The sequence below is a fragment of the Myripristis murdjan genome, chromosome 17, assembly GCF_902150065.1.
Source record: "Myripristis murdjan chromosome 17, fMyrMur1.1, whole genome shotgun sequence".
In the NCBI taxonomy this organism is placed as follows: domain Eukaryota; kingdom Metazoa; phylum Chordata; class Actinopteri; order Holocentriformes; family Holocentridae; genus Myripristis; species Myripristis murdjan.
The window spans coordinates 34,379,495-34,523,673 of record NC_043996.1 but is presented as its reverse complement, the minus strand read 5'-3'; the positions used below and the strand labels follow the sequence as shown (position 1 = coordinate 34,523,673).

Sequence of the window (144,179 nt, the reverse complement as noted above, 5' to 3'; positions counted from 1 at the left end):
ACAGTATTGATCCAGTCTGTTACACACACACACACACACACACACACACACACACACACACACACACACACACAGAGCAGCTTTGGGTTTAGTAGAGAGCTGCATCGTGACATGAGAGCATGTTGAATATGAGCTAAAGACGTTTGATGTTTCACTGAACGGCTCAAACTCAGTTTGTGATATTTTTTAAATTGTGGATCATCGTCTTGCTGCATTCCCTTTAATCTTTAATTTGTTTGCCTTTTTCCTTCATGCATGATTATCCAAACACAAGTCAAAGATCATATTATTTTTCTTCTCTGCATATGTGAAAATGATTAGAGAGTATTTGGAGGTGCTTTGAGTTTTGTTCCCAGTAAAAGAAAAAAGTGGCTTTTTTTTTTTTTTTTTTTTTAAACGTGGCTGTTGATGAAATGCACAGCAGCCGCTCAGACTGCACGTCAGTCCCCTGATCAAAGCAGACAGTCAAGCCTTTATGTAATATGAACTCGGGCTGGGCGATTATGGCAAAAATCAAAATCACGATTAATTGAACAATAAACCTTGATTACGATTAATAAACGATTATTCTTACCCCCCCACCTCTCCCGTCAATTTAAAACAAATCACTGAAAGGAGCACACAAACACACACAGATGAACAATTAATGGTTATTTATTGAAATCAAAACACAGCTGCTGAAATGCAAAAGGTTTTGTGAGAAAAGTCAAATTTTACTTTCATAATTAAAAGCAACTTTCTTAGAAAAGTAGAAAATAAACAACTTGCAGTTCTTGCTAACAAAATAAATACAAAATACAGTTTCTTCCACCTCATGAAAACAGTCACATTTTAGTTTTAAAGTAAATTAAAAGTTCCTTCAAATAGTAGAAACTAAATTTAAAAAAAAAAAAAAAAAAATAGAAAATGGCTTGAATCTTTTGCAAACAAAACAGCCATGTCAAACTACAAAACGCTGCACCTCACTAAACAAATAATATTTCAACTAATATTATTACTATATTATCAATATTAGTTTTAAACTTGTGAAAAGTAGAAAATAACTGACATCTCTTTAAAAAAAAAAGTTTACATTGTAGTTTTAAAATAACAGGCAAGTTCCATAAACATATAAAAATCAATACCGTATTTCCCCAATTAATCGACGATTAAACGCCGGGTGTTTAATACGCAAAATCACCTCGGACCCCGGGCGTTTAAAACAACCAGGCGGCTCTTCGCTGCAGGCCTTTATTTATTTTTGCACCAGGACATTACTGTGATGACAGTTACTGTCCAACATATTTACAGTCGGTCGATTTAAGATTACAGTACACCCTTTTTTCTAACGTTAGCTAGCGCTCTTATTTTGACAGAAAACAGAAGTGCGGCACAGTTATTGTGCGGCTAACTGTTTACTTCTGCAAAAATAAGGTGAACAGCCTTATTTTGGGTTACCTCATTATGATGCAAATAATCGCCCCGGTGGTTATTCGGGTGGGCGTTTAATACGCAGAATGGGTGCAGACCCCAGGCGTTTAAAAGAACCAGGCGGCTATTTGCGGCCAGGCAATTAATTGGTGAAATACGGTGAGTTGCATGTAAGCCCGCCCCGCATGGCAGCGCTGTGTGTGATGAGCCGGCGTGGGCAGGATGACGCCCTAAATATCGGTTTCAATTATTTTTCGATTAATTGCCCAGCCCTGATATGAACTCATGTTTGCAGTAAAGTCTTAAAAGGTCAGCAGAGCGGCTCCTGTTGGTAAACACACCGTCAGAGTTTGACCTGCAGGAGCGTCTCTGTGTGTGTGTGTTTTCTCAGCTTTACCAGGCAAACAGCCAGGACACACACGTCAAGGCTTTATCCCAACGTGTGTTTTTGTTACATGACTGACGGTTCTCTGATGTTCTCCAGTGTTCGGCAGGTGTGTGTGCAGCTTCATGTTCTCACAGTTCTCTGCTGTGTGTCACACACACACACACACACACTTTGTCCTAGTCCATGTGTGTATGAGTCAGTGTGTGTGTAGTTTTATGAGCACACAGCTGCTGCGGATCAAAGACAGAATCTCATTGGTTGAGTTAAATCAGAGCTGCTGTGTGCAGGGCGATGCTCCGCCTGCAGGGGGCGCCACAGAGGCTGAAACAGAGTCTGTACATGATAATCCTGTTCCTGCTGCGTGTTGGTGAAAATGAGCAGCCGCTTCTTCACTGGATATTTTTTTTTCTTTCTTTTCTTTTTTTTTTTTTTGGTAATTATATTTACATATTGTAATTTTTTTCTTTCACATAAATGTTCCAGTAATTTAATTTTAGTTTTTTCCTAACCTGTTTATGAAAGAAATCAAGTTTCAGAGGGTTAACTTTGCAGTAATTCACTAGAAAAATTGTCACAATACAAAAAACAAGTGGCAGTGATTATTTTTAAACACAGCGTTTTAATCTCACCTCATAATTAATAATCTCCCCTCAGCTTATAATTCTGTCTGCATTAGAAATATTGGAACAAACACAGGAACAGTCCAGTTCCTGATCAATATCTAGAATCAAACGGACTGATCAGTTTGACCGCCGCATGTTCTGCTCTGTTCAGCAGCCGCTCAGCGCCGCCCCCCGGTGGACAAAACCCTGAACTGCGGACTAACGTCAGAAAAGGTGAATCCCAAAACTGTTTGGCCCCGCCCACTGAGGGTTCACTCAGCCAATCAGATTGTTTCTGCCTTTGAGGAAACGTTTGTGGAAGTAAAACTACAATCTGTGATCTCTGCATGATGTGGGTTACGACCAAAAAAAAAAACAAAACAAAAAAAAAAACCACCTGATTTCTCTCTCTGCCTCGTCGACCAAGTCCGTTTTATTTTAAATTTTTATTTTTATTTATTTATTTTTTGCCAACAGTGTTTCTTCACGTGTCGAGATGACACTCCGACATGCTTGTACAGAGTTACTGTCCGGAAACGTGACGTGGTTCTCATTTTGTGAGCCTGTGTGTTGAAGCCCCTCCCCCTGTGGCCGTAGCTCCGCCTACACCGCAGACTGTCCAATCACATCCTGAGTAGCCGCTTGTCAATCACGCCAGGCGGACGTTAGCATGACGCTTCAGTAGGAATTCATCTCGTTTTCTTTCAGATTTCCCCAGAACGCTTTTGTGCTGTCAGATAATTCTAAGAAATATTTTTTATTTATTTTTTAAAATCAGTTTTATAATGAAAATCAGTCACTGCGATATTACAGTAGTAATCATGTGCTTTTCATTGATTTCTCTGCATTGCATTGTTGTTTTTTTTTGTTTTGTAATCCTACTCAGGTGAATTTTCTGTGGATCAGTGAGGATCTGAGCCGATGCGCTCACTTTTTCTTGGTGTCTCTCCTGTCGTCTCGGCTCAGACAATAAACACCGTCTGTCTCCTTCAGCTTCCTGTTTCCTGTCTCACTGACGCAGCACCACCTCTCTCATCTGAGATATTATGTTTGGTAAATAAATGATACACATCTGATTTAGTAAATATTTTTTGGCGATTTTGTTTTTTGTTGTATGGTGATTTTCTTCTGTTTTTGTGTGTTTTTAGTTATTATATCTTTAAAATGACCAGAAAATCCTTGCAGGCATTAACGGGGCATCAGAACCACTCACATACCCTGTCTCACACACACACACACACACACACACACACACACAGAGGCAGGTAGTGAGTGATGTTTGCGCTGATCTGGGGTCAGATGTGTAAACCCTGCAGACGCTGTTTCCTTCACGGATCTTTATTCATAAAAACAGAATGTGCGTACATGTTTATGAAACCAATCAACCAATCAGACTTTATTTACAGAACACAAAGAAACAAGCTCCTCCCCTTCCAGAAAAGTAAAAAAAAAAAAAAAAAAATACCAGCAGGAGGTGAGGAAAGGGCCAAAACAAACGGAGTGAGAAAAAGAGGAAGATTCTCTCCTCCTCCTCCTCCTCTTCTTCATCCTCCCAATAAAAAACATTTTGATGAAGCTCAGATGGTTCACAGCGTCCACCCACCCGGCTGTGTCTGTGTGTGTGTGTGTGTGTGTATGTGTGTGTGTGTGTGTGTGTTTGACTCTGTATGTTGGTACATTTTATTTGTGTTAGCTCAGCAGTTTGAGGGAAAATGTCTGCTGTACCTCCTACTGACCACCAGGTGTCAGTGTGTCCTGTGAGCTCAACACACACACACACACACACACACACACACACACGTCCTGCAGCCTGGTGGCCAAATCTAAGGAACGTGATTGGCTGAAGTTGTGGGGAGGTGACAGGACAGAGGTTCTTGGTTTTCCGGCTCTTGTCCCATCAGGGCTCCCGTACGGACAAACTGGAGCTCATACAACCTGGCATCAGCAGGCATGAAGCCGCCCAGCCACCACAACCATGACTCAGCATCTGCCCAAACTGGGGGGAAAAAACATGACTCAGCATCTGCCCAAACTGGGGGAAAAAACATGACTCAGCATCTGCCCAAACTGGGATAAACAACAACAAACAGAGTGAAGGAGCAGGAGATGGAGTGAAAGAAACGGGACGTCGTGTTTCTGACGGCTGAACTTTAAAGACCTGCCTTTCTGTGAGACAAAGCTCAGAGAAACAGCGCACACACACACACACACACACACACACACATACACACACACACACACACACACACAGTCCTACACACCTACACACACTCCTTCACACACCCCTGTGAACTTGGCAAGATGGCGATGGCGCTGTGCCCTGTGATCAGGCCCCTCCTGGGTGGGGGGGTGGGGTGGGGGCGTTGCAGACCTTCAGGGTCCCGGGCCGCTCCGGGACGGCCAACAGCAGCAGGCAGGACCCCGACCAGAGGCCCCTGGGGGCCCCTGGGGGCCCTCGGCCAGGCAGCCGGAGCGCCCACCACACGACACCGCCGTCTCAAAGCTGATTCCTGGTTCTGCGTGTGCGTCGCTTACGGAGGGTTTGCGGCCCTTGCGGGCCCTCAGACCGCCGCAGAGTCTGCAGAACCAGAAATCAGCCTTTATGCTACGGCAGCAGAGCCACGGGCACGAGCAGAGACTCCGCCCACCCCGCCACCGGCCTGCAGGAGGCGCTGCAGGCCACCAGCAGACCTGCAGCTTGTGAACAGCCAGGGCAGGCGACTGCTTGGGGCCCCGACCCGACAGGGGGCCCCTGAGACTCGGGGCCCAAGGCTTGTTCTTACTGAAATGTCTCAAAAATGTATTCGCTGCAATGACCCCACCCCCCACCCCCCACCCCCACCCCTTAAACAACAACGGACGATTTGCAGTGACAGCTCAAAGCAGAATCTGAACCAGGGCTGAAAAAGTGCTGATAATGTGGCTTATTTACAGTGTAACAGTTGGTTTTTTTATTTTGTTTTTTATTTTTCTTTACATTTACATTTTCACATACTTTATATTTTCAAAATGACAAGGTTTTTCATGTTATTGAATTCTAATATATTAGGTATGGTATGTGGACATTGGGAATAAAAAAAAAAGTATTGTTTTCATACATTTTTCGTTGGTGTCAGAGTAATTATAACATGATGGTAATGGACACTGGTCGGAAGGGCCCCCTGGGAATTTTTGGTTAGGGCCCCAACAGACTGAAGAATCGCCTCTGGCCACCAGCAGGAGGCACTGCAGGCCACCAGCAGGAGGCGCTGCAGGCCACCGGCAGGAGGCGCTGCAGGCCACCAGCAGAGACAGCTTGTTCCCTGCAGCGATCTGCAGAGACTCTAATTTCACTGTTTGCATTTTCAATAAGAATGAAGGTTATCAGTGTGTCACACTCTGCTCAGCTGACTGATGAGCGACCGTTTAACCCTTTAATCTAGCCAGAATTTCCCTGTTTGGGATCAATAAAGTATATCTATCTATCTATCTATCTATCTATCTATCTAATCTGTCAAAAACATGAAACAGAATCAAAATCAAATCAGCAAGAGATCGCCCCAAAATAAGAAAGTAACAGTAAAAAAAAAATACAAGAAAATTACGAAAAAAAATTAATTAAAAAAATAATAGAAGACATAAAATAACTTTAAAAAATACCAAAAAAAAAACACAAAATAAAATAACAAAAACTATATTCATACAATTCGTCTGTTTAAAATAAATTCCAGTATAAGAAAATTACATGAAATCATCCCAAAATATGCTAAACAAAGTACTACTACTGCTACTACTAATAATAATGATAATCAGAAATGCTTTATTGATCCCAGAGGGGAAATTGGGTATTGTGATAATAAGAATAAATAAAACCACTAAAAGATTAAAAGAAAATACAAGAAAATTATCTGAATAAATCAACTTTTAAAAAGTAAACGAACTTTAAAAAAATAAAATGAAATGAGTTTTGTTTGGAGGATGAAACAGAAAATAACAGGACAGGCAGCGAGCCGCATCCCGTCAACATGAAACTAAAATAAAGACGATCACAGCGGGACGGAAGTCCCCCGCAACAAGGATATGCGTTAGATCACTTTTCAAAATAAAAGCCCTGGGCTCGGCTCCTGGGTTTCAGTGATGAGATGAAAGCATCGATGACGCAGTGTGTGTGTGTGTGTGTGTGTGTGTGTGTGTGCATTAGCCGCTCCTCTCTCTCTCTCTTTGTGCTGTTGCTTAACTTCCTGTGGGTCAAGGTTCATCTTGATTGTTTCTTTTGTCTGAGCCGCTGAGCAGCAACACGATACCTGCGCAGGTGAGAGCCACTCCTGCACGTCAGGATCAGCTCAGCCTTTTCCCACAACCAGGATTAATGCACACGCAGAACTAATACACACATTTATTCATAATGCACACATTTTTTTTTAAACTTCTAGGACACATGTTTTTATATATTTTTTTTCTGTTTCTTAAAGTTGAATTCTTCATCAGCCGACCCACTTTCGTCGATCAGTGCTTTTATTTTGAAGGCCATGAAAGCAAGTGGTTTGCACTAATTTGACAGCAGCTTCGGCCAGTAAGTGGTGTGTGTGTGTGTGTGTGTGTGTGTGTGTGTGTGTGTGTGAGTGAGAGAGAGAGAGAGTGAGTGAGTCCGGACAGTCTCACACACACTCTGCGGCGTCTGGAGGAAACATCGACAACATGCTGCTGCTGCTGCTGCTGCTGCTGCTCCTCCTGCTCAGCCTGCTGACCCTGAGCCTGCTCCGGCCGCACCGCAGGACCAGGCAAGACACACACACACACACACACACACACACACACACACACACACACACACACACACACCGCACAGCGGAGCGTGTCCTGCTGCAGCTCATTTAAAGCGGCGGAGCTCAAAGCCTCTTCGTGCTGCTTCTTTCTGTCTTTTCTCTGAGTTGATTTTCAAATGAGCTGAATCCTATCGCATCACATTGTATCATATTATATTTATTTATATTTATATTTACGTGCCTGAAGAAGACAGATATTACAATCTGTCATACATATGTGCCTGCTATGCAATGCAAAGAAGGCATATATTATAATCCGCCATACTTTATTATTATTATTATTATTATTATTATTATTATTATTATTGTTGTTGTTGTTCTTGTTGTTGTTGTTGATTGTTGTAGTTGCTGTTGTTGTTGTTGTTGTTGTTGATTGTTGTAGTTGTTGTTGTTGTTGTTGTTGTTGTTGTTATCATTATGTGCCCTCTTTGCAATGCAAAGAGGGCACATATTATAATCTGCCATACTTCTTTATTATTATGACTTACTTTACTCTTCTTCTGTACTTTGTTCAGTTCGCTGCTCCTCCACACAGCGAACACAGAAAACGTGCGGCCTGAGTGGGAGAAGTGTGCTGGGACTTTTATAATCCAACGCTCCGATTTTTCGGAATTCCACTGTTTTAGTATCTGTTTTAGTTTGGTAGAAAACACAGTTTAAGTTTGGAGCTTTCTTTGGAGTTAGAGTGAGCAGAGTGCAGAGGCCCTGGAAAATCGTCTACACGCCCACAATTTTCACTCCACATGCATAAAAATTGGTAAAGTGATAGGAAAATTGGTTGTGCTTCTGAAAATCAAACTACAGAAGCAAACCGCCTTAACGTTTTGACAGGCTGAGCCTTAACGAGGCAGGAGTGCCAGCTCCCCCATAGACGTCCATTATAACTGAAACCCAAAATCTGGGGAGTGAAGGAGAAACTCACTTTTCCACCTCGCTCATATTCAGACATTTTGGGAGTTGGCACACAATTTTCGCTCAACTTGCCAACCAAAGCCTTACGCTTCTGCCGATACGTTTTATTTCCTGATAGGATTTACTGTCATCAGTAATAAAAGCTTTTTTTTTTCTTTTTTTTTCAACTTTGAGCAGAACGTGTCGCAGCTGCCACTGTCACTCATGCTGTGAACACTGCAGCCTCTCGGTCTCCATGGCAACGGCCTGACGCCCCTGTCCCAGAACCTTCCTTCTTCCTTCTTTAGCAACACCTTAGCAACCATCTCAAACCCCATAGGAACACCATAGCAACCACCTAGCAATGCTTTAGAAACCATCAGGAACACTATAGCAACTGCCTAACAACACCTTAGCAACCATCTCAAACTCCATAGCAACACCCTAGCAACCACTCAGAAGACCATAGCAAACACCTACCAATTCCTTAGAAACCATCAGAAACACCATAGCAACTGCCTAACAACACCTTACCAACCATCTTAAACTCCATAGCAACACCCTAGCAACCACTTGGAACACCATAGCAACCACCTAGCAATGCTTTAGAAACCATCAGGAACACCATAGCAACTGCCTAACAACACCTTAGCAACCATCTCAAACTCCATAGCAACACCCTAGCAACCACTCAGAACACCATAGCAACCACCTAGCAATGCTTTAGAAACCATCAGGAACACCATAGCAACTGCCTAACAACACCTTAGCAACCATCTCAAACCCCATAGCAACACCCTAGCAACCACTCAGAACACCATAGCAACCACCTAGCAATGCTTTAGAAACCATCAGTATCACCATAGCAACAGCCTAGCAACATCTTAGCAAGTTTCAGAGATGAAAGTCATAAATTTACAAGAAAGAAAAACCTGGAAATAAACTCAAATTTATGAGAAAAAACACAGATTTTTTTTTTTAACCAGATTCAGCAAAGTCAATCAGTGTGGCTCCTGGACCAAAAAAAGTAAAAGAACTAAAGTATTTTTCCATTTTTTTCCCCCCTCATATATAATATATATATAAAATTTCATGTTACTGTGTGTGTGTGTGTGTGTGTGTGCGTCTGTGTGTGTGTGTGAGGATAAACTGAAGGGAGATACAGCTGGACTTTATTGATTATTGTTAACGTTATTTTAATTTACTGGCCAGCTACATGAAAAACAGAACTCCAATTTCCTATTTTCTGAGAGTCAAAATCTGCCTATTTTAGAAAATAATTCTGACACAGCAGGAATCCTGGCAAGAACATGAGTCTGGTGTCAAAATGTCACTAAACCTGAGAGCTTTCATCTGCCACAACTGGTTTCAGCAGCTGCCTGCCCCACATGCTGACAGGACCCTTCAAAGTTTTCCCAAAATGCACTTCACTTGCACTTTCCAGTTTTCTCCGATGAATTATCAGAAAACATCCGACACCTCCAGGACCCCAAACATGAAACTGCTCCAGTTTTACTGCTGAAACTTTCATTTTTCCCAACATACTGTTGCTCTCAAAAAAAAAAAAAAAAATCAGTTGCTCAGGATTGTGACACTGAGGGTGTAAAACTGACTTGTTCAACTGCTGAATTTCCATGGAATGACCCAAGAGCAGCACCGTGGGGAAAAACACTGATAAAGACGCTAAAGACTGAGTCAAGAAAATGTTTTTCCAGTGAATTTCCAGTGAATTTGTCACCGTTTCTGTTTTGGGTGAGGCTGGTGTTAATCACGGAGGTTAGCTTCACAGCGGGTGAGTAAAGAGCAGATAAGCACTGTGAGGTCACAGCAGCGTGTCGAGGCGAAGCCAGGATTGTTTAAAACACGTCTGATCCCAGATCTGCCCACTCCAACCTCAGATATCAAGCTTTCCAAAACAAACCACACTTCCTCTTACAAAATGACTGACAGCACAATGGGCTTATCAACCACCGCCGCCTTATCAACCACGTCAACGCCATGTCACCTGCCAGCTGACCGACGCAGCCGCCAGAAGCTGTATAGAGTCATAATGTGAGGAGGATTTTTATTTTTTTTTTACATTTTTTTTTTGTTTGTTTTGAATCAATCATCGTTTTTGTTGATCACAAGTTCAAAGCCGATAAACAGCGATTGAATAATGCTAAACATGATGGTAAAAATCTCTGGAGTGTTTTTTAATGAAATGATGGGTCAGAAAATGAATGTTTGTCCTCTGTTTGTTGAATCTAACAGTTTTGCTCTCACTAAATCTAATGACATAGCTGATCACTTTAATAATTTGGTGGACCCCAGGAGGACTAGTTACTACGGTATGGTTACTACGGTACCAACTAATGAAGATCCTTAATGAACTAATAAACTCACAAACTAAACCAGCAGCCGGTCGTCAGTGAGCAGCTTCAGCTCTGAGCTCCCACAGGCAGAGCTGCACAAACAGGGGGGCATTAATATTCACACAGACAATTTTACCAAATCACAAAATCTGAAAAACCTGATCTTCAATGACGGAAAGCAAGGGGCAGGGGAGGAAATATCTACAAAAAAAATGTCTGTGTATGTCATTTGTCCCGGTTACAGGCTTCTCAAGGAAACTGAATCAGGTCAGCTGGGCGGAGTTATCAGTCTGGAAGACAGCGGCTTCATCACTTCATGCTGTTCATTGGACTAGACTGGTGGCTAGTTGAGATATAAAAAATCTCCTTGAGATATAAAAAATGATCAAGTGATCAGGAGTTGCCTGGCAGTTTTTGTCTTCACTGTGCGACTGCAGCCACACACAGGAGGCTGCTTCCACGTCAGATCACCAAATGGGCGTCACTGTGGCCGCTCAGATGTCGGCTGACTGTCAGTGGACACTGTTTGCGTGGTGACCACACAGAATTAAAACCATAGAAATCTATGATTAAAACAGGTTACTCAATGTGTTATGAAGAAGTCGTGCTCATTTCACTGATTTCTGTGAGATCAGGTTGGGCAGACTCTATTACCACGTTATATGACGCAGAAAACGTCACGTTACCATGACGTTAAAGAGTTAGTTGACGCCCCAAATGCTTCCCGTGGCGTCTATTTCAGACGTTGTGGGAGTTCTATGTAAGTCTGTCGGGTTACCCAACTCGACGAAAACTGGCGAGAAACGGGTGCCTGATGAGTCGGCATGTGACGCTCAGGGACCCGGACCATCTGTCAGGCTGTTGACACGTTGGGAGTGACAACGTGTTGAAATATAACAAAAGCAGGTTTTAAGAGCAACTCGGTCCGTGACCGACATCAACTTCCTTCCGGTTCGTTGTTAATAGCGTCCGTGGCTACCACAACAACAAAAACGTATTTTTACTACAATTTCGTAGGGAGATCTGAAAGAATGTACACCGAAATGACAAAACTACGGATCGTATACATAAACCGAATGGATACTATGAAAAGAAAGTGTACATCTGTCGCTAGAAAAGTTATCAAAACAAAGCTAAAGCCACAAGTTATCTTAAAATATAGCAATTTCCACCAAAAGTAGAAGGGATGTCCGCCATGTTTTTTGGAGAAACCGGGCAGTCACGTGACCGAAAGTATGTCCGCAGAAAAGACCAGGCAGATAAAACGTACCCAAGTCACAATTTCAGAGCCGTTTTTGTGAAATGACTACGTTTTGCCTTGTGGACCAACGTAGCTATGACACAATTTGGAGTGAGACTGGGTTGCCTAACCCTAACCCCACCCTGACCCTAACCTCAACCTCTTACGTCATACCTAAACCTTAACCTTACTCTAACCCTAACCTGAACCCCTTACTTTAGACCTGATCTTAAACTCACCCTCCCCTAAGCCTCTACTCTAAACCTAAAACCTTAAACCCACACTGACCTATACCTACACCTCAAAACTCACCTGAGCCACGAAGACCAGTTTTTTTTCTTAGCCCGGCAACCATTTTGATCTTCAAACAGCCCTCAGTAACCCCCCCCACCTTGCGTGAGTAGCATGGAGGACATAACGCCTCCTGTGTCTTCAATTATTAAAACACAAACAGTTACCGGACCTTTGCAATAGCTGGGGAATGCGGGGGGACAGGAGCCAGTAACAGGACCCACCCCCCCACTAACCCCATGAAGCGCTCCTAGCCGTAGATTTATTATTAGGCCTAGGACCCCGATTTGTTGCAACACGTAAAGACCGGAGGGGAAGGGGTGACTCCATAAGGCTGGACCAAGTCTGACAGTTCCTGAATCCAAGTACCGGACGTCAAGTTCTGCCACTTGGTTTCACACTGACCCTGGAGCTCTGTCGAGGCGGGTTGTTCTTCAGGGTTTTGGCAGATCAGTAACGGACGTGGGTCACTGCCTTTTCACGCCAAAACTCACAACCAAAGCCGCTCGTACGACCGAAACTGGAGCTGGAGTGTGCGCGAGATATCGAGTGTATTATTTCCTAACCTGACCCCAGAGGCTTGTGGGATTAAAGTCTTCCCTGATGAATGATTGGCCGCGCCGCAAAAGCCAACCAGCACAACAAGCAGGCCAGATAGATCAGAGAGAAGTTGTCCTTGCGTCACCATGACAACGCTGCAGGAGCCCATAAAGCCTCATTTACAGTTTGTTTTCACAGCTCCACTTCCACAGTCGGTGTAACAGCTCCGCCCAAACGCTTTGCTCCGCCCACACCACCACGTTCAGACGGAGCGCACCTGTAGCCGGCCGCCGAGCTCAGAGAGGAGCGTCCCACCTGAAGGAGCGTCCCACCTGAAGGAGCGTCCCACCTGAGGGAGCGTCCCACCTGAGGGAGCGTCCCACCTGAAAACATCTGAGTTTTCTGTCCAGTCTGTTGTTGCTGCAGCGTCACAGAGCCAAAGTCCAGGGTTTATCAGCACTGCTGATAAACATTTTGTGAACACTTCCTGTTCGCCTGTGGGATCAGTTAGTGGTTTCTCTCTCTCACACACACACACACACACACACACTTTTAGAAGAGAGTATGCATGGTGAGTGTGTGTGTTGCCTGCCTGTCTTCACACAGCAGGAGGACACACATGACGGACTCAAGAAAACAATAAAAACTAAAGTTGAGCAGCGGTCCTGTGTTGGTGCACAGCGTCTGAACCGCTGGGAAACGCCGCTGGGATTGAGTTGGGGTGGGGTTAGGGTTGGGGTTGGGGTTGGGGTAAGGGGTGGGGTTAGGGTTAGAGCTTCACCAGGAAACTTCACACAGCAGCAGCTGCACATCAATTTAACAAAAGAGAAAACACAAAGACAAATCAGAAAACAGCACAACAAACTGAGAGCAGAAACCACGAGCCGACAGCACCGCCACGGGCACGCCGAGCGGCACGAGCGGCATGACGAGCGGCACGACGAGCGGCGCGGCCATTCGGCTACACGCCACCAACATGGCGATGTGCCGCCCTCCTTGCGGTGAGCGGTGGCTGCCAGCGGGAGGCTGGAGCTCTGCGGGGGGAGGGGGGGGCGCTAACCCTAACCACCAGCTGCTCCGGTCAGACCCTGCGGCTTCACAGCAAAAAATCCTGTTTTTTTTTTTTTTCTCGCAAATTTGTGAATACATAATATACAATATGCATATAATATACAGTGCACTATGCCTTTAAAAGAAGCCTCACAGTTCCCTGTGCGGTGATGCTGGAAGGGGGTGGGGGGATGGGGGGTAGGGGGGGGTATAGGCGGCGTGCTCGCCTGCTGCTGCTTTGCAGTTTGGGATTTGCTGCTCTCGGCCACTTCCTGTGTGGGGGAGATTTCCCATCACAGCAGAATGTAATTAGGACGCTCCTCCCGCCCCCGCAGACCCAGTGTGAGTCAAACTGGTCTCACTGGAGCGTCTGCACAGAAACGTGAACCTGTGAGAGCTCGGTGAGGAAGCAGAGAGGACACGGGCAGGACAGGCCAAAAATGCTTCATGATTACATAAAGTGGTGAGGGGGTTTTGGGGAGGGGGCTGGATTTTCCCATGCTCCTCTGCTGCTCTCCCAGTCATACTGAAACCGTAAGGCTGTGGTAAGCTCCTCCCACGGGAGTCACTGGCATGCCAGGAATCCTGCGACCCCCGACCCCCGCCCCCCTTCATTGTGTTCGACATAGACAAAACATTTCAGCGCTGCCTCCTCTCTGTGAGTTTGGCTTCTGACTGATAACTGCACGAGTAAACACGATTAAAACAACCTGTAGGTTCATGTCAGCGTGTTTGCTCATGTATTCTCCCTCAGGTAGAAATTTACTGCTGTGTGTGTGTGTGTGTGTGTGTGTGTGCAGCCCTCGCACAGCGTGTGTGTCCGTTCGGGAGGCGCCGGCTCGCTGCTGCTCGCTGGGCTGGGACTTTCCACTCTGTCTTCATTGTTTGGCTCTTGGCATCAAATGAACTGAATTTTAAAATGTTCTGGCCTTTTGGGGAAAGCGTAAACAAGCGTAAACAAAAAACTGTTAGTTGCAGTTAATTCTGCTCCTCATCGAGAGGAAGAGACCTGGAGACTCGCTGCAGCTCCTGAAAATCACCGCTGCACACAAATGAAAGCAAACAAAAGAGTGTTTGTGCTCGATTCGCCTGCCTGTGTCTTTTTTATCAGCCGGTACCTCGCCGTCTGTTTGCCTTCCCAGGCAGCCGAGACGCTCCCCTGCCTCGGCCTTCTGTCAGCTGACAGCCACCAGCCGCCTTTACTGTGTCACATAGAGAGAAAACCTTTCATAGCGCTGACTAATTATTTATGTTTATATATTCTATGTTATATTTTAGTATTATCAAGCTGTGTACACTGACGTTCATGTTTCTAACCGCTGATGGGAAGCTTCTCTCTGCTCCTAAATGAGTGCCAGGGGAGGTAAAGTGGAACAGGGTCACTCATGTGGGTCATCATATGTGGTCAGAGGTCAAAGGTCACAGCGCAGCAGCAGTAAATAAACTCATGTTACTTGATGACGATGGTAAAGAACGAGCAGCTCTGGAAATCAAAGCTGAGCAGAAAAGTTGGAAACATTTTTTTTTTTTTCAGTTTCACATTATAATTGGGATTATAACACATTTCATGTATTTCTGTTTTATTTTTGGCTTCAGCTACTGTTTTCATTTCACCAGCGGCGGGGGATGTTTATTTATTTATTTATTTATTTATTTTATTTTTTTCGGAGGGGAACTCACACAGTCGCCTGTGATATTTCTGTAATATTTCTGTGATATTTCTGTGATATTCCTGTGATATTCCTGTAGTTACTCGCTTGCGTCTGGGGGAAAAGGGACTTTGAATTTGCACTCTGGAAACTTTGACAGCGCATTATTTTATGTTTTTAATGCTAAAGTGTGTGCGTGCAGCCGGGTCCCCCTCACTTTCAGAGCAGCTGCTGATTTTCATTCTGATTTAAAAAAAAAAAAAAAATGTTGCTTGTGAGAGGGGTAGAGTCTGATATGTTGCCGGAGGCTGTGCCAGAACACTTTTCAACAAAGCAGCTAATTAGGATTAATGGAGCTCACCTCTATTTAGCTCTTCTTAACGCCACAGGCTGTGAATTAGTGTCTGATCTAAACAGCTTTATGAGCAGCAGATGATGTGAATCGGTTTTTGCTGCGAGCTGCAACACTGTGACACAGAGATCCATCAGCGGCAAGCAAACCAACTCTTCTGCCGACAAGACACACAACCCCGTCTACATCAGTGGAGCTGAGGTGGAGCAAGTGAGCAGTTTCAAGTTCCTGGGAATCAACATAACAGAGAACCTGTCATGGACTTCACATATCTCTGCCCTGGTTAAAAAAAGCTCACAAACGGCTGTAAAATTCCCACGCCACGTTCTTGTCAACTTCTACAAAGGAGCGATTGAAAGCATCCTGACTGGAAACATCACAAACTGGCATGGGATGTGCACGGCCCAGGACAGGAAGGCTCTGCAACGAGTGACTAAAACTGCCCAAAACATCACTGGCACCCATCTACCAAGCATCAGTGAGCACGTTTACATGCACACCTTATTCCTGTATTAACTGGAATATCCTCAATATTCCGGTTGTGCACGTGTCATGTAAACACACCGAACCAGATTAAGGTCATATTCCAGTTGGAGAGAATCCCGAATCAGACCCCTGGCATGTGCCTGTTCCAACCGGAATACTGTGCCATGTAAACTCCTTAGTCGGAAAACTCCCCGAACCGGAATATTCAGTCACGACTGCGCATGCTCGACTCACAATGAATCCTGGGGCGTCTTTGTTGCTATGGTTACTGCAAGCGGGGAAAACGGCATGGCGAACAGCAGCCAGAGCCGGACTTCAATATCACGGAGGATATCGATGGGAGAAAACATCGAAATAGCGACAGAAGAAGAAGAAAAAAAAGAAGAAGACGTTGAAGAAGACTTCTTCGTCTGTATTTCCGGCAGACCAGACGCCTATACGCGTGCTGCTGCCCCCCGCAGGCTGAGTGTGGCATTACATCAGAGAGTGGAATACGCCGAAACACGGGAACATGCCAAGTAACATGTAAACAGAATATTCCAGTTGCCGCAGCGCAGTGACCTTAACCGGAATATGGTGTGCATGTAAACGTAGTCAGTGATATCGGGGAGGTGAGGTGAGATCCTAAAAGACAACAGCCCCCCCAGCCACAGCCTGTTCACCTGCTGCCGTCAGGCTAAAGATACCCACCAGACTACAGAGCAGCTTTTTCCCTCAGGCTGTGAGACTAAATGCACCATCTGCACTCCTCCATGTTTAATAAATCAATCAAGAGGGAACCACATTTTAATTTCATTATACAACCTGTTGGATAATAACCAATAAACTTCCTTGTATCCTTGACATGGCAGCAGAGTTGCCCTGAACCAAAGGCCCACGAAGGTCCGTGCAGGTTCAACCCGTTCTGTTTCTATGGGCTGTGCTGTTTGCTGCTGTGATCTGTCCACAACTGTTGGATTATGTGGTGATACTTTTTTTTTTTTATTTATTTTTTTTAGGATGAATGTGTTTCTTTCTGTCTACCTATCCATTTATCTATCTATCTATCTATCTATCTATCTATCTATGTATATCTCCTGTTCAACCTGCTGAATCATGGCCTGCGTGGTATCGTGCACACACACACACACACCGTCTGTACGTGACATTCCTCAGAGTCACTTGTTCACCTCCTCCAGCTCTGCATTCAGCCTGTCAGGATCTGCCCGGGCCTGGCAGCGGGCCTGGCACCGGGCCGGGCACCGGGACGCCGTACAGGCATGAAAACACTGCTGTCGGGGTTAGAAATTAACAGCTGCTCCTGGCAACGCCCTTGAAAAGGGCCTCTGAAACAAGAGCAGGCAAAAAAAGAAGTGACAACAGATCTTCGTTTTATTCATACCGCCGGGACTTGCTCTCCCAGGCAGAGAGCAAACATTATAAATATTTTATGGGTGATTTTAAAAGAAGACGCTGTGTTGGCTGTTGTCCCTTGCTGAATAAAGGTTTTTCACTTTTTGTCACAATCAGAGAGCCTCGGATTACTGGGCTGTTGTTCACAAGACAGCTCCACAGTCATCTGTCTTGGTCTGGTAAAGGTGACAACGTGAAAGAAGTCAACCGCTACAGAATTTAAAACAAATAAAGCTGTAGACAGTCTACTCTAAGGGCCAGATAGAAAATGTAAGACTCAGAAGAGAGACATAAAGCAAGCAAATAAAACCATGACAATAAAATACGAGTCCTAAATAGAAGAGAATCGCAAATCAGCAAAACAATATCAAACACAGTGAAAGCATGAAAATGAGGTCCAAAAACATTAATAAAGTCAACTGATCTATGCCGATGTTACACGCGAAACTGGAATTCCCTCCAAAGAAAATTATCGGCTGGGTTTGCATCATCGTTTCCAACGTTCGGTACGGGTTTGGTCACACCGCAACAGCAAAGATTTATTTATTCTGAAATTGATTTTTCTTTTGCAGAAGAGACGGTGAGCCTCCACTAATCAAAGGCTGGATTCCTTACATTGGGAAGGCCTTGGAGTTTGGAAAAGATGCCCATAAATTTCTGGAAGAATATAAAAAGAAACATGGAGACATATTCACAGTACTCATAGCAGGTTGGTGTTCAAATTGTACTTCATGCTGATATATTATTATTAGTTATTTACAGTCATTTTCTCTCCCAGGTAAGTTATAGCTGACACTCGCAACTTAGAATAAATACAGTATAATAACAGAATAAAGCTCAAATTCCTGACTCACGGACATTGCAAGAAACCAAAATAATGTACAAATCCCGGAGTCTGCTATTCATTTGACACGACCAGATGATGGTATTGCAACTGTCGTGTGTCCACTGTATTTATATTTGGGTTTAACTTCACATTCTTGCCGTGTTCTCTCTTTTTTGTATCTGTATCTGCCTTTCAACAAAGTTCCACGATGTCTCATGAATCCATTCGGAAGCTACATGCATTTCTACATGAAGCCACGCCCACAGACACACCCCACCGTGGTCAGTCGCAGTGAAAAATTAATCAGTTCTTCCTTGCTCCATGACCAACCTTTCCACCAAGTTCTCAAATCTGCTGAATTTTTTTTTAGAGAGAGCCTTTTAATACCCTGAAATAAACAGGCCAATGGAATGGGGAGCAATGGAGAAAAAAAAAGAAAATATTAAGGGGTAATATAAAAAAAAAAAAAAACTAAAAAAAAACCTTGAAAATTCTGAGATTATAAAGTCACAAAATTACGAGACAAAAACTGTGGAAAATAGTTTTTCTATAAGCGCCGTGCTCAGTTGGCGAAGGAAAAAATTCCTTTATAAATAAAGTGAAGTATAGATAGATAGATAGATAGATATACTTTATTGATCCCAACCAGGGAAATTCTGGTGTTCCAGCAGCAACAGTAGAAACATACAATAAAGTTAACTAAAAAAAGAATAAAGGCTAAAAATATACAATAGAGACTATAAAGACTAAAGACTCAAAAAATACAATAAGGGCTAACCTAAGGAAAGGAGATACGAGATGTGAAAATATACATATGGAATGAGCATGACAATATACAGATGGCGCTGAAGTATATGCATGATTGTATAGATTGTATAGATAAGGAGAGTTAGTATGAAACCAGGAGACTAAGAACCAAGTGGCAGAACCTGAACGCCCGGGACTGGGACAAGGAACTAACCGCCTTGATTCAGCCTCTTAAGGAATCCACTTCCCCTCCAGTCTGAAAAACAGTGTGAGTGTATATTAACTTAGGCTGTAATATACAGATAATCCTCCATCAGCTGCTCTCTGCTCTCTCGCCCTCCAGGTAAATACATGACTTTCATCATGAACCCTTTGATGTATCCAAACATCATCAAGCGCGGCAAGCAGCTGGACTTCCACGAGTTCTCCAACCAGGTGGCCCCCCGGACGTTCGGCTACCCGCCTGTCTTCAGCAGCAAGTTCCCCGGCATGCCTGATCAGATCAAGCGCTCTTTCCACCTCCTCCAGGGAGACAATCTCACTCCCTTATCAAAGAGCATGATGGGTAACCTCCTGCTGGTCTTCAAGCAGGACCACCTGGACAAAAGGCAGATGGAGGACTCGGGCGAAGGCGGCTGGAGAACGGACAGCATGTGTGAGTTCTGCAGCAAGGTCATGTTCGAGGCCACTTTCCTCACCTTGTACGGCAAGCCGGCGTCCAAAAGACGCCACAGCAGCATGGAAACACTGAGGGAGGACTTTATCGAGTTCGACAAAAAGTTCCCACTGCTGATTGCACGCATTCCCATCTGGCTGCTGGGGAGGACCAAGGCGATTCGGGAGAAGCTGATCAACTACTTCCTGCCACAGAGAGTGTCATGCTGGTCCAACACGTCTCAGTTCATCACGAGGCGGGTGGAGCTGTTTGAGCAGTACAACTCGCTTCGAGACATGGATAAAGCAGGTAGCATACTTATGTCATTTGAGTTTGGTCATGTGGAGCGCTGCCAGCATGGATGTTTGCTCTGTTTTATGACTGCCAGCATCTTCATGACCGTAGGTTCACTAAGCCCTCGTTCAGACTGCAGGCGAATTGGATTTGTTTCTCAAATCAGATCTGTATGACAGACTGTACACACTGTTTATTTGCCAGTGATCAGATTGGATTTGTATCTCCTGACATCACCAGTTTATCTGCATGGGTTGCTATGATGACAATGTTAGGCGTCAGTAACTACGTACGCTGATGACGCCTTTCCAACGTGATGAAATATGCAGCTTCCTCCCCCCAAAGTGCCGGCAGACAGTTTCTTTCAGCGTCGCTTGTCCTCTGTGTTGTCCTCCATATCGCCCTGGCAGCAGCAGCAGGGATTATGGGATTCGGCCCAGCGGCTCTGATGTGCCTCCGTCTCTCTGGATTTGATGTGGTCGTTGTGTGTCGCGTTGCGAGTGATGTGACAGACAATTTGAAATCCCATTTAAGCATCCAGAGCGTTTAGACTGAGACACATCTGTACAAATCTGACTGGAATCGCTTCTCAAACCACCTGTGCAAAAAATTATAGTCCATGTGGTTTTTTGATGTCCAGACTTTCTAAAATCAATCTGGACATAATCTGGATATGACAGATTATGTCCAGGATAATCTGGATATGGCTGGCAGTCTGAACGAGACCTAACTCACCTTGTTGATCTGTCATGTCTGAAATGCCTGTGGTCGCAGCCATACAGACGTTTTTCCATTTCACATTTTGCTAAAGTATAAATTACTGTGGGAACACCTAGCTAGCTTCCAGAAAATTCATTTCAACTTCCCTAATTTCCTGTGACAACAGTAATTGGTTTGATTTAGATTTTGCTCATTATTTGTTGGACCTCTTCACTGTAAGTGGCTAAATCCTTTGTTTAAGATGTCACACTTGTATGGAAGGCCTTTCAGTGTTCAGGTTTCAGCTTATTTGCCATATGCCTAAAAACCCTATAACTTTTAAAAGCAACGACACCCCCCAACGCACATTCATTCCACATATTAAAAACATAGTGCACAAGAAAAACATAAGAACATAACACATGTAAAGACTCAGCAGTAACCAAAAAAGAATATAAAACTGGGTAAAAAAAAAAAATAGTTTGAAAGTTTCAGTTCAGATTAATCATAAATGAAGCCGTGTTAGCTGCAGGCCTGTATGAGAGGCAGTGCCGTAGTCCACAGAGTCCTTGCATGTATAGATTTGTGTTGTGTAAGTGTTCAAGAACAAGGCCATACAGATTGCATCATCACAACAGATCTATGTGATCTGTGAGCAAACTGAAGGGGGTGGCTGAACGCAGGGGTTTTACATTCTGTGGAGGGAATGACTAGTTCCTCAAACATTTCATCACAACAGAGGTGAGCGCCACCTGATAATCGTCAAGACTTCAGAGTGTCTTAACAGTAACTTTGGTTATTAGACATGAGTTCGTCGTGATGACTCGTAGCTGGGATGCATATAATCTGAAACGCAGGTGAAATAAAACACGGTGAAATAGTCCGTCCTCCTGTGGTGATGTGTTTAATGACCTCACAGACCACTGGCATCTACAACGCTGCCTCAGCTCCATTATTACGACCTCGGTTGTGTTTATTTTCCTACATAAAGGAGCAGAAATGAGCCTTAATGGACATCTCTCCAAACCAAACATCTGACCTCTTTGCCGTTTCCTGTTTCCAGCTCATCACTTTGCCATCCTCTGGGCGTCCGTGGGGAACACGATCCCGGCTACCTTCTGGGCCATGTACCACCTGGTGAGCCACCCGGAGGCCCTGGAGGCTGTCCGCCAGGAGATCCACAGCCTCCTGAAGCTCTGGGGGATGGACGACTTCAGCGACCGAGACATCAACCTGAGCAGAGAGCAACTGGACCAGCTGCTCTATCTGGGTACTTTCACTGGCACTTTGTCTGATGTGATGCTGACACTGTTTGTTGATCCAGGGCAGGTTTTGCAGCCTCACATCCATTTACAGCAGGGTGTGAACTACAGCTCAGCTCCCCTTAATAAGGCTTGAGGGAATAAGGCAAGCAAATTTTAAATTCTGCGCTGACTCGGGGTGTTCAGGTTTCTTCATTTATTGTTCCAGTTTTCCTCAATCAAAGTCCTGCCCAGTGTCAGGGGCCTGACTCAGGACAGACAGTTTATTTGATAGCAAGACAGAAAGAGAATAAACCAGGTTAGTTTAACATCATCAAACCTTCAGCAAAGTGTAAGGATTATCCTGTGTGAGGCTGGATTATCCTCCAGTCTGCCTCAGCACCACGACAACAGACACAAATGTGTGTCTGCAGGGTGAAACCACACAGGCGACAACAGCGACACCAAGTGGTGTGACAGATAATCCAAGATGGAAGAAATGACATCTTTAGTCATCTGGAGAGGACACATACATATACTACATATATGTATAAAATATATGTATGTATGTATATATGTATATGTGTGTGTCTGCGTATTTATCTATCTATCTATGTGTGTGTGTGTGTGTGTGTGTGTGTGTGTATAAATGAGACCAAAACTTCTATAGATTTCATCGACTAAAACTCAGACTAAGTCAGGATCAGCTGCCAAACTAACGGAGCGAGGGATGGCCTGACGAGCAGCGAAGCAAAGTGACCCTGTTCAGTTTTAATATGTGAGCAATTGCGAGTAATCCATGACTACCTCGTGTGTCAAACCATTTTCAGAAGTGACTCATTGTTTAACTGCTTATGAGAGCGCGTTAAGGATGCCTGAGGCCAAGCTTCCACACCTGGTTTGACTTCAGGGCTCCCGGATGTGTCCACAGGTGTGTTCTGGTTTCCAGAACACGCCTACAGCTCCCCAGTCTCCCCTTGTCCTTATAGCTTACAGAAAACACATTTTTACATTCATATTTTATACTTTATATATTTTTATTTATACATCTGGTACCTTAAATAGTTCCTTAGTTTAACTCTTAGTTTTTAGTTTTTACTTTTTTTTTTTTTTTTACTATTTTACTTTTTTTTTTTTTTTAACTTTTTTATTATTTTAGTTAGTTTGAACTATTTTTTAATGGCTATTATGAGTGAACATGGCGTCAGGAGGCTCGCCTTGTGCAGTCACAATAAAGGAACCTTGAGTCTAAATTACAACTCAAGTCTACATTAGAAATTTCAATTTGTACTAAAAGTGGAGGAAAAAGTTTAAATTGAAATAAAAAGCAGCAGAATCAGGATGACAGAAATGCTCCCTGGATTCAAAGTGTTTCATCAGGACTCAGAGGTATTAAACGTTCATGTGTTCACTCTGAAGCAGCTCTTCACCTGGCGTCAAACACACACACCTGTGGGCACGGACCATAAGAGAGCATGTCTTTGTATTGTTTGTGCAAACTGAGGTCCGCGGGCCGCCGCCGGCCGCCAGGCGCCACGGTAACGAGCACTCCGCTCTGCCTTCACAGAGAGCGCCGTCAACGAGAGCCTCCGCCACTCCTCGTCCTCCATGAACATCCGGGTGGCGCAGGAGGACTTCAGCCTGCCGCTGGAGGCCGAGCAGTCGGTGGCCGTGAGGAAGGGAGACATCATCACCCTGTACCCGAGGAGCATGCACATGGACCCCGAGATCTACGACCAGCCGGAGGTACGGGAGCCACGGCACACACACACACACACACACACACACACACACACACACACACACAGCACTTCCTGTGGTGGAGCTGTGATGCATGTGTGTGTAATCAGCGCTGCACAATTGCACAATACTGCACAAGTTTCACAGGGAAGGGGAGCCAGGAGGAGCAGAGGCAGGCTGCACTGGGGAATAACAAAGATTTAGTAACCTGAGCTAGAGACTAGGGAGCACAGGGAGCAGGAGGAGCACAGGGAGCAGGAGGAGCATGATACTGTCATAATGGTCTTTGTCGGTGTTGGTTCTGTGCTAAAAGTGTGATTTTATCTTGGGGGCTGTTTTGCTGTGGAAGTGAGTGGAGAGCTATAAATCCAGGGGGGTTTGAGCTCGAACATCTGCTTTCTGTTAGCAAGCACAAACCAAACCTTCCCTCCTACCTCTCCAGAATAGAACTTGTAGAACAGTGGTTCTCAAAGTGGGGCCCGGGGCCCTCCAGAGGTCCTTGACGGTCTTCCAGGGGGTCCTCAGCAAAATGAGGACGAGTTTAAAGGCTGTGTTCAGATCTGAAATCTTTTTTAATAATTATGAATATTCTTTTGCTAATTTAAGAAAAACTGGCTCAGCAATAAACCTTCCCTTGTAGTTTGAACTAAAATTTGCACTGATTCATGCAGCCCCAATCAAGCTCCCAACACCGCCAGGCCCCGCCCCCTCGCCACTCTTTTCATGTCATTTTCCACTCGGATCAGTTTAGTTTTTAGAGTTCCCTGTTTTGTTTTATAGAAAGACATTTTTGGGAAGTAATGTTTCATGTGAAATTCATACTTGTGAATGATGAATCATTATTTCTAAACAGGACATAGTTTCATCATATTTGGGTCAAAAATCGACCGGCCTCAAACAGCTTGTAGTTGTTTAATACGGCCCCGTCAGTATTTACGATACGATATGATAAACTTTATTGTCCCACTCAGGGAAATTTGTTTTGGACTCAGCAGCTGCGTCGTAAATGCCTCGACAGCCACAATGACAACAAACACTACATCATCAGCAGCAGTACTGCACATAACCCATAACATAACACACACACACACTATACGTACATTATACATGCCAAAAGATCACCATAATAAAGGCACGATAAAAGTTATTGCACAAACTTTGGCCTCAAGCAGCATTGTTTGTGAACTTGATGGAGGTTGGAATGAATGAGTTCTTCAAACGGTTGAGTTTACAGTTTGACTCTGTATCGTCTGCCCGAGGGTGGGAGGTCATATTCCAGATGAAGAATATGGGACGGGTCAGTCGCTGTCCTCTGGGCTCGCCTCAGAGCAGTTTGTTCGTAAACAGACTTCAGCGTCTGACAGTCACTTTCTCCTCCCACCTTCAGGGCCGTGAGCACCAGACGAGCGCGTTTAGTTTTCAGCTTTGCAGTGAGGACGGCATCCCACATCGGACTAAGCCCTCTAGCACTGCCTGATGATGCTTCTGTCCGCCTCAAACGCTCTCAGTCTGCGCAGAAAATACAGTCTTTGCTGTAAACGAGAACACAGACTTTCAACACGCACATTCCAGCTAAAAGTGTCATCTAAATAAACTCCAAGATACTCGTATGAGCTGACCTGCTGACCTCCATCCTGTCTGCCTGCTCTCATCCCTTACACCAACAGCTCCAGTTTTTACCATCAGGTTCACTACTCAGACTCCCACTTGCAAAAACGAACAGATATAAGCACTCCTTTGTACCCTCCGCTGTTTCTCTTTTAAATGCCAGGAGGAAAAGGTAGATGGGTGCAATAGTCTCCCTAATTTGTAATGATCTCTCTAATTCGAGTGATCATTTATTTATTCTTTTTTTTCCCCCTAAAATGTGCACTTAAAATTGTCTATAATGTGCACTTGGAATTGTAATTTACTACGTCCTGCGCATTTGTACTCTTTGTTGTGTGTCCTCCTTCTGTTGAGGAACTAATTGCCCCATTGGGGACAAATAAAGATATATTGATTGATTTGGTTGATTGATTGATTGCTCGATGGATGAGTCATGTATAACAACAGGACTATGGTCCCCAACTGATCTCGGGTCTAACACCATCTCTTTAGTTTTTTTTAACATTCAGAATAAGGTGGTGAGCGTCACACCACTGCACAAAGTTTTCTATTTCAGAAAAATAGGCTGAGGTGCTAGAATCTTTGTGCCGTAGACCGAGAACGGCGGTGTCATCAGAAAATTTAAAAACAAGGTTCCCTGGCTGTTTGTACAGTCATTAGTGTAAAGTGTAAGAAGGACTGGAGAGCTGACACAACACCTGCAGGGCACCTGTGCTGACTGATTTGCATTCTGAGAGGGTTTTATTGACTCTTACCTGCTGACTTCGACTGGTTAAAAAGGAAAAATACCACTTGATTGACGCTCATCTGGCTCAGTTTTGAGATGTGCAGATGGGTTGAAGTGTGTTAAAAGCCGAGCTAAAATCAGTAAATAAAATCCGTGCATATGCTTTTGGGCATTCCAAGTGCCTGACAGTGAAGTGGGTGATGCTGCTGATGGCGTCGTCAGTACCTCTCCCCCTGCCTATGAGCAAACTGGTATGGGTCAAGTGCCAAATTGACTTCTGCCTTAAGCACAGACAACATGTATTTCTCAAAGCTCTTCATAACAATCGAAGTCAGGGCCACAGGTCTGAAATCATTATTATCAGCTGGACATGGTTTCTTAGCTACAGGAACTATGGTGGATTTTTTCCACAGGGCAGGAAGAGTGTGTGCATCTCCAGACCGCTGAAGGACGGGGCACCAAGCTGGACTGAGCTCTTCTGCACATGCCTTTAAGAGAGATGCCGTCAGGGCCAGTGGATTTTTTTAGTGCACACATGTTTAAAGACAGACTGAATCCTGTGTGGGTCAATTACAATCCTACAACTAACATCAGTTAGAATAGTTTCCATGAGATTATTACATTCCTCAGAAAAATCATGGTTTCCAAACCTGGGAAAAAAGTCATTCAGTTCATTTGCCTTCACCAGATCATCATCAGTACTGAGGCGCTTCTTAGTGGTGTTCATGTTTGTAATGGCTCTCATAGAGTCCCGCAGCTTTTTTGAGTCTGAGTTTGACACCCCGGATTTAAACCAACAATTAAAAAGTGCCTCCATATCATAGGAAAAGGGAGTGAAAGCCAGACTTTAGGGTCTGTTTCATAAATAAAAATATATATAAAAAAAAAAAAAAAAAAAGGGAAAATGGTGAATATCTCAGCTGCTGTAGTCCAGTCATTTTATGACTCAACATCAAACAAATGCAACAGAAGCAAACTCATTTGATTTTGTATCCTCAGTATGTCCTGAGTGAGGGAAAAAAAAACCATGAAGAATCCCACTGGGGGAAAGTTTCATAAAAGACCAAAATATAGCCCATTCAAACATATTAACTTTTTTTCTCATGTGAATAGGGTAAACATTTTAATCTTTAGGTATCACCATGAAAATTGCTGAGTTGATTACTTACATATAGACAAATAAAAAATGTATTGCAAGTTTTTTTAAATTGTTTATTGACATGAGCCAATGGTGCATATTTGAATTACATACACAATAATTTGCATAAATGCTACAACAGATATAATTCTTGGGTATAGCCAGGTGAAAATCTCGTAATCAATCCTGTTGACATTTAACAGTCAAATACTAAACATTAAGGTCTGAATGGAACCCATTTAGGCTACCAATGAACATTAAGGAAGAAGGAGCTTAAAACCAGTCTTTAGCAATTATCATTGCAGAGATGAGGTTTGGAGTTGGGTCCGTGAGGCTGTTTCTGGGAGATAAGTCTGAGGAACAAACAAGAGACAAGGAAAATGCAGAAGACAAAAGGTATAGGGTAAAATAAAAAGTGGTTGGATCCAACTATCAAATTACATACTCATTGCACAACTAGAGAATCTCATCTTCATCCTCGTCACAGGCCATCTGCTTTGAATTGGTGCAGCTCACTCCCCTGCAGTGTCCACAGGCTGGGGTGCATCCCATATTGTTTTTTACACAACTGCATCTCAGGGTGCTGCAGTCTGACTGGCAGTTGCACCTTGTAACCTTGATGAGGTTCTCAAAAAGAAAGGAGCATGTCATAACTGCTCCACTAAGGTGGTAGCAATCTTGAAAAATGGCAGCCATTTTGAAATTTCTAAGTGGTTACTTGTCAAGTGACCCATGGAGACAGCTCATCCCAATTTTCATGCTAGTATCATAAGAAGACCACTTTATATGCCCTCTGTAGTAAAACTGTGGAGTTTATGCAAATGTATGCAAATTAGCTTATGTTACTAAACAATTTCAAAAAACTTGCAATACATTTTTTATTTGTCTCAAGGTAAGTAATCAACTCAGCAATATTCATGGTGATACCTAAAGATTAAAATTTTTACCCTATTCACATGATGAAAAATTCATAGGCGTTTGAATGGGCTATATTTTGGTCTTTTTTGAAACTTTCCCCCAGTGAGAGTCTTCGGGGCTTTTTTTTCCCTCACTCAGGACAAACTGAGGATACAAAATCAGTTGAGTTTGTTTCTGTTGCAATTTGTTTGACGTTGACCCCTTATTTGGCTTAAAATTACTGGACTACTAGTTGTGGTAAAGTTGTTCTCCTTAGCCGGGTCAGGCTACCAAGGCAAACCCTCACCCAGCCCGTCTCTCTGTTTGGCCGACAGATGTACCGCTACGACCGATTCGTGCAGGACGGCAGACAGAAGACAGACTTCTACAAGGACGGCCAGAGGTTGAAGTATTACTGCATGCCTTTCGGCTCGGGCGCCACCATGTGCCCCGGACGCTACTTCGCTATCAACGAGATCAAGCAGTTCCTGTTCCTCCTGCTGCTCCACTTTGACCTCCAGCTGGTGGAAGGTCAGCCCAAGGTCACCCTGGACACCAGCCGAGCCGGCTTGGGCATCCTGCTGCCCGCCAAGGACGTTCGGTTTCGCTACAGGCTGCGCGCCGCCTGAACGGAGCAGAGGGCAGAGCTCTGTGTACTGAATGTGTGTGTGTGTGTGTGTGTGTGTGTGTGTGTGTGTTCTGCAGCGCAGGTGTTTCTACAGGTGAAGCACCTCGACCGGCTCTGATGGAGCACAGGATCACTGTCAGCCATGGCCGCACTCCACCTGGACTTGGGGGTGGTGATATTCTGAGAAAAAAACTCAAAATTTCCAGGAAAGAAGCTGTGATTTTACAAGAAAAAAAAATGGGATATTTATGATGAAATTCTGAGATGATAAAGTCACAGATTTATGAGAAAAAGGCTCAGAGAATTTGTTTTTCTTTTCTTTTTTTGTCAAGGAGCCAAGAAGCAAGAATCAGATTCAGCAAAGTGATTGCAATGTGGCTTTTTGACAAAAAAACAAACAAAACAAAACCCAAAAGATGCTGAGATTCATGTTGTCCCACTGAGCATGCTCAGTAGGCTCAGAGCTGACAGGAAGTGTGATGCTGTCTCTCTCAGTCCAAACTGTGGCGTCACTGAAGTGGCACTCTGTAATCTGATTCCTCTCTCTTTAGTTTCAGTCAAAACCTATGCAATTTTGAGCGTGTAATCCATTCACAGGTTGTAAATTGTATTATCTATCCATAAAGAAAGAAAATTTTATAAACATTCCTTTGTTTGGTTTTGCTTTGTTCATGAGGCCTGTTCTTATTCTTGTTTTAACTTAATATGATATAATATGTTAAGCTGATTTCTTTCTGTCAGACCATTAAAGCATCAAAATCTCTGAGTACTGCAGCAAACAATCACACTGGCGTATAAACACATATTAGTCTTATTTTACCTGATGAAGAGCATCAGTCAGCCTCATTTGCTTGAGGGGAAACATCCAAAACCTGAAATTAATTTTTACTGTACCGGCGTGTACCAACCTGTGACTGCGCATTTGGAAGATTTGAAAGAATCCAGAGACTAAAAATAAACCAGTGTCCAGCGTCTATCTTTGGATTCACGATCCATTTATTCACAGAGACCAATAAACATGCTCACCTTAGCACAGGTGTAATGTAACTGTCCACATTCACTGCAAAACAATAACGTTTCCATTCATCAACTCAAACATGAGTTGTGTTCAACGTAAGAACTGCACGTACACACGTACAGTCAGAGTTTCAGATGGATAAAGGAAGATAAAATGAGACAAACAAAAAACTACATTCTGGCTCCAACAGATAAATATGACAAAAGGTTGGAAGCTGCATGCATGTAAATCACATCAACATGTATGGAGTTAGACGCAGCAGTCTTTGGTTTGAAATCAGCTGTTTACCGGAGGGAAGGGTTTCTCAGCTGTCACAGTAAACAACAGGTGAGGTTTTTTTTTTTTTTTCAATCTCTCACCTGCAATTCAACCCCAATACTGATTTCATAACATTCAAAATGAGTCAATCCTCAGCTCTGATTCAGCCCCACCTTGAGATCCCAACCTCTCAAAAGAAACGGAAAGGTACGGCAGAGTATGATGGCCATTGTAGGGGAAAAAGACTATGGAGGCAGAATTTCCAAGATTAAAGTTGTAAATTTACCAATAAATAAATAAATAAATAAATAAATAAATAAAATCACAAATTTATGAGAAAAAAAAAAACCCTCTAAAGTCCTAAATTTACAAGAAAAGACTTATGTGTCACCCACCAAAAATGTGGTCAGACTGGTGAAAAAAAAGTAAATATTTGATATAAGGAGCCATGGTTTTGTTTATTTTATATGCAATTTCATGAAATCAGTGTAAAGTGCATTCTGAGATTTGACCACAAGGTGGCGTTTCCCCTCCGTGAGACGGTAGTTCCTGGGACTGAAGTGTTGAATGGAGGAACAAGTGACCAGCTGACGGCAGCGTAAGCGACAACTTTATTGCAGTCATGTTTCCACTAACCTCAGCAACTTTCTCCAAGTCAGTTTATATGGAAGTTAGTCAGAGAAATCATTGTAATTCCAGTCCTTGTTATTAAACCTGCATTTAGAAGCTCAAAACATTTGTTGGGTTAGGGTTAGGTTAGGGTTAGCGTTAGGGTTAGTGGTCCGTAACAAATGTTATGGACCACTATTGCAGTGATCCCCAACCACTGGTCTGCGACCTGGTACCGATCCGCAAGACATTCCAGACCGGGCTGTGCAGATTACGTGTAATTTGGCGCCTGACTGTAATAATCCATACTTTTATTATTATTATTATTATTATTATTATTATTATTATTATTATTATTGTTTCAATTGAAATGTAAACGTATGTTGGGATGTACCCAGGATGCAGAGGTGCTTGGGTGGACCAGCAGCCTGGAGCGGTGGCTGCTGTGGAGGGAAGCCTGGTGACGCTCAGCTGTAAGTACAGCGGCAGCAGCCCTGACCTGTTCTGGTTCATCCAGAGCAGCGGACGCCCTCCTGTCTTTGTCCTCAGGACAGATCGTTATACCACCGGGACTGACCAACAAGCTTTTGGAGGCAGGTTTCAGTCCCAGCTGAACTTCACCGCTGGATCGGCTCCTCTGAGGATCCAGAAGCTGCAGCCGTCAGACTCTGCTCTGTACTACTGTGCTGTGCAGCCCACAGTGACAGGAAACACACAGCCTCTGTACAAAAACCTCTGGAGAAGTTGAAAAACGCCCATGACAGCAGCAATGGCATTTGAAGGGGAGGAACCATCAGGAAACACAAGGGGCTGAATAGTGACAGGAAGCTACAGAAAGACCAGGGAACTAGCAGCTCTTCATTCATTCAACATGTTGTCAATATACGTTCTGTTGCTCTTGTGTGTTGTTGAAGGTAAGACGTTTGAAATCATTTCATGTATGAAGAAACTTCTAAATGAAAAAATAGGAATGAAAAAAAAAGTACAGTCTAGCTGAGTCAACATCATTAAACCCAGTGTGTCAAATGTAATCAGAATTATTGTTTAAATCCATTAATGTGAGTCACACCTATGTTGGCAGATGTTCACTGTCAAGATCTCACTCCAATCAAGACTGAAGAGTTCAGTTTGGAAGGCAGCAAAGTTACTTTATCATATAAATACTCCAAAACTGCAACTGGCAGTGATCAATTCTTCTGGTATCGTCAAGATCCAGGAAAACCACCACAGTTCCTCCTCTACCACTTGGGAACAGGAGCAATAATGAGAAGAGCTGATCCAAACTCTGGACTTTATATTAAAGTGAATGAAGATAAAACCCAAATGGATCTGGAGATGTCCTCTGCTGCAGTGACACACTCTGCTCTGTACTACTGTGCTGTGAGGCCCACAGTGACAGGAAACACACAGTCTCTGTACAAAAACCTGTCGTGTCCTCTGAGAGTATTTACACACTTCAGTTGCTCCTGCTATTGGACAACAGCGCCCTCGAGTGGCGTTATCGCATCAGCACACTGACATGTTGCCCTGACAAACTAAAACAGCATCACTCTGATGTGTAGTAATTACCTTGGTGCTCAGTGATAAAATATATATAATTCAATTTCAACAAGTGTTTAATTGTCATTATTTTTCTAGATGTTGGCACTTGACAGGGATGTCCTTTATCTCCACGATTATTGAGACTACAGTTGTGGATGTGATCTAGTGGTGGAGCTCATGTCATCTCCAGGATAACTCACAGTCATTTCAATACTTGTGTCTCATTTTTCCCGTGTCTTTAATAACAAATAAAGACACAGTAACAACTGAATTTTCAAAATAATGTGTAAATGTAAACATAAGGTAGGAGAAACCATGAACTCTAAAACAACCTTCAATATTTGGTGGAATTTGGTTTATTTCTGGTGAAGTTTCCTTGATTCAAGATTAAATTTTACCAAGACCGCTGACAGCATCAGCACAGTTTGTCATTCAGTCCAATCTATTTCAATAATCTTTACCCTTGGGAGCAATTATAGAGGCACAATTAAAAAAAAAAATAATAATAATTAATAAACATGAGTGAGTCCATCTGTCCTCAGAGTGACATCATCATATCAAGAGCTCACTGCCAGATCCCCAAATCTGACAGACCATGTGAAACATGAGGAAACAAAAAAACAGTAAAGTCTCTTGTTTATGAAGTTTCAATGAAATGTTAACAGTAATGTCAGTGAACATATAATTATAGGAATGAATATTCTGATTGAATGAAAATGGCAGAGTAATCTGGTGGAGGTAGCAGTGAAAGAGATTCTCCCATAACTGAAAGGTCAGAGGTTTAAAGCCCTCATGAACTTCTCTGGAGAAGAACCAAGGTGAAATATCCACCCATCCACTTTCAACAGCCACTGATTACAATTTAAACAAGACTTCCTCAACAAATGATGAAGGTGAAGGACCAATGATGTGAAGGCCCAGATCCATCAGAGCATCAATGCTCTTCCTCTCTCTCCTCCCCTCTCACTACAGACATGAAACACTGGTTGACAAACATCCTGATTCTGACTCTCTGGAAAGGTAACTTGAAACCTGAGCATTTCTTCTTCTTTCATTATTCATCCTCATTCATTCATTTCTTGCTCTGCGTGCTCTGTTCTTCCCTAGAGTGTAAAGGAGAAGACAGAGTGATCCAGCATGGAGGAGATGTTATTGCTACTGAAGGAGAGTCACTTACACTTGCTTGTACATTTCAGACCAGCAACAACAAAAACGCCTATTTGTTCTGGTACAAACAAGAGGTAAACGGTGTCCCCAAGTTTATGCTGCAGCGCAACAGCTATGATTCAGGAGATAATGATGCAGAGTTCCCCAAAGAGAAATTTGATGCTCAAATCATCAACACATCAGTTCCTCTGAGGATCCAGAAGCTGCAGCCATCAGTCTCTGCTCTGTACTACTGTGCTGTGCAGCCCACAGTGACAGGAAACACACAGTCTCTGTACAAAAACCTCTGGAGAAGTTTAAAAACGCCCATGACAGCAGCAATGGCATTTGAAGGGGAGGAACCATCAGGAAACACAAGGGGCTGAATAGTGACAGGAAGCTACAGAAAGACCAGGGAACTAGCAGCTCTTCATTTTACACTTTGTTCTTCTGTCATTCAACATGTTGTCATTTTACTTCGTGTTACTGGTGTGTATTATTAAAGGTAAGACACACTTCAAATCACTTGGCATACAAACAAAATGTCAGATGAAGCTAATTCTTCATGAGTCTGGTTTGGCTGCAGTTGATTAACCCAGTATGTCAAATGTAATCTGCTTCATTGATTAAATCCATGACTGTGAGTCAAATCTGTTTTTGCAGATGCTGATTGTGGAGATCTCACTCCTGTCGAGGATGAAGAGTTCAGTTTGGAAGGCAGCAACGTTACTCTGTCATACAAATATTCAGAGAAAGCAACTGGTCGTGATTCCTTCTTCTGGTATCGTCAAGATCCAGGAAAACCACCAGAATTCCTCCTGTCCATTGCAGGATATCAAGATTCAGAAGAGTTTCTCAAATCAGACCCAAGGATTTCTACTAAACTGACTGAAGACAAGCGTGGTGTGGATCTGGAGATCTCCTCTGCTGCAGTGACACACTCTGCTCTGTACTACTGTGCTGTGAGGCCCACAGTGACAGGAAACACACAGTCTCTGTACAAAAACCTCTGGAGAACTTTAAAAACGCCCATGACAGCAGCAATGGCATCTGAAGGGGAGGAACCATCAGGAAACACAAGGGGCTGAATAGTGAGAGGAAGCTACAGAAAGACCAGGGAACTGGCAGCTCTTCATGTTACACTTTGTTCTTCTGTCATTCAACATGTTGTCATTTTACTTTCTGTTATTCATGTGGATCATCGAAGGTAAGCCGTGTTTTAAATAATTTGGTATACTAGTGAATGTCGTATGAAAAAAATTCCCATGAATGAAACTTACAGGCTGGTTGTGTTGAGTTGGTTCAACCCAGTGTGTCAAATGTATTCTTGATTATTGTTTGAATCCATTAATGTGAGTCACATCTATGTTGGCAGATGTTCACTGTCAAGATCTCACTCCAATCAAGACTGAAGAGTTCAGTTTGGAAGGCAGAAAAGTTACTCTGTCATACAACTACTCCAAAACTGCAGCATATGACGATTACTTCTTCTGGTATCGTCAAGATCCAGGAAAACCACCACAGCTGCTCCTCTCTCACTCAGGAACAAGTAGAGTATTATCAGAACCAGATCCAAACTCTGGACTGTCTTTTAAAGTGAATGAAGAGAAAACCCAAATGGATCTGGAGATCTCCTCTGCTGCAGTGACACACTCTGCTCTGTACTACTGTGCTGTGAGGCCCACAGTGACAGGAAACACACAGTCTCTGTACAAAAACCTCTGGAGAACTTTAAAAACGCCCATGACAGCAGCAATGGCATTTGAAGGGGAGGAACCATCAGGAAGCACAAGGGGCTGAATAGTGACAGGAAGCTACAGAAAGACCAGGGAACTAGCAGCTCTTCATTTTACACTTTGTTCTTCTGTCATTCAACATGTTGTCATTTTATTTTCTGTTGTTCATGTGGATCATTGAAGGTAAGCCGTGTTTTAAATAAACTACCATGTAGGTTGAAAAAAAATTCCATGAATGAAACTTAATGTCTGGTTGTGTTGACTTCGTTCAACCAAGTCTGTCAAATGTATTCTGGATTATTGTTTAAATTCACTAATGTGAGACACATCTATGTTGGCAGATGTTCACTGTCAAGATCTCACTGCAATCAAGACTGAAGAGTTCAGTTTAGAAGGCAGCAAAGTTACTCTGTCATACAACTACAACAAAACTGCTGTTGGTGATTACTTCTTCTGGTATCGACAATATCCTGGAAAACAGCCAGAAGTCCTCCTGATGATCACAGGAATTGAAAAGTCAGCACAGATCCTCAAATCAGACCCAAGGATTTCTACTAAACTGTCTGAAGACAAGCGAGGTGTGGATCTGGAGATCTCCTCTGCTGCAGTGACACACTCTGCTCTGTACTACTGTGCTGTGAGGCCCACAGTGACAGGAAACACACAGTCTCTGTACAAAAACCTGACAGCCAACAGCAGAAGCTACACTACACTGCAAACACAGAGCCCTAGGAGACATTTTCTTGTGTTATCAAGTTATTTCAAAATGCATTCATTCAGGATTCTTGTCTGAGTGAAACCCTCAGTTTTAAAAGGTAATCTTACTTATTTACTGATCAAATCCACCACAGAAAATGACTTGCAGAGGCGTTGCTGCTCCACAAATGAACCCAACAAGTTGTTCTGTACACGTGGAGTGTCTGCTCAATCGACGATTCCTCATCACACAAACATGGTCAGTGGTACAAACTGTAGAAAATGACAATTTCTCCAAAGTCAACCTCTTGTCTACACAAACCCAGCAGATACCAGCATGTTTCCCCTCTCAAAACATGAGTTGAACTTTCCTCCTCCACTAGAGGGCGACATGACCCAGCAGGCGTTGCTCTGTTGTTGCCCCGTTGGACCATTCTGTCATTAAAAACTGCTGCCATGAAGAGAACAACTCTCACACTGAATGCTGAACATCAGCTAGTTTCTCCTGCTGCTTTAGACCTTGTTGTAGAGATGGAACACTGGCTGTGGATTATTCTTGCTGCACTTCTCTTTGGTATGATAGACAGCATCACACTTTGATCCACCTGTTTCTAGCAATATAGAAAGCTTTCTCCAGCTCATCAAGCTCTATTTGTTGTTGATGTGCAGATTCCACAGGAGCAGAACATGGCATATCTGCTGTCATTTGTTAGCTTGGAGATAACTCCCTGTATGCTACAGGCTGACATCAGACAGCAGGCAGTGAAAAGCCACACTCATCTACATGTCTGTGTCAAGCAGTCATGCACAAACTAGTCATGTTGTGATCTCAGCTCCAGTCAACTCTCTCAACACTTGAGCTGCTGCTGGCCATAGAGGAACACTGGACACTGGACATTTTCCACTGTCTTCTCCTCTCAGCCTCATGGACAATGTTAGTCTAATGGCTTGATTTTCTCCACTTTTTCCAGGGCTAACAGCTGCAGACGACATCTCTCCTGTACAAGATGAAGTCAGTGGGACAGAGGGGCAATCTGTCACACTCACCTGCTCCTATCAAACAAGCTACAGAGAAATTTACCTTCACTGGTACAGACATCAGTCTGACCAGACTCCTCAGTTTATACTGTATAAAGGAGCCAAAGGTTACAGCTCTGAATATATTCTTGATAATCGTTATGGATCCAAAACAAGCGACTCATCCACTGAACTCACCATAACAGGCCTAACCCTGGCAGACACAGCTCTCTACTACTGTGCTCTAGACACACAGTGATAGAAAGTCTACAAGAGGCTGTACAAAAACCTGAACACAGATATCTCACTATTCTTCAAAGAGGAGGGAAGTGGAATTCAAACCACAGCTTCATATCAGATGGATTGTGGGAACTCATGCTTTATCAGAGCCACTGTGGTTCCAGCTGCTAATCAAACACTGTGGGAGGACTCACATGCTCAGCAAATACACAGCAATGACTAATCAGCTGGTTGATGCTACACAATATACTGCCATCATAAAGTAAAAATTACACAACATTTAAAACCTAATTTCATTAATATATTATTGTAGAAACAGATGAACAGAACGGGAAACTATTGTAGGTTATGAACAACGACAATAGGAGTGATTATAATTCCATCATTCGTACTTTTACCTAAAAATATTGTACCAAGCAAGCAAAACTACATCTCTTACTGAGCAGGCAAGAGAGGAGATTAGACTGGGAATATTACCATGATTACAACAGCCACAAGTAAACAGCAATAAACTGAAAGACAGGCAGGTCTTTCTTGGTCAAGGATCGACATCGAACACCTGACGTTAATTAAACTCACTTCATGATAAACTATGACAACTAGTTACACACTACCGACTCGGATATATATAAATGATGAACTGAGTAAGAAGTAAGAAGTAAAACTGTAACAAGGCAAAATATACGTATTAAAGAGTTGTGATCCAGTGAAATGATGTCATATGATGATGTCATCTGAACGTTAAGTTAGGCAGATTTTAGAAGAGTGTTACACTGCAAAAACTCAAAATCTTACCAAGATTATTTGTCTTATTTCAAGTCAAAAATGTCTTATTCCTAGTCAAAATATCTCATTACACTTAAAATAAGACATGATCACCTCAGAAGTAACTTGTTTTTAGACAATTGTCTCTTGTTTCAAGTAAAAATTTGCTTGAAACAAGTGAAAATTTGCTTGTTTCATTGGCAAAATTTGTTTCTTGTTTCTAGCTCATTTTCACTTGTTTCAAGTGAATTTTCACTTTTTCCACTGGCAAATTTTGCCAATGAAACAAGCAAATTTTCACTTGTTTCAAGTGATTTTTTACTTGAAACAAGTGAAAATTGTCTAAAAACAATTTACTTCTGAGGTGATCATGTCTTATTTTAAGTGTAATGAGATATTTTGACTTGAAATAAGACATTTTTGACTTGAAATAAGAAAAATAATCTTGGTAAGATTTTGCGTTTTTGCAGTGTAGCCAATTACAGATTTGCGTTATGTGCTAAATAAACACCAGGAACTTAATCAAAGGTGTGCAGGAGAAATCCTTTCTCATGCCTGGGGAGCTGTGGAGTGGTGATGAAGGTTGTCTGGAAGGAGAAGGCTGGATCGGAGCAGCGGAGCGCTCAGGAGGAAGATCAGGAGAATGAATTTTGGCGATGGAGTTTGTGACAGAGTCTCTCTTCTTCAGATGGTCACAGCTCGTACGAATGCCGGTTTGGATGGCAAGAGGGCTGCGACGGAGCGTATGTTGGGATGGGGCTCCGGACGGTAAAAGGGCTCCAAAGTGTTTTGGGGATGTTTACTCAGAGTGATCCGGGCTGTGACTAACGAATGGCAGTCAGGCCTGGAGATGGGGATTGAGGTGTGAGAGACCACTGGGTTTAAAAAGGTGAAAGGGCACCTTTTATAGGGCTCAGCTGCTCAGGAGGAACTCGCTTGATGGGGAAAGGTCTATGAGTAAGTGCAGTCACTGGGATCTGTTGACCTCAATGACTGCTGCACCAAACCAGCCGAACCCAGGATGGAGCTGTTTCTACACCTGTCCATAGGCAAATGACTGCATCTTTTGAATTATCTGACCCTATCACAGACACCTCCCTCACTGAAGTCATCAGTAAGACGGGATCTTGTACTTGCTGCTGTTTGACTGTCCGTCTCGTTCCCAACAGTTTTCTGAAGGTCCTCCACCTAAAAAATCTAAAGAACTCTGACACTCAAAATCCAATCCTGTCAGTGGTCCAACAATGTTACCTCACATTCAAGAAATCTGAGTGACGTTCCTGACGGAAATTTCTGCTTGGAGTAAATTGTTAATTTTATCAGTCAGTTCAGTCTAGTTTTCATCAACTGAGGGTAATCTGTATAATTCAAGTGTTTTTAATCAGTTAAAACAATGGAGATAGTATTTTATTTATTTAACCTTTATTTAAACAGGAAATCCCTTGAGACTAAAATCTCTTTTTCTAGGGAGACCTGGCCAAGAAGAGCACACCATTCCAGACTTACAAAAATTCTAAAATAAAACACGTTAAGAACAGACAAAGGACAACAGACACATACAACAAAATCCAGCTTAGGAATAGCAATGCACTCTTCAGTAACACAGTTTTTTATCAGAGCTTTGAACTCTCCCAGGAGACCAGATCATTAAGCTGTAACGTGTTCTGAAGATTGTTCCATGACCATGACGCAAAATAAGAGAAAGCTAAATAATCCAAGCCGTTATTAAATACCATGAAGATTCCTGAAATTTTCTCCATATCCGGCATTCATTATAAAGCATTTCTTAAATAATAATAATAATCATAAAAAAAATGCATCAACCTATGTATCAAAATATTTCTGGAGAAAAGTTGCATTCATTTTTGTGGTTGATATTCAGCTTCTGTTACAAGGTTTTCTTCTTTTTGTTTGCAACTATGATGACAAATAAGCTAGCAATCTTAATGTATCAAAACAACGTCAATTACAAAAAGGAAGATCTTGAAAAACATTAATGATTTCACTGTTGAAAACTGCAAAACACAATATATTCAAAGCTGGAGCCTCTGGCCCCGCCTACAAATGGTTAGAACAGAGCATCACATGAAACAAGTTGCTCAGAGTGAACAAGTGGTTAAAGAGCTTCATCAGTACGAGGGGAAGGACAGACTGAACAAAGACTTTAACTGTCAAAGTAGAAAAGAAGAAAAAGGAATTTCCATAGTGGTGTTTAAAACATGAAAGACTTGGTTTTTAAGATGGTGGCTCTGAGCTTCAGTGTGTTTTCACCTTTGTTTCTGACCATACTGTCAGGTATGTCAAACAACATTTTCAAAAAAACATTCACATTCCACTGACATTATTTTACTGCTAAAAATGTCAAGAACCAAGAAGTAACAGTTATCTCTTCCTTCAGGTGTCAGCTGTGAAGATCTCACTCCAGTCAGGAATGAAGAGTTCAATTTGGAAGGCAGCAAAGTTACTCTGTCATACAAATACAACAAAACTGCAACATCTTATGATTACTTCTTCTGGTATCGACAAGATCCAGGAAAAACACCAGAATATCTCCTGATGATCACAGGGTCAAACATTACAACAAGAGCAGAGTCTCTCAAATCTGATTCAGGAATTTCTACTAAACTGTCTGAAGACAAGCGTGGTGTGGATCTGGAGATCTCCTCTGCTGCAGTGACACACTCTGCTCTGTACTACTGTGCTGTGAAGCCCACAGTGACAGGAAACACACAGTCTCTGTACAAAAACCTGACAGCCAACAGCAGAAGCTACACTACACTGCAAACACAGAGCCCTAGGAGACAATTTCTTGTGTTATCAACTTATTTGAAAATGCATTCATTCAGGATTCTTGTCTTAGTGAAACCCTCAGTTTTAAAAGGTAATCTTACTTATTTTCTGATCAAATCCACCACAGAAAATGACTTTCAGAAGCGTTGCTGCTCCACAAATGAACCCAACAAGTTGTTCTGTACACATGGAGTGTCTGCTCAATCGATGATTCCTCATCACACAAACATGGTCAGTGGTACAAACTGTAGAAAATGACAATTTCTCCAAAGTCAACCTCTTGTCTACACAAACCAAGCAGATACCAGCATGTTTCCCCTCTAAAAACATGAGTTGAACTCTTCTCCTCCACTAGAGGGCGACATGACCCAGCAGGCGTTGCTCTGTTGTTGCCCTGTTGGACCATTCTGTCATTAAAAACTGCTGCCATGAAGAGAACAACTCTCACACTGAATGCTGAACATCAGCTAGTTTCTCCTGTTGCTTTAGACCTTGTTATAGAGATGGAACACTGGCAGTTTGCCTCCACCTGAAAGAAAAGGGACACTCCTTGGAGGACCACAACATCCACATCTTGGATAGAGAGGACAGATGGTTGGACAGAGGAGAGAAGGAAGCGATCTCTGTCAAGATAGAGAAACCATCTCTCAACAGAGGACGAGGTCTCAGACACCATCTGCCTCCAACCTACAACGCTGTACTGTCACCCTTCACAGGAAGTCCAACCACACACCCTTGACCTCTTGTGATCCCAACGACCACCATTCACTCCTGGAAGACTCTAACCAGCGTCCTTCACTCCTGAAGTCAGGTGACTCCACCAACACTAACGCCAGTCATCACAACAGGAAGGAGCACTAACGCTCCAGTAGTTTCAACCACCTGGACAACGTCCCCACACAGGTTAAATACCTGGGACTCCCCACCAGTCTGTTAGAACTGAAGAAGCCTCTTGGATGAGAAGTCAAACGTCTTCAAGAATCTACAAATAGTCCAGCTGATCTCAGTTCAACCCCACGTGGATGAAAGGAAACAAGTGACAGGAATGTCCATCTCTTTGTACGTTGGCACTGTGTTCAACATTTATGGGTGTCTCCAAACGCAAGTCCTGTTCACATTCACAGACGTGGAAAATCAACACTAAATCAGAATATTGTCTGTACTGGTGAGCTCTTTTTACTTTAAGATGAATAAAAAATAAAATGTTTTGATAAGGTGAAAGGATTCTATGACTGAAACAAAAGAGTGAAACTTCAACAAAAACATCAGTAAAAAAGTCATTAAAAGTTGTAAAACTGTTGCTGAAAAACAGACCTCCATCTTTCCCCATCTTGTCACCATGGAAACAGCCTCAGGTCCAGGATGAGTGGATGTGTAGCTCCTCCTACTGACTGCAGAGGAGGCTGCATGGCAGAGAGCTGTTTTATTCCCAGCTGTGAACATCAGACCAACCACAGCTCATAAAAGCAGACACACCTCATTGAACAGAAACATATTCCACATTCTGCTCTCTAACCATGGCAATACACTTTGCACTTTTACTCCTGTCAGCTCTTGTAGGTACGTAAAGGTTTTCACAAGACAAACAACAACAAGGTCAATTTAAAACTATATTCTGGGTTCAGTTTTTCTTTGAACCTGGAATTCACTATTCAGTGTCTTTTGTATGTACAAGCTCAAGACAAAGAAATCAGCAGCAAGTCATCAATGAATGATTTTGAAACTAAACTCTCCATGTATGTTTTTCCTTCAACAGGTGACACATTTGCAGATGATATTACTGCCATCAGAGCTGAAGTGTATTCATCTCAGGGCCGCAGTGTCACTCTATCCTGTAACTATTCAGTTAAAGCTGAAAATCTCCAGTGGTATCGACAGTATCCTGGATCAGCTCCTCAGTTCCTTCTCCTGATCACAGACACAACAACTCCTACTGTAGTGGAAGCAGAACCTCCAATCCCTCGACTGTCTGTTCAGCTGAACCAGAAGAGAAATGGAGTGGATCTGGAGATCTCCTCTGCTGAAGTGACAGACTCTGCTCTGTACTACTGTGCTGTGAAGCCCACAGTGACAGGAAACACACAGTCTCTGTACAAAAACCTCTGGAGAAGTTTAAAAACGCCCATGACAGCAGCAATGGCATTTGAAGGGGAGGAACCATCAGGAAACACAAGGGGCTGAATAGTGACAGGAAGCTACAGAAAGACCAGGGAACTAGCAGCTCTTCATTTTACACTTTGTTCTTCTGTCATTCAACATGTTGTCATTGTACTTTCTGTTGTTCATGTGGATCATTGAAGGTAAGCCGTGTTTCAAATAATTTGGTAAACAAGTAATTGTAGTATGAAAGAAAATCCCATGAAAAACCTTACAGTCTAATTGTGTGTAATCCATTTGACCAAGTGTCAAATGTAATCACAATTATTGTTTAAATCCATTAATGTGAGTCACATCTATGTTGACAGATGTTCACTGTCAAGATCTCACTGCAATCAAGACTGAAGAGTTCAGTTTGGAAGGCAGCAACGTTACTCTGTCATACAACTACTCCAAAACTGCTGATTCAAATGATTACTTCTTCTGGTATCGTCAAGATCCAGGAAAACCACCACAGTTTCTCCTGTCTATTCATGGATTTAAACAGTCAACAGAGATTCTCAAATCAGACCCAAGGATTTCTACTAAACTGTCTGAAGACAAGCGTGGTGTGGATCTGGAGATCTCCTCTGCTGCAGTGACACACTCTGCTCTGTACTACTGTGCTGTGAGGCCCACAGTGACAGGAAACACACAGTCTCTGTACAAAAACCTGTCGTGTCCTGACAGAGTATTTACACATTTCAGTTCCTCCTGCTATTGAACAACAGCTCCCTCAAGTGGCGTTATCACATCAGCACACTGACATGTTGCACTGACAAACTAAAACAGCATCACTCTGATGTGTAGTAATTACCTTGGTGCTTTGTGATAAAACAAACAAACAAACATTTAAATCAATTTCAACATGTGTTTAATTATCATTATTTTTCAAGATGTAGACACTTGACAGGGATGTCCTTTATCTCCACCATTATTGAGACTACAGTTGTGGATGTGATCTAGTGGTGGAGCTCATGTCATCTCCAGGATAACTCACAGTCACTTTAATACTTGTGTCTCATTTTTCCTGTGTCTTTAATAACGAATAAAGGCACAGTAACAACTGAATTTTCAAAATAAAGTGTAAATGTAAACATAAGGTAGGAGAAACCATGAACTCTAAAACAACCTTCAATATTTGGTGGAATTTGGTTTATTTTTGAAGTTTACTTGATCAAAGATTAAATTTTACCAAGACCGCTGACAGCATCAGCACAGTTTATCATTCAGTCCAATCTATTTCAATAATCTTTACCCTTGGGGGCAATCATAGAGGCAAAGTTAAAAAAAAAAAAAAAATCAATAAACATGAGTGAGTCCATCGGTCCTCGAGTGACACCATCATATCAAGAACTCACTGCCAGATCCACAAATCTGACAGACCATGTGAAACATGAGGAAACAAAAAACAGTAAAGTCTCCTGTTTATGATGTTTCAGTGAAATATTAACAGTAATGTCAGTGAACATATAATTATAGGGATGAATATTCTGACTGAATGAAAATGGCAGAGTAATCTGGTGGAGGTAGCAGTGAAAGAGATTCTCCCATAACTGAAAGGTCAGAGGTTTAAAGCCCTCATGAACTTCTCTGGAGAAGAACCAAGGTGAAATATCCACCCATCCAGTTTCAACAGCCACTGATTACAATTTAAACAAGACTTCCTCAACAAATGATGAAGGTGAAGGACCAATGATGTGAAGGCCCAGATCCATCAGAGCATCAATGCTCTTCCTCTCTCTCCTCCCCTCTCACTGCAGACATGAAACACTGGCTGACAAACATCCTGATTCTGACTCTCTGGAAAGGTAACTTGAAACCTGAGCATTTCATCTTCTTTCATTATTCATCCTCATTCATTCATTTCTTACTCTGCATGCTCTGATCTTCCCCAGAGTGTAAAGGAGAAGACAGAGTGATCCAGCATGGAGGAGATGTTATTGCTACTGAAGGAGAGACACTTACACTTGCTTGTACATTTCAGACCAGCGACAACAGCCCCACTTTGTTCTGGTACAAACAAGAGGTGAATGATTTCCCCAAGTTTATGCTGCGGCGCGACACCTTTGGATCAGAATATAATGCTGCAGAGTTCCCCAAAGAGAAATTTGATGCTCAAATCATCAACACATCAGTTCCTCTGAGGATCCAGAAGCTGCAGCCGTCAGACTCTGCTCTGTACTACTGTGCTGTGAAGCCCACAGTGACAGGAAACACACAGTCTCTGTACAAAAACCTCTGGAGAACTTTAAAAACGCCCATGACAGCAGCAATGGCATTTGAAGGGGAGGAACCATCAGGAAACACAAGGGGCTGAATAGTGACAGGAAGCTACAGAAAGACCAGGGAACTAGCAGCTCTTCATTTTACACTTTGTTCCTCTGTCATTCAACATGCTGTCATTTTACTTTCTGTTACTGGTGTGTATTATTAAAGGTATGACACACTTCAAATCACCTGGTATACAAACAAAATGTCAAATGAAACTAATTCTTCATGAGTCTGGTTTGGTTGCAGCTGATTTACCCAGTATGTCAAATGTAACCTGGTTCTTTGATTAAATCCATGACTGTGAGTCAAATCTGTTTTTGCAGATGCTGATTGTGGAGATCTCACTCCTGTCAAGGATGAAGAGTTCAGTTTGGAAGGCAGCAAAGTTACTCTGTCATACAAATATTCAGAGAAAGCAGCTGCTGATGATTTCTTCTTCTGGTATCGTCAAGATCCAGAAAAACCACCAGAATTTCTTCTGTCCACTGCAGGATTTAAAGAGTCAGCAGACCCAAGGATTTCTACTAAACTGTCTGAAGACAAGCGTGGTGTGGATCTGGAGATCTCCTCTGCTGCAGTGACACACTCTGCTCTGTACTACTGTGCTGTGAAGCCCACAGTGACAGGAAACACACAGTCTCTGTACAAAAACCTGAAAAGCTGCTGGAAGCCTGTTTCCCACATCCTGTTCCACTTTCCTCCTCCACTAGAGGGCGACATGACCCAGCAGGCGTTGCTCAGTTGTTGCCGTGTTGGACCATTCTGTCATTAAAAACTGCTGCCATTAAGACTGTGACTCTGCACCGCATCCGGTATGAGCAAAGTTTTTCCAACTGACTTTATATCTAAAACCAGCTGGAAAAAAAAAATCCTGAGCGGTGTGTCGGCAGTGAGAGACATGACGCGAGTCGCATTCAGCCCTAACCCCTAACCCCGAACCATTTTGAGTTGTTTCTATCAGGGAGGCATTTTGTCTTTTCTGCCCAGAAGCCATTTTTGGCTCTTTTCCACTAGTACCTACTCTACTCGCCTCAACATGGTTTGGGTGGTTTTCCATTACAGTTGAGTCCCACCTCGCCGTGGGTGGAGTCGTCACAGCAAGGCGGCGCACCGTCCAGCTTCCTCTGGATTCTTTGGGCCACCAAGCACAGAAAAGTCTCCACCTCTTCATTTGACCACAGTACCGGTTTGCTTGCCATTTTCTGACTTTGCCAACTTCAGTGATGATCAATGCGCACGGTCACTGTTGTGTTTTTTTAGGGCCCGAGCACTGTCCCAGTGCGAAGCCCTATTGTTTTTGCTTCGTTTTTTTTTCTTCATTATTATTATTACGCCACTTTGACGCTTAATTTGACCCCCTAAACATGCTCAAAAACTCACCAAATTCGGCACGCACACCAGGTCTGGCGAAAAATTCGATAAAATCAAAAATCGAACCCCCCAGGTGCAAAAATGGGCTCGGTAGCGCCACTTAGGGACGCAAAGGCAGCCCCTGCGGCCCACAGGAATGTCATAGAAAGACCAAACCAGCGCCGAAACGTAGATCTCATCAAGCCCGACATTTTTCGTGCTCGTGCCCCCCACCTAAAACCAACAGGAAGTCCACAATTTGCGTTTGAAAGTGACATTTTCGCCCAAATTTCCACTTTGCATGACATCTATCTCCTCCCAGGGCGTTAATTTTGTCGGCTTGCAAATTTAATAGATGACAGAGGACACAGTGCTTAACAAAAGTTCAGAAGGAATTTACATTCTTTTGAACCGTTTGGATTTCAGAAGGCCGCAAAGTCAAGTGTCCACAACCAGCACCTCCACTTTTTCCCATGGACCCTGGTGTGCCTGCTGTGAATTAACATGCACTTGCCGTGAGCATAGGCACTAATTAGGCCCCAGCAGTCCAAAGTAAAAGTCTGACAGCTTCCAAACCTATGCCGATGGAAAGAGGACTAATTCTCCTACAAAAATAGGAGGTCTTGCTGTGGATTGGAAAAAGTTTGTGGCCGCGGTGAAGACTAGTTTAACAGGTTTGGTCTCTGGGTTTTTTCTCTGCTCTGCCTGCTCTGCCCTTCCCCCACAGAAGCAGAAACAACTCTCAAACTCAAACGCAAGCTTAGGGCGATATCTGCTGGAGGAGCACCGCTAGTGGCTGGGCCTGAACTTTGTGTGTTTGTGTGTGTGAGTGTGTGTGTGTGTGTGTGTGTGTGTGTGTGTGTGTGTGAGTGAGTGTGTGTGTGTGTGTGAGTGTGAGTGTGTGTGAGTGAGAGTGAGTGAGTGGCACCGTGAATGGACCGTCCTCGACGGGCACAAGGCGGACGCGGGGCACGGGTGCGAGGGCCCGTCCAACGCTGCTTGCAGCTTTAATTTTTTTTTTTTTAAATGCCGGGTTTTGTTTTCGTGCAGGAGTCGCCGTCATGTGTCGTCACTCCCTGTCCAATCAGTGGCCTGCATGGTGTTTATGTCACATTTCGGCTCACCGACTATCCGGCTCAACGCTAATAGGTCCTGAAAAATAATACCAATGTACCAATATTTTCTTGTCATGAATAGTTACAACTGGCAAATGGAAATGCATCAACAATTTTACACAAAGTCATTCAAAACATTCAGTACAAATTTTTGTTCTTTCTGTTGTCAACTATTATGCCAAATAACCTAGCGATGTCAATTCATCAACACCATGTCAATTACAAAAAAGAAAATCTTGAAAAATTCATGATTTCACTGTTGAAAACTGTCTATGCAAAACACAATATATTCAAAGCTGGAGCCTCTGGCCCCGCCTACAAATGGTGAGAACAGAGCATCACATGAAACAAGTTGCTCAGAGTGAACAAGTGGTTAAAGAGCTTCATCAGTACGAGGGGAAGGACAGACTGAACAAAGACTTTAACTGTCAAAGTAGAAAAGAAGAAAAAGGAATTTCCATAGTGGTGTTTAATACATGAAAGACTTGGTTTTTAAGATGGTGGCTCTGAGCTTTAGTGTGTTTTCACCTTTGTTTCTGACCATACTGTCAGGTATGTCAAACAACATTTTCAGAAAAACATTCACATTCCACTGACATTGTTTTAATGCTAAAAATGTCAAAAACCAACAAGTAACAGTTATCTCTTCCTTCAGGTGTCAGCTGTGAAGATCTCACTCCAGTCAAGAATGAAGAGTTCAGTTTAGAAGGCAGCAAAGTTACTCTGTCATACGACTACAACAAAACTGCTGCTTCAAATGATTACTTCTTCTGGTATCGACAATATCCAGCAAAACCACCAGAATATCTCCTATCCACTGATGGATTTCAAAAGTCAGCACAGTATCTCAAATCAGACCCAAGGATTTCTACTAAACTGTCTGAAGACAAGCGTGGTGTGGATCTGGAGATCTCCTCTGCTGCAGTGACACACTCTGCTCTGTACTACTGTGCTGTGCAGCCCACAGTGACAGGAAACACACAGTCTCTGTACAAAAACCTCTGGAGAAGTTTAAAAACGCCCATGACAGCAGCAATGGCATTTGAAGGGGAGGAACCATCAGGAAACACAAGGGGCTGAATAGTGACAGGAAGCTACAGAAAGACCAGGGAACTAGCAGCTCTTCATTTTACACTTTTTTCTTCTTTCATTCAACATGTTGTCATTTTACTTTCTGTTGTTCATTTGTATCATTGAAGGTAAGCCGTGTTTTAAATAATTTAGTGTGCAAGTAAATGTAATATGAAAAAAATTCCCATGAATGAACCTCACAGTCTGGTTGTGTTGAAATCGTTCAACCAAGTGTGTCAAATTAGGGATGCACGATATATCGGCATTAATATCAGTATCGGCCGATGTTCGCCATTTTTTAACATATCGGCATTGGTCAGATGAGTAAAACTGGACCGATATTAACAACCGATGTTTATATCCGTCTAGTTGCTGTTTGTGTATGTGTGCCGGGAGAGGGAGAGGTGTGAGGGAGGGTGAGAGGGTATTTGTTTGGGCACGTGTCAGTGACATAAACAGCACAGGATTGTGGGGTGTTAAAATGAAGAGGAGAAAAAAAATGTCAGCGGTGTGGTCGTTTTTCACAGTGTCGAAAGAAGATACTCGAAAAGCAGTATGCAACACCTGCAAAGTCGAGGTAATGCGAGGAGGATGCCGCGTCAAGTCATTCAACACTACAAATTTAATATCTCATCTGAAAAACCGCCATCCAGAAGTTCACAGCCAATGGCAGAAAGCTAATGCTGCTAACGTTAGCCAGCGGGCAAAAGCGAAAACAGCAGCCGCCGCCGCCGCAGCTGGGAGCCCAATACAACAAGTACTCGACCAAACCAAGAAATTTGCCAAGGACAGTGCAAAAGCCAGATCAATAACAAACAAGGTAATGGAAATGATTGCTCTTGACGACCAGCCGTTTTCCATAGTGGAGGACCAGGGATTTCGGCAGTTGATAGAGCATATTGAACCCCGCTACAGCCTGCCAAGTCGGCGCTACTTTTCCGACGTCTCCCTCCCTGCTTTGCATGAAGTTGTGGCCACGCATATCCACAAACTGTTGGACAATGTGACTGACATTAGCTTCACGACGGATATATGGATTTCGGACGTAAGTCAGATGAGTATGTTGAGCCTCACTGCCCAGTGGATTAATGACAACTTTGAAATGAAGAGAGCTGTTTTGCATGCACAGGAGTTTGCAGGATCGCATACGGGGGCCGCCATCGCTAGCGCATTTGACTGCATGTTCGCTCAGTGGAAAATTAAAAAAGACAATGTGCATGTTGTGCTTCGCGACAATGCACGAAATATGCAGAAGGCAATGGACGAGTGTGGTGTTAAAAGCCTAGGCTGCATGGCTCATACGCTGCAGCTAGCAGTGCATGATGGAGTGTTGAGTCAGCGAAACGTCTCTGACTGTGTGGCTATTGGAAGGAAAATTGTCGGACATTTTCGCCACTCTCAACTCGCCACCTCCCGGCTGAGAGACATACAGCAAGAGTTAGGCATGAAAACCAAGATGCTACAACAAGATGTCGCAACCAGATGGAATAGTACTTTTTATATGATGAAAAGTCTACTGGAACAGAAGCGCGCGCTTGGTGTGTATGGAGCAGATCATGAGCTGCCTGCTTGTTTCAGCGCACATCAGTGGGGCCTCGTTGAAAACATGACCACGCTTCTCACTCCATTTGAACAATTAACGGGGGAGATCAGCTCGCATTCGGCTACTGCAGCGGACGTGATTCCCTCTGTTGTGGCACTGAAACGTTTGCTGAGCAAGGCAGCTGACACAGACAGAGGGGTCCGCACAACAAAAAACACTCTACTGGAAGCTGTGAACCAGAGATTTGGAAGCGCTCTCTCTGAGCCGCTTTACTACTTGGCTACGATCCTTGACCCTAGGTACAAAGACCGTTATTTTGACACAGTCACCAAGCAAGCGGCGGTAAATATGCTCCAGAAGCAAGTGGACAAAATGACGCACAGCGACAGAGCTACGGAGACACCAGGCACAGAAGAACCACAAGAGAAGAAGATAAGAACGAGCGACGAGGGTGGAAAGTCGCTGCTTGACATGCATGATGAAATTCTGGAGGAAAACTCCATCATGGAACAGCAGGCAGGCCTGACAAGCCACACAAGTGTGCAGGTATAGTATTATCAGACCCTGTCTTTTATTAAAATAACAAATCCTTTGAGCAATGATTTTTTCTTATTAATGTGCTGTACATTCTATAGAGTTACTAAAACAATAGGTTTACTTAAATGAAAAAACTAATTGTTACAAAAACATTATTTAGTGATGCTTCTCTGCCCTCTTGAGGTTAACCTTTAGCACTGGTCATCTGCTCAGAGCAAAGTTCATCAAAGCTCTTAAGGGGAGGAGGACAATGTTATGTCTATATTGCTGGTAACTTATCAGACATGCATACTAATACACTTACGTCTACATTACTGTAGGTGCATGGCTATCTGATTGAGCCCCCTATCCCCAGAAATGAGAGCCCACTGCAGTATTGGAAAAGCAACATGTCTCGCTTTCCTGCCTTGGCCAAAGCAGCATGCAAGTACCTTTCAGCTCCATGTACAAGTGTGGACAGCGAACGTCTCTTCTCTGCTGCATCACAAATTGTTGATGAAAAGAGAAACAGGATCCAGTGCGAGAAAGCAGAAATGCTTCTCTTTGTCAAAAAAAACCTGCCTTTGCTGATGAAGTAGGCCTGGACTATAACCTACAGTGTCAGGTGGAAACACTATTTTAGTGTTTGGGAAATTTACTTTGAGTACATTGTGGCTCCTTTAAGTTGGAAAATGTACAAAGACTACTATGTCTTTTGAGTTACAGTTATGTCACAGTTCTAAAATTCTGATTGAGTATTTTTATAGATGGGACTTGAAATTGTCTTGCACTGATTTGCACTTGTATAGTGTTTTTTATGTTTGCTTGGTGGAAACATTGTTTCAGTGTTGGGGCATTTACTTGAAAATTACAGTGCACGTTGGAAAATTGTACACTGACAGTCAGGACATGTTTTTGATATTTTTGATTTAGCCTTTTTCACAGATTTGAGTTTAAATGGAGTGGGCTTGAGCTTAAAACATGTTTTGCAATTTAACAAATGCCTGGTTGCCATGAATACTGGCAAGTTTTATCAGGTAACTTTGTCAGGATATTATTTTGATTTATGATCCTTGTTATAATTTATGATCCAAACCTTCTCACAGGAGTTTTGTAAGTTGAGGGAGTCAAATTGTACTTTAATTTAGTTACACAGTTGCTACAAGTAGTAAAGGTTGCTGAAAAGTAACACTGTTGGTTACTTGTGTTTTATGGTAGCCCGATAAACTTGTTATTTGGAAGTAAAACACGTTTTGAAAATAAAGGAAGAGATTCAAAAATTCAGTTTGCATGATTCTCAGTCTGTACAGAATTTTATCATCTCTGAAACTTAAAAAAAAAACATATCGATATCGGTAAATATCGGATATCAGCCATAACAGCAATATTAATATCGGATATCGGTATCGGCCAAAATTTCCATATCGGTGCATCCCTATGTCAAATGTATTCTGGATTATTGTTGAATTCCATTAATGTGATTCACATCTATGTTGGCAGATGTTCACTGTCAAGATCTCACTCCAATCAAGACTGAAGAGTTCAGTTTGGAAGGCAGCAAAGTTACTCTGTCATACAACTACTCCAAATCTGCAGCATCTTATGATAACTTCTTCTGGTATCGACAACATCCTGGAAAATCACCAGAATTCCTCCTGATGATCACAGGAATTGAAAAGTCAGCACAGATCCTCAAATCAGACCCAAGGATTTCTACTAAACTGTCTGAAGACAAGCGTGGTGTGGATCTGGAGATCTCCTCTGCTGCAGTGACACACTCTGCTCTGTACTACTGTGCTATGAGGCCCACAGTGACAGGAAACACCAAAGCTCAATACAAAAACCTTTGGTGCAGAAATCCAGAATGCAAAGGCAAACAAATACTCTGCAATAAACACTAGAGGGAGACAAATACTATGGACTTCCAACAGTCTGCTGTCTTACAGTTCATTTTCACAGCAGAAATGACACAAACTCTTAAAATCATTCAAGTTAAAATACTACTGTTGGGTGTAGAATTTAATATGAACTAAAGTACATGAATTAATAAGAAATATCAAATTAGTATAAATATGTTCTATAGAAATACAGAAATGTTATCATACATATAAACCCTTGAGTACACAGCACAAATCGTATGAAATATTCACAAATTCCTTTTCCATATTCACAGTGAAAACGGTGATTGAATGCTTCATGTCTAACATTACTTTATGTAAATGAAATGATCCAGGAGTTTGGGTGAATTTGTTGGCACACACAAAACGTATTTGCAAAAAGTCAGCGACAGGAAGGAAGAAAACATTTTTTCATTATCATCCATGCTGGCCAGTTTACTGGTTTGTTTTCCATAAAACTCCTATCTTTTTAGCTCCGCCCATTCAGGGTTACCTCAGCCAATAGCATTACTGCCCACAGAGCAAACATATTTTACAGCTACAACTCCAAGTTGCTGGATTACAAGGGGAGGAGCTGTGCAGCAGAGAGGCTCATGACTTCCATCCTTCTGGCTTTCACACCAAAGACATGCTGCTTTATGTCTGTTTGCTTTCAGCAAACTTTATAGGTGAGTTATACACCTGTCATCAAAGTCTTATTTAACTTACAGTGTATATAACACGTATATAGCCTGAATTAAAATCTCTGGTGTGACTGAGATGAATCCCATTTATTTTTCAGCCATGGCCTCAGGGAACAGCATAAACCCAGAAGCTACTGAAGAACATGTTGTAGAGGGAGGAAACATCAACTTCACCTGCAAATATGATGGGAGCATCTACAGTATCCAGTGGTACCGTCAATACCCGAGATCCAGACCAGAGTTCCTGCTCTCCATCACAGAAGAAGGATCTGTCCATGAAGCTGTTCCTGGTTTCCCAGCTCACACTGACAAACATGAGAAGCGTGTTAGTATGGAGATCCCTTCCACTGCAGTGACACACTCTGCTCTGTACTACTGTGCTGTGCAGCCCACAGTGACAGGAAACACACAGTCTCTGTACAAAAACCTGACAGACACTGAAGCTACAACAGTCACAGATTCCACATCATCCTCTTGTTCTGGGAGCAACTTATTAAGGAAAAGCGCTGAAGAGTAAATGATGGTGTGCAACTTCACTGACTGATTATGTGATCAACTCAGTGTTTCAACAACACATTAAAATCAATATTTAGTTGATTCATTGATTGGTTGTTTTCCAAAATACAGATAGAAAATCAACACGATTTGATGCAGCTCCTCAACCTGCTCACCCAACACATACAGGTATTTTTAATCCTTTGTAAAGTGTTTTGACCAAGACAATACTACTACTACTACTACTACTACTACTACTACTAATAATAATAATAATAATAATAAAACACCTGCAGGACAAAGGTTTCTTAATTGAAATTAATCAACTCCTTCAAGGCTTTGATACAAGGAATTCCTTGAAGTGATAAATATTTGTTTTGGAAATGAAATCATGACTAAAAGAGGTCGTTTGAAAAATCTGATATATTAAAGAATTTGACCGAAAGTAAATTATTTTGCCATCTAGTACTCAGACCTGGAATGAATAAATGCAAATGTGGTGATATCAATACTATAATGAAATATTACATCAATCATCAGAATGACAAAAAGGAATATTCATATTGTTCCATTTGAAATGTAAAATTACAAAATACAGGACACGAGGAAAAAGCTGCGGAAAACCAATAAAGGATCAATAAATTGTACCCTACTCTCAGGTTATGCTCACTAATGATTGATTTATTGATTTATTGTTGTAAGAGGCAAAACCAAAGCAGGGAAACATGACGTGCCGTTGAGATGATGGGAGGGACAGACTGAAGGAGGAGCCAAACTGTCAGTGAAGAAGAGAAACGCTGAAGAAGAAGAGGAACCCATTTCCTCACTCAAATCACAGATTTCTCTCTTCAACATGGAGTCACTGCACATTTGTGTACTGACTCATTTGTTTCTGACCATACTAACAGGTACATGACACAGGAACATTTTGAACTCCATTCAGTCAGTGATGAAATCCTTTAGAGCATCAAGTAACACAGTTATCTCTTCCTTTAGGTGTCAGCTGTGAGGAACTCGCTCCAGTCGAGAATGAAGAGTTCAGTTTGGAAGGCAGCAAAGTTACTCTGTCATACAAATACCACAAAGAAGCTACTGCCAGTGATTCCTTCTTCTGGTATCGACAATATCCAGGAAAACCACCAGAATTCCTCTTGATGATCATAGGGATTGAAAAGTCAGCAGAGATTCTCAAATCAGACCCGAGGATTTCTATTAAACTGTCTGAGAAAAAGCGTGGTGTGGATCTGGAGATCTCCTCTGCTGCAGTGACACACTCTGCTCTGTACTACTGTGCTGTGAAGCCCACAGTGACAGGAAACACACAGTCTCTGTACAAAAACCTGACAAGCTGCTGGAAGCCTGTTTCCCACATCCTGTTCCACTTTCCTCCTCCACTAGAGGGCGACATGACCCAGCAGGCGTTGCTCTGTTGTTGCCCTGTTGGACCATTCTGTCATTAAAAACTGCTGCCATGAAGAGAACAACTCTCACACTGAATGCTGAACATCAGCTAGTTTCTCCTGTTGCTTTAGACCTTGTTGTAGAGATGGAACACTGGCTGTGGATTATTCTTGCTGCACTTCTCTTTGGTATGATAGACAGCATCACACTTTGATCCACCTGTTTCTAGCAATATAGAAAGCTTTCTCCAGCTCATCAAGCTCTATTTGTTGTTGATGTGCAGATTCCACAGGAGCAGAACATGGCATATCTGCTGTCATTTGTTAGCTTGGAGATAACTCCCTGTATGCTACAGGCTGACATCAGACAGCAGGCAGTGAAAAGCCACACTCATCTACATGTCTGTGTCAAGCAGTCATGCACAAACTAGTCATGTTGTGATCTCAGCTCCAGTCAACTCTCTCAACACTTGAGCTGCTGCTGGCCATAGAGGAACACTGGACACTGGACATTTTCCACTGTCTTCTCCTCTCAGCCTCATGGACAATGTCAGTCTAATGGCTTGATTTTCTCCACTTTTTCCAGGGCTAACAGCTGCAGACAACATCTCTCCTGTACGAGATGAAGTCAGTGGGACAGAGCGGCAATCTGTCACCCTCACCTGCTCCTATCAAACCAGTGAAGAGTATATTTACCTTCACTGGTACAAACATCAGTCTGACCAGGCTCCTCAGTTTATTCTCTTGAAAGGAGCCAAGTCAAGGAGCAGTGCTAAATATATTCCTAATAATCGTTATGGATCCAGAACAAGCGACACATCCACTGAACTCACCATAACAGGCCTAACCCTGGCAGACACAGCTCTCTACTACTGTGCTCTAGACACACAGTGATAGAAAGTCTACAAGAGGCTGTACAAAAACCTGAACACAGATATCTCACTATTCTTCAAAGAGGAGGGAAGTGGAATTCAAACCACAGCTTCATATCAGATGGATTGTGGGAACTCATGCTTTATCAGAGCCACTGTGGTTCCTGCTGCTAATCAAACACTGTGGGAGGACTCACATGCTCAGCAAATACACAGCAATGACTAATCAGCTGGATGATGGTATGAACACACTCTGTCATCAAAACAAGACGACAGAAGTTAGAGAACGTAGAACATCAGAAACAAATTTTGAAATCAGTGATCAAGTTGAGAGATCAGAAATGTTTCTGTTGAATCTGAGAAATGTTTTTATCTGCTGGATGCCTTGTGACTATCTCAATAATAAACTGCACTGAATGTTTCTTGGATGGAAATATATTCACGTCACCTCAAATATTTTCACTCACCTCTATGTTTCATGAATCAGATAAACAACTATGAAGAAACTGATTGTAGCATCACTGTCATTTCCAAACCTTCCACTGACATAAGCAGCATAAGCAGAGTACAGCCAGAGGAGGTGACACAGAGTTCAATATGGATGAAGGAGCCAAAGTTCACTGAGCATAATTATTACCATAAGTGATTATTATGGTTTGTATGCTGTTAATATCCATTGTGTTTTACATAAAGTATTGAATATTAATAGACTTTTATTATGTGACAGATCTAGTTTACTCTGTCTCTATGGTATTTGAGTGATTGCACATGTCTGCTGTTCCTGTCTGAGAGAAGCTCTGGGGATTGATGTTTTCAATGGAAATACAAGACCTGGATGTTCAGGAAAGTCTCTCAAAAATTCAAAAGACACAATGACCCTATGTTTCTTTCCTGGTTCTGTTAGTGCAGAAAAATAAGGAATCAAAAGTGGAAATAAATGTTGGACAAGAGTCAAGACCAATCCTGCCTGTCTGCTTCGGGATTAAGGTTAATCTTGACACTTCAATGGAATATGGAAGGACTCTGAAGAAGATGCAGTCAGCATCCAAACGTTTGTCTCCTTGTTGCATCTAAACTAAAAAAAAAAACCTTTATCTGATCGTGTTGCTCAAGAAACGACTATCTTTTATAGAATGATTCATTGAACAAAAGAGTGACCGGATTCTTCTGCTGGACGACATGAAATTCTCACAGAACTCAAGTCAAAAGTCCAAGTTCATGTTAAGAAGAAACGAGTTCATCACATGAATGATGAAAAATCTACTTTTTATCCTCTGGTCCAAAGAATCCCATTAAATTAATCAGAATCAGAATTATGTACTTACACAGAATTAGACATACAAGAACATGAAACAAACATTTGACCGTGATGTACTGATCTAAATTTAAATATATATCTATGGAAGAATAAAAAGGAAACAAACCAACCAAAAAACTGCCAACTAATGAAAAATGTGAAGTAGTAGACAATAATGTAATGGAGCAGAGTGCAAAGATGCTGGAGTAAATAGTGGATATATGGATGTATACATGGCTATATGCATGGAGGTGATATGGAGTAAAAAGAATATATACAGTATATACAGAGTGCTAAGGTACGTATTGACAATGATGATACATTGAGAAACTGTTGAGACTACCAATATAATTAGAATAAATATTATATTGCACAGGGATTGTTCCTGATACTGTGAGTCTGATCAAGTATTTATCAGAGTGATGGCCTGTGGGTAGAAACTGTTCCTGTATCTGGAGGTCTTGATGTACAGTGTGCTGTAGCGCCTCCCAGAGGAGAGAAGTTGGAACAGGTTTTTTCCAGGGTGTGACGGGTCTGCAGTGATGTTTCCTGCCCGTTTCCTGGTTCTGGAAATGTTCAAGACTTCGAGTCCTGAGTGGAGGCCAGGTTGGCACCAATGATTTGTAAAGTTAAAAAAAAATCACTACAAGTGAAAAAGTCTGCAATTTAACATCAACAAGAATGAAGTTAAGAAAGCTAAACAAACTAACAACCAGAAGAAATGCAAAAGCAAAAACCATGTCTGATTCACATGTTCAAAGGCTGCAATTCACTGTTTCAGTCACAATCTGCCACCATTTGGAAGTGAAGAGGTATGAAAATGTGTTTTGTGTCCAACTGCCAACAGTGACACAGGATTGGGAACGAGCCCTGTCAAGCTGAACAGGCTCCTCCTTCAAATCTGCCAACGTCGTGTTGAAGCTGAAGAGAAACCAGTGAGAAGCAGAGCTTCTCTGTAGCTGCTGCAGCTCATAATAACTCAACAGTGCAGCTATGACAGCTCTGCTCATGTCAGTGCTGCTGACTGCCATGTGCTTTGGTATGACTAAACTGTTTTCTTCATATTAATCCAACATTTGCCCTCTGGATTCTTCAACATCACACTGACGCTGTTTGTTGTTTCCTACAGAGTGCAGGGCACAAAAAGACAATGTGCTGCAACCAAAAGCAGATGTGACTGCTACTGAAGGAGAGGCAGTGACTCTTGGCTGTGAATATAACACCAGTTCAACAACTCCATATCTGTACTGGTACAAACAGGATGTCAACGACAGGCCCAGATTCATCCTGAGTCGCTCCACGTTTTCCTTGGAGAAAACAGAGGATGGTGTGAAGGACAGATTTAAATCCAGGCTGAATTCCACCTTAAGATCAGTTCCTCTGACCATCGTGGAGCTGCAGCCGTCTGACTCTGCTGTGTACTACTGTGCTCTGCAGCCCACAGTGACAGGAAACACCAAAACTCAGGACAAAAACCTTTACTGTGCAAACTCCTCAACATCCACTAGAGGGAGCCAAATACAGTCGTCATTTGTTGCAGTGAAGTAAAAAGCACAAGAAAAATCACATAAAGATCAAAGACAAAACAAGGAAGAGTGCACACAACACCTCAGCTGTGCAGTGTGTGATGTGTAGGATGTTTACTGTGTAGGTGAAGTGTGGCCGCATTAATTAGAGAGGATCACACAGCAGGCTGCATATCATATAGAACAAGCCCAACCTGAACAGCTGAGAGGCATCCACCAAGGGAGTCCTTTCTCTCCACTGCTGTTTGATCCCTAAAGCTGGAACATGGCTCACACAACCTGGAAACTTTGGCCCACAGAAAGATAAAAAACAAACAAACAAAAAAAACCCTGTAATGTTAGCTGACAGTCTTACCTCATTTTCTGTTCAAATGCAACACAAATGCAGTCCACTAAAAAATTTATTTACTTCATGCAGCTGAAACATCTACTCAGTAATTTTCTCCAAAAAGTTATTTTATGACTTATTGGCAAGGACTCATCTATTGCTGACTGAAAACTCATGTTTTTCTTTCTAAAGTCTAGATAAAGACTATAACAGCAATATTTTTGAGAAGTTCCAATCTGGTTTCTGGAAGCTACACTGCACAGAAACTGACCTTCTCAGAGTGACTTTGTGATGATCATTTCACTGGTTTGTTTTCCATAAAGCCGCTATGTTTTTTTTTTTTTTGGCTCCGCCCGTTCAGGGTTACTTCAGCCAATAGCATTACTGCCCACAGAGCAAACATATTTTACAACTACAACTCCAAGTTGCTGGATTACAAGGGGAGGGGCTGTGCAGCAGAGAGGCTCATGACTTCCATCCTTCTGGCTTTCACACCAAAGACATGTTGCTTTATGTCTGTTTGCTTTCAGCAAACTTTATAGGTGAGTTATACACCTGTCATCAAAGTCTTATTTAACTTACAGTGGATATAGCAGACATTTTGCCTGACTTCAAATCTCTGGTGTGACTGAGATGAATCCCATTCATTTTTCAGCCATGGCTTCAGGGAACAGCATAAACCCAGAAGCTCCTGAAGAACATGTTGTAGAGGGAGGAAACATCACCTTCACCTGCAAATATGATGGGAACATCTACAATATCCATTGGTACCGTCAATACCCGAGATCCAGACCAGAGTTCCTGCTCTACATCACAGAAGGAGGATCTGTCCATGAAGCTGTTCCTGGTTTCTCAGCTCACATTGACAAACATGAGAAGCGTGTTAGTATGGAGATCCCTTCCACTGCAGTGACACACTCTGCTCTGTACTACTGTGCTGTGCAGCCCACAGTGACAGGAAACACACAGTCTCTGTACAAAAACCTGACAGACACTGAAGCTACAACAGTCACAGATTCACATCATCCTCACGTTCTGGGAGCAACTTATTAAGGAAAAGCGCTGAAGAGTAAATGATGGTGTCCAAAATCACTGACTGATTAAAATCATTATTTGGTTCATTCATTTATTGGTTGTTTTCCAAAATACAGATAAAAATCAACAGGTTTTGAAGCAGTTCCTCAACCTGCTCACTCAACACATACAGGTATTTTTAATCCTTTGTAAAGTGTTTTGACCAAGACAATACTACTACTACTACTACTACTACTACTACTATAATAATAATAATAAAACACCTGCATGAGAAAGGTTTCTTAATTGAAATTAATCAACTCCTTCAAGGCTTTGATACAAGAAATTCCTTGAAGTGATAAATGTTTGTTTTGGAAATGAAATCATGACTAAAAGATATTTGAAAAATCAGATATATTAAGGAATTTGACCGAAAGTAAATTATTTTGTCATCTAGTACTCAGACCTGGAATGAATGAATGCAAATGTGGTGATATCAATGATATAATGAAATATTACATCAATCATCAGAATGACAAAAAGGAATATTCATATTGTTCCATTTGAAATGTAAAATTACAAAATACAGGACACGAGGAAAAAACTGCGTAAAACCAATAAAGGATCAATAAATTGTACCCTACTCTCAGGCTATGTTCACTAATGATTGATTTATTGATTTATTGTTGTAAGAGACAAAACCAAAGCAGGGAAACATGACGTGCCGTTGAGATGATGGGAGGGACAGACTGAAGGAGGAGCCAAACTGTCAGTGAAGAAGAGAAACACTGAAGAAGAAGAGGAACCCATTTCCTCACTCAAATCACAGATTTCTCTCTTCAACATGGAGTCACTGCACATTTGTGTACTGACTCATTTGTTTCTGACCATACTAACAGGTACACGACACAGGAACATTTTGAACTCCATTCACTCAGTGATGAAATCCTTTGGAGCATCAAGTAACACAGTTATCTCTTCCTTTAGGTGTCAGCTGTGAGGAACTCACTCCAGTCGAGAATGAAGAGTTCAGTTTGGAAGGCAGCAACGTTACTCTGTCATACAAATACCACAAAGAAGCTACTGCCAGTGATTCCTTCTTCTGGTATCGACATTTTCCTGGAAAACCACCAGAATTCTTCCTGATGATCACGGGATTTCAAAAGTCAGCAGAGATTCTCAAATCAGACCCGAGGATTTCTACTAAACTGTCTGAAGACAAGCGTGTTGTGGATCTGGAGATCTCCTCTGCTGCAGTGACACACTCTGCTCTGTACTACTGTGCTGTGAAGCCCACAGTGACAGGAAACACACAGTCTCTGTACAAAAACCTGACGTGTCCTGACAGAGTATTTACACATTTCAGTTCCTCCTGCTATTTAACAACAGCGCCCTCAAGTGGCGTTATCACATCAGCACACTGACATGTTGCACTGACAAACTAAACCAGCATCACTCTGAGGTATAGAAATAACCTCAGTGCTCAGTGATAAAACAAACAAACAAACAAACAATCACTGAATTCAATTTCAACATGTGTTTAATTCTCATTATTTTTCAAGATGTAGACACTTGACAGGGATGTCCTTTATCTCCACGATTATTGAGACTACAGTTGTGGATGTGATCTAGTGGTGGAGCTCATGTCATCTCCAGGATAACTCACAGTCATTTCAATACTTGTGTCTCATTTTTCCTGTTTCTTTAATAACGAATAAAGGAACAGTAACAACTGAATTTTCAAAATAATGTGTAAATGTAAACATAAGGTAGGAGAAACCATGAACTCTAAAACAACCTTCAATATTTGATGGAATTTGGTTTATTTCTGAAGTTTGCTTGATTAAAGATTAAATTTTACCAAGACCGCTGACAGCATCAGCACAGTTTATCATTCAGTCCAATCTATTTCAATAATCTTCACCCTTGGGGGCAATTATAGAGGCAAAGTTAAAAAAATAAATGAATAAACATGAGTGAGTCCATCTGTCCTCACATCATCATATCAAGAACTCACTGCCAGATCCCCAAATCTGACAGACCATGTGAAACATGAGGAAACAAAAAACAGTAAAGTCTCCTGTTTATGAAGTTTCAATGAAATGTTAACAGTAATGTCAGTGAACATATAATTATAGGGATGAATATTCTGATTGAATTAAAATGGCAGAGTAATCTGGTGGAGGTAGCAGTGAAAGAGATTCTCCCATAACTGAAAGGTCAGAGGTTTAAAGCCCTCGTGAACTTCTCTGGAGAAGAACCAAGGTGAAATATCCACCCATCCACTTTCAACAGCCACTGATTACAATTTAAACAAGACTTCCTCAACAAATGATGAAGGTGAAGGACCAATGATGTGAAGGCCCAGATCCATCAGAGCATCAATGCTCTTCCTCTCTCTCCTCCCCTCTCACTGCAGACATGAAACACTGGCTGACAAACATCCTGATTCTGACTCTCTGGAAAGGTAACTTGAAACCTGAGCATTTCTTCTTCTTTCATTATTCATCCTCATTCATTGATTTCTTGCTCTGCATGCTCTGTTCTTCCCCAGAGTGTAAAGGAGAAGACAGAGTGATCCAGCATGGAGGAGATGTTATTGCTACTGAAGGAGAGACACTTACACTTGATTGTACATTTGAAACCACCAGCAACAGCCCCACTTTGTTCTGGTACAAACAAGAGGTGAATGATTTCCCCAAGTTTATGCTGCAGCGCTACACCTTTGGAGAAGGAAAAAATGCTGCAGAGTTCCCGAAAGAGAAATTTGATGCTCAAATCATCAACACATCAGTTCCTCTGAGGATCCAGAAGCTGCAACTGTCAGACTCTGCTCTGTACTACTGTGCTGTGAGGCCCACAGTGACAGGAAACACACAGTCTCTGTACAAAAACCTCTGGAGAAGTTTAGAAACGCCCATGACAGCAGCAATGGCATTTGAAGGGGAGGAACCATCAGGAAACACAAGGGGCTGAATAGTGACAGGAAGCTACAGAAACACCAGGGAACTAGCAGCTCTTCATTTTACACTTTGTTCTTCTGTCATTCAACATGTTGTCATTTTACTTTCTGTTGTTCATGTGGATCATTGAAGGTAAGCCATGTTTTAAATAAACTACCATGTAGGTTGAAAAAAAATTCCATGAATGAAACTTAATGTCTGGTTGTGTTGAAATCGTTGAACCCAGTGTGTCAAATATATTTTGGATTATTGTTTATATCCATTAATATGAGTCACATCTATGTTGGCAGATGTTCACTGTCAAGATCGCACTCCAATCAATACTGAAGAGTTCAGTTTGGAAGGCAGCAAAGTTACTCTGTCATACAAATCAACTGGTGGTGATTACTTTTTCTGGTATCGACAATATCCAGGAAAACCACCACAGTTCCTCCTGTCCATTTATGGATTTAAACAGTCAACAGAGATTCTCAAATCAGACCCAAGGATTTCTACTAAAATGTCTCAAGACAAGCGTGGTGTGGATCTGGAGATCTCCTCTGCTGCAGTGACACACTCTGCTCTGTACTACTGTGCTGTGAGGCCCACAGTGACAGGAAACACACAGTCTCTGTACAAAAACCTGACAGCCAACAGCAGAAGCTGCACTACACTGCAAACACAGAGCCCTAGGAGACATTTTCTTGTGTTATCAAGTTATTTCAAAATGCATTCATTCAGGATTCTTGTCTGAGTGAAGCCCTCAGTTTTAAAAGGTAATCTTACTTATTTACTGATCAAATCCACCACAGAAAATGACTTACAGAGGCGTTGCTGCTCCACAAATGAACCCAACAAGTTGTTCTGTGCACATGGAGTGTCTGCTCAATCAACGATTCCTCATCACACAAACATGGTCAGTGGTACAAACTGTAGAAAATAACAATTTCACCAAGGTCAACCTCTTGTCTACACAAACCCAGCAGATACCAGCATGTTTCCCCTCTCAAAACATGAGTTGAACTCTTCTCCTCCACTAGAGGGCGACATGACCCAGCAGGCGTTGCTCTGTTGTTGCCCTGTTGGACCATTCTGTCATTAAAAACTGCTGCCATGAAGAGAACAACTCTCACACTGAATGCTGAACATCAGCTAGTTTCTCCTGTTGCTTTAGACCTTGTTGTAGAGATGGAACACTGGCTGTGGATTATTCTTGCTGCACTTCTCTTTGGTATGATAGACAGCATCACACTTTGATCCACCTGTTTCTAGCAATATAGAAAGCTTTCTCCAGCTCATCAAGCTCTATTTGTTGTTGATGTGCAGATTCCACAGGAGCAGAACATGGCATATCTGCTGTCATTTGTTAGCTTGGAGATAACTCCCTGTATGCTACAGGCTGACATCAGACAGCAGGCAGTGAAAAGCCACACTCATCTACATGTCTGTGTCAAGCAGTCATGCACAAACTAGTCATGTTGTGATCTCAGCTCCAGTCAACTCTCTCAACACTTGAGCTGCTGCTGGCCATAGAGGAACACTGGACACTGGACATTTTCCACTGTCTTCTCCTCTCAGCCTCATGGACAATGTGAGTCTAATGGCTTGATTTTCTCCACTTTTTCCAGGGCTAACAGCTGCAGACGACATCTCTCCTGTACAAGATGAAGTCAGTGGGACAGAGGGGCAATCTGTCACACTCACCTGCTCCTATCAAACTAATGATGATAAAATTTTGCTTCACTGGTACAGACATCAGTCTGACCAGGCTCCTCAGTTTATTCTCTTGAAAGGAGCCAAGTCATGGAGCCATCTTCAGCATATTCCTAATAATCGTTATGGATCCAGAACAAGCGACACATCCACTGAACTCACCATAACAGGCCTAACCCTGGCAGACACAGCTCTCTACTACTGTGCTCTAGACACACAGTGATAGAAAGTCTACAAGAGGCTGTACAAAAACCTGAACACAGATATCTCACTATTCTTCAAAGAGGAGGGAAGTGGAATTCAAACCACAGCTTCATATCAGATGGATTGTGGGAACTCATGCTTTATCAGAGCCACTGTGGTTCCAGCTGCTAATCAAACACTGTGGGAGGACTCACATGCTCAGCAAATACAAAGCAATGACTAATCAGCTGGATGATGGTACAAACATGATCAAAAGAAAACCATCAGAAAAACAAACCATCAGGTTTGCTCCTCCTCCTGGATTCTTCTGGACTCTGACAACATTTCCTCACGGATCCAGAACGAAGATCCAAAATGTGTCAAGAGCAGCAAAGTCACACATCAGAACAGATGATGGAATCTACATTTCTATCAATCCTTCCTGTTCATCATTCATTCTGGAGCATACTGACTTCATGATGATCATCTGCTCCATCATTTTATTGTGTGTGCTGTGTGGTGAAAATTTATTTACAAAAACCAAACAACAGTCAACAAAGGCTGTGATTGTAGTTTTAGTCTTTCATGCTAAATATGTCTTTCAAATTTGATCATTGATTAACAGAATGATGTTAGTGAAAACACAATACTCAAAGAAACCACTTAAGTTTTAACAAATGTGGTCTTTTTTCTGTTTCAATTTATTTATTTTTTAACTCATCACATTATCATACTTGTACGTTTTTTGTTGTTGCTGTTGCTCATTTTATTATTTCAGGCTAAAGAAATCATTGCAATTCCATTCCTGGTTGTTAAACTCAGACTAAACGAAACTCAAAATAAGTCAAACACTTGACTCCGTGTTATGGACCACCATTTGATGCTTCTTTTTTGCCTTACACCAACTTCAAGTCACAACTGAAATTCTGTCACATGTCAAACAAAATGATATACTGTATTCATCACTTTACTGATGCCACAGTTAGAAATGAGCCAGGGTTTATTCTGCAGAGCCAGGGAGAGGCAGCATCACACAACAGGTTTCCTCTTGGAGATTTAGAAGTGCAGTCTGTTCACTGTGATCTCTGTGCTTACTGAGCATGCTCAGTAAGGACAAGGACCAATGAGAGCAGTTTCTAACTCACTGAGACTTCATATCAACCATGGAGCCACAGTGGACCAGCAGAGTTTTACCTGTCCTCTTTACTGCAGTATTTGTTGGTCAACAGATTTTCTCATCATCTTCATTATAGCCCTGGCACAAAGTAGGTAATTCTGCAGTTTACATTTTGCTTTGACTGTGGCGCCTCCTACTGGTTTCATCTGTAAAACCTACAGATGCACTGTGATGGAAAACCTGTCAAGAGGAGGAGCACAGTCATGAACACATGATGAAGAGACTTTTGTGTCAGTCCCATCCAGTAAAATTATTCCTGCTCAACATCACTGAGTCAGCAATGTTGACTCTCTGCTCACTGATCTCATTCTGCATGTTATGGGGTAAGAACATATTCCACCACATTCACATATTTGGTTTGTTAACTTGTTGGAAAACATCTTGCACCAACTTTAAACCAAATTTCCACCAGACCACATGAACATCTTATGAACTAACATTATCACAACGTTTTACAAAATACAAACTTTCAAAACAAAGTTGCTGGCATACAGAATGAGTTGATGTAACTCTGAAAAGACTTTTAGATTCAAGATGATTGAATTCCCTCAAACGTTTCATTCCAGGTCAAAGTGTTGGAGACACCATCACACCAGAGAAAGATGCTGAACAAGCCGCTGAGGGCAGTAAAGTGAAGCTCTCCTGCAGATACAGCAGCTCTCGAGTTTACAGTCTGTTATGGTACCGCCAGTATCCTGGATCAGCTCCCCAGTTCCTCATACTGGAAAACTCAGGAGTCATAAATAATCCCATACCAGGACTGAGCATCCAACACGTCAAAGAGCAGAGTCGTGTGGATCTGGAGATCTCCTCAGCTGAAGTGACAGACTCTGCTCTGTACTACTGTGCTGTGCGGCCCACAGTGACAGGAAACACACAGTCTCTGTACAAAAACCTCTGGAGAAGTTTAAAAACGCCCATGACAGCAGCAATGGCATTTGAAGGGGAGGAACCATCAGGAAACACAAGGGGCTGAATAGTGACAGGAAGCTACAGAAACACCAGGGAACTAGCAGCTCTTCATTTTACACTTTGTTCTTCTGTCATTCAACATGTTGTCATTTTACTTTCTGTTACTGGTGTGTATTATTAAAGGTAAGACACACTTCAAATCACTTGGTATACAAACAAAATGTCAGATGAAACTAATTATTCATGAGTCTGGTTTGGTTGCAGCTGATTAACCCAGTATGTCAAATGTAATCTGGTTCATTGATTCGATCCATGACTGTGAGTCAAATCTGTTTTTGCAGATGCTGATTGTGGAGATCTCACTCCTGTCAAGGATGAAGAGTTCAGTTTGGAAGGCAGCGCCGTTACTGTGTCATATAAATACTCCAAAACTGCAACTGGTGGTGACGAATTCTTCTGGTATCATCAAGATCCAGGAAAACCACCAGAGTTCCTCTTCTTCCACTTGGGCACAGGTTCAGGAGCAAGAAAAGCTGATCCAAACTCTGGACTTTATATTAAAGTGAATGAAGAGAAAACCCAAATGGATCTGGAGATCTCCTCTGCTGCAGTGACACACTCTGCTCTGTACTACTGTGCTGTGCAGCCCACAGTGACAGGAAACACACAGTCTCTGTACAAAAACCTGACGTGTCCTCACAGAGTATTTACACACTTCAGTTCCTCCTGCTATTGAACAACAGCGCCACCAAGTGGCGTTATCACATCAGCGCTCTGACATGTTGCACTGACAAACTAAAACAGCATCACTCTGATGTGTAGTAATTACCTTGGTGCTCTGCGAAAACATATATTAAATTAAATTTCAACATGTTTTTAATTATCATTATTTTTCAAGATGTAGGCACTTGACAGGGATGTCCTTTATCTCCACATTTTTTTCAATTAATTATAGAAGCAAAGAATAAAAAAATAAACATGAGTGAGTCCATCGGTCCTCAGAGTGACATCATCATATCAAGAACTCACTGCCAGTTCCGCAAATCTGACAGACCATGTGAAACATGAGGAAACAAAAATTAGTAAAGTGTCATTGTTTATGAAGATTTAGTGTACTGTTAAAAGTAATGTTAGTGAACATATAATGATAGGAATGAATATTCTGATTGAATGAAAATGGCAGAGTAATCTGGTGGAGGTAGCAGTGAAAGAGATTCTCCCATAACTGAAAGGTCAGAGGTTTAAAGCCCTCATGAACTTCTCTGGAGAAGAACCAAGGTGAAATATCCACCCATCCACTTTCAACAGCCACTGATTACAATTTAAACAAGACTTCCTCAACAAATGATGAAGGTGAAGGACCAATGACGTGAAGGCCCAGATCCATCAGAGCATCAATGCTCTTCCTCTCTCTCCTCCCCTCTCACTGCAGACATGAAACACTGGCTGACAAACATCCTGATTCTGACTCTCTGGAAAGGTAACTTGAAACCTGAGCATTTCTTCTTCTTTCATTATTCATCCTCATTCATTCATTTCTTGCTCTGCATGCTCTGTTCTTCCCCAGAGTGTAAAGGACAAGACAGAGTGATCCAGCATGGAGGAGATGTTATTGCTACTGAAGGAGAGACACTTACACTTGCTTGTACATTTGATACTACTGACAGCAACCCCTATTTGTTCTGGTACAAACAAGAGGTGAATGCTTTCCCTAAGTTTATGCTGCAGCGCAACAGATATGTAACAGGAAATAATGCTGCAGAGTTCCCGAAAGAGAAATTTGATGCTCAAATCATCAACACATCAGTTCCTCTGAGGATCCAGGAGCTGCAGCCGTCAGACTCTGCTCTGTACTACTGTGCTGTGAGGCCCACAGTGACAGGAAACACACAGTCTCTGTACAAAAACCTCTGGAGAAGTTTAAAAACGCCCATGACAGCAGCAATGGCATTTGAAGGGGAGGAACCATCAGGAAACACAAGGGGCTGAATAGTGACAGGAAGCTACAGAAAGACCAGGGAACTAGCAGCTCTTCATTTTACACTTTGTTCTTCTGTCATTCAACATGTTGTCATTTTACTTTCTGTTGTTCATGTGGATCATTGAAGGTACGGCGTGTTTTAAATAATTTCATGTGCAAGTAAATGTAGTATGAAAAAAATTCCCATGAATGAACCTTACAGTCTGGTTGTGTTGACTTCGTTAAACCAAGTGTGTCAAATGTATTCTGGATTATTGATTAAATTAATTAATGTGAGTCACATCTTTGTTGGCAGATGTTCACTGTCAAGATCTCACTGCAATCAAGACTGAAGAGTTCAGTTTGGAAGGCAGCAAAGTTACTCTGTCATACAACTACTCCAAAACTGCTTCAAATGATTACTTCTTCTGGTATCGACAATATCCTGGAAAACCACCAGAATTCGTCCTGATGATCATAGGAACTGAAAAGTCAGCACAGATCCTCAAATCAGACCCAAGGATTTCTACTAAACTGTCTGAAGACAAGCGTGGTGTGGATCTGGAGATCTCCTCTGCTGCAGTGACACACTCTGCTCTGTACTACTGTGCTGTGAAGCCCACAGTGACAGGAAACACACAGTCTCTGTACAAAAACCTGACAGCCAACAGCAGAAGCTGCACTACACTGCAAACACAGAGCCCTAGGAGACATTTTCTTGTGTTATCAACTTATTTCAAAATGCATTCATTCAGGATTCTTGTCTGAGTGAAACCCTCAGTTTTAAAAGGTAATCTTACTTATTTACTGATCAAATCCACCACAGAAAATGACTTGCAGAGGCGTTGCTGCTCCACATGGAGTGTCTGCTCAATCGACGATTCCTCATCACACAAACATGGTCAGTGGTACAAACTGTAGAAAATGACAGTTTCTCCAAAGTCAACCTCTTGTCTACACAAACCCAGCAGATACCAGCATGTTTCCCCTCTCAAAACATGAGTTGAACTCTTCTCCTCCACTAGAGGGCGACATGACCCAGCAGGCGTTGCTCTGTTGTTGCCCTGTTGGACCATTCTGTCATTAAAAACTGCTGCCATGAAGAGAACAACTCTCACACTGAATGCTGAACATCAGCTAGTTTCTCCTGTTGCTTTAGACCTTGTTGTAGAGATGGAACACTGGCTGTGGATTATTCTTGCTGCACTTCTCTTTGGTATGATAGACAGCATCACACTTTGATCCACCTGTTTCTAGCAATATAGAAAGCTTTCTCCAGCTCATCAAGCTCTATTTGTTGTTGATGTGCAGATTCCACAGGAGCAGAACATGGCATATCTGCTGTCATTTGTTAGCTTGGAGATAACTCCCTGTATGCTACAGGCTGACATCAGACAGCAGGCAGTGAAAAGCCACACTCATCTACATGTCTGTGTCAAGCAGTCATGCACAAACTAGTCATGTTGTGATCTCAGCTCCAGTCAACTCTCTCAACACTTGAGCTGCTGCTGGCCATAGAGGAACACTGGACACTGGACATTTTCCACTGTCTTCTCCTCTCAGCCTCATGGACAATGTTAGTCTAATGGCTTGATTTTCTCCACTTTTTCCAGGGCTAACAGCTGCAGACGACATCTCTCCTGTACAAGATGAAGTCAGTGGGACAGAGGGGCAATCTGTCACTCTCACCTGCTCATATCAAACAAATAGTGACTATCCTGATCTTTACTGGTACAAACATCAGTCTGGCCTCGCTCCTCAGTTTATACTCTTGAAAGGAGCCAAAGGTTCCAGCGGTCAATATATTCCTAATAATCGTTATGGATCCAAAACAAGCGACTCATCCACTGAACTCACCATAACAGGCCTAACCCTGGCAGACACAGCTCTCTACTACTGTGCTCTAGACACACAGTGATAGAAAGTCTACAAGAGGCTGTACAAAAACCTGAACACAGATATCTCACTATTCTTCAAAGAGGAGGGAAGTGGAATTCAAAGCACAGCTTCATATCAGATGGATTGTGGGAACTCATGCTTTATCAGAGCCACTGTGGTTCCAGCTGCTAATCAAACACTGTGGGAGGACTCACATGCTCAGCAAATACACAGCAATGCCTAATCAGCTGGATGATGGTACAAACACACTCTGTCATCAAAACAAGACGACAGAAGTTACTGAACGTAGAACATCAAGAAACAAATTCTGAAATTAGTGATCAAGTTGAGAGATCAGCTGCCTCACAAAACATTTCACTGAATTTTTGATGGTTTCCTCAACACTTTGAGAAATATTTCTTCCTATTTCACATTTTCACTGATTATCATGTCTTGTCTAAGGGTCACCTGACTCACGTCTCCATTAGCTCCATTATTATTGTTACTGACGTTGTGAATGAGATGTGATGTGTCTTGTTATCTGCTGGATGCCTTGTGACCATCTCAATATTAAACTGCACTGAATGTTTCTTGGATGGAAATATATTCACCTCACCTCAAATATATTCCCTCACTTCTATGTTTCATTAATCAGATAAACAACTATGAGGAAACTGATTGTAGCATCACTGTCATTTCCAAACTTTCCACTGACATAAGCAGCATAAGCAGAGCACAGCCAGAGGAGGTGACACAGAGTTCAATATGGATGAAGGAGCCAAAGTTCACTGAGCATAATTATTACCATAAGAGATTATTATGGTTTGTATGCTGTCAATATCCATTGTGTATTACCAAAAGTATTGAATATTAATAGACTTTTATTATGTGACAGATCTAGTTTACTCTGTCTCTATGGTATTTGAGTGATTGCACATGTCTGCTGTTCCTGTCTGAGAGAAGCTCTGGGGATTGATGTTTTCAATGGAAATACAAGACCTGGATGTTCAGGAAAGTTTCTCAAAAAATTCAATAGACACAGTGACCTGATGTCTCTTTCCTGGTTCTGTGAGTGCAGAAAAATAAGGAATCAAAAGTGGAAATAAATGCTGGAGACAAGTCAAGACCAATCCTGCCTGTCTGCTTTGGGATTAAGGTTAATCTTGACACTTCAATGGAATATGGAAGGACTCTGATGAAGATGCAGTCGGCATTCAAACATTTGTCTCCTTGTTGCATCTAAACTAAAAAAAACCTCCATCTAATCGTGTTGCTCAAGAAACGACTTTCTTTTATAGAATGATTCATTGAACAAAAGAGTGACTGGATTCTTCTGCTGGACGACATGAAATTCTCACAGAACTCAAGTCAAACGTCCAAGTTCATGTTTAGAAGAAACGAGTTCATCACATGAATGATGAAAAATCTACTTTTTATCCTCTGGTCCAAAGAATCCCATTAAATGAATCAGAATCAGAATTATGTACTTACACAGAGTTAGACATACAAGAACATGAAACAAACATTTGACCGCTATGTACTGATCTAAATTTAAATATATATCTATGCAAGAATAAAAAGGAAACAAACCAACCAAAAAACTGCCAACTAATGAAAAATGTGAAGTAGTGGACAATAATGCAATGGAGCAGAGTGCAAAGATGCTGGAGTGAATAGTGGATATATGGATGTTTACATGGCTATATGCACGGAGGTGATATGGAGTAAAAAGAATATATACAGTATATACAGAGTGCTAAGGTACGTATTAACAATGATGATATATTGAGAAACTGTTGAGACTACCAATATAACTAGAATAAATATTATATTGCACGGGGATCGTTCCTGATACTGTGAGTCTGATCAAGTATTTATCAGAGTGATGGCCTGTGGGTAGAAACTGTTCCTGTGTCTGGAGGTCTTGATGTACAGTGTGCTGTAGCGCCTCCCAGAGGGGAGAAGTTGGAACAAGTTCTTTCCAGGGTGTGACGGGTCTGCAGTGATGTTTCCTGCCCGTTTCCTGGTTCTGGAAATGTTCGAGTCCTGAATGGAGGCCAGGTTGGCACCAATGATTTGTAAGGTTAAAAAAAATCACTACAACTGAAAAAGTCTGCAATTTAACATCAACAAGAATGAAGTTAAGAAAGCTAAACAAACTAACTACAAGAAGAACTGAAAAAGCCAAAAAAAAAAATGCCTGATTCACATGTTCAAAGGCTGCAATTCAGTGTTTCAGTCACAATCTGCCACCATCTGGAAGTGAAGATGTATGAAAATGTGTTTTGTGTCCAACTGCCAACAGTGACACAGGATTGGGAACGAGCCCTGTCAAGATGAACAGGCTCCTCCTTCAAATCTGCCAACGTCGTGTTGAAGCTGAAGAGAAACCAGTGAGAAGCAGAGCTTCTCTGTAGCTGCTGCAGCTCATAATAACTCAACAGTGCAGCTATGACAGCTCTGCTCATGTCAGTGCTGCTGACTGCCATGTGCTTTGGTATGACTAAACTGTTTTCTTCATATTAATCCAACATTTGCCCTCTGGATTCTTCAACATCACACTGACGCTGTTTGTTGTTTCCTACAGAGTGCAGGGCACAAAAAGACAATGTGCTGCAACCAAAAGCAGATGTGACTGCTACTGAAGGAGAGGCAGTGACTCTTGGCTGTGAATATAACACCAGTTCAACAAATGCATATCTGTACTGGTACAAACAGGACGTCAACGACAGGCCCAGATTCATCCTGAGTCGCTCCACGTTTTCCTATGAAAAAACAGAGGATGGTGTGAAGAACAGATTTAAATCCAGGCTGAATTCCACCTTAAGATCAATTCCTCTGACCATCGAGGAGCTGCAGCCGTCTGACTCTGCTGTGTACTACTGTGCTCTGCAGCCCACAGTGACAGGAAACACACAGTCTCTGTACAAAAACCTCTGGAGAACTTTAAAAACGCCCATGACAGCAGCAATGGCATTTGAAGGGGAGGAACCATCAGGAAACACAAGGGGCTGAATAGTGACAGGAAGCTACAGAAAGACCAGGGAACTAGCAGCTCTTCATTTTACACTTTGTTCTTCTGTCATTCAACATGTTGTCATTTTACTTTCTGTTATTCATGTGGATCATCGAAGGTAAGCCATGTTTTAAATAATTTGGTATACTAGTGAATGTAGTATGAAAAAAAATTCCCATGAATGAAACTTACTGTCTGGTTGTGTTGAGTTCGTTCAACCCAGTGTGTCAAATGTAATCTGGATTATTGTTTAAATCCATTAATGGAAGTCACATCTATGTTGGCAGATGTTCACTGTCAAGATCTTACTCCAATCAAGACTGAAGAGTTCAGTTTGGAAGGCAGCAAAGTTACTCTGTCATACAACTACTCCAAACCTGCAGTATATCATGATTACTTCTTCTGGTATTGTCAAGATCCAGGAAAAACACCACAGCTGCTCCTCTCTCACTCAGGAACAAGTGTAGAATTTTCAAAACGAGATCCAGACTCTGGACTGTCTTTTAAAGTGAATAAAGAGAAAACCCAAATGGATCTGGAGATCTCCTCTGCTGCAGTGACACACTCTGCTCTGTACTACTGTGCTGTGAGGCCCACAGTGACAGGAAACACACAGTCTCTGTACAAAAACCTGACAGCCAACAGCAGAAGATAACACATCTGCACAGCACACAGAGGAGACATTGCTTCTTATCACACAAACACAACCCATTCTTATATCTAACATGGTGTCTGTACTGTCAGTCCTTTCTGCTCATACAAACGGGCTCAGTGGTCACACACAATCCAAATTTCTCTACAGCGCCATCATGTGTCCACAGAACCCACCACATTACTCAATTTATACACTGTAATTATTTCAAATTACAAAATCATGAAAGAGAGGCCAATGGTTTCGTACATCTCTCTATGGAATTAATGAAACCTCCCCTGACTTAAATAAAACAGATTCTCCTGAACATTATGGTTGTATCCTCACTGTTAATATTCAAACTCAGCACTTTCTGAATGACTGTTGCTATATCCTAACAAGTTACTTTAAATGGCAGTAACACTATAATGTAATCAGTTACTTTAAAAAGTAACATTTCCCAACACTGCTAGTGTCACATTCCATGATGTCCGAGTGTGAAATTAAAAGTTCAAAAACTCAGTTATCTCACTCTGCCACTTGGGGTCGCCAAAGTGTGAAGTTTCCTTTTGAAGCTGGAACTGCTGTTAGTCCATGAGGAACAAAGACAAGGTACCTCAGAGGAGCTCAACTTCACATTTAACTATAAATGCTGGAAAATCATTTGTTCAAAAGTTTGAGGCTTTTTCTTCAACCTCTTTTCATCCACAAAGAACCAACTCCCCATGCTTGTTCTGTTCAGTGAGCAATATTTCAGGCCAGGGTCCAAAATTTGAAGCATTTACCTGACAAATGTGGGTATATGAATTGGAGTCATCGGCCAGGTGGCTAAAAAGTGATTTGGCTTGACAGCACAGGGTCAGGTTTATATTGTTGTGTTTTATATGTGTACCAATATAACTAGAATAAATATTATATTGCACGGGGATCGTTCCTGATACTGTGAGTCTGATCAAGTATTTATCAGAGTGATGGCCTGTGGGTAGAAACTGTTCCTGTGTCTGGAGGTCTTGATGTACAGTGTGCTGTAGCTCTTTTCATCCACAAAGAACCAACTCCCCATGCTTGTTCTGTTCAGTGAGCAATATTTCAGGCCAGGGTCCAAAATTTGAAGCATTTACCTGACAAATGTGGGTATATGAATTGGAGTCATCGGCCAGGTGGCTAAAAAGTGATTTGGCTTGACAGCACAGGGTCAGGTTTATATTGTTGTGTTTTATATGTGTACCAGCTGCCATGAACCCCATACACAACCACTGAAACACCCTTAATCCTTAAATGAAACACCCTTAATCCCTCGCTAAATGACCCCTGACACCCTTTAAGTCCCCATGAAATGACCTCATATGACTTCTGCTTCTTGTAAAACAAGTGACATCATCCTGCACGTGTGGGTGTACATTAAAATTTTAAAAACCTCATGAAGTCAAAAACACTGGATTTCTATCTCTCCATTCATTTCCATAGAAAAACAGCTCCCAAAATAAAAAGTGGATTTGTCTTCTACTGTACTTGTGTACGGGTGCACACTGGATTTCACGTATGCATGGATCTGCTGTCTAAACAGTTTATGCTCTACTTTACTTAAACTCTGCACAATTCTCATTGTGCTCAATAAACTCATTGGCTGATCGAACCAATAGCATGTGTCTGCAGACCCGGAGACTGCAGATTCAGGCCCGCAGTTTTGGGACCCGCAGTTCTAGGCCCCTCACAGTGACACCTACTGGACTGGACCCGCAGTACAGGACCCACAGTTCTAGGCCCCTCGCAGCGCCACCTACTGGACTGGACCCGCAGTACAGGACCCACAGTTCTAGGCCCCTCGCAGCGCCACCTACTGGACTGGACCCGCAGTACAGGACCCGCAGTTCTAGGCCCCTCGTTTTTCCGCGACAGCGCCACCTACTGGATGACTGCAAAACTGCAAGAATTTCCCTCGGGGATCAGTAAAGGAGAAGCTTTGAAGGCTTATTACACCTTCAATTCTAACAGTTTAAATATTTATTGTACCCCAATACTGCACTGGTTTAACGTTTATCACACCAAAATACTACCTACTAACAATTGATTAAAGGTTTGTTACACCTCAATATGTTTTCGCATGCACGCATATGCACAACAGGAGCAGGAACAGGAGCCTGTGTGATTCCCCTGACTTTTTTTCATTGCTCTTATGTGTACAGGCACACTCATGCAAAGCCGTGCGTGCACGCACATATGCGTGCATGCACTGTCTTGCGTGCACGCGCATGGACAAGCCGGGGAAACAGGCCAGGGATCTTGTGATTCTAATGGCTTTTTTTCATGGGCGTAGCCAGACATTTTTCTCTGCAGTTGCTTTGTAGTTGCTATACAACTGTACGGAGTTGCTTGACAGTTTACTACAATGCCAATTAAACAGCATAAATAAGGATATGGATGTCATTATTGGCTTGTTCATTGGAATCAGAGCCGTCTCGGAGATATGAACACGCACCAGATAAACATTATGTTGTAGGCCTAGGCCTGGCAAAATCAATTTGAAGTTTGTTGTTGATAATTTAACTGCTGGTATATATGCCGCTTTTTCAAGCTATCTTAGCGTCTGTGTTGCTTGGCAACCGTTCTGTCCACTCTATCTTGCTTGGTGGAAGAATGAGTAGTTCTCAATTTTATTGTGGCATTATTACCAATAAATTATTGATTTTTTTTTTCTTGTGTGATTATGTTATGGGCTATATGGAGGGTAACCGTTTTATAAAATTAATAAGTCCCTTGAAGCAGTGGGTTACAGTGATTTTACAACGGCAAAACGCTCCTCAGCCGTTGTGAAATCACTGTAACCCACTGCTTCTCGGGGCTTATTGCTTAAATTGAGAAGTATTTACTCTTCCACCAAGCAATAGCGTGCAATCCAGCAAGAAAGTGGGCAGAATGGTATATATAATATAATATAATGGTATAATATAATATTTACCTTCACTGGTACAGACATCAGTCTGACCAGGCTCCTCAGTTTATACTCTTGAAAGGAGCCAAAGGTTCCAGCGGTCAATATATTCCTAATAATCGTTATGGATCCAAAACAAGCGACACATCCACTGAACTCACCATAACAGGCCTAACCCTGGCAGACACAGCTCTCTACTACTGTGCTCGAGACACACAGTGATAGAAAGTCTACAAGAGGCTGTACAAAAACCTGAACACAGATATCTCACTATTCTTCAAAGAAGAGGGAAGTGGAATTCAAAGCACAGCTTCATATCAGATGGATTGTGGGAACTCATGCTTTATCAGAGCCACTGTGGTTCCAGCTGCTAATCAAACACTGTGGGAGGACTCACATGCTCAGCAAATACACAGCAATGACTAATCAGCTGGATGATGGTACAAACACACTCTGCCATCAAAAACGAGACGACAGAAGTTACAGAACATAGAACATCAAGAAACAAATTCTGAAATTAGTGATCAAGTTGAGAGATCAGCTGCCTCACAAAACATTTCACTGAATTTTTGATGGTTTCCTCAACACTTTGAGAAATGTTTCTTCCTATTTCACATTTTCACTGATTATCATGTCTTGTCTAAGGGTCACCTGACTCACGTCTCCATTAGCTCCATTATTATTGTTACTGACGTTGTGAATGAGATGTGATGTGTCTTGTTATCTGCTGGATGCCTTGTGACTATCTCAATATTAAACTGCACTGAATGTTTCTTGGATGGAAATATATTCACCTCACCTCAAATATATTCCCTCACCTCTATGTTTCATGAATCAGATAAACAACTATGAAGAAACTGATTGTAGCATCACTGTCATTTCCAAACCTTCCACTGACATAAGCAGCAAAAGCAGAGCACAGCCAGAGGAGGTGACACAGAGTTCAATATGGATGAAGGAGCCAAAGTTCACTGAGCATAATTATTACCAGAAGAGATTATTATGGTTTGTATGCTGTCAATATTCATTGTGTATTACATAAAGTATTGAAAATTAATAGACTTTTATTATGTGACAGATCGCGTAGATCTACTCTGTCTCTATGGTATTTGAGTGATTGCACATGTCTGCTGTTCCTGTCTGAGAGAATCTCTGGGGATTGATGTTTTCAATGGAAATAGAAGACCTGGATGTTCAGGAAAGTTTCTCAAAAAGTTCAATAGACACAGTGACCCGATGTCTCTTTCCTGGTTCTGTGAGTGCAGAAAAATAAGGAATTTAAACTAAAAAAAACCTCAATCTGATCGTGTTGCTCAAGAAACGACTTTCTTTTATAGAATGATTCATTGAACAAAAGAGTGACCGGATTCTTCTGCTGGACGACATGAAATTCTCACAGAACTCAAGTCAAAAGTCCAAGTTCATGTTTAGAAGAAACGAGTTCATCACATGAATGATGAAAGATCTACTTTTTATCCTCTGGTCCAAAGAATCCCATTAAATTAATCAGAATCAGAATTATGTACTTACACAGAATTAGACATACAAGCACATGAAACAAACATTTCACCGCTATGTACTGATCTAAATTTAAATATATATCTATGGAAGAATAAAAAGGAAACAAACCAACCAAAAAACTGCCAACTAATGAAAAATGTGAAGTAGTGGACAATAATGCAATGGAGCAGAGTGCAATGATGCTGGAGTGAATAGTGGATATATGGATGTATACATGGCTATATGCATGGAGGTAATATGGAGTAAAAAGAATATATACAGTATATACAGAGTGCTAAAGTACGTACTGACAATGATGATATATTGAGAAACTGTTGAGACTACGGGCGGCACGGTGGTGCAGTGGTTAGCACTCACAGTGAGAAGGTCCTGGGGTCGATTCCCACCCAAGGTCCTTTCTGTGTGGAGTTTGCATGTTCTCCCCGTGTCTGTGTGGGTTTCCTCCCACCGTCCAAAAACATGCAGGTCAGGTGAATTGGAGAAGCTAAATTGCCCCTAGGTGTGACTGTGTGTGTGTGTGTGTGAATGTCAGTGTTTGTTTGTCTGCCCTGTGATGGACTGGTGACCTGTCCAGGGTGTTTCACTGCCTTCGCCCTATGAGTGCTGGGATAGGCTCCAGCACCCCCCCGCGACCCTAGTGAGGATAAGCGGTTTAGAAGAATGAATGAATGTTGAGACTACCAATATAATTAGAATAAAGATTATATTGCACAGGGATTGTTCCTGATACTGTGAGTCTGATCAAGTGTTTATCAGAGTGATGGCCTGTGGGTAGAAACTGAAGAGGTATGAAAATGTGTTTTGTGTCCAACTGCCAACAGTGACACAGGATTGGGAACGAGCCCTGTCAAGCTGAACAGGCTCCTCCTTCAAATCTGCCAACGTCGTGTTGAAGCTGAAGAGAAACCAGTGAGAAGCAGAGCTTCTCTGTAGCTGCTGCAGCTCATAATAACTCAACAGTGAAGCTATGACAGCTCTGCTCATGTCAGTGCTGCTGACTGCCATGTGCTTTGGTATGACTAAACTGTTTTCTGCATATTAATCCAACATTTGCCCTCTGGATTCTTCAACATCACACTGACACTGTTTGTTGTTTCCTACAGAGTGCAGGGCACAAAAAGACAATGTGCTGCAACCAGAAGCAGATGTGACTGCTACTGAAGGAGAGGCAGTGACTCTTGGCTGTGAATATAACACCAGTCAAACAACTGCATATCTGTACTGGTACAAACAGGACGTCAACGACAGGCCCAGATTCATCCTGAGTCGCTCCAAGTTTTCCTTGGAGAAAACAGAGGATGGTGTGAAGGACAGATTTAAATCCAGGCTGAATTCCACCTTAAGATCAGTTCCTCTGACCATCGTGGAGCTGCAGCCGTCTGACTCTGCTGTGTACTACTGTGCTCTGCAGCCCACAGTGACAGGAAACACCAAAACTCAGGACAAAAACCTTCACTGTGCAAACTCCTAAACATCCACTAGAGCGAGCCAAATACAGTTGTCATTTGTTGGAGTGAAGTAAAGAGCACAAGAAAAATCACATAAAGATCAAAGACAAAACGAGGAAGAGCACACACAACACCTCAGCTGTGCAGTGTGTGATGTGTAGGATGTTCACTGTGTAGGTGAAGTGTGGCCGCATTAATTAGAGAGGATCACACAGCAGGCTGCATATCATATAGAACAAGTCCAACCTGAACAGCTGAGAGGCATCCACCAAGGGAGTCCTTTCTCTCCACTGCTGTTTGATCCCTAAAGCTGGAACATGGCTCACACAACCTGGAAACTTTGGCCCACAGAAAGATAAAAAAACAAACAAAAAAAAAAAAACCCTGTAATGTTAGCTGACAGTCTTACCTCATTTTCTGTTCAAATGCAACACAAATGCAGTCCACTAAAAAATTTATTTACTTCATGCAGCTGAAACATCTACTCAGTAATTTTCTCCAAAAAGTTATTTTTTGACTTATTGGCAAGGACTCATCTACTGCTGACTGAAATCTCATGTTTTTTTTTTGTTTTTTTTTTCTAGAGTCTAGAGTCTAGATAAAGACTATAACAGCAATATTTTTGAGAAGTTCCAATCTGGTTTCTGGAAGCTACACTTCACAGAAACTGACCTTCTCAGAGTGACTTTGTGATCGTCATTTCACTGGTTTGTTTTCCATAAAACTGCTATTTTTTGGCTCCACCCATTCAGGGTTACCTCAGCCAATAGCATTACTGCCCACAGAGCAAACATATTTTACAACTACAACTCCAAGTTGCTGGATTACAAGGGGAGGGGCTGTGCAGCAGAGAGGCTCATGACTTCCATCCTTCTGGCTTTCACACCAAAGACATGTTGCTTTATGTCTGTTTGCTTTCAGCAAACTTTATAGGTGAGTTATACACCTGTCATCAAAGTCTTATTTAACTTACAGTGGATATAGCAGACATTTTGCCTGACTTCAAATCTCTGGTGTGACTGAGATGAATCCCATTGATTTTTCAGCCATGGCTTCAGGGAACAGCATAAACCCAGAAGCTCCTGAAGAACATGTTGTAGAGGGAGGAAACATCAACTTCACCTGCAAATATGATGGGAGCATCAACAATATCCAGTGGTACCGTCAATACCCGAGATCCAGACCAGAGTTCCTGCTCTCCATCACAGAACAAAGATCTGTCCATGAAGCTGTTCCTGGTTTCTCAGCTCACATTGACAAACAAGAGAAGCGTGTTAGTATGGAGATCCCTTCCACTGCAGTGACACACTCTGCTCTGTACTACTGTGCTGTGCAGCCCACAGTGACAGGAAACACACAGTCTCTGTTCAAAAACCTCTGGAGAACTTTAAAAACGCCCATGACAGCAGCAATGGCATTTGAAGGGGAGGAACCATCAGGAAACACAAGGGGCTGAATAGTGACAGGAAGCTACAGAAACACCAGGGAACTAGCAGCTCCTCATTCATTCAACATGTTGTCAATATACGTTCTGTTGCTCTTGTGTATTGCTGAAGGTAAGACACGTATGATGTAAATTCTGTCTGAAAAAAATATGAATTAATAAACATTTTTGTCTAAATATATTAAAAAACATTAAACACAGAACACAAGAAATTATTGTGTAAATCCATTGTGATAAATCTATTTTTGACAGATGTTCACTGTGGAGATCTCACTCCTGTCAAGAATGAAGAGTTCAGTTTGGAAGGCAGAAATGTTACTCTGTCATACAACTACTCCAAAACTGCAACTAGCAGTGACGAATTCTACTGGTATCGTCAAGATCCAGGAAAACCACCAGAGTTCCTCTTCTACCACTTGGGCACAGGTTCAGGAGCAAGAAAAGCTGATCCAAACTCTGGACTTTATATTAAAGTGAATGAAGAGAAAACCCAAATGGATCTGGAGATCTCCTCTGCTGCAGTGACACACTCTGCTCTGTACTACTGTGCTGTGAGGCCCACAGTGACAGGAAACACACAGTCTCTGTACAAAAACCTGTCGTGTCCTCACAGAGTATTTACACACTTCAGTTCCTCCTGCTATTGAACAATAGCGCCCTCGAGTGGCGTTATCACATCAGCACACTGACATGTTGCACTGACAAACTAAAACAGCATCACTCTGATGTGTAGTAATTACCTTGGTGCTCAGTGATAAAATATATATAATTCAATTTCAACAAGTGTTTAATTGTCATTATTTTTCAAGATGGAGGCACTTGACAGGGATGTCCTTTATCTCCACGATTATTGAGACTACAGTTGTGGATGTGATCTAGTGGTGGAGCTCATGTCATCTCCAGGATAACTCACAGTCACTTTAATACTTGTGTTGTGTCTAATTTTTCCCGTGTCTTTAATAACAAATAAAGGCAGAGGAAAAACTGATTTTTCAAAATAAAGTGTTCATGTAAATATCAGGTAGGCGAAACCTTGCGATCTTAAACAACCTTCAATATTTGGTGGAATTTGTTTTTTTCTGATGAAGTTTCCTTTATTCAAGATTAAATTTTACAAAGACTGCTGACAGCATCAGCACAGTTTCTCCTTTGAATGAAACTTATGGATCATCTAAAATCAAATCTTTAAATCCAATCAATTTCAATAATCTTTGCCCTTGTGGGAAATTATAGAAGCAAAGATAAAAAAATAAATCAATAAACATGAGTGAGTCCATCGGTCCTCAGAGTGACATCATCATATCAAGAACTCACTGCCAGATCCCCAAATCTGACAGACCATGTGAAACATGAGGAAACAAAAAACAGTAAAGTCTCCTGTTTATGAAGTTTCAATGTATTGTAAACAGTCATGTCAGTGAACATGTAATTAAGGGGATGAATATTCTGATTGAATGAAAATGGCAGAGTAATCTGGTGGAGGTAGCAGTGAAAGAGATTCTCCCATAACCGAAAGGTCAGAGGTTTAAAGCCCTCATGAACTTCTCTGGAGAAGAACCAAGGTGAAATATCCACCCATCCACTTTCAACAGCCACTGATTACAATTTAAACAAGACTTCCTCAACAAATGATGAAGGTGAAGGACCAATGATGTGAAGGCCCAGATCCATCAGAGCATCAATGCTCTTCCTCTCTCTCCTCCCCTCTCACTGCAGACATGAAACACTGGCTGACAAACATCCTGATTCTGACTCTCTGGAAAGGTAACTTGAAACCTGAGCATTTCTTCTTCTTTCATTATTCATCCTCATTCATTCATTTCTTGCTCTGCGTGCTCTGTTCTTCCCCAGAGTGTAAAGGACAAGACAGAGTGATCCAGCATGGAGGAGATGTTATTGCTACTGAAGGAGAGACAATTACACTTGCTTGTACATTTGAAACCACCAGCAACAACGCCTATTTGTTCTGGTACAAACAAGAGGTGAATGGTTTCCCCAAGTTTATGCTGCGGCGCGACACCTTTGCAACAGAATATAATTCTGAAGAATTCCCGAAAGAGAAATTTGATGCTCAAATCATCAACACATCAGTTCCTCTGAGTATCCAGAAGCTGCAGCCATCAGACTCTGCTCTGTACTACTGTGCTGTGAGGCCCACAGTGACAGGAAACACACAGTCTCTGTACAAAAACCTGACAGCCAACAGCAGAAGCTGCGCTACACTGCAAACACAGAGCCCTAGGAGACACTTTCTTGAGTTATCAACTTATTTCAAAATGCATTCATTCAGGATTCTTGTCTTAGTGAAACCCTCAGTTTTAAAAGGTAATCTTACTTATTTAGTGATCAAATCCACCACAGAAAATGACTTGCAGAGGCGTTGCTGCTCCACAAATGAAGCCAACAAGTTGTTCTGTACACATGGAGTGTCTGCTCAATCGACGATTCCTCATCACACAAACATGGTCAGTGGTACAAAGTGTAGAAAATGACAATTTCTCCAAAGTCAACTAAGTCTACACAAACCCAGCAGATACCAGCATGTTTCCCCTCTCAAAACTTGAGTTGAACTCTTCTCCTCCACTAGAGGGCGACATGACCCAGCAGGCGTTGCTCTGTTGTTGCCCTGTTGGACCATTCTGTCATTAAAAACTGCTGCCATGAAGAGAACAACTCTCACACTGAATGCTGAACATCAGCTAGTTTCTCCTGTTGCTTTAGACCTTGTTGTAGAGATGGAACACTGGCTGTGGATTATTCTTGCTGCACTTCTCTTTGGTATGATAGACAGCATCACACTTTGATCCACCTGTTTCTAGCAATATAGAAAGCTTTCTCCAGCTCATCAAGCTCTATTTGTTGTTGATGTGCAGATTCCACAGGAGCAGAACATGGCCAGCAAATAAAAGAGAAGGTTAAAACAGACTCAATAAAACAACAATAAAACATCCTCATAAAAGAAGTGTCTATATTAAAACCTCTCACTTTGCGATAAATACATACGCTGGTGGCCCTTTGCACAAATAGCATCTGTATTGGCTTCAAATGTCAGACTGTTGTCAATGACGGTACCCAAGTATTTGTCCTGTTGTACAGTTTCAACTGCTTGACCATCAATAAAAACAGGGGAGTTTGGTGGAGGCTTCTTCCTAAAATCAATAACTAGTTCTTTGGTTTTAAAAACGTTAATCTTAAAAAATGAGCTCTCACACCAATCAATAAAATCGTTCACCACTGGACCGTGATTGCTGTCTTTGTTGAGCAGTGACACAATCACTGAGTCATCAGCAAATTTAATGATATGCCTATCAGCATGCTGACTTCGACACTCATTTGTGTATAAAATGAATAAAAATGGTGAAAGGACACAGTCTTGAGGGGAGCCAGTGGAAGATAAAAGTGCATCAGATAAAAAGCCATTCCCCCTCACCCTCTGAGGTCTGGCAGTTAAAAAATCAACAAGCCAGCATACTAAGCCCTGGTCAAGATTGTGTATGCTGGTCAGATGGTCAGCTAAAATGTGCAGTTGTATACAATTAAAAGCAGAAGAAAAGTCAATAAAAAGCAGACATGCAAAATTATGTGTCCCCTCAAGATGACCCAGTACCAGATTAAGAAGGGTATTGACGGCACCATCAACACCCCTGTCCGCTCTATAGGCAAACTGTAGATGGTCCAAGCTGCTCTGGGTTGTGCCTTAGTCCTCGACCTGAGGTGCTCGTCTGCCACAGCGTCACGAATGGGGCAATGGCCAAATCAAATATGGCTGCCATTGGCTGATTAAAATGTAACGTTTTTGTTTCTGAGAATATTTACATATGTAATACCTCCATTCTAACTGATTATGGTCTGTAGAATTTATTCCTGATATTGTTATGATCATTCTGGGTGATTTGGATTTGGCCATTGCGCCGTTCGTGACGCTGTGGCGGACAAACGCCTCAGTAATTTTTCATGTCTGGGGACCCATTGACTCAGTTCAAGTGAGAAATTCTCCCAACAGGAAATTACGAACAGGTCTACAGGGCAGGTCCTGGAAGACCCAAGATCTCCACCTTCATGATACGTTCAAAGGACTTCATGACGAGGGACGTGAGAGCAACCAGCCGAAAGTCATTTTGGGTTTTTGGTGCTCTAATCTTGGGCACCGCTGACGCTGATGGAGTCTTTCCACAGACGAGCAACCCTACAGAGCTGGAGAGATTGCCTGAAGATAAAAGTGATGATGCCAGCAGGGTTCAAAAGGGTGTCCTTCATGTCCACCATTTTTAAGACTACCATTGTGAATAATATGAAGCGCAGCTTTACTAACAGCTAATGTGGCTCGTATACCACTAATTAGATCAGCAGAGTGAGTACACTCGCTGATATATCCCAGTGACTATTTGATGGGTAGGTGTCCTGTGAAGAGCCTGAAAAAAAAGTGGGTATAATCCATATACCTGCGTAAACCCTCGACTGCACCACTGTGACAGAGTGTTGGACCTTCAACATAGGCCTAAGACATCCTGACAGATCATGTCAAGATGATTCTCCTTTTAATTTTAATCACAATCTTGGAATAAGATCATCAGTAAAATATTCTCCTTTGATTTTCCATACATACTTATTCCAATAAAAATAGGAATTACTGAGCAAACGATGAAGAAAATGACTGAAAGTGGTATGAAAATGTGTTTTGTGTCCAACTGCCAACAGTGACACAGGATTGGGAACGAGCCCTGTCAAGCTGAACAGGCTCCTCCTTCAAATCTGCCAACGTCGTGTTGAAGCTGAAGAGAAACCAGTGAGAAGCAGAGCTTCTCTGTAGCTGCTGCAGCTCATAATAACTCAACAGTGCAGCTATGACAGCTCTGCTCATGTCAGTGCTGCTGACTGCCATGTGCTTTGGTATGACTAAACTGTTTTCTGCATATTAATCCAACATTTGCTCTCTGGATTCTTCAACATCACACTGACGCTGTTTGTTGTTTCCTACAGAGTGCAGGGCACAAAAAGACAATGTGCTGCAACCAAAAGCAGATGTGACTGCTACTGAAGGAGAGGCAGTGACTCTTGGCTGTGAATATAACACCAGTTCAACAACTCCATATCTGAACTGGTACAAACAGGACATCAACGACAGGCCCAGATTCATCCTGAGTCGCTCCACGTTTTCCTTGGAGAAAACAGAGGATGGTGTGAAGAACAGATTTAAATCCAGGCTGAATTCCACCTTAAGATCAGTTCCTCTGACCATCGTGGAGCTGCAGCCGTCTGACTCTGCTGTGTACTACTGTGCTCTGCAGCCCACAGTGCATATCGTATAGAACAAGTCCAACCTGAACAGCTGAGAGGCATCCACCAAGGGAGTCCTTTCTCTCCACTGCTGTTTGATCCCTAAAGCTGGAACATGGCTCACACAACCTGGAAACTTTGACCCACAGAAAGATAAAAAAAAAAAATGTCATGTTTCTGTTTTAGTAAAAAAATAATTCTTCTGTTAGCTTACCTCATTTTCTGTTCAAATGTAATACAAATGCAGTGCAGTAAAAAAGAAAAAACCTTTTTGCAGCTTAAACATCTACTCAGTAATTTTCTCCAAAAAGTGATTTTATGACTAACTGGAAAGGACTCATCTATTGCTAACTGAAAACTCACATTTTCTTTCTAAAGTCTAGATGAAGACAAAAACAGCAATATTTTTGAAACGTTTCGATCTGGTTTCTGGAAGCTACACTGCACAGAAACTGCCCTTCTCAGAGTGACTTTGTGATGGTCATTTTACTGGTTTGTATTCCATAAAGCCACAATTTTTTTTTTACTCCACCCATTCAGGGTTACCTCAGCCAATAGCATTACTGCCCACAGAGCAAACATATTTTTCAACTACAACTCCAAGTTGCTGGATTACAAGGGGAGGGGCTGTGCAGCAGAGAGGCTCATGACTTCCATCCTTCTGGCTTTCACACCAAAGACATGTTGCTTTATGTCTGTTTGCTTTCAGCAAACTTTATAGGTGAGTTATACACCTGTCATCAAAGTCTTATTTAACTTACAGTGTATATAGCAGACATTTTGCCTGACTTCAAATCTCTGGTGTGACTGAGATGAATCCCATTGATTTTTCAGCCATGGCTTCAGGGAACAGCATAAACCCAGAAGCTACTGAAGAACATGTTGTAGAGGGAGGAAACATCACCTTCACCTGCAAATATGATGGGAACATCTACAGTATCCAGTGGTACCGTCAATACCCGAGATCCAGACCAGAGTTCCTGCTCTACATTAATGAAGTAGAATCTGTCCATGAAGCTGTTCCTGGTTTCTCAGCTCACATTGACAAACATGAGAAGCGTGTTAGTATGGAGATCCCTTCCACTGCAGTGACACACTCTGCTGTGTACTACTGTGCTGTGAAGCCCACAGTGACAGGAAACACACAGTCTCTGTACAAAAACCTCTGGAGAAGTTTAAAAATGCCCATGACAGCAGCAATGGCATTTGAAGGGGAGGAACCATCAGGAAACACAAGGGGCTGAATAGTGAGAGGAAGATACAGAAAGACCAGGGAACTAGCAGCTCTTCATTTTGCACTTTGTTCTTCTTTCATTCAACATGTTGTCATTTTACTTTCTGCTGTTCATGTGGATCACTGAAGGTAAGCCATGTTTTAAATAAACTAGTATATGTAGGTTGAAAAAAAATTCCATGAATGAAACTTACAGTCTGGTTGTGTTAAAATCGTTCAACCCAGTCTGTCAAATGTATTCTGGATTATTGTTTATATCCATTAATATGTGTCACATCTATTTTGACAGATGTTCACTGTCAAGATCTCACTCCAATCAAGACTGAAGAGTTCAGTTTGGAAGGCAGCAAAGTTACTCTGTCATACAACTACTCCAAAACTGCTTCAAATGATTACTTCTTCTGGTATCGACAATATCCAGCAAAACCACCAGAATTCCTCCTGTTGATCACAGGAATTGAAAAGTCAGCAGTGATTCTCAAATCAGACCCAAGGATTTCTACTAAACTGTCTGAAGACAAGCGTGGTGTGGATCTGGAGATCTCCTCTGCTGCAGTGACACACTCTGCTCTGTACTACTGTGCTGTGAGGCCCACAGTGACAGGAAACACACAGTCTCTGTACAAAAACCTGACGTGTCCTCACAGAGTATTTACACACTTCAGTTCCTCCTGTTATTGAACAACAGCGCCAACAAGTGGCATTATCACATCAGCACACTGACATGTTGCACTGACAAACTAAAACAGCATCACTCTGATGTGTAGTAATTACCTTGGTGCTCTGCGAAAACATATATTAAATTAAATTTCAATATGTTTTTAATTATCATTATTTTTCAAGATGTAGGCACTTGACAGGGATGTCCTTTATCTCCACATTTTTTCAATTAATAATAGAAGCAAAGAATAAAAAAATAAACACGAGTGAGTCCATCTGTCCTCAGAGTGACATCATCATATCAAGAACTCACTGCCACATCCCCAAATCTGACAGACCATGTGAAACATGAGGAAACAAAAATTAGTAAAGTGTCATTGTTTATAAAAATTTAGTGAACTGTTAAAAGTAATGTTAGTGAACATATAATGATAGGGATGAATATTCTGACTGAATGAAAATGGCAGAGTAATCTGGTGGAGGTAGCAGTGAAAGAGATTCTCCCATAACTGAAAGGTCAGAGGTTTAAAGCCCTCATGAACTTCTCTGGAGAAGAACCAAGGTGAAATATCCACCCATCCACTTTCAACAGCCACTGATTACAATTTAAACAAGACTTCCTCAACAAATGATGAAGGTGAAGGACCAATGATGTGAAGGCCCAGATCCATCAGAGCATCAATGCTCTTCCTCTCTCTCCTCCCCTCTCACTGCAGACATGAAACACTGGCTGACAAACATCCTGATTCTGACTCTCTGGAAAGGTAACTTGAAACCTGAGCATTTCTTCTTCTTTCTTTATTCATCCTCATTCATTCATTTCTTGCTCTGCATGCTCTGTTCTTCCCCAGAGTGTAAAGGACAAGACAGAGTGATCCAGCATGGAGGAGATGTTATTGCTACTGAAGGAGAGACACTTACACTTGCTTGTACATTTGAAACCACCGACAAAAACGCCTATTTGTTCTGGTACAAACAAGAGGTGAATGATTTCCCCAAGTTTATGCTGCGGCGCGACACCTTTGCAACAGAAGATAATGCTGAAGAGTTCCCGAAAGAGAAATTTGATGCTCAAATCATCAACACATCAGTTCCTCTGAGGATCCAGAAGCTGCAGCCGTCAGACTCTGCTCTGTACTACTGTGCTGTGAAGCCCACAGTGACAGGAAACACACAGTCTCTGTACAAAAACCTCTGGAGAACTTTAAAAACGCCCATGACAGCAGCAATGGCATTTGAAGGGGAGGAACCATCAGGAAACACAAGGGGCTGAATAGTGACAGGAAGCTACAGAAACACCAGGGAACTAGCAGCTCTTCATTTTACACTTTGTTCTTCTGTCACTCAACATGCTGTCATTTTACTTTCTGTTACTGGTCTGCATTATTAAAGGTAAGACACACTTCAAATCACTTGGTATACAAATAAAAGAGATGAAACTAATTCTTCATGAGTTTGGTTTGGTTGCAGCTGATTAACCCAGTATGTCAAATGTAATCTGGTTCATTGATTAAATCCATGACTGAGAGTCAAATCTGTTTTTGCAGATGCTGATTGTGGAGATCTCACTCCTGTCAAGGATGAAGAGTTCAGTTTGGAAGGCAGCAACGTTACTCTGTCATACAAATATTCAGAGAAAACAGCTGCTGGTGATTACTTCTTCTGGTATCGTCAAGATCCAGGAAAAACACTCGAATTCCTCCTCTCCATTGGTGAATTTAAACAGTCAGCAGAGATTCTCAAATCAGACCCGAGGATTTCTACTAAACTGTCTGAAGACAAGCGTGTTGTGGATCTGGAGATCTCCTCTGCTGCAGTGACACACTCTGCTCTGTACTACTGTGCTGTGAGGCCCACAGTGACAGGAAACACAAAAGCTCAATACAAAAACCTTTGGTGCAGAAATCCAGAATGCAAAGGCAAACAAATACTCTGCAATAAACACTAGAGGGAGACAAATACAATGGACTTCCAACAGTCTGTTGTCTTACAGTTCATTTTCACTGCAGAAATGACACAAACTCTTAAAATCATTCAAGTTAAAATAGTAGTGTTGGGTGTAGAATTTAATATGAACTAAAGAACATGAATTCATACGAAATATCAAATTAGTACAGACATCTTCTATAGAAATACAGAAATATTGTCCCACATATAAACCAATACATACACAATATAAATAATTCACATAAATTCACAATTTCTTTTTCCATATTCACAGTGAAAACAGTGATTAAATACTTTATGTCTAACATTACTTTATGTAGATGAAATGATCCAGGAGTTTGGGTGAATTTGTTGTCACACACAAAACGTATTTGCAAAAAGTCAGAGAGACAGTAATTAAGAAAACATTTTTTTATTCTCTCTATTGAACATGATTTTGAAAATGTAAAATGGGATTACGTCATTTTTTGGTGATAAAGTCACAAAATCAAAAAAACATTTCGATTCCTTTATTATTGTCCATGCTGGCCAGTTTACTGGTTTGTTTTCCATAAAACTGCTCTTTTTTGACTCTGCCCATTCAGGGTTACCTCAGCCAATAGCATTACTGCCCACAGAGCAAACATATTTTACAACTACAACTCCAAGTTGCTGGATTACAAGGGGAGGGGCTGTGCAGCAGAGAGGCTCATGACTTCCATCCTTCTGGCTTTCACACCAAAGACATGTTGCTTTATGTCTGTTTGCTTTCAGCAAACTTTATAGGTGAGTTATACACCTGTCATCAAAGTCTTATTTAACTTACAGTGGATATAGCAGACATTTTGCCTGACTTCAAATCTCTGGTGTGACTGAGATGAATCCCATTTATTTTTCAGCCATGGCTTCAGGGAACAGCATAAACCCAGAAGCTACTGAAGAACATGTTGTAGAGGGAGGAAACATCACCTTCACCTGCAAATATGATGGGAACATCTACAATATCCAGTGGTACCGTCAATACCCGAGATCCAGACCAGAGTTCCTGCTCTCCATCACAGAAGGAGGATCTGTCCATGAAGCTGTTCCTGGTTTCTCAGCTCACATTGACAAACATGAGAAGCGTGTTAGTATGGAGATCCCTTCCACTGCAGTGACACACTCTGCTCTGTACTACTGTGCTGTGCAGCCCACAGTGACAGGAAACACACAGTCTCTGTACAAAAACCTGACAGACACTGAAGCTACAACAGTCACAGATTCCACATCATCCTCACGTTCTGGGAGCAACTTATTAAGGAAAAGCGCTGAAGAGTAAATGATGGTGTCCAACTTCACTGACTGATTAAAATCATTATTTGGTTCATTCATTTATTGGTTGTTTTCCAAAATACAGATAAAAATCAACAGGTTTTGAAGCAGTTCCTCAACCTGCTCACTCAACACATACAGGTATTTTTAATCCTTTGTAAAGTGTTTTGACCAAGACAATACTACTACTACTACTACTACTACTACTACTATAATAATAATAATAAAACACCTGCATGACAAAGGTTTCTTAATTGAAATTAATCAACTCCTTCAAGGCTTTGATACAATAAATTCCTTGAAGTGATAAATGTTTGTTTTGGAAATGAAATCATGACTAAAAGATATTTGAAAAATCAGATATATTAAGGAATTTGACCGAAAGTAAATTATTTTGTCATCTAGTACTCAGACCTGGAATGAATGAATGCAAATGTGGTGATATCAATGATATAATGAAATATTACATCAATCATCAGAATGACAAAAAGGAATATTCATATTGTTCCATTTGAAATGTAAAATTACAAAATACAGGACACGAGGAAAAAACTGCATAAAACCAATAAAGGATCAATAAATTGTACCCTACTCTCAGGCTATGCTCACTAATGATTGATTTATTGATTTATTGTTGTAAGAGGCAAAACCAAAGCAGGGAAACATGACGTGCCGTTGAGATGATGGGAGGGACAGACTGAAGGAGGAGCCAAACTGTCAGTGAAGAAGAGAAACGCTGAAGAAGAAGAGGAACCCATTTCCTCACTCAAATCACAGATTTCTCTCTTCAACATGGAGTCACTGCACATTTGTGTACTGACTCATTTGTTTCTGACCATACTAACAGGTACATGACACAGGAACATTTTGAACTCCATTCACTCAGTGATGAAATCCTTTGGAGCATCAAGTAACACAGTTATCTTTTCCTTTAGGTGTCAGCTGTGAGGAACTCACTCCAGTCGAGAATGAAGAGTTCAGTTTGGAAGGCAGCAAAGTTATTCTGTCATACAAATACCACAAAGAAGCTACTGCCAGTGATTCCTTCTTCTGGTATCGACATTTTCCTGGAAAACCACCAGAATTCCTCTTGATGATCATAGGGATTGAAAAGTCAGCAGAGATTCTCAAATCAGACCCGAGAATTTCTACCAAACTGTCTGAAGACAAGCGTGGTGTGGATCTGGAGATCTCCTCTGCTGCAGTGACACACTCTGCTCTGTACTACTGTGCTGTGAGGCCCACAGTGACAGGAAACACACAGTCTCTGTACAAAAACCTGACAAGCTGCTGGAAGCCTGTTTCCCACATCCTGTTCCACTTTCCTCCTCCACTAGAGGGCGACATGACCCAGCAGGCGTTGCTCTGTTGTTGCCCTGTTGGACCATTCTGTCATTAAAAACTGCTGCCATGAAGAGAACAACTCTCACACTGAATGCTGAACATCAGCTAGTTTCTCCTGTTGCTTTAGACCTTGTTGTAGAGATGGAACACTGGCTGTGGATTATTCTTGCTGCACTTCTCTTTGGTATGATAGACAGCATCACACTTTGATCCACCTGTTTCTAGCAATATAGAAAGCTTTCTCCAGCTCATCAAGCTCTATTTGTTGTTGATGTGCAGATTCCACAGGAGCAGAACATGGCATATCTGCTGTCATTTGTTAGCTTGGAGATAACTCCCTGTATGCTACAGGCTGACATCAGACAGCAGGCAGTGAAAAGCCACACTCATCTACATGTCTGTGTCAAGCAGTCATGCACAAACTAGTCATGTTGTGATCTCAGCTCCAGTCAACTCTCTCAACACTTGAGCTGCTGCTGGCCATAGAGGAACACTGGACACTGGACATTTTCCACTGTCTTCTCCTCTCAGCCTCATGGACAATGTTAGTCTAATGGCTTGATTTTCTCCACTTTGTCCAGGGCTAACAGCTGCAGACGACATCTCTCCTGTACAAGATGAAGTCAGTGGGACAGAGCGGCAATCTGTCACACTCACCTGCTCCTATCAAACAAGCTCCAGAGGAATTTCCCTTCACTGGTACAGACATCAGTCTGACCAGGCTCCTCAGTTTATACTCTGGAAAGGAGCCAAAGGTTACAGCTCTGAATATATTCCTGATAGACGTTATGGATCCAAAACAAGCGACACATCCACTGAACTCACCATAACAGGCCTAACCCTGGCAGACACAGCTCTCTACTACTGTGCTCTAGACGCACAGTGATAGAAAGTCTACAAGAGGCTGTACAAAAACCTGAACACAGATATCTCACTATTCTTCAAAGAGGAGGGAAGTGGAATTCAAACCACAGCTTCATATCAGATGGATTGTGGGAACTCATGCTTTATCAGAGCCACTGTGGTTCCAGCTGCTAATCAAACACTGTGGGAGGACTCACATGCTCAGCAAATACACAGCAATGACTAATCAGCTGGATGATAGTACACAATACACTGCCACCAGAAAGTAAAAATCACATAACATTTAAAATCTCATTTAACAATATATTAGTGTAGAACACTTACATAGACAGGTCTTTTATCAACAGTATGGGAAACTATTGTAGGTTATGAACAACAACCATAGGAGTGTACCATTAGTACTTTTACCTAAAAATATTGTACCAAGCAAGCAAAACTATGTCTCTTATTGAGGAGGCAAGAGAGGAGTTTAGACTGGGAATATTACCATGATTACAACAGCCACAAGTAAACAGCAATAAACTGAAAGACAGGCAGATCTTCTTGGTCAAGGATCGACATTGAACACCTGACGTTAATTAAACTCACTTCATGATAAACTATGACCACTAGTTACACACTACCGACTAGGATATATAGAAATGATGAACTGAAACAGTAGTAAGAAGTAAAACTGTAACAAGGCAAAATATACAGATTAAAGAGTTGTAATCCAGTGAAATGATGTCATACCAATGAATAATAGACCATCATGCACCTGGAGCATCAGCACTGTGTGATTCTGAATGTTAAGTTAGGCAGATTTTAGAAGAGTGTGAGCCAATTACAGATTTGTGTTATGTGCTAAATAAACACCAGGAACTTAATCAAAGGTGTGCAGGAGAAATCCTTTCTCATGCCTGGGGAGCTGTGGAGCGGTGATGAAGGTTGTCTGGAAGGAGAAGGCTGGATCGGAGCAGCGGAGCGCTCGGGAGGAAGATCAGGAGAATGAATTTTGGTGATGGAGTTTGTGACAGAGTCTCTCTTCTTCGAATGGTCACGGCTCGTACGAATGCCGGTTTGGATGGCAAGAGGGCTGCGACGGAGCGTATGTTGGGATGGGGCTCCGGACGGTAAAAGGGCTCCAAAGTGTTTTGGGGATGTTTACTCAGAGTGATCCGGGCCGTGACTAACGAATGGCAGTCAGGCCTGCAGATGGGGATTGAGGTGTGAGAGACCACTGGGTTTAAAAAGGTGAAAGGGCACCTTTTATAGGGCTCAGCTGCTCAGGAGGAACTCGCCTGATGGGGAAAGTTCTGAGTAAAGGCCGGATTATGGTTCTGTGTTAGCGAAGAGTACGGGGGTTATGCGGAGCTTACGGAGGTTGTGCGACCGCCGCAGAGCCTTGCTGCGCACCTCTGAAAAATTGTAACTATGCAGACCCCCCCAAGCCCCAACACAGGCCCCCTACTGACAACAAGATCTACGATTGGTCCGCCAAACTAAATCATTTCTGGCATTTTGCCCCTGCGGCGTCACATCCAGTTGTGCCGGCAGCGTCATTTTTAAAAGAACTGCTGTTGTGATCGCATCTTGACTCGTCAGTTAATTTCAAATTGTTTGGAAAGTTTGGAACATACTGGATGTGGATCTACTGCTGAATCCTTTAAATCTAAAGAACTCTGACACTCAAAATCCAAACCTGTCAGTGGTCCAACAGTGTTACCTCACATTCAAGAAATCTGAGTGACGTTCCTGACAGAAATTTCTGCTTGGAGCAAATTGTTAATTTTATCAGTCAGTTCAGTCTAGTTTTCATCAGCTGAGGGTAATCTGTATAATTCAAGTGTTTTTAATCAGTCAAAAAGGTAAAGATATTAATCCAAGCTGTTATTAAATACCATGAAGATTCCTGAAATTTTCTCCATATCCGGTATTCATTATAAGGCATGAAAACCCACCACTGGGTAGGCATTGAAAAAAAGTTCCAATGTACCAATATTTGTTGTCATGAATAGTTACAACTGGCAAATGGAAAAGCATCAAGAATTTTGAACAAAGTCATTTAAAACATTCAGTGATCTATGTTTTCTTAAAATGCATCAGCATCTGTTACAATTGGCCTTATAGTTCAATGTTTCTTGTATTATCCAATGTATTACATAGTTCAGGACAGCTTGACTGCTAAGCAGAAGACAGATAAAACAGGAGCCAGATGTACTTTCTCTATCTTGTTATTTAGGTCTGTTGCATTAGATACACACCCAGTCAACATCCACACACATAGCATAACACTTTCCAGGGACAGGGCATGGACAGTGGTTGGTCTGTCCATGTCCGGGTAACTGGCCAATTATTCTCAGTTGCGTTTAAGTCCAACCTTTGCTCAGCCCAAGAAGATAAATGTGCATCATTTCCTATTACCATTTCATTTCATTACCAATATCGGGGCTCATTCTGATAGAGATCCGGCGAGAGCTCTGTCACTCTGAGACCAGCGCTGCTTTGCTTTATATGTGACCGTAATAAATATTGCATCAGAAAATTGAAGACTGACTCCGGTCTGTTCTTGGGCTGTCAACAAAAGAATCGGGTGCTAACACATTAAAATGTATGAAAATATTTCTGGACAAAAGCTGCATTAATTTTTGTGGTCGATATTCAGCTTCTGTTACAAGTTTTTCTTCTTTTTTGTTTTCAACTATGATGACAAATAAGCTAGCAATGTTAACTCATCAACACCATGTCAAGTATAAAAAGGAAGATCTTGAAAAATTCATGATTTCACTGTTGAAAACTGCAAAACACAATATCTACAAAGCTGGAGACTCTGGCCCCGCCTACAAATGGTTAGAACAGAGCATCACATGAAACAAGTTGCTCAGAGTGAACAAGTGGTTAAAGAGCTTCATCAGTACGAGGGGAAGGACAGACTGAACAAAGACTTTAACTGTCAAAGTAGAAAAGAAGAAAAAGGAATTTCCATAGTGGTGTTTAAAACATGAAAGACTTGGTTTTTAAGATGGTGGCTCTGAGCTTCAGTGTGTTTTCACCTTTGTTTCTGACCATACTGTCAGGTATGTCAAACAACATTTTCAGAAAAACATTCACATTCCACTGACGTTATTTTACTACTAAAAATGTCAAGAACCAAGAAGTAACAGTTATCTCTTCCTTCAGGTGTCAGCTGTGAAGATCTCACTCCAGTCAAGAATGAAGAGTTCAGTTTAGAAGGCAGCAAAGTTACTCTGTCATACAAATACAACAAAACTGCTGATTTAAATGATTACTTCTTCTGGTATCGTCAATATCCAGGAAAACCACCAGAATATCTCCTGATGATCACAGGCTTAAACATTAAAAAAGAATCAGAGTCTCTCAAATCAGACTCAGGGTTTTCTACTAAACTGTCTGAAGACAAGCGTGGTGTGGATCTGGAGATCTCCTCTGCTGCAGTGACACACTCTGCTCTGTACTACTGTGCTGTGAGGCCCACAGTGACAGGAAACACCAAAGCTCAATACAAAAACCTTTGGTGCAGAAATCCAGAATGCAAAGGCAAACAAATACTCTGCAATAAACACTAGAGGGAGACAAATACTATGGACTTCCAACAGTCTGTTGTCTTACAGTTCATTTTCACTGCAGAAATGACACAAACTCTTAAAATCATTCAAGTTAAAATAGTAGTGTTCGGTGTAGAGTTTAATATGAACTAAAGAACATGAATTCATATTTAATATCAAATTAGTATAGACATCTTCTATACAAATACAGAAATATTATCCCACATATAAACCAATACATGCACAGTATAAATAATTCACATAAATTCACAATTTCTTTTTCCATATTCACAGTGAAAACAGTGATTAAATACTTTATGTCTAACATTACTTTATGTAGATGAAATGATCCAGGAGTTTGGGTGAATTTGTTGGCACACACAAAATGTATTTGCAAAAAGTCAGAGAGACAGTAATTAAAAAAACATTTTTTTATTCTCTCTATTGAACATGATTTTGAAAATGTAAAATGGGATTATGTCATTTTTTGGTGATAAAGTAACAAAATCACAAAAACATTTCGATTCATTACTTCATTACCGTCCATGCTCGCCAGTTTACTGGTTTGTTTTCCATAAAACTGCTATTTTTTTGACTCCGCCCGCTCAGGGTTACCTCAGCCAATAGCATTACTGCCCACAGAGCAAACATATTTGGACAACTACAACTCCAAGTTGCTGGATTACAAGGGGAGGGGCTGTGCAGCAGAGAGGCTCATGACTTCCATCCTTCTGGCTTTCACACCAAAGACATGTTGCTTTATGTCTGTTTGCTTTCAGCAAACTTTATAGGTGAGTTATACACCTGTCATCAAAGTCTTATTTAACTTACAGTGGATATAGAAGACATTTTGCCTGACTTCAAATCTCTGGTGTGACTGAGATGAATCCCATTGATTTTTCAGCCATGGCTTCAGGGAACAGCATAAACCCAGAAGCTACTGAAGAACATGTTGTAGAGGGAGGAAACATCAACTTCACCTGCAAATATGATGGGAGCATCTACAGTATCCAGTGGTACCGTCAATACCCGAGATCCAGACCAGAGTTCCTGCTCTACATCTCAGAACAAAGATCTGTCCATGAAGCTGTTCCTGGTTTCTCAGCTCACATTGACAAACAAGAGAAGCGTGTTAGTATGGAGATCCCTTCCACTGCAGTGACACACTCTGCTCTGTACTACTGTGCTGTGAGGCCCACAGTGACAGGAAACACACAGTCTCTGTACAAAAACCTGACAAGCTGCTGGAAGCCTGTTTCCCACATCCTGTTCCACTTTCCTCCTCCACTAGAGGGCGACATGACCCAGCAGGCGTTGCTCTGTTGTTGCCCTGTTGGACCATTCTGTCATTAAAAACTGCTGCCATGAAGAGAACAACTCTCACACTGAATGCTGAACATCAGCTAGTTTCTCCTGTTGCTTTAGACCTTGTTGTAGAGATGGAACACTGGCTGTGGATTATTCTTGCTGCACTTCTCTTTGGTATGATAGACAGCATCACACTTTGATCCACCTGTTTCTAGCAATATAGAAAGCTTTCTCCAGCTCATCAAGCTCTATTTGTTGTTGATGTGCAGATTCCACAGGAGCAGAACATGGCATATCTGCTGTCATTTGTTAGCTTGGAGATAACTCCCTGTATGCTACAGGCTGACATCAGACAGCAGGCAGTGAAAAGCCACACTCATCTACATGTCTGTGTCAAGCAGTCATGCACAAACTAGTCATGTTGTGATCTCAGCTCCAGTCAACTCTCTCAACACCTGAGCTGCTGCTGGCCATAGAGGAACACTGGACACTGGACATTTTCCACTGTCTTCTCCTCTCAGCCTCATGGACAATGTTAGTCTAATGGCTTGATTTTCTCCACTTTTTCCAGGGCTAACAGCTGCAGACGACATCTCTCCTGTACAAGATGAAGTCAGTGGGACAGAGGGGCAATCTGTCACACTCACCTGCACCTATCAAACTAATGAAAAATATATTTTGCTTCACTGGTACAGACATCAGTCTGACCAGGCTCCTCAGTTTATACTCTTGAAAGGAGCCAAAGGTTACAGCGGTCAATATATTCCTAATAATCGTTATGGATCCAAAACAAGCGACTCATCCACTGAACTCACCATAACAGGCCTAACCCTGGCAGACACAGCTCTCTACTACTGTGCTCTACACACACAGTGATAGAAAGTCTACAAGAGGCTGTACAAAAACCTGAACACAGATATCTCACTATTCTTCAAAGAGGAGGGAAGTGGAATTCAAAGCACAGCTTCATATCAGATGGATTGTGGGAACTCATGCTTTATCAGAGCCACTGTGGTTCCAGCTGCTAATCAAACACTGTGGGAGGAGTCACATGCTCAGCAAATACACAGCAATGACTAATCAGCTGGATGATGGTACACAATGCACTGCCACCATAAAGTAAAATTTTAACAATATATTAGTGTAGAACACTGACATAGACAGGTCTTTTATCAACAGTATGGGAAACTATTGTAGGTTATGAACAACAAGCACAGGAGTGTACCATTAGTACTTTTACCTAAAAATATTGTACCAAGCAAGCAAAACTACATCTCTTATTGAGCAGGCAATTTTGCCTTGTTACAGTTTTTCTTCTTACTACTTGTTCATTTCATAGACACATCACCTGGTTTATTGTTTGTATGTCAATTGTCTGTCATTTATATATATCCTAGTCGGTAGTGTGTAACTAGTGGTCATAGTTTATCATGAAGTGAGTTTAATTAACGTCAGGTGTTCGATGTCGATCCTTGACCAAGAAAGACCTGCATGTGTCATACCAATGAATAATAGACCATCATGCACCATGCACGATCCAAAGAAAACCACCAGAGAAACAAAGTGTCAGGTTTGCTCCTCCTCCTGGATTCTTCTGGACTCTGACAACATTTCCTTACGGATCCGGAACAAAGATCCAAAATGTGCCAAGAGCAGCAAAGTCACACATCAGAACAGATGATGGAATCAACATTTCTGTCAATCCTTCCTGTTCATCATTCATTCTGGAGCATACTGACTTCATGATGATCATCTGCTCCATCATTTTATTGTGTGTGCTGTTTGGTGAAAATTTATTGACAAAAAACAAACAACAGTAAACAAAGGCTGTGATTGTAGTGTTAGTGTTTCATGCTAAATATGTCTTTCAAATTTGATCACTGATTAACAGAATGATGTTAGTGAAAACACAATACTCAAAGAAACCACTTAAAAAGTTTTAACAAATGTGGTCTTTTTTTCTATTTCAATTTATTTGTTGTTTAACTCATCACATTATCATACTTGTACGTTTTTTGTTGTTGCTCTTGTCTATTTTATTATTTTAGGCCAAAGAAATCATTGCAATTCCATTCCTGGTTGTTAAACTCAGACTAAACGAAACTCAAAATAAATCAAACACTTGACTCTGTGTTATGGACCATCATTTGATCCTTCTTTTTTGCCAGGTGCCTTACACCAACTTCAAGTCACAACTGAAATTTTGTCACATGTCAAACAAAATGATATACTGTATTCATCACTTTACTGATGCCACAGTTAGAAATGAGCCAGTGTTTATTGTGCAGAGCCAGGGAGAGGCAGCATCACACAACAGGTTTCCTCTTGGAGATTTAGAAGTGCAGTCTGTTCACTGTGATCTCTGTCCTTACTGAGCATGCTCAGTAGGACAAGGACCAATAAGAGCAGTTTCTAACTCACTGAGACTTCATATCAACCATGGAGCCACAGTGGACCAGCAGAGTGTTACCTGTCCTCTTTACTGCAGTATTTGTTGGTCAGTACATTTTCTCATCATCTTCATTATAGCCCTGGCACAAATTAGGTAATTCTGCAGTTTACATTTTGCTCTGACTGTGGCGCCTCCTACTGGTTTCATCTATAAAACCTACAGATGCACTGTGATGGAAAACCTGTCAAGAGGAGGAGCACAGTCATGAACACATGATGAAGAGACTTTTGTGTCAGTCCCATCCAGTAAAATTATTCCTGCTCAACATCACTGAGTCAGCAATGTTGACTCTCTGGTCAATTATCTCATTCTGCATGTTATGGGGTAAGAACATGTTCCACCACATTCACATATTTGGTTTGTTAACTTGTTAGAAAACATCTTGCACCGACTTTAAACCAGATTTCCACCAGACCACATGAACATCTTATGAACTAACATTATCACAACGTTTTACAAAATACAAATTTTCAAAACAAAGTTGCTGGCATACAGAATGAGTTGATGTCACTCTGAAAAGACTTTTAGATTGAAAATGATTGAAATCCCTCAAACGTTTCATTCCAGGTCAAAGTGTTGGAGACACCATCACACCAGAGAAGGATGCTGAACAAGCCGCTGAGGGCAGTAAAGTGAAGCTCTCCTGCAGATACAGCAGCTCTCGAGTTTACAGTCTGTTATGGTACCGCCAGTATCCTGGATCAGCTCCCCAGTTCCTCATACTGGAAAACTCAGGAGTCGTAAATAATCCCATACCAGGACTGAGCATCCAACACGTCAAAGAGCAGAGTCGAGTGGATCTGGAGATCTCCTCAGCTGAAGTGACAGACTCTGCTCTGTACTACTGTGCTGTGCAGCCCACAGTGACAGGAAACACACAGTCTCTGTACAAAAACCTCTGGAGAACTTTAAAAACGCCCATGACAGCAGCAATGGCATTTGAAGGGGAGGAACCATCAGGAAACACAAGGGGCTGAATAGTGACAGGAAGCTACAGAAAGACCAGGGAACTAGCAGCTCTTCATTTTACACTTTGTTCTTCTTTCATTCAACATGTTGTCATTTTACTTTCTGGTGTGTATTATTAAAGGTAAGACACACTTCAAATCACTTGGTATACAAACAAAATGTCAGATGAAACTAATTCTTCATGAGTCTGGTTTGGTTGCAGCTGATTAACCCAGTATGTCAAATGTAATCTGGTTCATTGATTAAATCCATGACTGTGAGTCAAATCTGTTTTTGCAGATGCTGATTGTGGAGATCTCACTCCTGTCAAGGATGAAGAGTTCAGTTTGGAAGGCAGCAACGTTACTCTGTCATACAAATATTCAGAGAAAGCAGCTGGTAATGATTACTTCTTCTGGTTTCGTCAAGATCCAGGAAAACCACCACAGTTCCTCCTCTACCACTTGGGAACAGGTTCAGGAGCTGATCCAAACTCTGGACTGTCTTTTAAAGTGAATGAAGAGAAAACCCAAATGGATCTGGAGATCTCCTCTGCTGCAGTGACACACTCTGCTCTGTACTACTGTGCTGTGAAGCCCACAGTGACAGGAAACACACAGTCTCTGTACAAAAACCTGACAGCCACCAGCAGAAGCTGCACTACACTGCAGACACAGAGCCCTAGGAGACATTTTCTTGTGTTATCAACTTGTTTCAAAATGCATTCATTCAGGATTCTTGTCTGAGTGAAACCCTCAGTTTTAAAAGGTAATCTTCCTCATTTACTGATCAAATCCACCACAGAAAATGACTTGCAGAGGCGTTGCTGCTCCACAAATGAAGCCAACAAGTTGTTCTGTACACATGGAGTGTCTGCTCAATCGACGATTCCTCATCACACAAACATGGTCAGTGGTACAAACTGTAGAAAATGACAATTTCTCCAAAGTCAACCAAGTCTACACAAACCAAGCAGATACCAGCATGTTTCCCCTCTCAAAACATGAGTTGAACTCTTCTCCTCCACTAGAGGGCGACATGACCCAGCAGGCGTTGCTCTGTTGTTGCCCTGTTGGACCATTCTGTCATTAAAAACTGCTGCCATGAAGAGAACAACTCTCACACTGAATGCTGAACATCAGCTAGTTTCTCCTGTTGCTTTAGACCTTGTTGTAGAGATGGAACACTGGCAGTGGATTATTCTTGCTGCACTTCTCTTTGGTATGATAGACAGCATCACACTTTGATCCACCTGTTTCTAGCAATATAGAAAGCTTTCTCCAGCTCATCAAGCTCTATTTGTTGTTGATGTGCAGATTCCACAGGAGCAGAACATGGCATATCTGCTGTCATTTGTTAGCTTGGAGTCTGGCCTCGCTCCTCAGTTTATACTCTTGAAAGGAGCCAAGTCAAGGAGCAGTGCTAAATATATTCCTAATAATCGTTATGGATCCAAAACAAGCGACACATCCACTGAACTCACCATAACAGGCCTAACCCTGGCAGACACAGCTCTCTACTACTGTGCTCTAGACACACAGTGATAGAAAGTCTACAAGAGGCTGTACAAAAACCTGAACACAGATATCTCACTATTCTTCAAAGAAGAGGGAAGTGGAATTCAAAGCACAGCTTCATATCAGATGGATTGTGGGAACTCATGCTTTATCAGAGCCACTGTGGTTCCAGCTGCTAATCAAACACTGTGGGAGGACTCACATGCTCAGCAAATACACAGCAATGACTAATCAGCTGGATGAGGCTACAAACACACTGTCTAATGAAAAACACACCAATCAAGCTACAGTATACTGTATGCTAGTAGTTTATTATCTTTTTACACTCATATGTTAAAATATAAATATGTATGTGCAAAAATATATGTGCAATATGTATGTACAGAACATTCATAATAAATAGATAAGTGGAGGTAAACAGTGTGGCTGAGGTCTGCTCAGCATATTGCACAGGAAAGTGTGAGTGTTTTTATGTGCTGTTAGAGTCTGAGGTTTTTGCAGGTGTTCAGAGGTCTGATGGCGGTTGGGTAGAAGCTGTCACAGAGCCTCGCAGTTCTGCATGGCATATAGGCATATAGGTTATATTCTAATCAACAGATGTTTTCCACATACATTTCACTATATCATCGATGCAATAGTTCAATGGCGAAAAATCTCTAGATATTGTATAGATATATTTTAGTATATCTCAATTTTTATTTCTTTTATTGGGTATTAATCATTGTTTTCTTTTTTAATTGATCCACTTCATTTATTTTGTTACTTGTGTTTTTCTAATTTCTCTAAAGACACAGAAGAACTATTGTTCAGGGCTATATTTTGTGTCTGGACAACCTGCTGCTGGAACACAAGAATTTACCTGTTTGGGGTCCATCCATTCATCCATTCATAAGTATTTGACCTGGACACTTTAATGTACATTTACTTACTTCATAAGAATAAAACCTCACTTTCAAATAAATTTCACTCCATCAATCCTTTAAATGTTGTTCTGTTTTGTGCATTCTGCAGTTTGTTATCCTGTTTGTTTTGATTCATTTTTCATGTTATTTGTTGTTCATGATTTCTTTAAACAAAAAAAAAAAGTTTGTTTGAGTTAGATTTCATGCTGCTCATCCTACATATTATATTAATGGGTGTGAAATGTATTGATTGGACTGTATGCTCATTGTTATGAAGTCAAATTCTTGTACATTGGTTTAACTTTCTGGAAAACATTCATTGTGCCTGCTGTTGTGTTTTTGGGAAAAAACAACTGCAGAAACAATTTCCAGTAGCGTGGCATCAAAACAACACCAACAACTGAATTCTGCTTCAAATCATCAGATAACAAACTGCTGTCATCCTGCCCGGTATCTGTTTCTCCACAGAAACATTAAATGCAACGTCTGTGTAGGATCTCAGTCATCCAGGTCACGGTTATCCACGTGGGGTTGAACTGAGATCAGCTGGACTATTTGTAGATTCTTGAAGACGTTTGACTTCTCATCCAAGAGGCTTCTTCAGTTCTAACAGACTGGTGGGGAGTCCCAGGTATTTAACCTGTGTGGGGACGTTGTCCAGGTGGTTGAAACTACTGGAGCGTCAGTGCTCCTTCCTGTTGTGATGACTGGCGTTAGTGTTGGTGGAGTCACCTGACTTCAGGAGTGAAGGACTCTGGTTAGAGTCTTCCAGGAGTGAATGGTGGTCGTTGGGATCACAAGAGGTCAAGGGTCTGTGGTTGAACTTCCTGTGAAGGGTGACAGTACAGCGTTGAAGGTTGGAGGCAGATGGTGTCTGAGACCTCCTCCTCTGTTGACAGATGGTTTCTCTATCTTGACAGAGATCGCTTCCTTCTCTCCTCTGTCCAACCATCTGTCCTCTCTATCCAAGATGTGGACATTGTGGTCCTCCATGGAGTGTCCCTTTTCTCTCTGTTCAACATTTATGGGCGTCTCCAAACGCAAGTCCTGTTCACATTCACAGACGTGGGAAATCAACACTAAATTAGAATATTGCTTGTACTGGTGAGCTCTTTTAACTTTTACATGAATAAAAACATGTTCTGATGAGGTGAAAGGATTTTATGACTGAAACAAAAGAGTAAAACTTCAAAGAAAACATCCTTAGAAAAGTCATTAAAAGTTTTGAAACTGTTGATGTCTGAAACAGACCTCCATCTTTTCCCATCTTGTCTCCATGGAAACGGCTTCAGGTCCAGGATGAGTGGATGTGTAGCTCCTCCTACTGACTGCAGAGGAGGCTGCATGGCAGAGAGCTGTTTTATTCCCAGCTGTGAACATCAGACCAACCACAGCTCATAAAAGCAGACACACCTCATTGAACAGAAACATATTCCACATTCTGCTCTCTAACCATGGCAATACACTTTGCACTTTTACTCCTGTCAGCTCTTGTAGGTACGTAAAGGTTTTCACAAGACAAACTGGAACACAACAAGGCCAATTTGAAAGCAATATTCTGGATTCAGTTTTTCATTTAACCTGGAATTCACTATTCAGTGTCTTTTGTATGTACAAGCTCAAGACAAAGAAATCAGCAGGAAGTCATCAATGAATGATTTTGAAACTAAACTCTCCATGTATGTTTTTCCTTCAACAGGTGACACATTTGCAGATGATATTACTGCCATCAGAGCTGAAGTGTATTCATCTCAGGACCGCAGCGTCACTCTATCCTGTAACTATTCAGTTAAAGCTAATAATCTCCAGTGGTATCGACAGTATCCTGGATCAGCTCCTCAGTTCCTTCTCCTGATCACAGACACAACAACTCCTGATGTAGTGGAAGCAAAACCTCCAATCCCTCGAATGTCTGTTCAGCTGAAACAGAAGAGAAATGGAGTGGATCTGGAGATCTCCTCAGCTGAAGTGACAGACTCTGCTCTGTACTACTGTGCTCTGCAGCCCACAGTGACAGGAAACACACAGTCTCTGTACAAAAACCTCTGGAGAAGTTTAAAAACGCCCATGACAGCAGCAATGGCATTTGAAGGGGAGGAACCATCAGGAAACACAAGGGGCTGAATAGTGACAGGAAGCTACAGAAACACCAGGGAACTAGCAGCTCTTCATTTTATACTTTGTTCTTCTTTCATTCAACATGTTGTCATTTTACTTCCTGTTACTGGTGTGTATTATTAAAGGTAAGACACACTTCAAATCACTAGGAATACAAAAAAAATGTCAGATGAAACTAATTATTCATGAGTCTGGTTTGGTTGCAGCTGATTAACCCAGTATGTCAAATGTAATCTGGTTCATTGATTAAATCCATGACTGAGAGTCAAATCTGTTTTTGCAGATGCTGATTGTGGAGATCTCACTCCTGTCGAGGATGAAGAGTTCAGTTTGGAAGGCAGCAACGTTACTCTGTCATATAAATATTCAGAGAAAGCAGCTGCTGGTGATTACTTCTTCTGGTATCGTCAAGATCCAGGAAAACCACCAGAGTTCCTCTTCTTCCACTTGGGCACAGGTTCAGGAGCAAGAAAAGCTGATCCAAACTCTGGACTTTATATTAAAGTGAATGAAGAGAAAACCCAAATGGATCTGGAGATCTCCTCTGCTGCAGTGACACACTCTGCTCTGTACTACTGTGCTGTGAGGCCCACAGTGACAGGAAACACACAGTCTCTGTACAAAAACCTGTCGTGTCCTCACAGAGTATTGACACACTTCAGTTCCTCCTGCTATTGAACAACAGTGCCACCAAGTGGAGTTATCACATCAGCACACTGACATGTTGCACTGACAAACTAAAACAGCATCACTCTGATGTGTAGTAATTACCTTGGTGCTCTGCGAAAACATATATTAAATTCAATTTCAACATGTTTTTAATTATCATTATTTTTCAAGATGTAGGCACTTGACAGGTATGTCCTTTATCTCCACCTTTTTTTCAATTAATTATAGAAGCAAAGAATGAATCAATAAACATGAGTGAGTCCATCGGTCCTCAGAGTGACATCATCATATCAAGAACTCACTGCCAGTTCCCCAAATCTGACAGGCCATATAAAACATGAGGAAACAAAAATCAGTAGTGTCATTGTTTATGAAATTTTAGTGAACTGTTAACAGCAATGTCAGTGAACATATAATTATAGGGATGAATATTCTGATTGAATGAAAATGGCAGAGTAATCTGGTGGAGGTAGCAGTGAAAGAGATTCTCCCATAACTGAAAGGTCAGAGGTTTAAAGCCCTCATGAACTTCTCTGGAGAAGAACCAAGGTGAAATATCCACCCATCCACTTTCAACAGCCACTGATTACAATTTAAACAAGACTTCCTCAACAAACGATGAAGGTGAAGGACCAATGATGTGAAGGCCCAGATCCATCAGAGCATCAATGCTCTTCCTCTCTCTCCTCCCCTCTCACTGCAGACATGAAACACTGGCTGACAAACATCCTGATTCTGACTCTCTGGAAAGGTAACTTGAAACCTGAGCATTTCTTCTTCTTCAATTATTGATCCTCATTCATTCATTTCTTGCTCTGCATGCTCTGTTCTTCCCCAGAGTGTAAAGGAGAAGACAGAGCGATCCAGCATGGAGGAGATGTTATTGCTACTGAAGGAGAGACACTTACACTTGCTTGTACATTTGAGACTACTGACAGCAACCCCTATTTGTTCTGGTACAAACAAGAGGTGAATGATTTCCCCAAGTTTATGCTGCAGCGCAACACCTTTGCAACAGGAGATAATGCTGCAGAGTTCCCGAAAGAGAAATTTGATGCTCAAATCATCAACACATCAGTTCCTCTGAGGATCCAGAAGCTGCAGCCGTCAGACTCTGCTCTGTACTACTGTGCTGTGAAGCCCACAGTGACAGGAAACACACAGTCTCTGTACAAAAACCTCTGGAGAACTTTAAAAACGCCCATGACAGCAGCAATGGCATTTGAAGGGGAGGAACCATCAGGAAACACAAGGGGCTGAATAGTGACAGGAAGCTACAGAAAGACCAGGGAACTAGCAGCTCTTCATTTTACACTTTGTTCTTCTGTCATTCAACATGTTGTCATTTTACTCTCTGTTGCTCATATGGATCATTGAAGGTAAGCCGTGTTTTAAATAATTTCATGTGCAAGTAAATGTAGTATGAAAAAAATTCCCATGAATGAACCTCACAGTCTGGTTGTGTTGAAGTCGTTCAACCCAGTGTGTCAAATGTATTCTGGATTATTGTTTAAATCCATTAATGTGAGTCACATCTGTGTTGGCAGATGTTCACTGTCAAGATCTCACTCCAATCAAGACTGAAGAGTTCAGTTTGGAAGGCAGCAAAGTTACTCTGTCATACAACTACTCCAAAACTACTGTTGGTGATTACTTCTTCTGGTATCGACAAGATCCTGGAAAACCACCAGAATTCCTCCTGATGATCACAGGAACTGAAAAGTCAGCACAGATCCTCAAATCAGACTCAAGGATTTCTACTAAACTGACTGAAGACAAGCGTGGTGTGGATCTGGAGATCTCCTCTGCTGCAGTGACACACTCTGCTCTGTACTACTGTGCTGTGCAGCCCACAGTGACAGGAAACACACAGTCTCTGTACAAAAACCTGACAAGCTGCTGAAGGCCTGTTTCCCACATCCTGTTCCACTTTCCTCCTCCACTAGAGGGCGACATGACCCAGCAGGCGTTGCTCTGTTGTTGCCCTGTTGGACCATTCTGTCATTAAAAACTGCTGCCATTAAGACTGTGACTCGGCACCGCGTCCGGTGAGAGCAAAGTTTTTCCAACTGACTTTCTATCTAAAACCAGCTGGTAAGAGCGAGCAGATGGTAAAAAAAAAAAATCCTGAGCGGTGTGTCGGCAGTCAGAGACACAACGCGAGTCGCATTCAGCCCTAACCCCTAACCCTAACCCTAACCATTTTGAGTTGTTTCTATCAGGGAGGCATTTTGTCTTTTCTACCCAGAAGCCATTTTTGGCTCTTTTCCACTAGTACCTACTCGGCTCGACTCTACTCAACTCGACTCTTCTCGCCTCGGCACAGTTTGGGTGGTTTTCCATTACAGTTGAGTCCCACCTCGCCGTGGGTGGAGTCGTCACAGCAAGGCGGCGCACCGTCCAGCTCCCTCTGGATTCTTTGGGCCACCAAGCTCAGAAAAGTCTCCACCTCTTCACCGGTACCGGTTTGCTTGCCATTTTCCGACTTTGCCAACTTCAGTGATGATCAATGTGCAGAATCGCTGCTGCCGTTTTTTTTTGTTTGTTTGTTTGTTTGTTTTGTTTTTTAAATGTTGGGTTTGGTTTTCGTGCAGGAGTCGCCCTCATGTGTTGTCACTCCCTGTCCAATCAGTGGCCTGCACGGCGTTTACGTCACATTTTCAGCTCGACTCAGCTCGCTTGGAACCCCGGCTGAGTGGGTCCTAAAATGGGACCTGCTACCAGGTACTACCACCACTTGATGGAAAAGCAGCCTTTGTTTTGTTAGTTGTTGGAAATTATTTTGCCATCAGTTTTGTTTTCTTAGCCACTGATCCTTTATTTTTCTGTTGTGTTCGGGTTTTGAGTGGTGGCCTATATGTAAATGTGTTTTAAGCAGGTAAGTTTAGGGTAGCCCAGGTAGGCTCTTTTTGTTTACGTCTTCAGCTGTTTTCAAGAAAAGCTGAACGGCGGACCAGGTAAGTTAGTATTTCTTTTGTTATAGAGCAGGCTAGTGTTGTGTCTTTTGTGTGTATCCATTGCCCTGTATTTCCCTCTTGTGCCTTTTTATTTGCCCTGAGTTACTACAAATAAACGGCTGTATATGCCTGTACAACCACTTTTGTTGCTTCCCTTAATTCCCTAGACAATTCCCATCCTTAGGGTTGTATCAGGGAGTCTGTGCATGTATATGTGTGTGTGGGTGAGTGAGTTTGAGAGTGTGTGTATGAATGTAACAGTGTGTTTGTGTGTGTGTGTTAGGAGGAGGCAACTCCTCCGTACTTTGAATCAAAAAACCCTAAATAATTAACAGTTACCGGACCCTTGCAATAGCATGGGGAATGCGGGGGGGCGGGGGCCCGTAACAACAGGCCCCATCCTCCTGCAAACCCCATAATGAAGAAGCGCTGTCAGACGTAGCTTCAGTAACAGGACCAGGGCCTTAAATTGTTGCAACACGTAAAGACTGGAGGGGAAGGGGTGACTCCATAAGGCTGGATCAAGTCTGACAGGTCCTGAATCCCAGTGCCGGGCGTCGGGTTCTGCCACATGGTTTCACACTAAAAGTCCTTACACACCAACAGTGTTATTTTCGTGCAAATATTTTGTATTTTTTCAAACTCATAACATGCAATAAATACTTGCACATAGAATGAGAAATACGAAAAGTCGAAAGGCGAGAGATTTATTTTTCGCAACAAGCTTGATTTTTCTAGGCGAACAAACTGCAGCAGCCAATCAGCAGCCTCCATTCACAACAACAACATGAGGTCAGTGCCTGCAGGAGAGGCAGCGTTTCTCCTCAGGAGCTGCCCACTAAAATATTCTGACAGCCTGCCTCACACAGACAGCCAGGCTCTGCTCTGGGTCAGTGGGATCCTGATAGTTGGTTCTCTGTCTCTCTGGATGTGGTGCCAGCAAACCCAGGAGAGTTTCGGATTGTCCCACGGACATCTGAAAATAAGTTCGGAAACGGTCATGATACAATTTTAATTCCTGTATCAGCAGGTGGGATTCTTCTCTATCCCTGCTCTGTAAAAACGTGTGTACCCAAAATCTCCTCTTTGGACGGGTAAACAGTTCAATAATGACAAGGTCCTCATCGGAGGACGAAGTTGACTCCATGTTTTATTCCTGTCAGAACGCTCTCCTGCTCGCGGTGGGATTCATATTTCGCAATACGCACATTCACATCGCTGACTGGTGTGAATAGTTAAAGGCGAAATTGTCGCCAATGAGTTGTTTCCCACTTTCGTTCCACTATTTCGCCCCACATACCGGTGTGGAACAACCTTAACTCTGGAGCTCTGTCGAGGCGGGTTGTTCTTCAGGGTTTTGGCAGCTCAGTAACGGACGTGGGTCAGTGCCTTTTCACGGGAAAACTCACGTCCAAAGGCGCTCGTACTACTGAAACTGGAGATGGTGTCGGTGTGAGATATCGAGTGTATTATTTCCTAACCTAACTCTGCTCCATAGCAGCGCGTCTGTTACCAAGCAAGTTTAGCAGAAACTTTACTGACTATCAGTGACTACAGACCGAGAGAAGAGCGAGCTGAAAAAAACCTGAAGCTACTGAAGAGAGACGCGACGTGAGCTGTCACACCTGAGAGGGTGACAGAGAGGTGGTCACTGTGTGTGTGTGTGTGTGTGTGTCTGTGTGTGTGTGTGTGTAGGGGTTGGGCGCTGTGTGTGACTGGCCCAACACACAATGTGGACATGGTCAGCAGTTTCATTCATCACGAGCACAAATATTGACTCAGATTACTCGTATAATACTCGTACTCGTCAAAGGTGCTTTATCCGTAGCGGATACTCGTTTCAGCCGAGTATCAGGCTCAACGCTTGTAGGTCCTGAAGAAAAAGTACCAATGTACCAATACTTGTTGTCATGAGTAGTTACAACTGGCCAATGGAAATGCATCAAGAATTTTACACAAAGTCATTCAAAACATTCAGTGATCTATAATTTCTTTAAAAAAAAAAAAAAAAAAAAAATCATCAGAATATGTATCATTGTATCAAATATTTCTGGGGAAAAGTTGTATTAATTTTTGTGGTCGATATTCAGCTTCTGTTACAAGTTTTTGTTCTCTCTGTTGTCAATTGTTATGCCAGACAACCTAGCAATGTCAATTCATCAACACCATGTCAATTACAAAAAGGAGGATCTTGAAAAATTCATGATTTCACTGTTGAAAACTGTCAATGCAAAAAACAATATCTCCAAAGCTGGAGCCTCTGGCCCCGCCTACAAATGGTGAGAACAGAGCATCACATGAAACAAGTTGCTCAGAGTGAACAAGTGGTTAAAGAGCTTCATCAGTACGAGGGGAAGGACAGACTGAACAAAGACTTTAACTGTCAAAGTAGTAAAGAAGAAAAAGGAATTTCCATAGTGGTGTTTAAAACATGAAAGACTTGGTTTTTAAGATGGTGGCTCTGAGCTTTAGTGTGTTTTCACCTTTGTTTCTGACCATACTGTCAGGTATGTCAAACAACATTTTCAGAAAAACATTCACATTCCACTGATGTTATTTTACTGCTAAAAATGTCAAGAACCAAGAAGTAACAGTTATCTCTTCCTTCAGGTGTCAGCTGTGAAGATCTCACTCCAGTCAAGAATGAAGAGTTCAGTTTAGAAGGCAGCAAAGTTACTCTGTCATACAAATACAACAAAACTGCTGCTTCAAATGATAACTTCTTCTGGTATCGACAATATCCAGGAAAACCACCAGAATTCCTCTTGATGATCATAGGATTTGAAAAGTCAGAAAAGTCTCTCAAATCAGACCCACGGATTTCTACTAAACTGTCTGAAGACAAGCGTGGTGTGGATCTGGAGATCTCCTCTGCTGCAGTGACACACTCTGCTCTGTACTACTGTGCTGTGAAGCCCACAGTGACAGGAAACACCAAAGCTCAATACAAAAACCTGACGTGTCCTCACAGAGTATTTACACACTTCAGTTCCTCCTGCTATTGAACAACAGCGCCACCAAGTGGAGTTATCACATCAGCACAGACATGTTTCACTGAATACTTCTGTCATGGTTTCGTGTTGCTTATGTTTTGTTTGGTTCTGTCTCCTGTGTTTCATTTACCTGGGGCCCGTTGCACAAAAGTAGGATTAAGACATCCGGGATAAGTGAGTGAGCCGAGCTCAACGAATCCAAAACACGAGCGTCCAGGCTCAATTGGTTGCACAAAGACCAAGCCAGGATCAGCAGACACGGATTCATTAAGCCAGCTGAAACCGATCCTGGATCAGTGCGCACGCGGCTTCCTCAGTAGACCCCGCCATCGATCACAGATTCACCGATCCACCATGGCAGCGAGAGCAGCGTATTTCTCCCCCTCTGAGGCAGAAATCCTTATGGAGGCTTACGAGGAGGTGAGAGATCAAATAAAAAAGAAGGACAACACGGCCGCTGCTATCAAACAACGAGAGAAAGCGTGGAAAAGTACTGCAGACCGCCTGAATGCGTAAATAGTGCGCAAACACACACTCACTGTTCCGCTGAAACCATCACAATTACAATCCAAATAGTTAATTAACATCTGCGAAAACGTAGTTGTACTCTGATTATTAATCAGTTGAAACTGTAAGTGAAATTGACTGCAGATGTGAGTGAAATTGCGTAAATGTAACTCCATCAGACTGTATAACACTTTGATAAATAGATGAGCTCACTGGCTGAATTGAATTTCACTTTAGGATAAATAAAGTTCCTCTTATCTTATCCTTACATTTGCTCCTCATGCTCCATGCTCCTCTGCATGCACATCAAGATAAAATCCCCCTCAGGTGCCCATGAGGCGGATTTTGTGAATAGGAAATCCTTTCACAGCATTATGTTTAGGTGAACATGACTTTTTAATATTGTCAGTTAATGAACACTGTACATTGCTTGTGATGTGCGTTGATTGGTTTAATAGTCTTCATCTTATAATTTCAGATGGTCTGCAATGCTGACTGTCTGATCAGCAATGTTGTGGCAAAGTGGCCCGGCTCAGTCCATGACTCCCGAGTCTTTCAGACCTCTGGAATCTATCAGCGCCTATCACAAGGTGAGCCACACAACCTCTATTAATAACCACTTTTTACATCATGGCTGTGTCAAGAATGTCACTCTATTTATGAGGTTGTGATGACGAGATTTTGTTTTGACAGGTGAATTCTCTGGTGTCTTGCTGGGGGACAGGGGGTATGCCTGCCAGCCTTTTCTCCTGACACCACAGACCCCCAGGGGGCGCAGCAGGCCTACAGTCATGCCCATGCCAGGACAAGGGCCAGGACTGAAATGACCTTTGGCCTCCTGAAGGTGCTTTCACTGTCTTTAGGACTTAAGGGACATCACTGTGGCCTGTGCTGTCCTCCACAGTGTGGCCTACTGAGAGGGCCCCCAGAGTGCCATCACACACAGACTGGGACAATCATGCATCTTCCCTGATGACGACAGTGGTCGGCTGCTCAGGGACCAACATGTGTTAAATTATTTTAGTTAACATTCATGCTTTAAATTTAAGTTAAATATGTCCTGCAGTGGCAGAGATGCATGCTGTGAATTTCAGTTAAATATGGCCTGCATTGGCAGAGGAATTAAAAAAAAAATGTTTAATTGTATTTAAACTGATTTGGCCTCTTATGTCGTTTGTGCTGTATACTGTGTGCATACAAGCTTGCCACTGCATCCATTCATGTGTCTGTTCATTTGTTGTGTATGGATTTGTCCTGCATTTATTTCAGTGTGCAGACATGCAGGGTGTATTACATACAGACCTTTGACTGTGTCTTTATTCTTTTGTTGTATAATATGCTTTGATTCTGTGCTTTCTATCATGTAGAGTCACTGTGTGAAGGAGCTGATTGTTTACCTGCTTTGATTTATCCTTATTCAATAAAGGAACATCATGTTACTCTTTGATGTGTATTTAGATTTATATGGGATGTGTATTTTATAGTCTATGGGAAACTGTAAATTATCTAATATTGCAACATCTAAAATCATCATTTATCATCAAATTAATGATCACAAATGTTTAAATAATGACAGGTGGTCTAGTTTCGACACCTTCCTAAAATAATCGCCTATGTCATTTTTTTTTTTTTTTTTTTGTCAAAAATTAGTTTTTTGCCTAAATCATCTCCTCTTGATGCTGGCCACCTCTGGTGAAATCACCAGCATCAGAACAGGTCATGCCATTCTACCCCTGAAGTATAACTGCCTAAATCAATTGTGTGCAAAAACTGTGACTTTGGTAGTTTTATTTTTGCCTAAGGCAAAAAAAAAAAAAAAAAAAAAAAAAAACGTTTTTAGGCTATTTTAAGCATTTCAAGATGGCAGCGGTATCAAGAAGAAAGAAAATTTTCTCTGCCAGTGAAGTTATTTCAGTGATCCAGGGCTCATCCTCAATTGGTAAGTGATGAGGTTTAGTATAACTTTGGCATATAACATATTACAATTGCCTAAGTCAACAAAGGCATGTTCAGAAATTTGCCTAAGTCATTTATTTCTGCTATGTTACATAATTGACTGACATTGTTTTTAGTATGTCAGTAGTCATCTTTTTTTATATAACATTTTGAGTGAAATTATTAATAAATATCATAGTTAATTTTTGGTGAATTTTTTTGTGTCTCTTGAAAAACCTGAAAAAATGACTTAGGTGATTATTTTAGGAAGGTGTCGATGTGATAACAATGCGTAGTGGGCAGTGGAATAACATTTAGTTTCCATTTGTAGTGACTGCTGACTTAGATAAGGGATAAGATTAAATAAATCCTGGAACTTAGCCTGGTCTGGAGCAGGCTGGCTCCACAGAATATCTTTCCATGGTAACTTATATCAAAACATATCCTGCTATCCACTATCCTACTTTTGTGCAACCGGATCAAGGATAAGTTAATCCAGGATAACCAAGATATCCCGGCTTAATCCCTTATCCTAGTTTTGTGCAACAGGCCTCTGGTTCTTTTTAGTGTCTTGTTTGCCCCTCCCAGTGCCACACCTGTCCTGTGTTTGTCAATCATCCCTGATTGTTCTGATGCCTCCCAGTGTTTCCCTCAGCCTATCCTCTGTGTTCTCCTGTCTTGTGCTCCAGCCCCTTCCCCAGGTGTGTCTTGTTTGATCATTTAGTTTTTGTGTATTTAAGTCCTGTCTTGAGTTCTCTTCATTGTGCTGTGCTATCTTATGTTATGTTTCCTGCCCTGTGTTTCTGGTGTTTCCTGCGATCCCTGTGAGTCATTAAATTTTTGTTTGCCACTGAGCTTTTTTTCCTGCCTGCTCCTGCTTTTGGGTCCTCCTTCCTCCACTCCCGTGACAAATTCAAAGAGGTTTATTCTGATCTACAGTGATTACACTTTAAGTCCCCCCCCAGTCATTGACTAAACCCCTAACGAATTATCTGTTCAATAATATTACATTAAAATTAGTATCAAATGTCAACCTTTGTGAACAACATCAAGCATGGCTTTACAATAATTGATGTGGTTCGTATTCCACTAATTAGATAGGAAGAGTGAGTCCACACTCCAAAATATTCCAGTGACGATTTGGCTGATAGGTGGGTGTCCTGGAAACTGCTTGAATAAGAAGTGGGTATAATCCATATACCTGCATAAACCCTCTACTGCAGTGGCGGTTCTGCCCATGTTGCCGCCCTGGGCGAAATTACTGCCTTGCGCCCTACCGTTCTAAGCACGCGCGCGCGCGCGCGCGCGATAACGGCCGCTACCGGTGCCCCTCTGGCGGATAGACGCGCCCCACCTGCACAAATACCTTTTTTGGAAAAATACTTTTTATATGGACAAAATCTTGTTTCCATAAAAAAAAGCCTCCGGTAAGCATCAGGCGGGCCGGTCGCGGCACCGGCTTGATGCCTACAGGTGCCGCGCCCACCCGGTCAGGTCTGCCGGATCTGACAGGTGAGCGGCGCACACATACTGCCATCCTCTCATTATAAATCAACTTTTGTTCATACGCGGCTGCAGCAGCACAACGGACAATGACACAGACAACATGGTTGATTATTGACTGCGCAATGCGGGCATTCGCCGGTAATCGCGGCATCAGGCGAGCCTACCTACTGGTTTATATGCAAGCACAATACATGTGTATTTGCTTAGACCCCAATATTAGACGAGGGCGTTTTTTCAGGGCATTTTCAATGGAAAAAATATTGTCTTATATTCAGATGAATACGGTAATAGAAAACTGCTTTGCAGCGAGGATGATTTTTTTTTTTTTTTTTGCTATCATGCCGCCCCCCACGTGACATGAATATATGCCGCCCCGGGCGGCTGCCCGCTTCGCCCGTGCCTAAAACCGCTACTGCTCTACTGCACCACTGTGACCAAGTGTTGGACCTTCCAGATACCAAAACCTGACCCATCATGTAAAATGCATGAATACAAAAAATCTCCTCTTCTTTGATAAAGGTGCTATTCTCCTTATTAGATCATCGGGAAAATATTCATCTTCTGATTCTACATAAATGCTCACTGCAATTTGAATAGGAGTTCATGAACAAACAAAAAGAAAACGGACCAATGATGTGAAGGCCCAGATCCATCAGAGCATCAATGCTCTTCCTCTCTCTCCTCCCCTCTCACTGCAGACATGAAACACTGGCTGACAAACATCCTGATTCTGACTCTCTGGAAAGGTAACTTGAAACCTGAACATTTCTTCTTCTTTCATTATTGATCCTCATTCATTCATTTCTTGCTCTGCATGCTCTGTTCTTCCCCAGAGTGTAAAGGACAAGACAGAGTGATCCAGCATGGAGGAGATGTTATTGCTACTGAAGGAGAGACAATTACACTTGCTTGTACATTTGAAACCACCAGCAACAACGCCTATTTGTTCTGGTACAAACAAGAGGTGAATGGTTTCCCCAAGTTTATGCTGCAGCGCAACACCTTTGTAACAGGAGATAATGCTGCAGAGTTCCCGAAAGAGAAATTTGATGCTCAAATCATCAACACATCAGTTCCTCTGAGGATCCAGAAGCTGCAGCCGTCAGACTCTGCTCTGTACTACTGTGCTGTGAGGCCCACAGTGACAGGAAACACACAGTCTCTGTACAAAAACCTGTCGTGTCCTCACAGAGTATTTACACACTTCAGTTCCTCCTGCTATTGAACAACAGCGCCCTCGAGTGGTGTTATTGCATCAGCACACTGACATGTTGCACTGACAAACTAAGACAGCATCACTCTGATGTGTAGTAATTACCTTGGTGCTCAGTGATAAAATATATATAATTCAATTTCAACAAGTGTTTAATTGTCATTATTTTTCTAGATGTAGACACTTGACAGGGATGTCCTTTATCTCCACGATTATTGAGACTACAGTTGTGGATGTGATCTAGTGGTGGAGCTCATGTCATCTCCAGGATAACTCACAGTCATTTCAATACTTGTGTCTAATTTTTCCCGTGTCTTTAATAACAAATAAAGGCAGAGGAAAAACTGAATTTTCAAAATAAAGTGTTAATGTAAACATCAGGTAGGCGAAACCTTGCGATCTTAAACAACCTTCAATATTTGGTGGAATTTGTTTTTTTCTGATGAAGTTTCCTTTATTCAAGATTAAATTTTACAAAGACTGCTGACAGCATCAGCACAGTTTCTCCTTTGAATGAAACTTATGGATCATCTAAAATCAAATCTTTAAATCCAATCTATTTCAATAATCTTTGCCCTTGTGGGAAATTATAGAAGCAAAGTTGAAAAATAAATCAATAAACATGAGTGAGTCCATCTGTCCTCAGAGTGACACCATCACATCAAGAACTCACTGCCAGATCCCCAAATCTGACAGACCATGTGAAACATGAGGAAACAAAAAACAGTAAAGTCTCTTGTTTATGAAGTTTTAGTGAACTGTTAACAGTAATGTCAGTGAACATGTAATTATAGGGATGAATATTCTGATTGAATGAAAATGGCAGAGTAATCTGGTGGAGGTAGCAGTGAAAGAGATTCTCCCATAACTGAAAGGTCAGAGGTTTAAACCGCTCATGAACTTCTCTGGAGAAGAACCAAGGTGAAATATCCACCCATCCACTTTCAACAGCCACTGATTACAATTTAAACAAGACTTCCTCAACAAATGATGAAATGATTACAAATGCCTTATAATTTATTCTTTGATAAAATTCAGAGTTTTGGGCTTTTGTTTAGTGTGTGTTTTGGATACTGGTTTCATAACGAAAAAAAAAAAGAAAGAGTATCTATGTCAGTATGTACACTTCTTGTATGACAGCTAGCAGGTATTGTATGTATATATGTGCACTCAGGTACACACTTATGCATGTATGTAAATGTAAACAGAATTATTATCTTATCTGTGCTTTGTTTGCTTATTCTTATTAAGGATTTCAGGAGGAAACAAATGAAATTGATTGCAAGGGTTCGGCAGCCATAAGCTTTTGCTTCAGCCGAAAACCCTTTTCGACCAGCCATATTCATTCTCTTTAATTCTCTTTAATTATGTTTAATTTGTTGTGCAGCTGTGATCGAAAATAAACATATTCATTCATTCATTCATTCATTCAAGGTGAAGGACCAATGACGTGAAGGCCCAGATCCATCAGAGCATCAATGCTCTTCCTCTCTCTCCTCCCCTCTCACTGCAGACATGAAACACTGGCTGACAAACATCCTGATTCTGACTCTCTGGAAAGGTAACTTGAAACCTGAGCATTTCTTCTTCTTTCATTATTCATCCTCATTCATTCATTTCTTGCTCTGCATGCTCTGTTCTTCCTCAGAGTGTAAAGGAGAAGACAGAGTGATCCAGCATGGAGGAGATGTTATTGCTACTGAAGGAGACACACTTACACTTGATTGTACATTTCAAACCAGAGACAACAAAAACGCCTATTTGTTCTGGTACAAACAAGAGGTGAATGATTTCCCCAAGTTTATGCTGCGGCGCTACCCTTCTGGATCAGGACATAATGCTGCAGAGTTCCCGAAAGAGAAATTTGATGCTCAAATCAACGACACATCAGTTCCTCTGAAGATCCAGAAGCTGCAGCCGTCAGACTCTGCTCTGTACTACTGTGCTGTGAAGCCCACAGTGACAGGAAACACACAGTCTCTGTACAAAAACCTCTGGAGAACTTTAAAAACGCCCGTGACAGCAGCAATGGCATTTGAAGGGGAGGAACCATCAGGAAACACAAGGGGCTGAATAGTGACAGGAAGCTACAGAAAGACCAGGGAACTAGCAGCTCTTCATTTTACACTTTGTTCTTCTGTCATTCAACATGTTGTCATTTTACTTTCTGTTGTTCATGTGGATCATTGAAGGTAAGCCGTGTTTTAAATAATTTCATGTGCAAGTAAATGTAGAATGAAAAAAATTCCCATGAATGAACCTCACAGTCTGGTTGTGTTGAAGTCGTTCAACCCAGTGTGTCAGATGTATTCTGGATTATTGTTTAAATCCATTAATGTGAGTCACATCTGTGTTGGCAGATGTTCACTGTCAAGATCTCACTCCAATCAAGACTGAAGAGTTCAGTTTGGAAGGCAGCAAAGTTACTCTGTCATACAGCTACTCCAAAACTACTGTTGGTGATTCCTTCTTCTGGTATCGACAAGATCCTGGAAAACCACCAGAATTCCTCTTGATGATCACAGGAACTGAAAAGTCAGCACAGATCCTCAAATCAGACCCAAGGATTTCTATTAAACTGTCTGAAGACAAGCGTGGTGTGGATCTGGAGATCTCCTCTGCTGCAGTGACACACTCTGCTCTGTACTACTGTGCTGTGAGGCCCACAGTGACAGGAAACACACAGTCTCTGTACAAAAACCTGACAAGCTGCTGGAAGCCTGTTTCCCACATCCTGTTCCACTTTCCTCCTCCACTAGAGGGCGACATGACCCAGCAGGCGTTGCTCTGTTGTTGCCCTGTTGGACCATTCTGTCATTAAAAACTGCTGCCATTAAGACTGTGACTCTGCACTGTGTCCGGTAAGAGCAAAGTTTTTCCAACTGACTTTCTATCTAAAACCAGCTGGTAAGAGCGAGCAGATGGTAAAAAAAAAAAATCCTGAGCGGTGTGTCGGCAGTCAGAGACACAACGCGAGTCGCATTCAGCCCTAACCCCTAACCCCTAACCATTTTGAGTTGTTTCTATCAGGGAGGCATTTTGTCTTTTCTGCCCAGAAGCCATTTTTGGCTCTTTTCCACAAGTACCTACTCAGCTCGACTTGGCTCAACATGGTTTGGGTGGTTTTCCATTACAGTTGAGTCCCACCTCGCCGTGGGTGGAATCATCACAGCAAGGCGGCGCACCGTCCAGCTCCCTCTGGATTCTTTGGGCCACCGAGCTCAGAAAAGTCTCCACTGTACCGGTTTGCTTGCCATTTTCCGACTTTGCCAACTTCAGTGATGATCAATGTGCAGAATCACTGCTGCCGTTTTTTTTTGTTTGTTTGTTTGTTTGTTTTGTTTTTTTAAATGTTGGGTTTGGTTTTCGTGCAGGAGTCGCCCTCATGTGTCGTCACTCCCTGTCCAATCAGTGGCCTGCACGGCGTTTACGTCACATTTTCGGCTCGACTCAGTTCGCTTGGAACCCCGGCTGAGTGGGTCCTAAAATGAGACCTGCTACCAGGTACTACCACCACTTGATGGAAAAGCAGCCTTTGTTTTGTTAGTTGTTGGAAATTATTTTGGCATCAGTTTTGTTTTCTTAGCCACTGATCCTTTATTTTTCTGTTGCGTTCGGGTTTTGAGTGGTGGTCTATATGTAAATGTGTTTTAAGCAGGTAAGTTTAGGGTAGCCCAGGTAGGCTCTTTTTGTTTACGCCTTCAGCTGTTTTCAAGAAAAGCTGAATGGCGGACCAGGTAGGTTAGTATTTCTTTTGTTATAGAGCAGGCTAGTGTTGTGTCTTTTGTGTGTATCCATTGCCCTGTATTTCCCTCTTGTGCCTTTTTATTTGCCCTGAGTTACTACAAATAAACGGCTGTATATGCCTGTACAACCACTTTTGTTGCTTCCCTTAATTCCCTAGACAATTCCCATCCTTAGGGTTGTAACACGGAGTCTTTGCATGTATATGTGTGTGTGGGTGAGTGAGTTTGAGAGTGTGTGTATGAATGTAACAGTGTGTTTGTGTGTGTGTGTTAGGAGGAGGCAACTCCTCCGTACTTTGAATCAAAAAACCCTAAATAATTAACAGTTACCGGACCCTTGCGATAGCATGGGGAATGCGGGGGGGCGGGGGCCCGTAACAACAGGCCCCATCCTCCTGCAAACCCCATAATGAAGAAGCGCTGTCAGACGTAGCTTTAGTAACAGGACCAGGGCCTTAATTTGGTGCAACACGTAAAGACTGGAGGGGAAGGGGTGACTCCATAAGGCTGGATCAAGTCTGACAGGTCCTGAATCCCAGTGCCGGGCGTCGGGTTCTGCCACATGGTTTCACACTAAAGGTCCTTACACACCAACGGCGTTATTTTCGTGCAAATATTTTGTATTTTTCCAAACTCATAACATGCAATAAGTTCTTGCACATAGAATGCGAAATGCGAGAGATTTATTTTTCGCAACAAGCTCGATTTTTCTAGGCGAACAAACTGCAGCAGCCAATCAGCAGCCTCCATTCCCAACAACAACATGAGGTCAGTGCCTGCAGGAGAGGCAGCGTTTCTCCTCAGGAGCTGCCCACTAAAATATTCTGACAGCCTGCCTCACACAGACAGCCAGGCTCTGCTCTGGGTCAATGGGATCCTGATAGTTGGTTCTCTGTCTCTCTGGATGTGGTGCCAGCAAACCCAGGAGAGTTTCGGATTGTCCCACGGACATCCGAAAATAAGTTCGGAAACGGTCATGATACAATTTTAATTCCTGTATCAGCAGGTGGGATTCTTCTCTATCCCTGCTCTGTAAAAACGTGTGTACCCAAAATCTCCTCTTTGGACGGGTAAACAGTTCAATAATGACAAGGTCCTCATCGGAGGACGAAGTTGACTCCATGTTTTATTCCTGTCAGAACGCTCTCCTGCTCGCGGTGGGATTCATATTTCGCAATACGCACATTCACATCGCTGACTGGTGTGAATAGTTAAAGGCGAAATTGTCGCCAATGAGTTGTTTCCCACTTTCGTTCCACTATTTCGCCCCGCATACCGGTGTGGAACAACCTTAACTCTGAAGCTCTGTCGAGGCGGGTTGTTCTTCAGGGTTTTGGCAGCTCAGTAACGGACGTGATTCAGTGCCTTTTCACAGGAAAACTCACGTCCAAAGGCGCTCGTACTACTGAAACTGGAGATGGGGTCGGTGTGAGATATCGAGTGTATTATTTCCTAACCTAACTCTGCTCCATAGCAGTGCGTCTGTTACCAAGCAAGTTTAGCAGAAACTTTACTGACTATCAGTGACTACAGACCGAGAGAAGAGCGAGCTGGAAAAAACCTGAAGCTACTGAAGAGAGACGTGACGTGAGCTGTCACACCTGAGAGGGTGACAGAGAGGTGGTCACTGTGTGTGTGTGTGTGTGTGTGTGTGTGTGTGTATGTGTGTGTGTGTGTGTGTGTGTAGGGGTTGGGCGCTGTGTGTGACTGGCCCATCACACAACGTGGACACAGTCAGCAGTTTTATTCATCATGAGCACGAATATTGACTCAGATTACTCGTATAATACTCGTACTCGTCAAAGGTGCTTTATCCGTAGCGGATACTCGTTTCAGCCGAGTATCAGGCTCAACGCTTGAAGGTCCTGAAGAAAAAGTACCAATGTACCAATATTTGTTGTCATGAGTAGTTACAACTGGCAAATGGAAATGCATCAAGAATTTTACACAAAGTCATTCAAAACATTCAGTGATCTATAATTTCTTTTTTTTTTTTTTTTTTTTTTTTTTTTAAATGATCAGAATATGTATCAAAATATTTCCTGAAAAAAGTTGTATTAATTTTTGTGGTCGAGATTCAGCTTCTGTTACAAGATTTTGTTCTTTCTGTTGTCAACTATTATGCCAAATAAGCTGCTGGAAGCCTGTTTCCCACATCCTGTTCCACTTTCCTCCTCCACTAGAGGGCGACATGACCCAGCAGGCGTTGCTCTGTTGTTGCCCTGTTGGACCATTCTGTCATTAAAAACTGCTGCCATGAAGAGAACAACTCTCACACTGAATGCTGAACATCAGCTAGTTTCTCCTGTTGCTTTAGACCTTGTTGTAGAGATGGAACACTGGCTGTGGATTATTCTTGCTGCACTTCTCTTTGGTATGATAGACAGCATCACACTTTGATCCACCTGTTTCTAGCAATATAGAAAGCTTTCTCCGGCTCATCAAGCTCTATTTGTTGTTGATGTGCAGATTCCACAGGAGCAGAACATGGCATATCTGCTGTCATTTGTTAGCTTGGAGATAACTCCCTGTATGCTACAGGCTGACATCAGACAGCAGGCAGTGAAAAGCCACACTCATCTACATGTCTGTGTCAAGCAGTCATGCACAAACTAGTCATGTTGTGATCTCAGCTCCAGTCAACTATCTCAACACTTGAGCTGCTGCTGGCCATAGAGGAACACTGGACACTGGACATTTTCCACTGTCTTCTCCTCTCAGCCTCATGGACAATGTTAGTCTAATGGCTTGATTTTCTCCACTTTTTCCAGGGCTAACAGCTGCAGACGACATCTCTCCTGTACAAGATGAAGTCAGTGGGACAGAGGGGCAATCTGTCACCCTCACCTGCTCCTATCAAACAAGCTACAGAGGAATTTCCCTTCACTGGTACAGACATCAGTCTGACCAGGCTCCTCAGTTTATACTCTGGAAAGGAGCCAAATCAAGGAGTGGTGTTGAACATATTCCTAATAATCATTATGGATCCAAAACAAGCGACTCATCCACTGAACTCACCATAACAGGCCTAACCCTGGCAGACACAGCTCTCTACTACTGTGCTCTAGACACACAGTGATAGAAAGTCTACAAGAGGCTGTACAAAAACCTGAACACAGATATCTCACTATTCTTCAAAGAGGAGGGAAGTGGAATTCAAAGCACAGCTTCATATCAGATGGATTGTGGGAACTCATGCTTTATCAGAGCCACTGTGGTTCCAGCTGCTAATCAAACACTGTGGGAGGACTCACATGCTCAGAAAATACACAGCAATGACTAATCAACTGGATGATGGTACACAATATACTGCCATCATAAAGTAAAAATTACACAACATTTAAAGCCTAATTTCATTTATATATTATTGTAGAACACTTACATAGACAGGTCTTTCATGAACAGCACGGGAAACTATTGTAGGTTATGAACAACGACAATAGGAGTGATTATAATTCCACCATTAGTACTTTTACCTAAAAATATTGTACCAAGCAAGCAAAACTACACCTCTTACTGAGCAGGCAAGAGAGGAGATTAGACTGGGAATATTACCATGACTACAACAGCCACAAGTAAACAGCAATAAACTGAAAGACAGGCAGATCTTTCTTGGTCAAGAATCGACATTGAACACCTGACGTTAATTAAACTCACTTCATGATAAACTATGACCACTAGTTACACACTACCGACTAGGATATATATAAATGATGAACTGAAACAGTAGTAAGAAGTAAAACTGTAACAAGGCAAAATATACAGATTAAAGAGTTGTGATCCAGTGAAATGATGTCATACCAATGAATTATAGACCATCATGCACCTGGAGCATCAGCAGCGTGTGATTCTGAACGTTAAGTTAGGCAGATTTAAGGAGAGTGTGAGCCAATTACAGATTTGTGTTATGTGCTAAATAAACACCAGGAACTTAATCAAAGGTGTGCAGGAGAAATCCTTTCTTATGCCTGTGGAGCTGTGGAGCGGTGATGAAGGTTGTCTGGAAGGAGAAGGCTGGATCGGAGCAGCGGAGCGCTCAGGAGGAAGATCAGGAGAATGAATTTTGGTGATGGAGTTTGCGACAGAGTCTCTCTTCTTCGAATGGTCACGGCTCGTACGAATGCCGGTTTGGATGGCAAGAGGGCTGTGACGGAGCGTATGTTGGGATGGGGCTCCGGACGGTAAAAGGGCTCCAAAGTGTTTTGGGGATGTTTACTCAGAGTGATCCGGGCCGTGACTAACGAATGGCAGTCAGGCCTGGAGATGGGGATTGAGGTGTGAGAGACCACTGGGTTTAAAAAGGTGAAAGGGCACCTTTTATAGGGCTCAGCTGCTCAGGAGGAACTTGCTTGATGGGGAAAGGTCTATGAGTAAGTGCAGTCACTGGGATCTGTTGACCTCAATGAGAGACTGCTGCACCAAACCAGCTGAACCCAGGATGGAGCTGTTACTACACCTGTCCATAGGCAAATGACTGCATCTTTTGAATTATCTGACCCTATCACAGATGCCTCCCTCACTGAAGTCATCAGTAAGATGGGATCTTGTACTTGCTGCTGTTTGACTGTCCGTCTCTTTCCCAACAGTTTTCTGAAGGTCCTCCACCCAAAAAAATCAAAAGAACTCTGACACTCAAAATCCAATCCTATCAGTGGTCCAACAGTGTTACCTCATATTCAAGAAATCTGAGTGACGTTCCTGACAGAAATTTCTGCTTGGAGCAAATTGTTGATTTTATCAGTCAGTTCAGTCTTGTTTTCATCAACTGAGGGTAATCTGTATAATTCAAGTGTTTTTAATCAGTTAAAAAGATGGAGATAATATTTTACTTATTTAACCTTTATTTAAACAGGAAATCCCTTGAGATTAAAATCTCTTTTTCGAGGGAGACCTGGCCAAGAAGAGCACACCATTCCAGACTTACAAAAATTCTAAAATAAAACACGTTAAAAACAGACAAAGGACAACAGACACATACAACAAAATCCAGTTTAGGAATAGCAATTGCACTCTTCAGTAACACAGTTTTTTATCAGAGCTTTGAACTCTCCCAGGAGACCAGATCATTAAGATGTAACGTGTTCTGAAGATTGTTCCATGACCATGACGCAGAATAAGAGAAAGCTAAATAAACCAAGCCGTTATTAAATACCATGAAGATTCCTGAAATTTTCCCCATATCCGGCATTCATTATAAAGCATGAAAACTCACCACTGGGTAGGCCCTGAGAAAAAGTACCAATGTACCAATATTTGTTGTCATGAATAGTTACAACTGGCAAATGGAAAAGAATCAAGAATTTTGAACAAAGTCATTTAAAACATTCAGTGATCTATGATTTCTTAAAAAAAAAAAAAAAAAAAATGCATCAACTTATGTATCAAAATATTTCTGGAGAAAAGTTGCATTAATTTTTGTGGTTGATATTCAGCTATTGTTACTGTTAAGGTTTTCTTCTTTTTGTTTTCAACTATGATGACAAAAAAGCTAGCAATCTTATTGTATCAAAACAACGTCAATTACAAAAAGGAAGATCTTGAAAAATTCATGATTTTACTGTTGAAAACTGCAAAAAACAATATCTCCAAAGCTGGAGATTCTGGCCCCGCCTACAAATGGTTAGAACAGAGCATCACATGAAACAAGTTGCTCAGAGTGAACAAGTGGTTAAAGAGCTTCATCAGTACGAGGGGAAGGACAGACTGAACAAAGACTTTAACTGTCAAAGTAGAAAAGAAGAAAAAGGAATTTCCATAGTGGTGTTTAAAACATGAAAGACTTGGTTTTTAAGATGGTGGCTCTGAGCTTCAGTGTGTTTTCACCTTTGTTTCTGACCATACTGTCAGGTATGTCAAACAACATTTTCAAAAAAAACATTCACATTCCACTGACGTTATTTTCCTGCTAAAAAGGTCAAGAACCAAGAAGTAACAGTTATCTCTTCCTTCAGGTGTCAGCTGTGAAGATCTCACTCCAGTCAAGGATGAAGAGTTCAGTTTAGGAGGCAGCAAAGTTACTCTGTCATACAAATACAACAAAACTGCTGCTTCAAATTATTACTTCTTCTGGTATCGACAATATCCAGGAAAACCACCAGAATATCTCCTGATGATCACAGGATTTCAAAAGTCAGCAGTGATTCTCCAATCAGACCCAAGAATTTCTACTAAACTGTCTGAAGACAAGCGTGGTGTGGATCTGGAGATCTCCTCTGCTGCAGTGACACACTCTGCTCTGTACTACTGTGCTGTGAGGCCCACAGTGACAGGAAACACAGTCCATTAAATTAATCAGAATCAGGATTATGTACTTACACAGAGTTAGACATACAAGCACATGAAACAAACATTTGACCGCCATGTACTGATCTAAATTTAAATATATATCTATGCAAGAATAAAAAGGAAACAAACCAACCAAAAAACTGCCAACTAATGAAAAATGTGAAGTAGTGGACAATAATGTAATGGAGCAGAGTGCAAAGATGCTGGAGTGAATAGTGGATATATGGATGTATACATGGCTATATGCATGGAGGTGATATGGAGTAAAAAGAATATATACAGTATATACAGAGTGCTAAGGTATGTATTGAAAATGATGATATATTGAGAAACTGTTGAGACTACCAATATAATTAGAATAAAGATTATATTGCACAGGGATTGTTCCTGATACTGTGAGTCTGATTAAGTGTTTATCAGAGTGATGGCCTGTGGGTTGAAACTGTTCCTGTGTCTGGAGGTCTTGATGTACAGTGTGCTGTAGCGCCTCCCAGAGGAGAGAAATTGGAACAAGTTGTTTCCAGGGTGTGACGGGTCTGCAGTGATGTTTCCGGCCCGTTTCCTGATTCTGGAAATGTTAGAGTCCTGAATGGAGGCCAGGTTGGCACCAATGATTTGTAAGTTTAAAAAAATCACTACAACTGAAAAAATCTGCAATTTAACATCAACAAGAATTAAGTTAAGAAAGCTAAAAATAAATATCAATCACAATCTGCCACCATCTGGAAGTGAAGAGGTATGAAAATGTGTTTTGTGTCCAACTGCCAACAGTGACACAGGATTGGGAACGAGCCCTGTCAAGCTGAACAGGCTCCTCCTTCAAATCTGCCAACGTCGTGTTGAAGCTGAAGAGAAACCAGTGAGAAGCAGAGCTTCTCTGTAGCTGCTGCAGCTCATAATAACTCAACAGTGCAGCTATGACAGCTCTGCTCATGTCAGTGCTGCTGACTGCCATGTGCTTTGGTATGACTAAACTGTTTTCTTCATATTAATCCAACATTTGCCCTCTGGATTCTTCAACATCACACTGACACTGTTTGTTGTTTCCTACAGAGTGCAGGGCACAAAAAGACAATGTGCTGCAACCAAAAGCAGATGTGACTGCTACTGAAGGAGAGGCAGTGACTCTTGGCTGTGAATATAACACCAGTTCAACAGATCCATATCTGTACTGGTACAAACTGGACGTCAACGACAGGCCCAGATTCATCCTGAGTCGCTCCAAGTTTTCCTTGGAGAAAACAGAGGATGGTGTGAAGAACAGATTTAAATCCAGGCTGAATTCCACCTTAAGATCAGTTCCTCTGACCATCGAGGAGCTGCAGCCGTCTGACTCTGCTGTGTACTACTGTGCTCTGCAGCCCACAGTGACAGGAAACACCAAAGCTCAGGACAAAAACCTTTGGTGCAGAGATCCAGAATGCAAAGGCAAACAAATACTCTGCAATAAACACTAGAGGGAGACAAATACGATGAACTTCCAACCGTCTGTTGTCTTACAGTTCATTTTCACAGCAGAAGTGACACAAATTTTTAAAATCAGTCACGTTAAAATAGCAGGTTGGGTCTAGCATTTAATATGAAGAACAAAAAGGAAAAAGAGAAATATCAAATTAGTATGGAAATGTTCTATAGAAATACAGAAATATTATCATACATATAAATCTTTGAATACACAACATAAATTATATGAAATATTATATTCACAAATTCCTTTTCCATATTCACAGTGGAAACGGTGATTAAATACTTTATGTCTAAGATTGCTTTATGTAAATGAAATAATCCAATTGGTTGGATTTGGGAGTTTGGGTGGATTTGTTGGCAGACTGAAAACGTATTTGCAAAAAGTCTGAGAGACAGGAATGAAGATTTTTTTTTTTTTTAATTCTTTCGAATGAACATGATTTTGAAAAGGTAAAATGGGATTATTTCACTTTTTTTTTTTTTGATAAAGTAACAAAATCACAAAAATGTTTAACTTCCTTCATTATTGTCCATGCTGGCCAGTTTACTGGTTTGTTTTCCATAAAACTGCTATTTTTTTGACTCCGCCCGTTCAAGGTTACCTCAGCCAATAGCATTACTGCCCACAGAGCAAACATATTTTACAACTACAACTCCAAGTTGCTGGATTACAAGGGGAGGGGCTGTGCAGCAGAGAGGCTCATGACTTCAATCCTTCTGGCTTTCACACCAAAGACATGTTGCTTTATGTCTGTTTGCTTTCAGCAAACTTTATAGGTGAGTTATACACCTGTCATCAAAGTCTTATTTAACTTCCAGTGTATATAGAAGACATTTTGCCTGACTTCTGGTGTGACTGAGATGAATCCCATTGATTTTTCAGCCATGGCCTCAGGGAACAGCATAAACCCAGAAGCTCCTGAAGAACATGTTGTAGAGGGAGGAAACATCACCTTCACCTGCAAATATGATGGGAGCATCTACAATATCCAGTGGTACCGTCAATACCCGAGATCCAGACCAGAGTTCCTGCTCTACATCACAGAAGAAAGATCTGTCCATGAAGCTGTTCCTGGTTTCTCAGCTCACATTGACAAACAAGAGAAGCGTGTTAGTATGGAGATCCCTTCCACTGCAGTGACACACTCTGCTCTGTACTACTGTGCTGTGAGGCCCACAGTGACAGGAAACACACAGTCTCTGTACAAAAACCTGACAGACACTGAAGCTACAACAGTCACAGATTCACATCATCCTCACGTTCTGGGAGCAACTTATTAAGGAAAAGCGCTGAAGAGTAAATGATGGTGTGCAACTTCACTGACTGATTATGTGATCAACTCAGTGTTTCAACAACACATTAAAATCATTATTTGCTTTATTCGTTTATTGTTTGTTTTCCAAAATACAGATAGAAATCAACAGGTTTTGAAGTAGTTCCTCAACCTGCTCACCCAACACATATATAGGTATTTTTCAAATCTGTATAAAGTGTTTTGTCCAAAATAATAATAATGGAAAAAACATCTGCATGACAAAGGTTTCTCAATTGAAATTAATCAACTCCTTCAAGGTTTTGACACAGGGAATTCCTTGAGGTGATAAATATTTGTTTTGGAAATGAAATCATGACTAAAAGATATTTGAAAAATCTGATATATTAAAGAATTTGACCGAGAGTAAATTATTTTGTCATCTAGTACTCAGACCTGAAATGAATAAATGCAAATGTGGTGATATCAATACTATATGAAATATTACATCAATCATCAGAATGACAAAAACGAATATTCATATTGTTCCATCTGAAATGTAAAATTACAAAATACAGGACATGACGGGAAAAAACTGCATGAAACCAATAAAGGATCAATAAATTGTACCCTACTCTCAGGCTATGTTCACTAATGATTGATTTATTGATTTATTGTTGTAAGAGGCAAAACCAAAGCAGGGAAACATGACGTGCCGTTGAGATGATGGGAGGGACAGACTGAAGGAGGAGCCAAACTGTCAGTGAAGAAGAGAAACGCTGAAGAAGAAGAGGAACCCATTTCCTCACTCAAATCACAGATTTCTCTCTTCAAGATGGAGTCACTGCACATTTGTGTACTGACTCATTTGTTTCTGACCATACTAACAGGTACATGACACAGGAACATTTTGAACTCCATTCACTCAGTGATGAAATCCTTTAGAGCATCAAGTAACACAGTTATCTCTTCCTTTAGGTGTCAGCTGTGAGGAACTCGCTCCAGTCGAGAATGAAGAGTTCAGTTTGGAAGGCAGCAAAGTTACTCTGTCATACAAATACCACAAAGAAGCTACTGCCACTGATTATTTCTTCTGGTATCGACAAGATCCAGGAAAACCACCAGAATTCCTCCTGAAAATCCTGGGATATCAAAAGTCAGCAGAGATTCTCAAATCAGACCCAAGGATTTCGACTAAACTGTCTGAAGACAAGCGTGGTGTGGATCTGGAGATCTCCTCTGCTGCAGTGACAGACTCTGCTCTGTACTACTGTGCTGTGCAGCCCACAGTGACAGGAAACACACAGTCTCTGTACAAAAACCTCTGGAGAAGTTTAAAAACGCCCATGACAGCAGCAATGGCATTTGAAGGGGAGGAACCATCAGGAAACACAAGGGGCTGAATAGTGACAGGAAGCTACAGAAACACCAGGGAACTAGCAGCTCTTCATTTTACACTTTGTTCTTCTTTCATTCAACATGCTGTCATTTTACTTCCTGTTACTGGTGTGTATTATTGAAGGTAAGACACACTTCAAATCACTTGGAATACAAACAAAATGTCAGATGAAACTAATTCTTCATGAGTCTGGTTTGGTTGCAGCTGATTAACCCAGTATGTCAAATGTAACCTGGTTCATTGATTAAATCCATGACTGGGAGTCAAATCTGTTTTTGCAGATGCTGATTGTGGAGATCTCACTCCTGTCAAGGATGAAGAGTTCAGTTTGGAAGGCAGCAACGTTACTCTGTCATACAAATATTCAGAGAAAGCGGGTGGTAGTGATTACTTCTTCTGGTATCGTCAAGATCCAGGAAAACCACCACAGTTGCTCCTCTCTCACACAGGATCAGGTGCCCAATTAGTGCCACCAAAAGCACAATCTGGACTGTCTTTTAAAGTGAATAAAGGGCAAACCCAAATGGATCTGGAGATCTCCTCTGCTGAAGTGACACACTCTGCTCTGTACTACTGTGCTGTGAAGCCCACAGTGACAGGAAACACCAAAGCTCAATACAAAAACCTTTGGTGCAGAAATCCAGAATGCAAAGGCAAACAAATACTCTGCAATAAACACTAGAGGGAGACAAATACTATGGACTTCCAACAGTCTGTTGTCTTACAGTTCATTTTCACAGCAGTGACACAAATTTTTAAAATCAGTCACGTTAAAATAGCAGTGTTGGGTGTAGCATTTAATATGAAGAACAAAAAGGAAAAAGAGAAATATCGAATTAGTATGGAAATGTTCTATAGAAATACAGAAATATTATCATACTTTTAAATCTTTGAATACACAACATAAATTATATGAAATATTATATTCACAAATTCCTTTTCCATATTCACAGTGGAAACGGTGATTAAATACTTTATGTCTAACATTACTTTATGTAAATGAAATGATCCAGGAGTTTGGGTGGATTTGTTGGCACACACAAAACGTATTTGCAAAAAGTCAGAGAGACAGGAATGAAGAATTTTTTTTTTTTTTAATTCTTTCTAATGAACATGATTTTGAAAAGGTAAAATGGGATTACTTCACTTTTTTTTTTGATAAAGTAACAAAATCACAAAAAATGTTTAGATTCCTTCATTATCGTCCATGGTGGTCATTTTACTGGTTTGTTTTCCATAAAACTGCTATTTTCTTGACTCCGCCCATTCAGGGTTACCTCAGCCAATAGCATTACTGCCCACAGAGCAAACATATTTGGACAACTACAACTCCAAGTTGCTGGATTACAAGGGGAGGGGCTGTGCAGCAGAGAGGCTCATGACTTCCATCCTTCTGGCTTTCACACCAAAGACATGTTGCTTTATGTCTGTTTGCTTTCAGCAAACTTTATAGGTGAGTTAAACACCTGTAATCAAAGTCTTATTTAACTTACAGTGGATATAGCAGACATTTTGCCTGACTTCAAATCTCTGCTGTGACTGAGATGAATCCCATTGATTTTTCAGCCATGGCTTCAGGGAACAGCATAAACCCAGAAGCTCCTGAAGAACATGTTGTAGAGGGAGGAAACATCACCTTCACCTGTAAATATGATGGGAGCATCTACAGTATCCAGTGGTACCGTCAATACCCGAGATCCAGACCAGAGTTCCTGCTCTACATCACAGAAGGAGAATCTGTCCATGAAGCTGTTCCTGGTTTCCCAGCTCACATTGACAAACATGAGAAGCGTGTTAGTATGGAGATCCCTTCCACTGCAGTGACACACTCTGCTCTGTACTACTGTGCTGTGCAGCCCACAGTGACAGGAAACACACAGTCTCTGTAGAAAAACCTGACAGACACTGAAGCTACAACAGTCACAGATTCCACATCTTATTAAGGAAAAATGCTGAAGAGTAAATGATGGTGTGCAACTTCACTGACTGATTATGTGATCAACTCAGTGTTTCAACAACACATTAAAATCAATATTTGGTTCATTCATTCATTGGTTGTTTTCCAAAGTACAGATAAAAATCAACAGGATTTGAAGCAGCTCCTCAACCTGCTCACCCAACACATACAAGTATTTTTAATACTTTGTGAAGTGTTTTGACCAAGACAATACTACTACTACTACTACTACTACTACTAATAATAATAATAATAATAAAACACCTGCATGACAAAGATTTCTTAATTGAAAATAATCAACTCCTTCAAGGCTTTGATACAAGGAATTCCTTGAGGTGATAAATATTTGTTTTGGAAATGAAATCATGACTAAAAGATACTTGAAAAATCTGATATATTAAAGAATTTGACCGAAAGTAAATTATTTTGTTATCTAGTACTCAGACCTGAAATGAATAAATGCAAATGTGGTGATATCAATACTATAATTAAATATTTCATCAATCATCAGGATGACAAAAAGGAATATTCATATTGTTCCATATGAAATGTAAAATTACAAAATACAGGACACGAAGAAAAAACTGCGTAAAACCAATAAAGGATCAATAAATTGTACCCTACTCTCAGGCTATGCTCACTAATGATTGATTTATTGATTTATTGTTGTAAGAGGCAAAACCAAAGCAGGGAAACATGACGTGCCGTTGAGATGATGGGAGGGACAGACTGAAGGAGGAGCCAAACTGTCAGTGAAGAAGAGAAACGCTGAAGAAGAAGAGGAACCCATTTCCTCACTCAAATCACAGATTTCTCTCTTCAAGATGGAGTCACTGCACATTTGTGTACTGACTCATTTGTTTCTGACCATACTAACAGGTACATGACACAGGAACATTTTGAACTCCATTCAGTCAGTGATGAAATCCTTTGGAGCATCAAGTAACACAGTTATCTCTTCCTTTAGGTGTCAGCTGTGAGGAACTCACTCCAGTCGAGAATGAAGAGTTCAGTTTGGAAGGCAGCAAAGTTACTCTGTCATACAAATACCACAAAGAAGCTACTGGTCAGGATTTTTTCTTCTGGTATCGACAAGATCCAGGAAAACCACCAGAATTCATCCTGATGATCATGGGACATCAAAAGTCAGCACAGTATCTCGAATCAGACCCAAGGATTTCTACTAAACTGACTGAAGACAAGCGTGGTGTGGATCTGGAGATCTCCTCTGCTGCAGTGACACACTCTGCTCTGTACTACTGTGCTGTGAGGCCCACAGTGACAGGAAACACACAGTCTCTGTACAAAAACCTGACAAGCTGCTGGAGGCCTGTTTCCCACATCCTGTTCCACTTTCCTCCTCCACTAGAGGGCGACATGACCCAGCAGGTGTTGCTCTGTTGTTGCCCTGTTGGACCATTCTGTCATTAAAAACTGCTGCCATGAAGAGAACAACTCTCACACTGAATGCTGAACATCAGCTAGTTTCTCCTGTTGCTTTAGACCTTGTTGTAGAGATGGAACACTGGCTGTGGATTATTCTTGCTGCACTTCTCTTTGGTATGATAGACAGCATCACACTTTGATCCACCTGTTTCTAGCAATATAGAAAGCTTTCTCCAGCTCATCAAGCTCTATTTGTTGTTGATGTGCAGATTCCACAGGAGCAGAACATGGCATATCTGCTGTCATTTGTTAGCTTGGAGATAACTCCCTGTATGCTACAGGCTGACATCAGACAGCAGGCAGTGAAAAGCCACACTCATCTACATGTCTGTGTCAAGCAGTCATGCACAAACTAGTCATGTTGTGATCTCAGCTCCAGTCAACTCTCTCAACACTTGAGCTGCTGCTGGCCATAGAGGAACACTGGACACTGGACATTTTCCACTGTCTTCTCCTCTCAGCCTCATGGACAATGTTAGTCTAATGGCTTGATTTTCTCCACTTTTTCCAGGGCTAACAGCTGCAGACGACATCTCTCCTGTACAAGATGAAGTCAGTGGGACAGAGGGGCAATCTGTCACACTCACCTGCTCCTATCAAACAAATAGTGACTATCCTGCCCTTCACTGGTACAGACATCAGTCTGACCAGGCTCCTCAGTTTATACTCTGGAAAGGAGCCAAGTCATTGAGTGATTATGAACATATTCCTAATAATCGTTATGGATCCAAAACAAGCGGCTGGGAACTCATGCTTTATCAGAGCCACTGTGGTTCCAGCTGCTAATCAAACACTGTGGGAGGACTCACATGCTCAGCAAATACAAAGCAATGACTAATCAGCTGGATGAGGCTACAAACAGACTGTCTAATGAAAACCACATTAATCAAGCTGTGGTATATTTTATACTAGTAGTTTATTATCATTTTACATTAAAACATTTATGTACATGATATTTTTATGTTATATACTATTCAATAGGTATTTTTCAGATACATTTCACTAAACATATTGTCGATGCAAAGGTTCAACAGCAGTGGTGGCCGGCCAATAGAGGGCGCTAGGGCGCCGCCCCACCACTCCCAACATCCTGCAGTAGACCTGAATAAAAACTACTTTGAAATATATCCTTTGGTATATTTTAAATGACCAATCCAGCAAGTTGAATATTATATAGTTAGTGACCAGTTAGTAAAATGTATAATCTGCGACAAAATGTTGGTGTAAAATGTTCCACGTTGTTTAAAGTTCCTGATAGGTTACTGACTGTCACCTGTTTGGGCACAAGGATCTTTATGCTTGACTCTGGTATTGAGTTGGACATGCGCATTACGCTCTTCTTCAATACAAGAGATAGGAACTGACTTGGGCGCATTTTTCCTGCGTCCAAGCTAATACACACCACCAACCTCTTGGGGGCAGCAACGCGTAAACCTCACAGGTGAAACTGACATACTGACAAAAAATCCACCAGGGTCCGCCAATGTTCAACAGTGAAACTCTATAGATATTCTATAGATATAATTTAGTGTATTTTATTTTTTTATTACTTTGATTGGGCATGCATCATTGTTTTCTTTTTTTAATTGAGCCACTTCATTTATTTTGTTACTTGTGTTTTTCTAATTTCTCTAAAGACACAGAAGAACTATTGTTCAGAGGTATATTTTGTGAAGTCGACCATCACTTCTGATCAATGTCTGGACAACCTGCTGCTGGAACACAAGAATTTACCAGTTTGGGGTCCATCCATCCATCCATCCATCCATCCATCCATCCATCCATCCATCAAGATACTTTAACTATTTGACGTGGACACTTTACTGTACATTTACTGTGAATCAGTGATTCTGGATTTTTAGGACACAAGAATTGCCAACTCAACTATTTTCTTATTAAATACTTTATAAGAATAAAATCTCACTTTCAAATGAATTTCACTCCATCAATCCTTTAAATGTTTTTTCTGTTTTGTGCATTCTGCAGTTTGTTATCCTTTTTGTTTTGATTCATTTTTCATATTATTTGTTGTTCATGATTTATTTTAACAAAAGAAAATGTTTGTTTAAGGTAGATTTTGTGCTGCTCATCCTATATATTATATTAATGGGTGTGAAATGTATTGATTGGACGGTATCCTCATTGTTATGAAGTCTGTGAGGAAGGGGACCTCGGGGACACACTGGTTTGATTGAGCAGGACAACTACAGAGCGATGACTCCAGCCAGAGAGACGGTGTAGAGAGGATTTATTCAAACAAGGTTTACAGGTGTGTATATGTTTGTGGTTCTGCAAATTAAGGAAACAACATAATATCTTAACCACATTTCCAAATAAATGAATTTGCCATATTATTAATATAATCTCCAATTATGGACTAATTACAATAACCAGCTCCTTATAACTAAACATCACAGTTACTCAGGGAACAGCAGTTATAAATGTAACTTAGCTGCCGGTTACACAGAGCTTAATTAACAAATTATATCGCGGCAACAACAATCAATAATAATGAACAGGAAGACACAAAGTCATACATTCAACTGGAATTAGGTTACTTCACAGTGGAGTGAATAGAAATGTGCACTAAGTATACTTTCTGTGAACTAATACTTAGGTAAGTATACTTTTCAGATTACTTTGAATGTACTATCAGGAATATACTTAACAAAAGTATACTTAGTTTATACTGATGAGTACACAGACAAAGTTTAAGTATAATCCAAGTATAACATACTTGATATACTTTAGGGGCCCTATCTTGCGCCAGACTCCCTAAACCCGCTATTTGCAGATTTAGGATTTAGGAAGAGGCGTTCCCCGTAAAAGTTGCTATCTTGTGCACCTCCCGCTATCCGCAAAACACCTGCGCTACCCACTATATTATGCATAGGCGTGTTTTGGGCGTTATGCCAGTTAAACCAATCAGTGTGCCAGGTGCCATTGCCTTTAAGGGCAGGATGCGCTATCCTAAATCCTAAATCCTAAACCCGCGATGGAGAGAGGGAGGTAGATTTTCTCAGGGCTTCTACTGAGGCTAAAGCAAGTTGGCTTCATATATATATATATACATATTATATATTATATTATAGGCGAGTTAATTCGGGAGGTGGAGCCACATGTGTCCAAGTGGACGTGTCACAAGGTTGTACTGATTGAGTAAAATCCCCGGCCACACCACACACACACAAGAGGCAGAGGTGGAACTATGTGTAAACTAATTTATTGACAAGGTAGATTGGGCAAATAAAATATTAAAAATAAAAATATAGCACAGCTGCTGGCTTATGATAAAACAATAAAACGTGCTGGCGTAAGTGTCCAATTAAAACAGTCTTTCCTCTAAACAGTCTATATGAGTAATATACTCAGTCCATTCCGGCGGCGTCCCGGTATCAGTCCGACCGTGTGCGTGGCGAGGCTCCGTCGGGGCACGCATTGAAGCCGCCTGGGCGCGCTCTCCTAACAGCCCAAACTTTAGGGATAGCGGATAGCGGGTGGTCAGGACCACCCGCTATCCGCTATCCCTAAAGTGTGTGCACAAGATAGCAACTTTAGGGAAAGCGCATGAAACACGCCCACGACGCACCTCCAGGCGCAAATGACGGAGTCGGCATAAGGATAGCGGGTAGCGGGTGGCGCAAGATACCGTTTAGGGATAGCAGAAGCTCCTAAATCCGCAATTTGCAGGTAGCGGGTCGTGGCAGCGGATAGCGGGTGGCACAAGATAGGGCCCTAAGTATATTATCCAATAGTAGTTAAAACTTAGTACAAGTATATAAAAATGTTGTACCTGCTTGCAACATGGAGTGTTATTTTACTGTATTAGCTGGCTTGTTGTATAGCTATTTTACACATTGGCTGCTTTGCCATAACACATACACTGTGAGTGAACCTGTAGTGTACTGCTTATTATACTTGACTACATTTACACTTAAATACTACTATATTTATGTATATACTGTTTATAGGTTCAAGGTTGCCAGTTGCCACACACAAGGTTTGGAAGGGATCAACGTCATCAAAACACTTGATGACGTTGATCATTTGTATGTTGCCGAATGTATATGAACGTGACTACAATATGATGATTCATGTGCAGTGTGTATTTTCTTTTCTTTCTTTCTTTTTTTTTTTTTTTTTTTTAAATTGTAAAGCACTTTGGCACAGTGTTGTTGTTTTTAAATGTGTTTTATAAAGAAAGATGGATGTTACTTTAAGTATGAGTTGAATTCTGATTTGAGCATTGTGTACTTGTGTGTGGCAACTGGCAACCTTGAACCTATAAACAGTATATACGTAAATATAGTAGTATTTAAGTGTAAATGTAGTCAAGTATAAGCAGTACACTACAGGTTCACTCACAGTGTATGTGTTATGGCAACTACCTCAAAGCAGCCAATGTGTAAAATAGCTATACAACAAGCCAGCTAATACAGCAGGGCCGGCTTTTGGCATAGGCGATATAGGCAATTGCCTAGGGCGCCATCTGTTGGAGGGGTGCCGCTAGCGGGCAGAGGGGCGCCGGCAGCGGGATTGTTGACCGGTGCGACATCGTCGGGGTATTTTGCCGGGGGGGGGGGGGGGGGTGGGGTGTGTGTGTGTGTGTGTGTGTGTGTGTGTGTGTGTGTGTGTGTGTGGGGGGGGGGGGGGGGGGGGGGGGGGGGGGATTTATTTTGTCTAGAGCGCCAACACAGGTAAAGCCAGCACTGTAATACAGTAAAATAACACTCCATGTTGCAAGCAGGTACAACATTGGATAATATACTTAAACTTAAAGTATATCAAGTATGTTATACTTGGAGTATACTTAAACTTTATATTCCTGATAGTACATTCAAAGTAATCTGAAAAGTATACTTACCTAAGTATTAGTTCACAGAAAGTATACTTAGTTCATAAAAAGTATACTTATAAGTATACTTGAGTATACTCCTTTTTGGTAAGGGAAGTTTTGAATGCCATGCCTATTTGACACATTTGCTCTCACAGGGTTGGCGCCCAAACTCTGTAACACTTTCATTCAGTACCTCGCATTTTTCAGTTCTTCGTTCATTAAAGTACATTTTTTTCCAAGAGGTGTTTATTCACATGAGATACCTCTCCACTCAGCTATTTGATTCAAAGTAGACTGTGCCAACTCAGTGGCCTAGTGGTAGAGCGTCCGCCCTGAGACTGGGAGGTCGGGGATTGAACCCCGACCGGGTCAACAAATTCAAGTATGGTTGTAGTGTGCATCAAGTATAAATAAAGTATTTTCAAGTTCATTGAAGGTTAAGTTTATAAAAGTGCAAAGTAAGTACAGCAATAGTGTACTTGAAGTACACTAATGAGTATACGAATGGTTTACTTTAACTAAAGAATAGTACAACTCAAGTACAGGAAATAGTATAATTTAAGTATACTTATATATAAGTAAAGTAACCTTGAAGTTTACTCAAAATACTCAAAAATGGGCCAAATCAGGGTACTTTTAATATAAGTATACTTTGTAAGTATACTAACTAGTACATATGTAAGTACACTACTAGTACATAAATACAAGTATACTTGGTAAGGAAAGTATACTTGATAAAGTATACTCAAACTCCACTTAAGTATACTTGGAAAGGTAAACTAGAAGTTTACTTCTTTTTGATAAGGGTCTCCAGACCGCTGAAGGACGGGGCACCAAGCTGGAGTGAGCTCTTCTGCACATGCCTTTAAGAGAGATGCCGTCAGGGCCAGTGGATTTTTTTAGTGCACACATGTTTAAAGACAGACTGAATCCTGTGTGGGTCAATTACAATCCTACAACTAACATCAGTTAGAATAGTTTCCATGAGATTATTACATTCCTCAGAAAAATCATGGTTTCCAAACCTGGGAAAAAAGTCATTCAGTTCATTTGCCTTCACCAGATCATCATCAGTACTGAGGCGCTTCTTAGTGGTGTTCATGTTTGTAATGGCTCTCATAGAGTCCCACAGCTTTTTGACACCCCGGATTTAAACCAACAGTTAAAAAGTGCCTCCATATCATAGGAAAAGGGAGTGAAAGTCAGACTTTAGGGTCTGTTTCATAAATAAAAATATAAAAACAAACAAAAAAAAAAAAATGGAAAATGGTGAATATCTCAGCTGCTGTAGTCCAGTCATTTTATGACTCAACATCAAACAAATGCAACAGAAGCAAACTCAATTGATTTTGTATCCTCACTATGTCCTGAGTGAGGGGGAAAAACCCCAGAAGAATCCCACCGGGGGAAAGTTTCATAAAAGACCAAAATATAGCCCATTCAAACCTATTAACTTTTTTTCTCATGTGAATAGGGTAAAAATTTTAATCTTTAGGTATCACCATGAAAATTGCTGAGTTGATTACTTACATATAGACAAATAAAAAATGTATTGCAAGTTTTTTGAAATTGTTTATTGACATAAGCCGATGGTGCATATTTTATTACATACACAATAATTTGCATAAATGCTACAACAGATATAATTCTTGGGTATAGCCAGTTGAAAATCTCGTAATCAATCCTGTTGACATTTAACAGTCAAATACTAAACATTAAGGTCTGAATGGAACCCATTTAGGCTGCCAGTGAACATTAAGGAAGAAGGAGCTTAAAACCAGTCTTTAGCAATTATCATTGCAGAGATGAGGTTTGGAGTTGGGTCCGTGAGGCTGTTTCTGGGAGAGAAGTCTGAGGAACAAACAAGAGACAAGGAAAATGCAGAAGACAAAAGGTATAGGGTAAAATAAAAAGTGGTTGGATCCAACTATCAAATTACATACTCATTGCACACCTAGAGAATCTCATCTTCATCCTCGTCACAGGCCATCTGCTTTGAATTGGTGCAGCTCACTCCCCTGCAGTGTTCACAGGCTGGGGTGCATCCCATATTGTTTTTTACACAACTGCATCTCAGGGTGCTGCAGTCTGACTGGCAGTTGCACCTTGTAACCTTGATGAGGTTCTCAAAAAGAAAGGAGCATGTCATAACTGCTCCACTAAGGTGGTAGCAATTTTGAAAAATGGCAGCCATTTTGAAATTTCTAAGTGGTTACTTGTCAAGTGACCCATGGAGACAGCTCATCCCAATTTTCATGCTAGTATCATAAGAAGACCACTTTATATGCCCTCTGTAGTAAAACTGTGGAGTTTATGCAAATGTATGCAAATTAGCTTATGTTACTAAACAATTTCAAAAAACTTGCAATACATTTTTTATTTGTCTTAAGGTAAGTAATCAACTCAGCAATATTCATGGTGATACCTAAAGGTTAAAATTTTTACCCTATTCACATGATGAAAAATTCATAGGCGTTTGAATGGGCTATATTTTGGTCTTTTTTGAAACTTTCCCCCAGTGAGATTCTTCGGGGCTTTTTTTCCCTCACTCAGGACAAACTGAGGATACAAAATTAGTTGAGTTTGTTTCTGTTGCAATTTGTTTGACGTTGACCCCTTATTTGGCTTAAAATTACTGGACTACTAGTTGTGGTAAAGTTCTTCTCCTTAGCCGGGTCAGGCTACCAAGACAAACCCTCACCCAGCCCGTCTCTCTGTTTGGCCGACAGATGTACCGCTACGACCGATTCGTGCAGGACGGCAGACAGAAGACAGACTTCTACAAGGACGGCCAGAGGTTGAAGTATTACTGCATGCCTTTCGGCTCGGGCGCCACCATGTGCCCCGGACGCTACTTCGCT

At 41.7% G+C, this 144,179-nt stretch overlaps 2 protein-coding genes and 2 gene segments (V, D, J or C); all 4 read left to right on the top strand.

The window, feature by feature from the left end:
• Nucleotides 1-1,185, top strand: part of LOC115375847 (armadillo repeat-containing protein 1-like) — a 14,057-nt gene extending 12,872 nt beyond the window's left edge. For both annotated transcript variants that reach the window (XM_030075425.1, XM_030075426.1), the window contains exon 7: nt 1-1,185. This exon is cut by the window's left edge and continues 2,249 nt beyond it. The gene's annotated coding sequence lies outside the window, so the exon portion shown is untranslated.
• A 5,758-nt stretch (nt 1,186-6,943) lies between these two features.
• Nucleotides 6,944-29,262, top strand: cyp7b1 (cytochrome P450, family 7, subfamily B, polypeptide 1). Its single transcript, XM_030075424.1, has 6 exons — nt 6,944-7,160; nt 18,023-18,159; nt 19,367-19,987; nt 21,735-21,941; nt 23,480-23,658; nt 28,358-29,262. Exons 1-6 carry the CDS (start codon nt 7,078-7,080, stop codon nt 28,649-28,651), a joined length of 1,521 nt encoding a protein of 506 aa, XP_029931284.1. The 5' UTR covers nt 6,944-7,077; the 3' UTR covers nt 28,652-29,262.
• Nucleotides 29,263-58,074: 28,812 nt separating this feature from the next.
• LOC115375407 (T cell receptor alpha variable 38-1-like) lies at nt 58,075-58,665 on the top strand. The segment is given in 2 exon segments: nt 58,075-58,156; nt 58,247-58,665. Coding segments are annotated over 2 exon segments (465 nt in total).
• A 7,612-nt stretch (nt 58,666-66,277) lies between these two features.
• On the top strand, nt 66,278-102,505 carry LOC115375848 (T cell receptor alpha variable 9-2-like; the record flags this gene model as incomplete). The annotated part of the segment is given in 2 exon segments: nt 66,278-66,323; nt 102,231-102,505. Coding segments are annotated over 2 exon segments (318 nt in total), but the record flags the coding sequence as incomplete, so codon positions are not given.
• Between the last annotated feature and the right edge of the window lie 41,674 nt (nt 102,506-144,179).

What these genes read in the sequence shown, in the direction of transcription:
- cyp7b1 (XM_030075424.1), top strand. Translation starts at nt 7,078, where the DNA reads ATGCTGCTGCTGCTGCTGCTGCTGCTGCTCCTCCTGCTCAGCCTGCTG. An exon ending in TCGAGACATGGATAAAGCAG is followed by an intron (nt 19,988 to 21,734) that starts GTAGCATACTTA and finishes TCCTGTTTCCAG; the next exon opens with CTCATCACTTTGCCATCCTC. An exon ending in GGACCAGCTGCTCTATCTGG is followed by an intron (nt 21,942 to 23,479) that starts GTACTTTCACTG and finishes CTGCCTTCACAG; the next exon opens with AGAGCGCCGTCAACGAGAGC.